Genomic DNA, 124,899 nt, shown 5'->3' on the forward strand with positions numbered 1-124,899 from the left:
CGTTGACTTCCACGATTCGACGGTCCCTACCCAGGCCTTTTCCTTCCACGGGGAGGATGGACGAGAACACCACTTGCGCCTCAAACTCCTTTATCCTTCTTCCCAGAGCCACGTAGTCCACAGTGATCCGCTCAAGGTCATTCTTGGAGTATCATTGGTGCCCACGTGGAGAAGCAGGAAGGGGTAGCGATCCAAGGGCTTGATGAGTCTCGGCATTCTCTCTGTCACATCGCGAATCTTAGCCCCTGGCAAGCAGCAGACTTCTCGGTTTTCCCGGTAAGGGCGGCAGATAGATGACTCAGTCCCCCGGAGGAGAGAGTCCCCGACCACCACCACCCGCCTCCTTCTCTTGGGAGTGGTGGTCGTGGAACCCCCAATCTCAGGACATATAAGCTGATTGCTCATTTTGCACACCAGCTGTTCAGCTTTCACATGTATTGACAATCTACACTCATTTTCTCCATTTATTTGTCTACTTAATAGAAAGATTAATGTAGATATCTCACACCTATATAAACCCTGTAACATATAGCCAAATTATACAGAGGTAGACATTCATACATCTTAACATTGGAACTGTTCTGTTACTTAACAGTGACTTTTCTTATGTATTACAATGCAGGAGAAGGGATAGATGTAAAATAAGATCTTTTCATCAGTGTAACAGACTGCAGTGTTTGCAGAAACAACTGGTCAGCGGGTATTGATCCTGCTGGGAAAGGGGATTCTGTTAACTTGAGTGGTAAGATGGTTCATTAATGAGAAAGAGGACATAGAATGTAGGCTGAGCAGTCCTGAAGGAGAAACCCTGGGAGGAGCCCAAATTTCAGAAGACGTCTTTTGCTAAATTTTACATTATCTTATTGTTAATTTATTTGTTAATAAGCCAGACTTCAGAAAGGGGTGAGTTTTTGACTCCACTCATTGTGCAGAGCTTGTTTTAGAGCAGGCTGGGATAGAGACATGCTCATAACCAGGTACTGTATTTTTGTGTAAATCAAGCTAATTACACACCATGGGCAGATTGTGGCTTTAAACTACTGATCACATTGGGGTGGTGTCAAGGCTGGCTTGTTGACATCTAGCCTACAGGACAGAGCCAGAGTCAGACATCAGGAAGTAGAGTCCAGGGTCAGGAACTAGGGGCCAGAGTCAAAACCAAATCAGGAGCCAGGAGTCAGTGTCAGGAGGTAAGGCCGAGATCAGAAGTAAGAAGCAAGAGACAAAGCCGAGTCAGGTATTAGAGCCAGGAAGTAAAAGCTAAGGTCAGGAATCAGGAGCAGCATGAGGAAGCAGGGTCTGTAGCAACAGCTAGCTGAGGTTCCGCCTAGCTGAACAGTCAAATTTCCTGTATCTTCCCCAGGCTTAAATAGTATGTCCGGACTGATTGGGAATGTCCTGTCAATTAGGTCCTCTGTGGGCCACATCCTGAGACTCATGACCGGTTAAGTGTTTCTGCTGTTAGGTGGCAGGATGGAAGCAGAAATCCACAAACCCAGTTTCTAGGGCTGCTGCTCCTCACAGGTGGACAAGCAAGGCATACCGAGGATGGGCCCCTGGCACCTGGGAAGCTCATGTGAATCAAAACCTTCCTGAACCAAAATATCAAGTTCCAGGCCTCTGCAGATTTTAGTCATGTGACTCCTATTATCATGGGCTTCACTCAGATAAATCTCTTTCCAGCCCTTTGAAAATGAAAGTACCGTAGTAATTCTCCTAAGGGTGCAAGAGGGACAAAAATCATCCAGTCCAACAAAGTTAAAGTTATAATCCACTAGGTGGTGCTAGTCTGCCACTTATTTAGGATTTGACAGATGGTAGAATTCAGTTTTACTTAACTACAGAATTCAGTCTCTCACTAACTTCCTGGCTGTGCAGTCTTAGGGGAAAAAAATACACTGAATTGTTCACACAGAATATCTTGCTATCATATTCTTATCCTTCATTCTGACCCGTTTTCTAAATGTTTCCAGTTTATATATGTGGCTAGATAAGACACAGATCTACTGCACGAAAGGAGGACAATTTTCTTTCAAGAATATGCTGCAGACTTTGAAATTTTAAGGCAACAAAGCAATGGTCCAAATTCTCCTTACAGTTATAGTGATGAAACTCAACAAGGACGCACTGGCATCCCTACGTGGACAGCGTGGACTGGACAGAGGGAGACAGAATGAAAGGATAGATTTGTGTAGTCATTGGTGTAGAGATGATGGTTGAAGCCAGGTTAAAGTGATAACTTTGCCCATCAATAAGGCATAGAATGTGAAAAGGAGGGGACCAAGGATGGAGTCCTGTAAAATCCACACTGAAAGAGGAAGAGGTGAGGAGGGGACCCACTGAATGAAATGCGGAAGGAGGGTCCAACAGGTAGGAGGCAAGCTGGGAAAGAATGGAATCACAAAAGCTAAAATGGGAAATGACAGCTGAGAGTTTGAGGCGGATACGGACAGAGTACAGGTCCCAAGATTTTAATAGGAAAAGGTGATTAGAGACTTTGGCAAGAGTGGTTCCCAGGAAGTGTAGAGGGCGGAAGCCAGATTGGTGAGCATCTAGGATAGAATTGAAAAAGAGGAACTCAAGATGGCAACTGTAGACTCTGTCCCTGGAAAAGTACAGCCGCATCTGTGCTTTGAATCAAGGATGCAGCTGGGAGGAGAGATAAACCAGATGTGTCAGACCCAGTGACATGGAGCTAATCCAGTGTTCTTTCTGTTTGTGTACAAATACTCAAGTAACCTAGTAATGAGAACTCTTGACGTATGCATATAGTCAACCTCAACACCTCATTTCAAACAAAAAGTTACAGCATGGAACTAAAATCTCAGCCTCTCTTTCTGACATCTCCTTGTGGATGACTAGCCATCAGTTCAAGATCAACATGGCTAAAACAACCCTTGCATCACCTCTCCTTTTGCATCCCTCCAGTGGCTCCCTCTTCTCTATTGCATCAGACATAAGTTGCTGATGTTCATTTTCAAGGCCCTTCACAGTCAATCCCCATCCTATCTATCAGTTCTTCTTTGCTATTGAACTGTCAATGCTTGCCTCCAGTTGGCCCTTGATTCCAGCCTCTGTTGCCCACATGTTACTGTGACGGTGTTACATGTTACTGTGACGGTGCCCCCCATAAGGCTTTATGGAAATATGCTTATGAATATATATATATATGACATAACTGGAATATGTTTTATGCTACATATGCCATGTAGCATATCTCTGTGGAGGTTATGATCTACTGAATCTGTTAATCCTATTTGTATGCATGTATCATTTTTTTATTCAAAGTTATGAATATTGGCTGTATACTTGTCTGATTCTAAGTAGGCTTTAGTGAAGCAGTTTATCAGCTTCCTGAGAAAAGACTATTCTCAGTAAGTGCCCAATCAAGAAGCCCTTAAGCCAACTTGGAGACGCCAATCCACATCTGGGCTTTCCCAGGAATGTGGCTTGGCTGGTAAGGAACTCAGTCATGCATGGACATGTGACTTGCCCAGGTGACTTCCAAAACTCCATTTTGTAGCTGGGCTTTGCATAGGAGAGAGGAGGGGGATCTCCACCCACAAGAGAAAGTCTATTTAAACCCCATGGGAGACCCCTCCATTTTATCTTCAGCTGGCTAAAAAGAGAGCCTCTCCACCCCCAAAGATACCTGAAAGAAACTGGAACAAAGGACAGTAACTACAGAGGGTGTGCGTGATTGCTGGACCCAGACTTAGAAGGAGATTAGTCTGTAAAAGAAGGCTTACTGGAACTGGTGAGGTTTTTATCTGTATTCAGTTTTCTTACCGTACTAGACATAGACTTGCGTGTTTTATTTTATTTTGCTTAGTAATTCACTTTGTTCTGTCTGTTATTACTTGGAACCACTTAAATCCTACTTTCTATATTTAATAAAATCCCTTTTTACTTATTAATTAACCCAGAGTATGTATTAATACTTGGGGTTGGGGGGTAAACAGCTGTGCATATCTATCTATCAGTGTTATAGAGGGTGAACAATTTATGAACAATTTATGAGTTTACCCTGTATAAGCTTTATACAGGGTAAAACAGATTTATTTAGGGTTTGGACCCCATTGGGAGTTGAGCATCTGAGTGTTAAAGGCAGGAACACTTCCTAAGTTGCTTTCAATTAAGCCTACAGCTGTTAGGGGATGTGGTTCAGACCTGGGTCTGGGTTTGCTGCAGGCTAGCAGGTCTGGCTCAAACCAGGCGGGGCACTGAAGTCTTAAGCTGACAGGGCAGAAAAGCTGGAGCAGAAGTAGTCTTGGCACATCAGATGGCAGTCCCAAGGGGGTTTCTGTGATCCAACCCGTCACAGTTACATTTACAAACAAGCACCTTCATGCTTTCTCCCATGCTCCCCCACATGCTTGGGAGGCACTTCCAGTAAACATCCACAAAGTTATCTCATTGTCCATCTTCAAATTCTTCCTCCAAACTCTCCTTGATGCCTATAGAAAACTTGACAATAACTAGGGTGCTGGTGTGCAGAGGCAGTGGCCCATCATGCTGACAAATACTGTCTCATTGATATCAGCCTGTCTGTATTCATCTGTCGTCTCTTGTCTTATACTTAAAATGTAAGCTCCTTGGAGCAGGGACCATCTTTTTGTTCTGTTTGTACAGTTCCTAGTACAATGGTCCATGGTCCATGACTAGGGCTCCTAGGTGCTACAGTAACACAAATAATAAATTACCTAAAGAGGAATGGTAATGATTGGTTGAGTCACCTCTAATGTTAGAATGATACTACTTAAAAATGACATAAACTGTAGAACTGGTTCTGGCTGTAATTATAACACATTAACAAAAATCAATAATTTTGCTAATTATAACTTAATTTCTTCCAATATACCTATTTACAGAGTTTTCAATTAGTTTTAACTATATAGAAAGTCACTAACAGACTGTTTGTTACCTAGGGAGGGGCGAAACAGTGAATGCAAAACTAATTGTTTTAACGGAAATCTAGTCGACTCATTCATTAAGTGTGGGGAAAAGATTTTTCTCTCACTTCTTAATACAGGTCTCAATATTTTCTGCTGGTTTTGATTACCCTGAAGACAGTTTAAAGTTTAATGCTAATTTTATTATTCTAAAGAACAGCCTGTAGTTCAAAACAATATTTGCAAGCATGGCAATATTGTGTCCCATTTTACATATACACTACCTGTCATTATTGCACTATTTGACACAAACACACTGTAGACTTTGTTTACTGATTACTCTTAGTTCACTGTTTTATCCTGGACAATAAGGTATAAATAAACCAGTTGAGGTCTTCTGGCATATCATCATGAATTTGCCCACAGTCACAAAGCAAAGTGAATTATACAAATGGGAATAGAACTCAAAATTCCCATTCCTCTGCACACCCCTTGCTGAAGTTTAAAATTTAAAAGATGGATATTGCCATTCCATTTGCCGGTGAGTTAGATACCAGCTTACCACCCAGTCTATTTTTGCTATAGAAAATGGTAACTCCATAGTGAGTAATACCATATACTGAAGAAAATATTGTCTGATTCTAAACCATTAGCTGTGTAATCACCAGAAAGTATGAAATGATGTTTGCAACACAAAAGCAGATTTTTATGCAAAGATTAAATATGCTTTCTTATGTAAAAATGTTTGGGAATCTATATTAATGATTAATGTGTTTTATTTTATTTTACAAACATTATCTTGCAAGTTCCCAATTCTATAGCATTAATTTCATTTATTTTATATCTTTCTTCATTCTCATTGCAAGGGATTAGGGGGGAAAATGCCATTAGGAGATTAAAGTGGAGCTGTGTAAAGCAGTTCGTTAAAAATCTAACCCCTGTCACCACCACCTTAGGGATTTGTACAGAAATGAATAGACCAGAACTATGCTTCTGCTCCTGCTAGTAATGCTGTCAACTGAAAGCAGAGCCAAAAAGAACTCTGCTTTCTCTTTAGCTCTTTTTTTTACAGTAATTCATGACACAAAGTAGTCACTCAAGGGAAGGCGTGCTGTATTGTGGTCACAGCAGAGGAGTGGGAATTTTGAGTTCTATTCCCACTTGTATCATTGACTTTGCTTTGTGACTTTCAGCGAGTCAGTAGGAGGATAAGATTTTCAAAAGCACTCAGCAACTCAATTCCCACTGAAGTCAATGAATTGTCATTAGATCTCTGCTGAGCACTCTGAAAAAATCCACCCTTAAATCTCTGTCCTTCAATTTACACAACTGTAAAATGGAGATAAAACAACATATTTTTCACCTACCTCCCATCGGTGGCATGTATTTCTTTAACTAATATTTGTAATGTACTTTGATTTCCTCAGATGAAATGCTAAATATTATTACCTTAAAGGGGCCTTTTCTGTGATTATCTATAACTTGTGTATCATGGATTTCTAATTTAAACAATAGAGTTGACAATTCTCTTTTAAATTACAAAGTATTGTACACTAATCTGCTTTTATTGAAACTGTCTATATCTCAAGAATCCTTCTGATTTTATTACAAATTGTGCACAGAGCAGGTCTATGAAAAAAATAATATTCTCTTGCTACACGCTGTCCCTCACGTATTTGTTCATTCAGTGTTTTAAACCTAGACAGTAAATTCTGTGGAGGTAGAAGCTGTCTTTCTTAAGTCTATGCAGTACCTAGGAGAATGTGGCCCTGATGGACCTCTCTGTACTACTGTAATACAAATAAATAAATAAATAAATAACTTGCAAAGGAAGAGGATGAGTGGCATGAAAACCAATGGATCAATCTTTCAAGTGAATGTAATGCTATCATTAGTTGCCAATTAACAGAGTGGAGTTTAAAGTTCCATGTTTATCCTCCCCCAAAAATACACAGCAGCACGAGTACATGCTTCCATACATTGCCCCACCAATGTGCCTCAATCATGTTCTGGATGAAGGAGTTCTAATAAAGGTGACAGGGAATCAGTCTTTATGTCATTCAATCCATTTAAGCCTCTTTCCTGGGAGTGCTTACAGAGGTGGCAATTAGAGACAATCAGGGTGGTGGTTTAGCCAATGACGGGGTTGAGAACACTAACACATCTCACACTTGCCACCGAACAAGCAGGAAGCAAAGACAACTTCTTGTCACCAATCACTTGGTTAGAATTAAATCAGTGACCTAGAAATGAAATGTTCTACATCTCTACAAATCCCATAACCCATTCATTCCCTCAAATGGTTTTCCACTTTTCAGGCTCATCCTCAAATAGTTAAACCAACTCCAAAGGGGCCTCAAAGAGGAAAAGAGGGATTGCCTGGTTTTCTATGCTTTGTCATGCCCTTCCCAGTTAGGACTATGCGTGTACTTACACATAAAATTACTACTATAAAATTAATATGATAAAAACATGTTCACAACATGGCTGTTGTGAACAGCGATAGGTGGGGACAGAGCCTCAGAGACCAATAAATGTGTTCAGTAGGTATAAGAAATAGTGTGGTATATGGGAATTAGGAGACTCTGAACACACAGGATATGTCTACGCAGCAAAGAAAAAAATGCGGTTGGACCACCCTGTAGGGTCCTCAAGCCCGGGGTCCAGCCCGAGCTGAGAACCCTACACGGCGGAACAGTCCCAAATCCTGCACGCCTGAGGCAGCTGGGACAGGCCAGCCTGCAGATCTTTCTTTGCTGTGTAGACATAGTCACACTTCTTCGAAAGTGCCCTGGCCAGAAGACTGGTACTAACACCGTTAAATCAAATGAGACCAGCAAGGAGGCTAGGCCACCTCACCCTTCATATCAAAGGCCAAGCACTATGCACAATTACTAAATACTGAAGTGGAAGAGACTGTGGTAAATTGTGATAAGTGGTAAGTGACAGAAAGATGGGAGATAGTTGGATTCAATCGATGCACCTGGTAGATATAGTAATTAGTGCTGTATGTAGGAAGGGAGATATACAACAGTTCCTGCATCCCCCAAGAGAGAGCCTTAGCAGTTAGGAAATTAATCAAACAAAGGAGACAAAATATAGGTAAGCACACCCTTTCCAAACAGTACATATCAAAAGACAATTGCTTTGAAGGTGCAGTCTACTAAACAAACAATAATGTATAGGGTTTATAAGTTCTTTCTCCCTGAAGCAGGAAGAAACCCAAGTATACTGAATTTAAGTCTGGTACATGTCTGTAGACACATATGATGTTATTTCTGAGAGGAAATAGCAGTGACTGCATTTTGGGAGGGCCGTGGTCAAGAAGAAAAGGTGATAGCCAGGGAACTCCACGTGATATTTTGTCTGCATTGTCTGTTTATTTTCTTAATGATAGAATAGAGAAGGAGTTTTTAAGATACATTTAAAAAAAATAGAAACAGGCAAGAGCAGAGATTTGGAGGAAGGGGATTCTTCTAGTAAAAACAGAAATTTTAAAAAGATAAGCAATGGGAAACAACAAAATAATTATTAAAATAAAGTTATTCCCCACCCATTTAATTCAGTCTGATTTATCAAGGTATGTGCTATTATGTAGCAAAGTGATCTTTTCATTGTCTCCCCTGTCCTCCCTCTTATTGTTTGTTAAACTCACTTAGTTATGTCTTGTTTTAAAATTAGATGATAAAATCTTTTAGCCAAGGACCGTATAGTACAATATGTTTATACAGTGCTTAGCACAATGATGCCATGATTCTGACTGGGCTTGTAGGCACCAAAGGAAGAAAAATGAAAAATTTTAATATTTCTTGTGGAAGAGAAGAAAGGAAAGGTTTTAAGCATTCTAGAATTTCCTAGGCCTGCTTAGCTCCTTCTCTTTCTTTGTCTCTATAAATGCTCCTCTATCCACTTCCTGAGAGAATCAAAGCAATCAAACCCATGATTTGTTCCAGCTGTGTTTATTGATTGGTGTAGGTGCCTCAGTTTTTCTGTTAATTGTTTTTTTCCTGTGCTTCTTCTCTACAGGCTGGGCTCATTGTCACTGTACAGGACTGTCTGAGTCATGGTTGTGCTGCTCTGATTAAGGCCCTGATCAAAACTCATTGAAGTTAATGAGAATTTTTCTTTGAATCAAGAATTAAATTCAGGTCTCCTTGCTACCTCTTTGCTGTATTGTCACATTTAGGCTTGGCAGAATTTGATTTTTTTAATATAATTTTGATTAATAATGTTTTATTTTTAAGCATTTTTTCTATTTGTTTCTATTTAAATTTTCACAGTTGCAGGAAATTAGGTGGGGGGGGTCAAACGTGATTCAAAAAGTTAAAGCTTTATAACCATAGAAACACAAATTGTCAACAGCACATGTCAAAATATATGAAGTAAATATCCTCAAATCCAACTCTTACTTTGCCTATCTGTGAATTTTGATTATTATTGGTGGAAATATTTTTTCATCACTTTGTATGTGCACGGTGAAATCATCATTTATCAACATTTATCGATGAAAACTTAATCCTTCCAAGCCTAATTATATTGCAGCTGGCCTGCTCCTGTTACTGTTCTTGGATGTAGTTGTGGCTGGTGTTTTACTGATACCCATGGTACAAATCATCATCTAGTACAGAGGTGGGCAAACTACAGCCCATGGGCCACATCTGGCCTGCAGGACCATCCTGCCTGGCCCTGGAGCTCCCGGCTGGGGAGACTACCTCTGGCCCCTCCCCTGCTGTTCACCCTCCCCAGCAGCCATGCCGCCACGCAGGCAGCGCTCTTGGCAGCAGAGCTGTGAGCTCCTGCCAGGTAAAGCGGCAGCGTGTCTGGCTCCAGCTGGGCAGTGTGGCTGCCAGACATGTTGCTCTGATTGGCATGGTAAGGGGGCTGGGGCTGGGGGGTTGGATAAGGGGCAGGGGGTCCCGGAGGGCAGTCAGGGGACAGGGAGCAGGGGGCGGTTGGATGGGGCGGACATTCTGGGGGAGGGGGCAATCAGGGGATGGGGAATAGAGGGAGTTGGATAAGCATGGGAGTCCTGGGGGGCCTGTCAGGGGGCGGGGGTGTGGATAGGGGTCAGGGGACAGGGAACGGGGGGGTTGGATAAGCAAGGGGGCCTGGGAGGTTCAGGGTCAGGGCAGTCAATGGACTGGGAGCAGGGGGGTTGGATGGGGGGGTTGGGTCCCGGGGATGGTTAGGGATGGGGGGCCCCGGGAGGGGGCAGTTAGAGGACAAAGAGCAGGGGCGGTTGGATGGGTTGGAGGTTCTGAGGGGGGCAGTCAGGGGGCGGAAAGTGGGAGGGGGCAGATAGGTGGCAGGGGCCAGGCTGTTTGGGAGGCACAGCCTTCCCTACCCATCCCTCCATACAGTTTTGCAACCCCAATGTGGCCCTCGGGCCAAAAGTTTGCTCACCCCTGATCTAGTACCTCATGGTGTTTATCCCACGCATTACACTTGGTTCACATGTCTATGCCAGTGTCATTGTGCTTTGTGTACACCACTGGCTTTCCATGTTTCATGTGGTGACTTAGAACAACGCTGCCTCAGCTCTCGTCCCCTAACGCTCTTACTCTACTTGCGCTACATTGATGACATCTTCATCATTTGGACCCATGGAAAAAAAAGCCCTTGAGGAATTCCACCAGGATTTCAACAATTTCCATCCCACCATCAACTTCAGCCTGGACCAGTCCACACAAGAGATCCACTTCCTGGACACTACAGTGCAAATAAGCAGTGGTCACATAAACACCACCCTATACCGGAAACCTACTGACAGCTATACTTACCTACATGCCTCCAGCTTTCATCCAGACCACATCACACAATCCATTGTCTACAGCCAAGCTCTAAGATACAACCGCGTTTGCTCCAATCCCTCAGACAGAGACAAACACCTAAAGCATGCTATCAAGCATTCTTAAAACTGCAATACCCACCTGCTGAAGTGAAGAAAGAGATTGACAGAGCCAAAAGGGTACCCAGACGTCACCTACTACAGGACAGGCGCAACAAAGAAATTAACAGAACGCCACTAGCCATCACCTTCAGCCACCAACTAAAACCTCTCCAACGCATCATCAAGGATCTACTACCTATCCTGAAGGACGATCCCTCACTCTCACAGACCTTGGGAGACAGGCCAGTCCTCGCTTACAGACAGCCTCCCCAACCTGAAGCAAATACTCACCAGCAACCACACACCACACAACAGAACCACTAACCCAGGAATTTATCCTTGCAACAAATCCCATTGCCAACTCTGTCCACATATCTATTGAAGGGACACCATCATAGGATCTAATCACATCAGCCACACCATTCGGGGCTCATTCACCTGCACATCTACCAATGTGATATACGCCATCATGTGCTAGCAATGCTCCTCTGCCATGTACACTGGCCAAACGGGACGGTCTCTATGCAAAAGAATAAAGGGACACAAATCAGACATCAAGAATTATAACATTCAAAAACCAGTCAGAACATTTCAACCTCCCTGGACACTCAATTACAGACTTAAAAGTAGCAATTCTTCAACAAAAAAACTTCAAAAACAGACTCCAATGAGAAACTGCAGAACTGGAATTAATTTGCAAACTAGACACCATCACATTAGGCCTGAATAAAGACTGGAAGTGGATGGGTCATTACACAAACCAAAAACTATTTCCCCATGCTAATTTTTCCCCTACTGTTTCTCACACCTTCTTGTCAACTGTTTGAAATGGGCCACCCTGATTACCACTACAAAAGTGATTTTTTCCTCCTGCTGATAATAGCCCACTTTAATTGAATTGTCTCATTAGAATTGGTAAGGCAACTCCCATCTTTTCATGTATTGCGTATATATATCTTCCTACTGTATTCTCCACTCCATGCATCTGATGAAGTGAGTTTTAGCCCATGAAAGTTTATGCCCAAATAAATGTGTTCGTCTCTAAGGTGCCACAAGTACTCCTCATTGTTTTTGCTGATACAGACTAACATGGCTACCACTCTGAAACCTGTCACCTACCTCTGTTACCTAAAACATAATACTGCCATTCCACACTGGAGTTGACTTCATTTCACTGTTTCAAATACTATGGATCTATAGCAAGCATGAAATGTCTGAGTGAAGCAGGACTCTGGCTGAAAGGCAGCTGGCTCAGGCTCAGTTCTAGTAAGATGGTTGGCCAAGAAAGCAGTTCTGAAGAACAGTCAGGAGCTTACCCTGCCTGATGCACAATTTTTTAATTCTGGGGCTTGGCAAGGCTAGACATCTGTGCTTGGGTTGTCAAGCTGCAGCAGCAGCAGTCACCCAGCCTCTGAATGAACTCGGAGGAGTAGGAAACAGAAGTGGCTAAACCATGACAAGGCGTGAATTGGCCATGGCTTTGTTCTTTTGGTCACTTCCACCCTATTCTTTTACGAAAACTTTAGTCTCCTTTAAAGAACTAATGGCATTGTCATGGTTTTGCTCTGTTTGTTGAAGGGTACCTTTTTATCTGTTTGTTTTCCAAGAAGAGGAATAAAATGCAGAGATACAGTATGGCTAATCAGCCGGTGATTGTAAATCAATTCCATCCAGCAGAACCCTGGGCAACTAAAAGATCTGGATGGCTGGAATTCAAAGATGTAAAATATAGTTCTGAAAAGATCTAACTCATTGGAATTCCAGAAAGTTTAACTCAGGGGAGCAGAAAATTTAAAATAACTTCTTTTTTGGGGGGCGATCATTGTCTGTTATTGCACAGATAATATTTAAGGAGATCAACAGTATAGATTTCACTCATTTTTTAAAACTTCATTTCATAAAATTCTGTCTACAATCTTTTTACATGCCAATTTTGTGTTTGATATGTATTTCTGTTTCTCATATTTTTTTCTTGTATCACAGTGAACCTAGCTTCCTTATCTTTTCTTTAATTTTTTTTAATGATTTTGAGTTTTTACCTCCAAAGGGATATTCTGGTTTGTATTGATCTTTGCTTCCTCCCTTGTGGTGATAATCATGGTGTTGTCATAGCTTGTTTTGCCCTCTGTTTTTTCTGTCATTTCTAGTAGATGTAATTACAGTTTGCTTCACATTGATCACAAAACAGATTTTTGTTTTCTAAAACTAAGAGGCTGGGGGGGAGGGTATTAGTTACACAAAGAAACAAAAGTAAATTGTACAGAAAATCATCATAATTTAAACAACATTTATTTTGATTGAATAGTCCAAATTCATTACCATTTGCATTGTTAAAGAATCTGTCTATGGAACTTTAGAATAAGAAGTCAGGTGCATAGATTTAGAATCCATCAGGCAATGGAATCCTCATAGCTAGACCCTTCTATCCAGATTGAAGGTAAAGGGACTCGGTACAGGCATAAGGGTCTGTCTGCATGGGCTGAGGCCTTCGTCCAGGATGATTAAAGAAGTTATATTTAAAACAAACTTTTTCACCGTGTACATAGTTTTCTTATATACAATCATTACCACCATCTTCAGCAAACAGGAAACTGTGCAACTTGCAGTTAATGGCTGTCAGCTGCCTCTGGAAAGAAAGGGTAAGCAAACTGCTCATACATTCTTCAACAAAAAAACTTCAAAAAGAGACTGCAACGAGAAATTGCAGAACTGGAATTAATTTGCAAACTGGACACAATCAAACTAGGCCTGAATAAAGACTGGGAGTGGATGGGTCACTACAAGAACTAAAAACTAATTTCCCCATGCTAATTTTCCCCCTACTGTTACTCACACCTTCTTGCCAACTGTTTGAAATGGGCCACCCTGATTACCACTACAAAAGTGATTTTTCCTCCTGTTGTTAATAGCCCACTTTAATTGAATTGTTTCATTAGAATTGATAAGGCAACTCCCATCTTTTCATGTACTGTGTATATATATTTTGCCTACTGTATTTTCCACTCCATGCATCTTATGAAGTGGGTTTTAGCTTCACTAAAGCTTATGCCCAAATAAATGTATTAGTCTCTAAGGTGCCACAAGTACTCCTCATTGTTTTTGCTCATACTTCATTGTTATCTGGTGATTTGAATGTTAAAGGCTTATCCACATTTAAATGAGCTGCAACGTCTTCACTTTAAAACATTTATATATATTGATAATTATACTCACATATATACATATGTTAATGTGGATGTGCAATAAAATAGTTTTGATATGCAAAATGATTTAAATATAATAGCTTATATAGTATATAAAGTATACTTTCTTGTTCCTTCTGGGTAATTAGAGTCAGGCTGATAATCCATTAAAATAGTCCATATGCTAGAGTGTATTTCTGTTTGTTTCTGATGCTAACCTTGTCAAAGAAATACTATTTGAAAAAGTGCAATTCTTTTATATACCCTCATTTTCTTTATTTAAATGGCAGAATATTATTACTATTAGCATTAGAGCTACATATGAAAAGTAGTATATACAAGCTAGGGAATAGGACTAGTAGTAATAAGTTCTAAAGTCATATCACACCACACAGTATGGACATATCACTGTGGACAAACGGAAAACCACCTTGTGATGTCATGCTAATATGTTACTTATTAACAGATCTTTAAAAAAAAAAAAACTAGCTTGAGCTGGATTCACACCAAGAATGCACTTCCTTCCGCAGTGAAAGGCTGAGCTTTCAAAGGATCACTTTGGAGATCGGCTGAATTTGTTGAATTCTGCAGTCAACTCCCTTAAAATGGTGAGAAAAAGGCATTCCCAGGATAAGTCGGTTTTTCATTATGCGAATCAGAACAGCTTCCCAAAGCCCGGTGATGGCTCTCCACTCAGCCTTACAGATAGCATCGGATCAGTGTTTATGAGGTAAGCTCAGTATGTTTCAGACTCTGATTGAGCATTCTGAACCTATTTTATATCTGGAGCGAGAGTAGCAGCAAAAGAGTGGGATGGCACCATAACACCTACACTGCTGGAAACCCTAATAAAGACGTTTAATTTGTAAAGGCAAAGCACACAGTGATAATGATTACAGTTGGATTAGAGACTGCACTTGGTATGCGGGAGTTAGTCTGAAGGGAGCCATGCGGGGGAATTTATGGGGGAGCACAAAATTTATGAGATTACAATTCCTTATTTTTGTATAGCAATAATAAGACTAATTAAAAAATAATAAGTAGGACTTTGAATTTGTATAGCATTGTCCATCTGAGGATTTCAAAGCTCTTTGCAGTCATTAAGCCTCATGCCAGCCCAGTGAGGGTGCAAGTATTATTTAGAAAGTAAAAGTGGATTTAAAGTGTACTAAAACAGGGAAGTAGGTCAAATATTTTCTCAAGCATTATGGCCTGTGGGCAACTTTATAGTGCTTGTTAAATTGAGTTTTAAGAGAAATTCTTAAATTTGCATAATAGCAAAAAGTGCTTGTGTGATGTGACATTTCATAAAGACTCTCCAGTAAAATGTTCTACTGGAAAAGCTCATATTCTAAGTGCAAAAAGAAAAGGAGTACTTGTGGCACCTTAGAGACTAACCAATTTATTTGAGCATGAGCTTTCGTGAGCTACAGCTCACTTCATCGGATGCATGCCGTGGAAACTGCAGCAGACTTTATTTATACACAGAGAATATGAAAAAATACCTCCTCCCACCCCACTCTCCTGCTGGTAATAGCTTATCTAAAGTGATCATCAGGTGGGCCATTTCCAGCACAAATCCAGGTTTTCTCACCCTCCACCCCCCCACACAAATTCACTCTCCTGCTGGTGATAGCCCATCCAAAGTGACAACTCTTTACACAATGTGCATGATAATAAAGTTGGGCCATTTCCTGCACAAATCCAGGTTCTCTCAGCCCCTCACCCCCCTCCCAAAAACCACACACACAAACTCACTATCCTGCAGGTAATAGCTCATCCAAAGTGACCACTCTCCCTACAATGTGCATAATTAAGGTGGGCCATTTCCAGCACAAATCCAGGTTTTCTCACATCCCCCCCACCCCCATACACACACAAACTCACTCTCCTGCTGGTAATAGCTCATCCAAACTGACCACTCTCCAAGTTTAAATCCAAGTTAAACCAGAACATCTGGGGGGGGGGGGTAGGAAAAAACAAGAGGAAATAGGCTACCTTGCATAATGACTTAGCCACTCCCAGTCTCTATTTAAGCCTAAATTAATAGTATCCAATTTGCAAATGAATTCCAATTCAGCAGTTTCTCGCTGGAGTCTGGATTTGAAGTTTTTTTGTTTTAAGATAGCGACCTTCATGTCTGTGATTGCGTGACCAGAGAGATTGAAGTGTTCTCCGACTGGTTTATGAATGTTATAATTCTTGACATCTGATTTGTGTCCATTTATTCTTTTACGTAGAGACTGTCCAGTTTGACCAATGTACATGGCAGAGGGGCATTGCTGGCACATGATGGCATATATCACATTGGTGGATGTGCAGGTGAACGAGCCTCTGATAGTGTGACTGATGTTATTAGGCCCTGTGATGGTGTCCCCTGAATAGATATGTGGGCACAATTGGCAACGGGCTTTGTTGCAAGGATAAGTTCCTGGGTTAGTGGTTCTGTAGTGTGGTATGTGGTTGTTGGTGAGTATTTGCTTCAGGTTGCGGGGCTGTCTGTAGGCAAGGACTGGCCTGTCTCCCAAGATTTGTGAGAGTGTTGGGTCATCCTTTAGGATAGGTTGTAGATCCTTAATAATGCGTTGGAGGGGTTTTAGTTGGGGGCTGAAGGTGACGGCTAGTGGCGTTCTGTTATTTTCTTTGTTAGAAAGAAAATAAGAAAATAACAAAGAAAATAACAGAACGCCACTAGCGGTCACCTTCAGCCCCCAACTAAAACCCCTCCAACGCATTATTAAGGATCTACAACCTATCCTAAAGGATGACCCAACACTCTCACAAATCTTGGGAGACAGGCCAGTCCTTGCCTACAGATAGCCCCGCAACCTGAAGCAAATACTCACCAACAACCACATACCACACAACAGAACCACTAACCCAGGAACTTATCCTTGCAACAAAGCCCGTTGCCAATTGTGCCCACATATCTATTCAGGGGACACCATCACAGGGCCTAATAACATCAGCCACACTATCAGAGGCTCGTATACCTGCACATCCACCAATGTGATATATGCCATCATGTGCCAGCAATGCTCCTCTGCCATGTACATTGGTCAAACTGGACAGTCTCTACGTAAAAGAATAAATGGACACAAATCAGATGTCAAGAATTATAACATTCATAAACCAGTCGGAGAACACTTCAATCTCTCTGGTCACGCAATCACAGACATGAAGGTCGCTATCTTAAAACAAAAAAACTTCAAATCCAGACTCCAGCGAGAAACTGCTGAATTGGAATTCATTTGCAAATTGGATACTATTAATTTAGGCTTAAATAGAGACTGGGAGTGGCTAAGTCATTATGCAAGGTAGCCTATTTCCTCTTGTTTTTTTCTACCCCCGCCCCCCCCCCCCGATGTTCTGGTTTAACTTGGATTTAAACTTGGAGAGTGGTCAGTTTGGATGAGCTATTACCAGCAGGAGAGTGAGTTTGTGTGTGTATGGGGGTGGGGGGGATGTGAGAAAACCTGGATTTGTGCTGGAAATGGCCCACCTTAATTATGCACATTGTAGGGAGAGTGGTCACTTTGGATGAGCTATTACCTGCAGGATAGTGAGTTTGTGTGTGTGGTTTTTGGGAGGAGGGTGAGGGGCTGAGAGAACCTGGATTTGTGCAGGAAATGGCCCAACTTTATTATCATGCACATTGTGTAAAGAGTTGTCACTTTGGATGGGCTATCACCAGCAGGAGAGTGCATTTGTGTGGGGGGGTGGAGGGTGAGAAAACCTGGATTTGTGCTGGAAATGGCCCACCTGTTGATCACTTTAGATAAGCTATTACCAGCAGGAGAGTGGGGTGGGAGGAGGTATTTTTTCATATTCTCTGTGTATAAAGTCTGCTGCAGTTTCCACGGCATGCATCCGATGAAGTGAGCTGTAGCTCACGAAAGCTCATGCTCAAATAAATTGGTTAGTCTCTAAGGTGCCACAAGTACTCCTTTTCTTTTTGCGAATACAGACTAACACGGCTGCTACTCTGAAACCTATTCTAAGTGCCAAATCCAGCTCCTCTTCGGCAGTCCAAGAGGTCTCCCAAGCTGCACTACTATCAATCACCACACTATCAGTGTGGTTCCATTGGCCAGTGAAGGTTCTGGATGCCGGGCGGACTGTACAGTGGGTGTACAGCTTCCTGCATGGCATGGCATGGCATGCACTCTTCTCTGAGCAGGGGTGGAGTGGGAGGAGCTTACACAAGTGAAGGAAACAGAAAGGGGAAGGCCAGAGGGTCCACTGCTATGTGGATCCTCTCATCCACCCCTTCTGTGGGCAGGGGTGCTGGAACAATTTGTAGAGGCCAGAATAACTGGCAACAGCAATGAAGATCTGAACTTCACAGCTGACCTTTATCTCTAAAATCTCTACATTCAAATCCCCCAAACTTTAGAAAAGTCTCATGACAAACAGTCAAAAGAAAAAAAGTCCCCTTCAATTACGTCATGCAATAGGGGACAGCCAAAAAATGACAAGTTTTTAAAATGCTTTGAAACCAATGCTAGAAGTCTAAATAATAAGTTGGGAGAACTAGAGTGCCTCGTATTAAATGAGGATATTGATATAATAGGCATCACAGAAAACTGATGGAATGAGGATAATCAATGGGACACAGTGATACCAGGGTACAAAATATATCGGAAGGACAGAACAGGTCGCGCTAGTGGGGAGTGGCACTATATGTGAAAGAAAGTATAGAATCAAATGAAGTAAAAATCTTAAATGAACCAAATTGTACTATAGACTCTCTATGGATAGTAATTTCATGCCTGAAAAATAAGAATATAGCAGTAGGGCTATATTACAGACCACCTGCCCAGGATGGTGTTAGTAACTCTGAAATGCTCAGGGAGATTAGAGAGGCTATTAAAATAAAAAACTCAATAATTATAATAATGGGGGATTTCAACTATCCCCATATTGACTGGGTACATGTCACCTCAGGATGGGATGAAGAGATAAAGTTTCTTGACACCTTAAATGACTGCTTCTTGGAGCAGCTAGTCTGGAACCCACAAGAGGAGAGGCAATTCTTGATTTAGTCCTAAGTGAAGCACAGGATCACGTCCAAGAGGTGAATATAGCTGGACCGCTTGGTAATAGTGACCAGAATATAATTAAATTTAACATCCCTCTGGCGGGGAAAACTCCGCAGCGGCCCAACACTGTAGCATTTAATTTCAGAAAGGGGAACTACAAAAAATGAGGAAGTTAGTGAAACAGAAATTAAAAAGGTACAGCGCCCAAAGTCAAATCCCTGTAAGCTGCGTGGAAACTCTTTTAAAAGACACCATAATAGAGGCTCAACTTAAATGTATACCCCAATTTAAAAAACATAGTAAAAGAATCAAAAAAGAGTCACTGTGGTTAAACAACAAAGTAAAACAAGCAGTGAGAGGCAAAAAGGCACCCTTTAAAAAGTGGAAGATACATCCTAATGAGGAAAATAGAAAAGAGCATAAACTCTGGTAAATGAGTGTAAAAATATAATTAGAAAGACCAAAAAAGAATTTGAAGAACAGCTAGCCAAAGACTCCGAAAGTAATAGCAAAACCTTTTTTTAAATACACCAGAAGCAGAAAGCCTGCTAAACAACCAGTGGGGCCACTGGACGATCGAGATGCTAAAGGAGCATTCAAGGATGATAAGGCCATTGCGGAGAAACTAAATGAATTCTTTGCATCAGTCTTCACTGTTGAAGATGTGAGGGAGATTCCCGAATCTGAGCCATTCTTTTTGTGTGACAGATCTGAGGAACTGTCCCAAATTGAGGTGTCATTAGAGGAGGTTTTGGAACAAATTGATAAACTAAACACTAATAAGTCTCCAGGACCTGATGATCTTCACCCAAAAGTTCTGAAGGAACTCAAATGTGAAATTGCAGGACGACTAACTGTAACCTATCATTTAAATCAGCTTCTGTACCAAATGACTGGAGGATAGCTAATGTGACACCAATTTTTAAAAAGGGCTCCAGAGGTGACCCTGGCAACTACAGTACTGGGCAAATTGGTTGAAACTATCGTAAAGAACAAAATTGTCACACACATAGATGAACATAATTTGTTGGGAAATAGTCAACTTGGTTTTTGTAAAGGGAAATCATGCCTCACCAATCTACTAGAATTCTTTGAGGGGGTCAACAAGCATCCAGACAAAGGCGATCCAGTGGATATAGTGTATTTAGGTTTTCAGAAAGCCTTTGACAAGGTCCCTCACCAGAGGCTCTTAAGCAAAATAAGCAGTTATGGGATAAGAGGGAAGGTTCTCTCATAGATTGGTAACTGGTTAAAAGATAGGAAACAAAGAGTCGGAATAAATGTTCAGTTTTCAGAATGGAGAGGGGTAAATAGCGGTGTCCCCCAGGGATCTGTACTGGCCCCAGTCCTATTTAATATATTCCTAAACGATCTGGAAAAAGGGGGTAAACAGTGAGGTGGCAAAATTTGCAGATGATACAAAACTACTCAAGATGTTAAGTCCCAGGCAGACTGCGAAGAGCTACAAAAGGATCTCACAAAACTGGGTGGCTGGGCAACAAAATGGCAGATAAAATTTAATGTTGATAAATGCAAAGTAATGCACATTGGAAAACATAATCCTAACTATACATATACAATGATGGGGTCTAAATTACTGGTTACCACACAAGAAAGAGATCTTGGAGTCATTGTGGATAGTTCTCTGAAATCATCCACTCAATGTGCAGTGGCGGTCAAAAAAGCGAACAGAATGTTGGCTGTCTTACCTGAAGCAAATACTCACCAGCAACCACACAACAAAAACACTAACCCAGGAACCTATCCTTGCAACAAAGCCTGATGCCAACTCTGTCCACATATTTATTCAAGTGACACCATCATAGGACCTAATCACATTAGCCACGCCATCAGGGGCTCGTTCACCTGCACATCTACCAATGTGATATGTGCCATCATGTGCCAGCAATGCCTCTCTGCCATGTACACTGACCAAACCAGACAGTCTCTATGCAAAAGAATAAATGGACACAAATCTAACATCAGGAATCATAACATTCAAAAACCGGTAGGAGAACACTTCAGCCTCTCTGGCCACTCAATAAAAGATTTAAGGGTGGCAATTTTGCAACAGAAAATCTTCAAAAACAGACTCCAGTGAGAAACTGCTGAGCTTGAATTAATATGCAAACTAGAAACCATTAACTTGGGTTTGAATAGAGACTGGGAGTGGTTGGGTCATTACACATATTTAATCTATTTCCCCATGTTAAGTATCCTCACACCTACTTGTCAATTGTCTAAATGGGCCATCTTGATTATCACTACAAAAGTTTTTTTCTCCTGCTTATAATAGCTCATCTTAATTAATTAACCTCTTACAGTTTTTATGGCAACTTCCACCTTCTCTGTATGTAAATATATATATCTTCTTACTATATGTTCCATTCTATGCGTCCGATGAAGTGGGCTGTAGCCCATGAAAGCTTATGCTCTAATACATTTGTTAGTCTCTAAGGTGCCACAAGTACTCCTGTTCTTTTTGCGGATGCAGACTGACACGGCCGCTACTCTGAAACCTATATTTGTTCAGAATGTAAACTCTCCCTTAACACAAATGAAGTTCTCGTGGTGATAACAGTATCCTTCAGAGACCAGCCCAACCCACTCCGTTGTGTTGCCAAGGCATCATTCAGACAAACTGAAGCAGTAAAGAGAGGGGCCACCTTTCATCTTAAACATATGCTATCTTTGCAGCCCAGTTATGACAACTTATTGAGCAGTGAAACAGTTCACAGTGTTTTAACACACCAAACTTCTCTAGGAGAAGCATTTGTCTGATGTGGCCTGTTATATCTGAGACACATTTCTTACAGGTTCCAAAAGCAAAAAAAAAAAAAAAAGTTTGAGACCAATTCTGCCTCAGATGAAATAAATAGTTCAGTAGAACAGTTTATTATCCACAGTCTTCTCTGCTGTAAAAACAGGGAGGAGCTGACTCAATAATTCATTTTCATTGTTATATATGCAATTCATTTTCATTGTTATATTATTTCCTCATTCTGAGTTTTTCCTTACACTTTGAGCAACTCATGGTAGGAACCTCCTTTCCTAGACATCTAGAAAAATCTGGGAGCTACCAAAAACAAATAAATGAATAATAATAGCCTCATCCAATTAAAGTCATTGTAGGTCATTAAACAGGCATGACTGGCTTGGTTGGATGCGGAGACATAAGAAAATAACTTGTGATGAGGATAGGATCCTTTTTATAACCGCAGCACAATCACTACAGCAGCAAGAGAGGCAACATGGTCCTAGGACAGGGGTGGGCAAACTTTTTGGCCTGAGGGCCATATCTGGTTTCCAAAACTGAATGGAGGGTTGGGTAGGGAAGGCTGTGCCTCCCCAAACAGCCTGGCCCCCGCCCCCTATCCACCCCCTCCCACTTCCCGCCTGCTGACTGCCCCCCTCAGAACCTCTGACCCATCCAATCCCCCCTGCTTCTTGTCCCCTGACCGCCCCAACCCCCTGCCCCTAACTGCCCCACTGGAACCCCACCCTCTATCCAACCCTCCCCCCCCCTGCTCCCTGTCTCCTGACTGCCCCGACCCCTATCCACACCCCCGTTCCCTGACAGGCACCCCGGGACTCCCACCCCTATCCAACCACCCTGTTCCCTGTCCCCTGACCGCCTACCCCACCCCCTGGAACTTCCTCCCCATCCCACCGCTCCCTGTCCCCTGACTGCCCTCTGGGACCCCCTGCCTCTTATCCAACCCTCCCGCCCCCTTACCATGCCGCTCAGAGCAGCAGGACTGGCAGCCGCGCCGCCTGTCCGGAGCCAGCCACGCCACCACACTGCCCGGCAAGAGCTCACAGCCCCACCGCCCAGAGCACTGGCGGCATGGCGAGCTGAGGCTGCGGGGGCACAGCAGGAGAAGGGCCGGGGGCTAGTCTCCCCAGCCAGGAGCTCAAGGGCCAGGCAGGATGGTTCTGTGGGCATAGTTTGCCCACCTCTGTACTAGGTTCTACTCCTGCTTCTGCCACTGATCTGCTGTGTGAACTTGGATAGGTCACTTTACTTTCAGTTTCTGTTTCCTCTCGCAGCCTTTGTATGTCTTTTTTATTTATTTTATTTAGAAATTCTAAGCTCCTTGGGTCAGGGATTGTCTCTGACTATAAATATATACACAGCCGAGCACAGTGAGGCTCTGACCTGGATTGGAACCTCTAGGCACTACTCTAATACAAACAAAAATAAGTAGTAGTAATGGCAGAAAGGAAAAGGTCTTTGGATAAAAGAAAGACAGGTTAAAATGGCTGGGTTCCACTGTGATTAAAAGATGAGATTTTTGAACTTTAGGTATAAAGGCTACAACAATATACACTGAAGACATATTTTTTTCATAATCTACTTTCCTAATTTTTGATTTGATATTTGTAGTCCTCACAGACTAAGTTTCCCTCAAACACTGGGTGACATGATCTGCAAGGACTTAACTGACATGACTAGAAAGCACTATGGGAGAAATCCTGGCCCTACTAAAGTCAGTGAGAGCTTTGCTATTGATTTCAATGGGGCCAGGATTTCACCTGGTACAAAAACTTATTAGCAGAAGAAAAACTTATTGTCTGTAAGAGTTGGGTATTATTATTATTATTATAAAGCTGTCCCCAACCTGTCATTTTGGTAATTATCTCCAAGAAGACCTCAGGTATCATATTGTATTTGGGCCTGAAATCCAGACACTGCTTTATTCACAAGAAGGAACTTTACCCAGAAGGAAGAATGGATACTGCATTGATGTTGGTATCCACCAAGAGAAACAGCAGACAGTTTGAGGAGAGCACCTCTGCTGACATGCCTCATAAAAGAAGGAAGGATCAGCCCACAGGTAATGATGATGATAGGAGTCATAACATCCAGGAGGACATCAGCGAGATGGAGGGAATCCATATTTTTGTAGTGTGGGATCATCATATGAACTGGAGCAATATATTTTAATAAGCTGAAGTGGAGGAGCTGTGGAAAAAAGAAGACATGCAGTTCATGCTTGTTAAGCATGACTGTGAAGAAAGGAATTCAATAAAACTATACAAGCTATGTGAACTTGGCTGAGCCTGTAGCGAAAACTGTGCTGTGATTTACCCCACTTTCAGGATAATGGTTTCTCTATCACTCCATACTGGGTGAATGTTATTAAACTGCTATTCAGCCACTTGCGTCAGATGAGTTTGTGAGCATCCTGCCACAAAGCTGTCCCAACATACTGTGGAGGTTCAAACAAATAATATGAACATCAGTCCAATCCTTCTTACTAAACGCAGTCGTTCCTCCCTTAGGATTACTCAGAGGCCACTCACACCTCTATTACGTCCAGGATATTAACATGCTGCACTTGCTACAGTAAATCAATAGGGGTCAATTAAAATCTCTCTGCAGGATTCCCCTGTCTGGTAGGTAATAAGGTGGGTCAAAAGAAGAACCCAACCAACCTGTTGTAGTGTTGATGACATTTAATGGGCAACGCATACTATACAAGTAGTTTGAGTGTTTATATAATGGATAACAATGCTGTACTGATCCTTACCAGAGGATGGATTTGGCGTATGATATGCCTGTGGGTCCTTTGTAGAGAAGTGCTGATGATATGGGTGTAAGGTTTTGATTATGTGTTATCACTGTGAGAAGGCACTTGTGTGATGGCCTGTGGGATTAATTTTATGCACATTTCCACTTGTGGATAATAGTGTTTATGTCTCATAGTCTTACCTGCTGACTTCTTATGGCAATCCACAGGGAACAGCACATATACTGACTATGAGTGTGTGCATAGTTGACTTACTTTGTGTCTTTTGTACATATTTTGTATGCTAAATGACTTGCAGATGTTTCACAACCCTTCACTGACTTGCTTGTATGCCTAATAGGCGTGTCTCTTTAGCATGTGTGGTAGAATTAGAAGTCGTGCTGCTGTTTCAACATCTTTCCACATGTCTTGCCAGCACAATTTTTATATCTGTGTGGTTGTGGTTAGAGCCTGCCCATGTCTCACATGTGTAAAGCTTAGTGAAAAGTCTTTATCTAATCTTCTCTTTGTCCTTGAAATGACCCTGATAGTAGGATACTGTGAAATATCCTATAGATTCTGACCTCTTGCACATTGCTGGCCATAAAACCTCACACATACCCTCCCCTCCTGTAATAGACCCATAAATTCTGGCTGAGTTACTGGAGTCCTCAAATCCTGATTTAAAGACTTCAAGTTGCAGAGAATTCCTACATGGAAGAGAGCACAGCACATGACTGTACATGTGGCCTTGTGACCCAGGAGTTCCTGGGTTCAGGTCCTTCCCCAAGCATAATTTGGTGATCATATTGCTTCTCTGGCTGGCTTTAAGCATCTTACTTTGAGGGTACTTCAGGTCACTGCTTGTTTATCCATGGACTTTTCTAAGTGGATGTTGGGGTGTGTGCAAGACAACCAAAAAATATGGCTCTTTTCTTAATTATTGGTCTGTGTTTGCCTTACACTTTCCAGGCATCACAATTTTACCTTGGCACTTAGTGTTTAGTGCAAGACAAATTCTTCTGTAAAGTTTCATGGCAGTGTTATGGAGGACTCTGGCCACTGCTGTATTGTAACATAGGCAGTTGGACACACACACACACCCCTATCTTTATGCACTGCATTCACTGTGGTTCTCCACTAGTCCGTTTTAGCATTTTCTAACCTATTTGTTGCATTTCCCAAAATTTTCCTGACTCAAACACTTCTATTAAGCTTTGCACAACTCTTGGCTGTGTCTGTGTACTGTATATCATGTTTCACCTATGCTATGGACGGCAGTGGCACACACAACAGTGGACCTGTGCAAACAACTAGTAACACAGCATTAATAGTTGTCTGCGCAGGGTCCACTATTTTCCTCCCTTGGAATCCAGAAGGGAATGACGCACATACTTTGCAAACTCAGTTTCTCCTTTACGTATCCGAATACTAAATATTCTTATATTGTACGTAACAATTTAACAGGGATGAGCAGAAGCCAGGATGGTTTTGGTTTTGTAAGACCTCATTGTTTCGGTTTTGCAAAACATCATCAGCCTGGTTTTGGTTTCTCAAAACTAATAGTCAGAGATATAAAGAAAACCACATATGAAAGCATGCAGTGAGCCCTCACAGCTGCAAAAATATGAGCATTTAAAATAGTACCATCCTTATTGCAATAATCTACCTGCCAGGAGTTTGGGAAAAATGGAACCTGGGTCTGACCTACCGATGTGCTGTTGGGCCAGTTCGCAGAGATCACTTTACCTGTCATTGTGATGGAGACCCCTGCCAAAGAGGATGCATGTCAAGGACTCATGATTCTTTGGGACTAGAGTTCTTAGCCCCCAAAGAGGACTGAAAAGTGAATCCCGTGAGCATGTGCGGCTCTCTGCACTATTGTGTACTTCAGGATAAGGAGGATTAAGAACTGGAGGCTTCTTCTTCCCTGGACTGCATTATCTGGTGCTACTGTGCTGAAGATGCTGCCAGCTCTTCCCTCTCCTGACTGTGCTGTATAGTGCTGCCCTGAAGTTTTACTTTCTCCCTTCTCTCCACTACTACAATAGACAGAGAGGCTGGGGGAGGAAAAAGAGGCGACTGCCATGGAGGCTTTTTATTTCTTTAAAGAAATATCCCCATCTGTTAAATCTCCTCCTTTAAGCCCCATTCACCCCTCATTAGTAGCTGCCAGTGTAGACAAGAAATCCTGGTTTAAATTGTCTTGGGTGTGGAGGGAGCTCCAAAAGCTGCTACACTATTGACTATAATGTGGCATCTTTCTATTTTCTGATGTAACTACTGTATTTCAACTCTATATATGAAGGTGCAGAATGATAATGTGTATTTCCCACTTAAACATAAACCTTCTTTTAAAAGAGGAAAAGAAGATACATCAGCTACTCACATGGTCCCCATTACCGTAGTATCCAAATGCTGCACAGAATAAATGCATGGAAGACTCGTATCACTCCTGTGAGGTCAGGACGTGCCCATTGTACAGGTGAGGAACTGAGGCCCAGATCCACAAAGAGATTTAGATGCCATTGAGATCCACAAAAACCCCACTGTTCTGCCTCCTAGACTCACTCAGTGCCAAAAAATTAAATTTTTGCTGTAAAAGTCTTCTAAGGTGCCTAATTTCTGCCTCAGGCATCAGGCACCTGCCTGAGGCAGTGACGCCCAAGACCAATCTCACACCTAAGCCCCAGTGCAATCCTCAAACCAGATGAAGATAGGCATTGATTGTCCTGCCTATCTAACCTGTAGTCCATTAGGGGTGCTCTGAGGAGGCCTTCCTTATAAACTTTAGGCCTGCAGTTTGGGTACTCATCCATGCTGTGAGAGACCCCAGTTCAATTTCCCCCCTATGCCTGATGAAAAGAAGGCATTTGAACAGGGATCTTCCACCTCTCAGTGTTGCACACCTAAGTCCCTTTGTGGATCCAGGTCTAAGTGACTTACCCAAAGTCAGACAGGAAGTTTGTGGTAGAGCGGGGCCTTGAACTCAGTTTCTGGAAGCCTAGGCTAGCTTGCTAGAGTGGCCAAAATTTTGAAATTCAAGCCATATCTTCACTACAAAAAAAAAAATGCACATACACACAGAAAAGATATTCTTAACTAACTTGAGGTAAAAGCTTAGGGCTTGTCTACCCAACACAGCAAACAGCTCTCCAGGGCCTGATATCTAGACCACTAATTGGGCAGGTCCTGCTGATGCACTCTAAAAGGTACCAGAGAAGTAGTAATGGAGTTTCTAATTATGAGATTTAGGATGGGCAAAAACTGTGTCACCTGTGACAGGAGCAGCATCTCAGATAGTAACTATATGAATGACTGAAGACTGGCAAGCAGTACTCAAGGGGTTCTCATATATACCTGATGTACTATTGAGCAGTAAGAGTAGCGTTGGTGAGCAGGGTTCTGACTACAGCTGTTTTTTTGTTCAACCAAAAAAATTGTTCCAACTTGAAACAAAAAAGCAGAATTTTTTATGTTTCTTCAGAACAAAAATTCTGGAAAGTTTCATTTTGAAACCATCAAAGCTTTTCATTTCAATAATATCAAAATATCTCATTTTGACTTTTATATTTCAGTATTATTTTAATGTAAAAGTATAAACAAAATGAATCTAATGGATATTGGAACCAAGATATTTCAACATTATCAAAACAAAACAACAGGAATCATTTTGACTTTCCTATAAATTTTTTTTGTCAAAATAAACATTCATGTAACATGTTTGATTTTGACAAAACTGAATTTTCCAGCAGAAAACTGTTCCTTTGAAAGTGTTTTGACCAACTCTAGTTATGAATTCTCCAGCTTTTACAATCTAGATTGTGTAATAGTGACTGTGGTATCTGAATGATACTAGAAAGAAGATGACCAGTCCTGGGATGGTCAATAACATTATTCTAGTCACCACCTATCATGGTAGGATTCTTTTTCAGAAATCAGAATTTTTTCAATGTAAAGAAAAAAAAAGACCAGTATGGATCTAATATTTCAGATGCAAAATTAAAGTATAATAAATACAGATTAATCTTTGCAGCACTGTTCACAGCAAGTCTATCGGAAGCATTCAGAATATCTTATAGCTCACTGTCTTTTAAGTACATGTAGGGCTGAGGAAATATGAGGCCACATTTTGGGCCTAGGTGCTTATTTATAGTATATTAATATTTATATCTTATGTTTAAACCAATATTAATTCAGTTTTGTTTAAATGGAAACAAACTGCACCATTAGGGGGAGCTGTTCAATGTGGCTTTCATTTAGCACAGTGGTTCTCCACCAGAGGTATGCATACCCCTAGGGGTATGCAGAGATCTTCCAAGGGGTACATCCACTATTCTAGATTTTTGCCTAGTTTTACAACAGGCTACATAAAAAGCACTAGTGAAGTTAGTACTAACTAAAATTTCATACCATGACTTGTTTACAGTGCTCTATATACTATACAGTGAAATATAAGTACAATATTTACATTCCAATTGTTTTATTTTATAGTTATATGGTAAAAATGAGAAAGTCAGCAATTTTTCAGTAATAGTGTGCTATGACACTTCTGTATTTTTGTCTGATTTTGTAAGCAAGTAGTTTTTAAGTGAGATGAAATTTGGGGGTACACAAGACAAATCTGACCCTGAAAGGGATACGGTAGACTGGAAAGGTTGAGAGCCCACTGATCTAGCAGCACTACACCAACCCTCTGGGAAGAAAGGAGGGGAGAAGCCAGGGTTAGCAAGGGTGTCAGACAAAGGACCTTATGCCTGTCATTATCTTTTATTCTTGCATCTCACATCCTTCCTATATCCCACTCTAGTTTGCCATCCTTCGCTGTGTTTTATCCAGATTAGGTCCTGATCATGTAAGTTATAATAATAAAGATGTGTACCTGCTCCAAGGAGTCTACAGTCTAAGGTCTTGATCCTGACACTGGGTCTACTAGTACAGGGATCGGCAACCTTTGGCATGTGGCCCACCAAGGAAATCCGCTGGCCGCGCTGAGACGGTTTGTTTACCTTCAGCGTCTGCAGGTTCGGCCGATCGCAGCTCCCACTGCCGTGCAAGGCCAATGGGGGCTGGGGAAGGGACGGCCAGCACGTCCCTCTGCGCACGCCGCTTCCCGCAGCTCCCATTGGCCTCGCACGGCAAACCGCAGCCAATGGAAACTGCAGTTGTGTTTACCTGCTGACACTGCAGGTAAACAAACCGTGAGGCTCATTAGCTCTAATCCAGAAGAATTGGCGGGCCACGTGCCAAAGGTTGCCAATCCCTGGTCTAGTAGACCCAGTGTCAGAATCAAGACCTTAGACTGTAGACTCCTTGGAGCAGGTACACATCTTTATTATTTGCCTGTAAGGCTTCTTGGCACAGCATACGTGAAATAGCCATGAACTATGCTTTATAATACAATGATATCTATGTTTACCAAGAGCACTTTTTAAAAGCTATGTAATTACTATTAGACACACTAGGATATGGACTTTTATATAATAACAGCAGGTGTCTGTTGCTGACAGCAGTTGATCTTCACATAGTTTCCTTACTGCACCTATTATAACTGCATAACAACACAAGCTCCACTGTGCCTTCTCCTTTATGTCAGAAGATTTGCCACAATATCAAAATAAAAGCCACATTAGCACCTGCACATCCAATAGCTTAACGTAGAAAGGGAACTCATTCTTATATAACTGTGTCATTGTGATCAGAGGCCATACTAAATACCTTACTATAAAATAAACAATGAGGAGTTCTTGTGGCACCTTACAGACTAACAAATTTATCTGGGCATAAGCTTTCGTGGGCTAGAACCCACTTCACCAGGTGCATGGAGTGGAAAATACAGGAGCAGGTATAAATACATGAAAAGATGGGAGTTGCCTTACCAAGTGTGAGGTCAGGCTAAAGAAACAGTTCAATTAACAGTAGGATACCAAGGGAGAAAAATAACTTTTGTAGTGGTAATGAGAGTGGCCCATTTCAAACAGTTGACAAGAAGGTAAGGGACACCATCATAGGACCTAACCACATCAGCCACACCATCAGGGGCTCGTTCACCTGCACATCTACCAATGTGATATATGCCATCATGTGCCAGCAATTCCCCTCTGCCATGTACATTGGTCAAACCGGACAGTCTCTACACAAAAGAATAAATGGACACAAATCTGACATCAGAAATTATAACATTCAAAAACCAGTAGGAGAACACTTCAATCTCCCTGGTCACTCAATAACAGACCTACCATTAATTGTATTGTCTCATTAGACTGACCTCACACTTGGTAAGGCAACTCCCATCTTTTCATGTATTTATACCTATTCCTGTATTTTCCACTCCATGCATCTGATGAAGAGGGTTCTAGCCCATGAAAGCTTATGCCCAAATAAATTTGTTAGTCTCTAAGGTGCCACAAAGACTCCTCGTTGTTTTTGCTGATACAGACTAACATGGCTACCACTCTGAAACCTGTTACTGTAGAATGTATTTGTTGCACCAACCATTCCCTGACAAGACCTGGTCACAGATTTATATATATATATAGTCTAGTGCCTGGATTATTTTCAATTCTAGATTTTACATTTTCATTGTAATGAAAAGGCATTGTGTGAAGGCTGTCACATAGCATTTTGTCAATGAAATGGCGTGCACTGAGAATTTGCCAAGAGCCGTTTCCTGAGTAAGATGATGTGCCATGGAACAAAGTGCTACCACCTATTTGTGAACGGAGATTGGGGATACATTTTCCAATGTCTAGTTTGCAGACACCAGTTTATCTGAGCACAAGCATCTTGTTCAGCTTGTGCCTAATTTTGAAGCTGTAGCCCACAGAGGCTTGGGTTTCCTGAAAAATTATGTTTTGCTAGAGAGTCACCTTTAATTAATTTAGACATGAGAACTAAGTTAGTTTCAAGCAGCTACAAACTAACCTCCAAGGAAACAGAAGCAGATTTTTAAAATATGAAAGCATTGTAATTATTATCCTCTCCACTAAGTCATTTCCAAGCTGTCATAAAAGTAAAGGGAAGGATAACCACCTTTCTGTATACAGTGCTATAAAATCCCTCCTGACCAGAGGCAAAACCCTTTCACCTGTAAAGGGTTAAGAAGTTAAGATAACCTCACTGGCACCTGACCAAAATGACCAATGAGGAGACACGATACTCTCAAAGCAGGAGAGGGGAGAAACAAAGGGTTCGTCTGTCTGTGTGATGCTTTTGCCGGGAACAGATCAGGAATGCAGTCTCAGAACTTCTGTTAGTTAGTAAGTAATCTAGCTAGAAATACGTTAGATTTCCTTTTGTTTAATGGCTGGTAAAATAAGCTGTGCTGGATGGAATGTATATTCCTGTTTTTGTGTCTTTTTGTAATTTAAGGTTTTGCCTAGAGAGATTCTCTATGTTTTGAATTTGATTACCCTGTAAGGTATTTACCATCCTGATTTTACAGAAGTGATTCTTTTACTTTTTCTTTAATTAAAATTCTTCTTTTAAGAACCTGATTGATTTTTCATTGTTCTTAACATCCAAGGGTTTGGGTCTGTGTTCACCTATGCAAATTGGTGAGGATTTTTATCAAGCCTTCCCCAGGAAAGGGGGTGTAGGGCTTGGGGGGATATTTTGAGGGAAGACGTCTCCAAGTGGTCCCTTTCCCTGTTCTTTGTTTAACACGCTTAGTGGTGGCAGCATAGAGTTCAAGGACAAGGCAAAGTTTGTACCGTGGGGAAGTTTTTAACCTAAGCTGGTAAGAATAAGCTTAGGGGGTCTTTCATGCAGGTCCCCATATCTGTACCCTAGAGTTCAGAGTGGGGAAGGACCTTGACACAAGCTATTCCCTTTCCCCCACCACACATACAAAATCACAACATATAGGCATTATGCAAAGAGCACCACATATACATTCAGGCTAGATGGTTTATTTTAGGTTAAGAAAAATCTAATGTACGTATATGGGCACCTATCACTATGATATTTGAGCACTTCAGTCTTCAGCTTATCTATACTCACATGCCCCTGTAAGTTAGGGAAGTATTGTTATCCCCATTTTAGAGATGGGGATTTGAAGCTCAGAGAATAAGGGGCAGATTTTTAAAAGTGACTTGCCCAAGGTCACACAGCAAATCTGTGGCAGAGCAGGGTCTAGGTCTCCTCAATTAAAAGTTAATGCCCTAACCACTGGACCATCCTTTCTAGAAAAGAAGAAGTGTGAATTTTCCACCAGAGAGAAAGCAGAGTACATCCCTCATTCTAAGTCCCCGCTCCTTAAACAGTTTCACAGTCCTGGTTCTGGTAGACAAACATCTCACGTTTAAAGATTCTGTACATAGAAAGCTATGTAGCTACCTACAACATGGACATCTCTTAGGGTACATCTACACTACATACCCACGGTAGCTCTGATTGAGCTAGTGTGCTAAACGTAGAGTGTAGCTGTGGCAGCATAAGAAACAGGAGAGGCAAGCTGCCCTGAGTAGTATCCATCTGAGAGCAAAGACACATAGTTAGGGCAAGCAGCCACTCGCTCCTGTGGCTATACTCTATTTTTAGCACTCTAGGTTGACCAGAACTAGAGCAGGTATGTCTTCTTGAGCAGGAAATCACACCCCCAGCTCAACGTGTAAACAAACCCTCCAAAAAATAAAGGTTACATTTGTCTAAGTATTGGAAGGTCAGGGGCCAAGTTCACAGCTGATGTAAATCAGCATAGCTCCATTGACATCGGTGAAGATACACCAATATATACAAACCAGGAATCTTGCCCTGGATTTTTAATCTGGTCTTTAGAGTCTCCAGAATTAGCTTTGAAATTTCAACAAAACAGCAGGTTCTCTCACTAGATTTCTGGAACTTCCTTCTTCCATTTGGCCTCAACATACTCTCCTAGAGAGAAACTATTCTTAACGTTGGCACTTTCACTTCTGTTTCCAGATGTGCTGATCTATACAGACATTTAAAATAATTCCAGAGGCAGGGTATTAACTAAGGCCACCAATTTTCAGACTTGGGTGCCTAAAATAAAGTCATGTTAAGTTGCAACCTTCCAGAAAGAGTATTTTATGTAACTTCTCTTTGTGTATGCCATGAATGTAACAATCTAAACTGCACACATGCACAAAGCCTGTTGGGCTGCAGCCTGGGCTTGTAGCCATTGCTGTAGGGCAGCAGTAGGCTTGGACTACCACTGCTGAGTTCCTCTTCCCACTGTAGGCCATGTTCCATTTTTCCTCTAATGTAGGGTGTGCCCAGAATCCCACTCCAATTACCACATATAAGCAGGTAAAATTCCCATCTTACTCTGAACAATATAAACACACTAGCTATAGGCTAAAGGTTACCACTTCATATATTTGCCTTTATTTTTAAATTAAATTAAACAACAAATCAGCTACAAAATGTACCCTAAACTTCATCCTATGCTTTCTCCACAAGTATATTCATAAATTGATTTTCCTCCCCCAAGCTTCTCTGTTTCCTCTCTACTCAGAGAGGCACCTGCCTTTTCAATTCTCCTGGATTAGAGCTAATGAGCCTCACCTGGTCAGGCTAGCAGCATGAGATTGCAACAGAAGCCTTGCATCTCCCTGCAGAATCCTAGAGCTCATTCTGTCCCAGCAAGTCTGAATTCTGTAACAGCTTCATAGTATGCATAGTTATTCTTACACATAGTATACTTCATAGACTAATACTTAGTCCTGCCATGAGTGCAGGGGACTGGATTAGATAACCTCTTTCAGTCCTATGATTCTATTACAGAAACTTTTCTTTTACTAGATTAATAAATATTTAATAACAATACTCAGTACTTTCATAGTACTTTACATTTCTAACTGTTGTATAAATGCTAACTAATGAATGGATCTTCACCACAACCTTGGTGATTGGTTAGCATTATTATCCACATTTTAAAAACAAGAAAAATAAGGCACTAACTGAGGTTAAGAGACTTTTTCAAGGCTAGTCAGCAAGGGGTCTGATCTTGCAGCTCACTTGAGCTGTCTTGTTGAAATCAGAGAGACAAGGTAGATGAGATGTCATAAATATAAAGGGAAGGCTAACCACCTTTAAATCCCTCTTGGCCAGAGGAAAAAACCCTTTCACCTGTAAAGGGTTAAGAAGCTAGGATAACCTCGCTGGCACCTGACCAAAATGACCAATGCGGAGACAAGATACTTTTAAAGCTGGAAGGGGGAAGAAACAAAGGGTTCTCTCTGTCTGTCTGTCGCTTTTGCCAGGATCAGAGCAGGAATGCAGGTCAGAACTCCTGTAAAGGGCTAATAAACAAAACAGAAACCAATGCATATCTAACTAGATTGCTTAAATGGATGATAAAATAAGTTGTGCTGAATGGAATGTATATTCCTGTTTTTGTAACTTAAGCTTTTGCGTAGAGGGATTCTCTATGTTTTGAATCTGATTACCCTGTAAGGTATTTACCATCCTGATTTTACAGAGGAGATTCTTTTACTTTTTCTTCAATTAAAATTCTTCTTTTAAGAACCTGATTCTTTTTCATTGTTCTTAAGATCCAAGGGTTTGGGTCTGTGTTCACCTATGCAAATTGGTGAGGATTTTTAATCAAACCTTCCCCAGGAAAGGGGGTGTAGGGTTTGGGAGAATTTGGGGGAGAAAGACGTTTCCAAGCGGGCTCTTTCCCTGTTATATATTTGTTTGTATATATAGATGCTTGGTGGTGGCAGCAATAAAGTCCGGGGGCAAAAGGTAAAATAATTTGTACCTTGGGGAAGTTTTAACCTAAGCTAGTAAAAATAAGCTTAGGGGGTTTTTCATTCAGGTCCCCACATCTGTACCCTAGAGTTCAGAGTGGGGAAGGAACCTTCACATGAGGTAATATCTTTTGTTGGACAGAAGTTGGTCCAATAAAGATATCACCTCACCTACCTTGTGTCTCTAATATCCTGGGACCAACAGAGTTACAACTACACGGTATACAACAATTGTTGAAATCAGTAAGAATACTCCGATGAGGATGAGCTTCAGGAAAGGGTGCCAAGTCACAGAAGAATATACATATTTACACTGTCTGTTACTCCTGGAGATATGGGGCAAAATCTATAATAATATAATAGCTATATGTAATGGCTAGAAATTTAGGCCCCAGTCCTTAACACACAGACATACTTAAAATTATATGGAGGACCAAGGTTTTATATAGGCAACCTGTGGTCCATCTAATCCAGAATCTTTTCTCCAAGAGTAGACAGTACCAGATGCTTCAGAGGAAGCTATAAGAAACCCTGCAGTAGGCTTCACCCATCATCAGACAATATTCAGCTGAGAATTGTATTGGTACTACATAAAGAAGAAAATCTGAAATACATACAAATGTCCAGATCCTACTCTGGGATCCACTAGCAAAGACCTCTTCTTCTGTGTGGAGTCTCCATGACTCTACAGGATCAGGGGTGGTGATTCTGATACAGGCTTAAACATGTATTTATACCATACATTTTAAATGTAATGAAATTGGGCCAGTTTTGTTGGGGATTTTTATTTTATTTTAGTCCTTATAATATACATGTAAATAGATATACAATCCACACTTTTAAACTTATATATAGTTTCTTTACATAAAATACCATATTTTCTACCTGGGCCTGTTACCTATTATGAAATACAATCAGAGATCTGGAATATTTTTGATACTCTCATTTATATTTCATTGGTAGCATGCAGAAGCCCCTGTGTGAGATGCTGCCATTTAATGTTTCTCTCTGCCTGCAAATTCAATAGCATCCTGCTGAGTACAAGTGGGGGGTCTGACATTTGATCCTACTGTATATTTGTTGCATGACATTAGATGGTTTCTTGGGGCTGCCATGCCAACCTAGAGTGTTGCTAGACAGAAGCAGAAAACAGATTTATCTGAGACAGTATAGGTGAAAACATCAGCTCTAGTGAGTTATCCTAATATAGAGGGTTCATACCACTGGCACATAGGCAGACTTCTTCAGGGTACTCCCTATATTAACAATCGCAGGTAAATCTTGGAACATAAACCTGGGAAGTGCTGAGTGTCTCATGAGAAGTACCCAAAATGTCCATGTTTGCTTATGTTAGAAATATCAGGAATGTAGAGTTTGATCTTCCCTGGGTTTGCAGGAGAACCTTAGGAGCTCTCAGATATGTATATTGTGAGATCTAAAATGCTAATTGAAGGAGCAAAGGTGATGAACTTCAACAGAGACTTCATTTATCCAAAATGTGAATTAGTCATTGAAGTGAAATATGTTCAAATTAAAAAACACACACAAAACAATGAATTTTAAACAGTTTGCTTTCCCTTGCTCAACTTTCACTCTCTTGATCATCCTCCATTGTCATCAATGGGAGATTTGCCATTGACTTAATGGGAGCAGGATCAAGCCCCTAGCTTTTGTGATATCACCATTGCACTCATTCTCCAGACACCATAAAAATTTTCAGTCTAGAGATACCTGAGTTTCTAATGTACAAGCAGGAAAATAAAACCCTATCCCCTCTCAGGCCTTGTTTAGACACCAAAATGTGCTCTTTTTTTCCCCACTTGTAAAGAACCCAAGTCTCTTTTTGTAAATGTAGATTGAAGTTTGTCCCAGTGTTCTTCAACAATATTCCCACTCCTTACCCCTTCCTCCCACTCCCAATTATTATTTAGTTTACTGCCTGCTGGCTGACTGCCACCCTTCATGATGTATAAGTACAGAAGCCTGATTCTGCAACTTGTTACATATGGGAAGACTGTTGTACCTATACATAACACTATTGATTTCAAAAGAGCTCCATGCAGACAGATACAACAATTTGCAAGACCAGTGGTGTCCTTTGTGATGCACTTTGAGATCCTGCAGGATGAAAAACACTATAAAAATGCAGTACATTATTGCTGTTGTTATAAATCATCATGGCCAGCTTATTAGTCATCCAGGTTGGGACCACTGCTTCATGCCTATTGTCTGCTCTGAAAATAAACAAAAATTGGCTCTTTGGGGCAGCAAAGGGCTAATGGCAGGGCCACTTGCGTCTCTTGTCGTCGTTGTCATTCCCATATAAAACATTAAAGGGACCTTTTGTTTAACGTAATCAGGAGGCAGTACCCGATGAGGCAACATCCTGTTTGAATAATTTAAGTTGTGTAAAAGACTAGCTGCCTGGTGTAATCTAGAAAGACGCGTGTGTTGCCTCAGTGCTGTGTCAATTTATGTAACTCACATCTTGAGTTATATAAAGTCAGTGCTTGTAATTATGTTTAACATCATTAAATCGTATTTTATAGCTTCATTCCAATAAATAGCTGGTTTAAAAAGTAAAGCAGCTGTGAATTGTTATCACCGTGTTTTCAGCTGCTTGGCTCATTCGTTTCCTCTCCCAGAAAGACTTGTTGAACAGGCTTTCTCCCCGCCTTCCCTTCTGCCCACCCCCAACTAGTGGTGGGGTGGAGAAAAGGAGGTCTCTGCTCTTTCTTTCTTTTTTCCTCCTCCTCCCTTTCCCTCTTCTGCCTTCCCTTTACCATTGGGTCCCGCTGATAGGACCAGTTTCAGCTTGCTCAGGTTAGCCAAAGACCAAGAGCTGGGCTTAATTTGCTCTCTGGAGTTTCAAAAGAGTTGTATGACAGGGAGAGAGGTAAAAGCTGGAGAGAGTCGATTTCAATTGTTGGTAGTAAGGGGTAGAGGAGGAGACCCGCGGAAACTCACAGAGCTTTCTGCAGACGGTGCTAATGACTGAACAACAGTCTGATGTGGAAGAACTAAAACCTGTAAGGGCTGTCAATAAAAGGGAAAACAAAGGTGTCCTACTCCTGTAAGTATCCGATGTATTGCGTGAAAAGTCTCTGCGCCTGTGGGCTGTGCTGTGGGCTGAGCTGAACTATCGATACAGTATCGAAAGGAAAAATTCCTGTACAAATTTTACATTGTTTCTTAACTTTTGATACTGGCTGCCTCACGATTCTGCTGTTTCCTTTTACAGCTGTTAGCGCTGGAACGTAGCAGAGAGACTACGAAGTTTCAGGAATGCAGGCTCGGTCTGATCATGTGAAATTAAGAAAGTATTTGAACGCCAATTGCGAACTGTTTATAGTACAACTACACGTGACTAGTTTTGTAACTCAAAGACCACGACTAGAGCTAAACAGAACTTGAGTCTGGCTTTCTTTAAAGCTAGGAGACTAGAATGCTATCTGAGGAACATTGTAAATATATGTATATGTTGTCAGCAGAGTTCTGCCTGCCAGAATTTATCTTCAAGTTTGTATCCAGTGGGAGCCTTCAACAAAGCTTGTATTGTACAAAGTCTAGTCATTAAAGTAGCAATGATGTACTATCTTAGATTATTTCACTTTTGTTTTCTAAAAGTGATTTGAATCCCTCCCCTCCCCCAGCTTCAGAACAGGAAATTGGGGAAGGTTAAGTTCACCTTCATTCAGAGTAATGGAACGATGATTAGATCCAGACTGAAAAACCTCTAATCATCTTGTTGTGAGTTTCCTTGAAAGCACAGGTCACTTTATGGGGTCTAATGCTGGTTTGCAGGCAGCATACCATAGTCCTGATTCTGATTCCCCTGAGAACAGTTTTGTACTGGTATAATTCCATTGATTTTTCGGTACAGTTACACAGGTGTAAATCATACTAGAATGAGGCTCCTTATCAGTAAGTGGAGCTGAAGTGAAAGGTCAGAGTTTCATTTGGGGTAACCAAAATGCTGCTTTCCTTTTCCCCGGTTCCCCTAATTTAGTGGTACTCAGTATTTAAGGAGAGGGAAGGGTTAAATGTTGCTTTTTATCCCAAAGTTGGGGTGGGGGAGGTGTAATAACAATTGACTAATGGAAAATGGACAGAAAAATCGTATTGCATAAAGATCAGGAGAGCCTTGCAAATCTGCATATATCTGCGGATGTGCATGTCCGCGGACCATGTTTGCAGATCGGATGCGGATACAAACCGCGCAGGGCTCTAAAGATAAGTATCTCCAGCTCTGTAATCTGTGTTAACTATATCCTTTAGTGGCAGTGATACCCAGGAACTCATTCAAACTTAAATTTCTTGTTCTTTTTAATCTTTGAAGGCTCTTGCACTCTGTATAGTGTGTGACCTTTTCATATTGAGCTTACTTTAGAAGGGGGGGAAAGCTTTAAGGATAAAAAGGCCATTACAAATACAACATTAATAAGTGAGATTGGCTAGAAATGTGTTCCTCCTGAAAGGGTTGGTGTTTGTTTTAAATCATGTCTTCATGATGTTTTTTCACATAATTATTTCTTCACTATGGAAAAAATGCTGTGTTAAAATGTCTGTGATACAGGTAGGAGCAGAAGGTGGAGAAAGATGTTGGTAAAATTTTCAAAAGTGCTTAAGTAACATAGGAAGCTAAGTCCCATTTTCAAAAGCCTTTCTTAAGCATCAGTGAAAGTCAATGGCACTAGAATCCAAAGTCACTTGGGACTTAGTTTTCTAAGTTCCTTGAGCGCTTTTGAAAATGTTATCTGAAACCTTTAATAATAATAATAAAAAAAAAAAAAAAGCAAAGGAAGACTGTGTGTGTGTGTGTGTGTGTGTGTGTATACGCAGTGACGGCCAGAAGGACTAGAACTTGAGTTCATATAAAAGTTCAGTGTTTTTATTAACTTTGCATTAGAGAGTTCCTCCTTAAAATTTCTTGTTAACACTTACGATAGCATTCCTTCATAAAGAAGAACAACCCACCTCAACCATCATTTTGGGTGCTGTTTGAACATCCCCTCTACCTCCTCAATATATTTATGTAATTACATGTTTTTGAATCCAAAGAACTAATAATACATACACAACACACTGATCTTTCACTATTTCAAAATATGCTCTTTATCCCCTCCCTATTTAGTCTTACCCCCACTCTGTTTAGTTCAAGATAAGATCCTTGTATGGCTTTTTATAGATAAGTAATTTGTGACATATACATAATTCCATGTATAACTGATGATGCAAACCACATGGAGCACTATCAGTTAAAAATGAACTCCTGTCTGTTTTGCCTGAATATGCTAGACCTCATGGTGGTACTTATAGAGGGAGTGGTTTGCTCTGGTTTTCTTGGTCAAAATTTCCATTGTTGTCCTTCCCTACCAAAAAGTTGTACAGTGTGCTGTATACTGTTTAGCTTCTGCTTACTGCCTGACAGGTGGCTGCATTTCCTGTGTGTGCTGTATGTATGTAGCTTGTGAAGCAGTCTGAGATCCTTCAAACATAAAATATTCTTGAGAAGTTGAAAATACGTGATGCCCTATTTTGCACTAAAATATTGAAGAAAGTTATGAACAGTGTTACTTACATGCCACCCAGAGATTAGAGATCTACTCAAACCAAATAGCCAGATACAAAGAAACATGAATTTGGAAGAGTTTGAATTTTGCACCTTATGGCCTCATCCTTGTTGGAAATTACAGTTCCCAGTTACCCATCACAGATCATGATTAGAGCTGGTCTAAAAATTTTCCAACACAACACTTACCTGTCAGAAAATGCTGTTTTGATGGAATCTAAACAGTGTGCTGACACTTTTGATGGAAACCACATAGGCAAGAAAGCGGGTCATCCTGCCTGGGCATGACTCCAACTTCCTGGGGAGTTGGGCACCATGGAAAAGCAGCTGTCTATGGAGCTGGGAGAAAGTTGAAAAATTCAGTTTCGGTTCTCTTAAAATGGAATTTTTCAGAATGTTCCCACCTGTGAAAAATTTTGACTCTTTGACTTTTCATCTGGAGTTGGAACTAAATTATTTGTCTAACCCACTGAAATCTCTCACAAGAGGATCATTCCTTTTTCCAGCCAACTCTAGTCTCAGTCCTGTAAACACTTTGAGGAGGATGGAGAACACAAAAGGCAGCAATCTCATTTTTTGGAAAGGTGTATACGCTTCCAACATTTGTATCTCTGATCCAAACAGGTGCACTCCCAAAATACCCCCCACAGTGAAATGCATTGGTAGAAATAACTTGTTCCTTAGGCAATGCTTCAGAAATGAAAGAGGCATGTTCAACATTTTCCCCCTTTCCATGCAGGGCTGGATTAATCTTTTGTGGGCCCAGGGCCAAACATGTTTGTGGGCTCCCCATGGAGGCAATGGAGCATGGCGGGGGAGGTTAGTCCCCGGAGCAAGGGGCCAGCCAGGGGCAAAGGGACATGGAGGGGTGGCCCTGCTTCGCCCAATGGAGGGGCACTATTTACAAACTGGCAGTTGCCAGATGCACAGTGGCCCACCTGGCCCTGTGCTGCCAGCGTGCCTCTTCCTCTCAGAGGTGGGCCTATGTCACACCACACAGCACCCCATGCCCAACACTCGCCAACTCCCTATGGCCAGAGGCCCCCTGGACCCACTATGCCCAGCATCCCCCCAGACCCCCCCACAAATGCACAGCGCCCTGCACAACACCACCCCAGCCCACAGCCCCACCACAACTGCCGAGCACCCCCCCCCCACAGAACCTCTAGTACTCCAACACACAGATCTGCCCTGTCCTGTCACAGCCCAGCACCCCCCCCCCCCCGCCCCCAGACTCCCCACTCCCCCATGCTCTGCCTCCTGGCTGCACTCACTGGCCTTGCTGGGAGGTGACTGTGTCTGCCAGGCTGAGCCACCAGGGCTGGTCCCAGGACCAGGAATCGGTCCGTCCCCTCTGGTGTGGCACGATCAGCCAGGGTCCCTCAAGACACACTTTCCTGGAGGGGCCCAGTCAAGCCCCCCACACTGGTCCCCCACACACACACCTGGCTGAGACTGGCCAGGCTTCTGCACCAGTCCCAGGTGGCTCAGCTCTGAGGAGACAGGTGGGGCCCCACAGGTGGTGGGAAGCAGAGACTGCCCAGAGTCAGAGATGCTTGGGGTCCAGCCAGGGGGCAGAGAGGAGCAGGGGGAGCCAGTGGGGTCTCAGGGCGCAGTGCAAGCAGAGCAGGCCAGGCTTTTCTGAGCATGGGCCTGGCTCCATGGAGCCATTGTAAACCCAATACTGTTCCCATGTGAGGCAGGGAGCAACTATATCCCATACAAATGAGGGGCAGTTCCCTGAATCACTCTTGAGCTTACTGACTTCTTACAATTGATGACCCTGACTGTGCATGCAGATCCATTTTGGTGGATCCCTATTAATTTCAATGGTGCTTTTATGGTGCGAAGGTCTGGTCACGTGGATCTACTTGTGGAATCGGGACCTATGTTTGTTAATCATATAGTAATTTTTTGCATAGAATAATACGTGAATTTTAGACTAAATACATACACTTGGACTGCCCCAGGCTGTGTGAGTCTAAATAGAAGATACCTATAAGATCCTCTTCTAGTTACAGTAGCACATAAAATCAAGTGCACATTTGTAGTTTAAATGACACTCCTTTTAAGGGTGTTTTGTTTGATTTTTACTACAGCAATCTTTTTATTTTTGTAAAGCAGGAGTTGGGAGCCTTGTTTATGTGATTTCTGAAAACTCTCAGAGCACTAGACAACATATTTTAAAAAAAAAAAGATCAGTGTCACATTAATTGTGGAAGTGTGTGACTTTGTGAGTGCAAAGGATGTAAACAAACCCTGCCATCAAAGGGTTTCATGTCACTTGAAACTCTGTAATGTTGTGTTTTTGCAGAAGCAAGTAATACAATCCTTATGACATTAGATCATGTTTTTAAAACGCTATCAGACCTGTTTTTTCTTTCTCTCTCTCCTTCCCATAAGCTTTTCTGGCAAAGCTTCAATTTTAAGAGAACCTGGGTTTCCTGATACACAGGTGGGATAACACTCTGACTCTATATATGGTACCTCATTACCATAGTATCTTAGTACCTCACAATCTTTAATGTATTTTTCCTAACAACAAACCTATGAGGTAGGGAAGTGCTATTTATCCCCATTTTACAGAGAACAAACCAAAGCACAGAAACGCTAAGTGATCACACAGGAAGTCTGTGGCAGGACATAAATCTGAACCCATGTCTCTCAAGTCCCAGGGTAGTGCCCAAATCACTGGACCATTCTGATGCTTTGCTAAATAATAATTAATCTTACAAATTTCCATATGGTGAAAGAAGAGCTCAATTATTAAAAAAGGAGTAATTATGTAATGCTGTCTCCGTGCTCAAATATCTGTGCTGGCTTCCCACTGAATATGCAATCCAACTGATATTCAAAACCCTCCATCAGGCTGCTCCTATCTCTCTGAGGCAGTGTGCTCACCATGGCCTGTGTCCCCAGTAGCTTGGGAGCTGTCTGTAAGAGAGACCACCCCCACACTCCATGTGCCCAAGCAGTGCAGTTGACAATCAGCAGAGGCACTCCAACTGGAGGTACTTTGGTTTGTAAGAGAGGACTGCTGGTTGGACTCCTTGGGGGCCCCTTGAACAGGAAATTGGTCCTACCCCATGCCTGTTGGTCCACAATAATCTACCTTCGCTAATCTTGGGGCATTTGTCAGAGCCAGTGTCTGTAAAACAGCACTTGGGGATGGCTGAGGAGTGTGAGGGTTTTGTGGGATCTGAGATATGGAAGCTTTATTTGGGGATTGGCTTGTTGCTGTTTCTATGAAATGTAATTGTAACTATCTGTCTAGAACCCTACGGTACTTAAACGAGTGTCATTAAATGTGTCCACATTGAAATAACCAATGTGTACGCTCCTGTGGTGTTTGAAAAGCATCCCTCTCTTCTCACTGTGCCTCTGTGCCAAGCTCACAGTCCATGGTTCTGGGATGGGGTTTTCCCCAGAAATGCTGAGCTAAAGTATCTTACGCCATCATTTCATACGTTAAACTCTTTTTTCTTCTCTATAGTCCTCAGACAAGTTGTTCTCTGAAGCTCTTCCTAAACACATCAAGATTCCTTAAATTGCTTCCAAACTGGCATTCCTGTCATTGATGTCATGATACAAATTCCTTGTGGTCATAAGTATCCGGATCTCACGTTGTATGTAATGTATGGAGCCTTATTCTCCTTTCACATACACTTAATTCCTTTGACTTCAGTGGAGCCACTCTGATTTATACTGAAGAGAGAATCAGGTCCATGCTCTCTAAATCTGTCTGGGATAGAAAACTCCAGACAATACACCAGTTAAAACAGTACATAATTGGTTTATGCTGAACACAGTATGTGGTGTGTATTTGTGACCTAGCACACTGGAGTAGTAGGTTCTAGTGTTAGCTGGGCCCTTCCATGCACTAATGATAACAACACAGGACAAATTTTGTCTTGCTAATCGTGGTGCACCAGACTTTTTAAGAAATGAAGGGTTTTAACTTACAAATGAGTGCAGGTCTTTTTAGGGCATTACAGGTAGGGTAAGCAAAAATATTCCTTAATACTGAGAGAAAATATAAAAACAAGTGCTTCCAAGAGCAGTAGAAAATAATTACATAAAAACTGTGTGCTGCTAGGAGTAGAGAGAGAGTGTCATAATGCAGATCAGATAAAATTATATGTATACTGTAGATAATAATTGGAAACTTAAATATTTCTAGGTTTTAGAGTAGCAGCCGTGTTAATCTGTATTCGCAAAAAGAACAGGAGGACTTGTGGCACCTTAGAGATGAACAAATTTATTTGAGCATGAGCTTTCGTGAGCTACAGCTCACTTCAATTTCTGTTTGATAAATAATCACGGGTTGGGAGAAGGAAAAAATGGGGGGCCCTCGTCTGCTGACGTTCATGTGGCAGTACACGGTACTTTGAGCTGTGTGACATAGGGCCATGCAAGGGGTAGAGAGTTTGAAACTGTGGTAAAGACCCTCCTCCCATCTCTTTCTGTATACGTGGGGTTGTTGGTGTGTGTTGTCTTTTGTTGTGAAGGGTTTTGGCAGCTGACTGCAATTTAGTGTTTCTAGTTATGAAGAGTTAACCTGGTCAATCTTCAGCTAGGCTCGGTAGCCGTTAAATGTCTGCTCTTCACTTTTCTGTTTTTTAAGTGTGCATCTATGCTACACTTACATGCTTGGAACTTTGCAATGGAAGGGTTTAGTGTCCTCTGATCAATAGTACCATGTTCATAATCCTCTCTTATACTACATGCAAAAACTACATTTAAAAGAACATTACTTAAGGTTGCAAGGCCTCAACTTAGGAAATACTAGAATTAAGCTGGTCTGATTTATTTTTATAGGGAGAAAACAATGTGTGTTTTCCTAGCCTTAGTCTTGGAAATGGCTGAACTATTTTTGTCTGAAATTTTCCCAGAAATGAATCCACCTTAGGCAGATACCTGGCATAGAAAATTTCAGCTGAAACAGTTTGCCAAAGCTAAAAGGGACTGATACCATGGTTTTACAATGGGAAGTGTTAGGCAATATTACTAATAGGCAGTGCTCCCAGCCTTGCCTATAATGCATGCTCTGGACCTGATTTTCAGAAGTGCTGAGCACCTGCACTTGTCTGACTTCATTTGCAGTTGTGGCTCTTGAGTACTCCTGAAAATTAGGCCATGTAAATTTACCCTGGTTGCCCTGCAGGTCATGTATACTGTCAACACACAAAAGTACAAAGCTGCCTGTCTGTGTCTTACTATGTGATACCTGAAAAAGAGCTCTGTGTAGCTCAGGAGCTTGTCTTTCACTAACAGAAGCAGGTCCAATAAGTTATTACATCATCCATCTTATCTCTCTTACTGTGTATGTCACATACAGGAGCAAGAGTTTATGTAGGCTTTTGCTTTACACCAGCTAGTCCCGTTGACTAAACTCCTAAAATAACAAGATTCCAACCCTTTTTGTACCACTGTTACTCTTACACACACAGATTGTCTATGAAGAATTTTTTCTGGCAACTGTCATGACCCTACAGGTCTTCAAGATGTGTCCACAGGGTCCCCAGTTGACTTTTGCCTCTCTGCTGCCACTGAGCAGGAGAGACAATGAAACCTGAAGTGACCTCGGGGAGGACTTCCCAGGCTTGATTGGAGAAACACCATGAATTCTGATTTGACTGGGCTTCCTATTTAAACCCACAGGAAGTTGTCCCCACAACTGGGCTCTACCTGGCTGTTACGTTGGACCCTGCCTTCTTGTGTGACTCCTGAATCCTACTTGCCTTCCTTGCTCCTGTTTCCTGCTTTTGTTCTTGATCCTTTCCCCAGTCTCTGAATCCACCTCTGACCCTTGGCTCGACTTCCTCACTCCAACTCCTGCTCCAACCACTAGACTTAGCTGCCTACAGCCCCGACAGCAGCTTTATAATTGGGGCTCTCTTCTAATGTTCAATAGTGGCCACAGGACCTCTGAGTGTCATATCTGCCAGTTGATGTCCAAATATAATACCAATATCTTTTCTCTTCCCCACCCCAGCCACACAAATGCTTCTATCCTGTAGTTGGAATAATGGTACATTTCCTTCCTGAGGCTAGAACAGATCCTCATTGTCAACAGGCAGTTACCAAGAGAACCAAACCCACCCTACTGTGCTTAATCAGAGAAGCTATACAAAACTGCTCTCATTTGGAAGCTGCTCTATATCTCTTTGAAGAATAAATTATATGAACTCTGTACAGCTTCCCAAAGCAGATGTTGCAGTGGGATCTAATACTGCCACTCAGCTGACTCTTCCCACTCTGCACACCCATGACCAGAGAGATGAGTTGACAGGCCCTTGAGGAAGAAAGTGTAAATTTAATTTACCATGCAGGCATGTGTTACTGCCAGCCCTTATGCTAGAAGAGCTGTTGCTTGGTCTAGCAACCTTCAAAGATAAAATCAATAAGAAAAAAACTGTCTTAACCAGTATTCTTTGACAACTTCCAGATACAATTAAGTTCTCTGCCAGAGCTATTTCCTCAAATGCTATATTGCACAAGAAGCTCTGGCTCAGGACGTAGAAGGCAGATAGCCAAGTACAGCAGCTTCTGTCGGCCTCTGTATTTTCCATAGAAAGAAAGCTCTTCAGGGAGCAATAGCTGAATCAAATGGAGAGAAATACTCAATGCTTTCTCACAAACAAGGTAAAAAGCCAGAGGCCTTTACAGACCCGTTGTCCTTTTTCCATTGACAAAACAGCAAGAGATTCTCACCTGAGGGAAGAAGATACACAGGTGACAATTGCCTAGAAGACAATTGCTTACTTCCAGCGAGTCCAACCTATAGAACTTTACATAATGACAGGTTTCAGAGTAGCAGCCATGTTCTTTTTGCGGATACAGACTAACACGGCTGCTACTCTGAAAAAAGAAAAGGAGGATTTGTGGCACCTTAGAAACTAACCAATTTATTTGAGCATAAGCTTTCGTGAGCTACAGCTCACTTCATCAGATGCATACTGTGGAAAGTTTAGAAGATCTTATTATATTCACACACAGCATGAAAAAATACCTCCTCCCACCCCACTCTCCTGCTGGTAATAACTGATATCTGATAACTTTAGATAAGCTATCAGTTATCACTCTCCTTACAATGTGTATGATGATCAAGTTGGGCCATTTCCAGCACAAATCCAGGTTTCTTCCCCCCCACACACACACACACACAAACTCACTCTCCTGCTGGTAATAGCTTATCTAAAGTGACCACTCTCCTTACAATGTGTATGATAATCTATTCAGGGGACACCATCACAGGGCCTAATAACATCAGCCACGCTATCAGAGGCTCGTTCACCTGCACATCCACCAATGTGATATATGCCATCATGTGCCAGCAATGCCCCTCTGCCATGTACATTGGTCAAACTGGACAGTCTCTACGTAAAAGAGTAAATGGACACAAATCAGATGTCAAGAATTATAACATTCATAAACCAGTCGGAGAACACTTCAATCTCTCTGGTCACGCGATTACAGACATGAGTCGCTATTTTACAACAAAAAAACTTCAAATCCAGACTCCAGCGAGAAACTTCTGAATTGAAATTCATTTGCAAATTGGATACAATTAACTTAGGCTTGAATAGAGACTGGGAGTGGCTTAGTCATTATGCAAGGTAGCCTATTTCCCCTTGTTTTTTCTTACCCCCCAGACATTCTTGTTAAACCCTGGATTTGTGCTGGAAATGGCCCACCTTGATTATCATACACATTGTAAGGAGAGTGATCACTTTAGATAAGCTATTACCAGCAGGAGAGTGGGGTGGGAGGAGGTATTTTTTCATGCTTTGTGTGTATATAATAAGATCTTCTAAACTTTCCACGGTATGCATCCGATGAAGTGAGCTGTAGCTCACAAAAGCTTATGCTCAAATAAATTGGTTAGTCTCTAAGGTGCCACAAGTACTCCTTTTCTTTTTGTGTGTATATAAATCTCCTCACTGTACTTTCCACTTTATGCATCCGATGAAGTGAGCTGTAGCTCATGAAAGCTTATGCTCCAATAAATTGGTTAGTCTCTAAGGTGCCACAAGTACTCCTTTTCTGATATCAAAACAGAATCCTTCTAAAAAGTGCTGTAAAAGAAAAGAGATCCTGATTACACTGCATCTAGCAGCCTAATCTCTCACTGTGAGTGCTGAACTATACCATTTTTAAAAAGGGAGCCAGTAGGACTTTTTCACTAAAATTCTTTGAATATGTTAAGTTTAAAAAAAAAAAAGAATTCCTTGCATCTGTATTTTTAAAAGCACCTGGTACAACTAACCATTGCTAAAAGGATACAGAAGAACCTACCATATTTGTGCCACAGATCTCTTGCATAAGCACAGCTAAATCTGAAAACTTGGCTCACACTCATGTGAAGAAGACTTTCCAGTGGTGAAGTCAAGCTTTCGTTTCCTCACTTGTTTGCTCCTGTGACGATGCCCACAAATGACTGCACTGTTAGGTGGCAGCCATGGATTTTCATAAACCATGAATATTTGTCAGGCCCTATTGTAAGTATGACTGTTAGCAGGTTCTGCAGGCAACTGCATTTTTCCCTTATTTAATTTGGCAGAAGAGAATTGGAATCGCAGACCTCCAGGTGCCTCATCTCTCCCTTTCTTGATCTTGAATAAAACTTAGGGCATGTCTACACTAAAACCTTAAGTCGACCTATATTAGGTCAATTTACAGCCACCACAGTAATTACGGCGGTGGTTCATGTCCACACTACCCGCCTTCAGTTGGTGGCACTTATCCTCACCAGGAGCACTTCCACTGACCTTAGGGGGCAGTGTGGGGAGCTGAGAGTGCAGGCTCTCAGCTCCACCAGGAGCCTGGCTGCCCCACAGGATCTGGCCTTGTTTTGATTTCGGGAATAGTGCTCTGTCCTTGGACTTTCTGCTGAGGCTAGCCGGAAAGTTGCAGTGGTGAGGTTTTGGAGTGATTTTATTATTTATTTATTTATTTATTTACTTTTGAAGTGGACAGATGGACTGGGGACATTCTGAAGAAAGATAGAACAACCAGAATGGCTTACATTCCTGGTTTGTTCTGTTCTTTATTTTTATAAAATATTAGCCTCTCACTTAATGGCACAAGGAATTTGTTTCTATTTTTCTATAGAACTTGATAGCAGTCTGTCTTTGATTAGACAGGGAATACTGCCTGTTAATAATAGATGGTATTTAAGAACTGAGAATTTACATGCTAATGATGTCCACAATGTCACAATGACCTTACTGCTGTTTGCTGAGGTACTATGGTGTGAGACTTGATCTGGTTATTATGTGAAGTGTTTATCCACTGGGCTAAAAAAGTTCAATAAAATAAGATACCTTTCCTTTTTGTTTTATTTTGCTGTTTTAAAAGGTATAAGTCCATGCTTAATGACTAGAGAATTTTATTGTTTTATTAGACAAAATTCATTACTTGTTTAAAATTAAAATGTATTCAAATTTTCTAATACTATATAAGGATACCAAAATTTCAAACCAAATTTGTATATTGCTATGTTTAAAGGTACTGCTGCAAAGTGAGAATACATCAATAAATATTCAAATAACTCTACTTCCTCACCCTCACAAATATAACCTGTAGCAAAAAATAACCACCAGCAGTGAGCAAAAGCAAACTCTGCAGTGCTAATGTCCCCAAATCCTTTCTGTGTTATCCTAAGAGCCATTTCATAGGCAAAATATACCTACGGCACACATTGCAATGCCTGTCAGGAAATGCAGTCAATCATAGGCCCAGTGCATTCTCAGACTGCTGAGAAGGGCTGACACTGAGCAAAACAATGGTGTTCAGAAGATCTGGTAAAAGAGAGAGGGATAGCTGGAGGGAGTGCAGAGGGTATAACTCAAATATAGTCACATCAACTATAGCAGGTTCACTCTGTTGTGTTTATATTTGGCTCAGTGAGTTTTTTGTATAATGAGAGAATTAGCCTCCTAGCATTGCTCTCAAAAGGACTGAAGATATGCAGACCATTAATGTCTGCTAGAAAAGAATAGAGCAGGGGTCGGCAACCTTTCAGAAGTGGCGTGCCAAGTCTTCATTAATTTAAGGTTTTGCATGCCAGTAATAAATTTTACAGGGCCCCCCAACAGAACCCGAGATTGGCAGCGGGCTGAGCGGTGCCGGCAGCCGAAATCCCAGAATGGCAGCGCAGGCGGCAGATGGAACCTCAGACGGCTGCCGGCCCCACTCATCCGGCTGCCAGCCTGGATGGACAGAATCCCAGGCCAGCAGCAGGCTGAATGAGGCCAGTGGCCAGGATACCGGCTGGCAGGGGCCGGCGGCCAGAACCCCAGATCCGGGGTCCCGGCCGCCAGCCTGGCTCAGTGTGCTGCCAGCCCAGGATTCCGTCCATCCAAGCCAGCACCGGGCTGAGCAGGGCCGGCGGCCGGGACCCTTGCTGGCAGCAGAGTGCCACTAAAAATCAGCTCACGTGCCACCTTTGGCACGTGTGCCGCAGGTTGCCAACCCCTGGAATAGAGCATCCACTATCTTTAGCTTTGTATCCACTTGTAATAACAAGCTGACCCCCGGTTGTAGTGTTCTTGAATTCCTTAAGCTTTGAACACACTCTCTCCTCACATGTATAAAGATATGTCTGACAACTTTACCCCTCCAACATACAACTGAAATGGTATCCTTCCAAAATCAGATGCTCAATTTTGGGCTTTTGTATGTACTGGCCAGAGTACTGTGTTCTAAATTTGACAGAGATAAATTTACTCCATCCACTTGAGTACACCGTTGGTCTACTTAGCTTCTTGTTTGGCCCATTAAGCAGCTCTTCATTTCTTCACTCTTAGTCTAGATGTATTCTGCTTGGAGTTGTGAACATGTTTCAATAGTATTTGCTCTCTGAATCACTGTCAAAATCACAATACCTGTGTGTGTATTATACTCCAGAAGCAGGATAGGTGTACGCTACAGAGCTTAGATGTTTAACTCCAGACAACAGGACAGTTCAGAATAAACAGATTCTATTCCTTTTAAATGCTGAGCATGGTTATGGATTTTATATGGTGTTAGTGGCATGTCTGCTTCATTGTGACTCACCACATCCTTATCTAGTAAAGATAGGATGCCAGCTGTCATGGTTACAGGTCAAAATGCAGTTTCTCTTTTAGTCCTTCTGACATATACCCCTTTGGCTTGCAATGTTTTCACCTGTATCTGGCCAGAACTATATTGTTCAATTGCTCTAGTCCGGATCTCTAAACAGCAGTACCAAACATGATAACACAACAAGTCCAACCGGGGCTGGCACCTGTAAACCTTCTTTCTCTATCAGCCTGTGACAATACAAGTTCACAGGGACATAGAGCCAGCATCTTCAAAAGAAAGTATTTATTTATTCTCTTATCCAAGTACACAGCATACAAAGTGAAGGATTAAAACAGTAAAGCTGTATGCATATATTTTCCCTATATTTACCTTTCCTTGAAAGCTTTGCTACGTTTCATCTAGCCTACTTACCTCCATTTCTGGCTGGGAATAGCACACTCTCCTGCTTGCAGCATGCTCTCTGTCTCTCCTTGTATGCCAGTAGCTCTTGCTGGGCAGCCCCCCTTGGCTCACCCAAACCCCCTCTTTTCTAGGCCCTGTGTGTTGTAATGATTTAGTAACTTTGTTTGATCCTAGGCCTAGGCTTGGGAAGAGTAAATCATTCTTAGTTTGGCTGGAGCTCAGAAGGAGGTATTCCCCAATAAACAGCTTCCCATGGTTTCCTCAAGGGCTCTTACCTGTGTCGTCGTTTTGCTTTCCCTGCTTGGTCTCTTTAACAACACCACATCAAGTAACCCCTCATAACTAAACACACAGGGTACATCTGTACTGTAATTAAACACCTGCAGCTGGCCCATGTCAGATGACTTGGGCTTGAGCTGTGGGGCTGTAAAATTGCAGTGTAGACTGTCGGGCCAGCTCTGTGACCCTGTGAGGGGGAAGGGTCCCAGAGCTTGGGCTCCAGCCTGAGCCCAAAAGTCTACACCAAAATTTTACTGCCCGAGCCCCATAAGCCAAAGTCAGCGGACACCAGCCACTCACGTGTTTAATTGCAGTGCAGACATACCCACAGTTGCATGCACCATATTCATAAAAATAATACAGATATTTCCCAGTTCATCATACACCAACCAATAAAGACATGGGCCAGGGATGATGTACCACACGTTACTCACTTGGCAGATTAAATTTAACAGCATCTCTTTAGGCTGTTGCAAAGGAAGTCCTTAAATATCCAGGACAGTAAGAGTAATCTGGGTAACAGACTGTCAGGGACTGTCTGTCACTGTCTACCTATCTTTAGAGGCAATGTTTTCAGCATTCAAGACAGAACTGATTGGATTCAAAACTAGTCAAAATATTGGGGGTTTGTCAGGGTTCCTTCCCCACTCCGAACTCTAGGGTACAGATGTGGGGACCCACATGAAAGACCCCCTAAGCTTATTTCTACCAGCTTAAGTTAAACCTTCCCCAAGGCACAAAGTCTTTGCCCTTGGATTAGATAAAATGCTGCCACCACTAAGTGATTTAACAAAGAATCAGGGAAAGGGCCACGTGGAGTTCCTATTCCCCCAAAATATCCCCCCAAGCCCTTGCACCCCCTTTCCTGGGGAGGCTTGAGAATAAACAAGATGAGCACAGACAGCCTTGGATTTTTAAGACCCAAAAAACCCAGACAGATTCTTAAACAGAACTTTATTAGAAGAACAAAAAAAAGATAAGAGAACAACTCTGTAAGATCAGAATGGAAGGTAATCTTACAGGCAGTCAGATTCAAAACATAGAGAATCCCTCTAGGCAAAACCTTGAGTTACAAAGACACAGAAACAGGAATACACATTTCCTCCAGCACAGCGAATTTCACAAGTCAAAACAAAGAAAACCTAACGCATTTTCTAGCTAGATTACTTACTGACTTTATAGGAGTTGGAGGGCTTGCATCCTTGATCTGTTCCCGGCAAAGGTATCATACAGACAGACAAAAGCCTTTTTCCCCACCCCACCCCTCCAGATTTGAAATTATCTTGTCCCCTCGTTGGTCATTTTGGGTCAGGTGCCAGCCAGGTTACCTGAGCTGCTTAACCCTTTACAGGTAAAAGGACTTTGCCTCTGGCCAGGAGGGATTTTGTAGCACAGTATACAGAAAGGGGGTTACCCTTCCCTTTATATTTATGACGGGTGTTATGGCATTGCAAACCGGAGAAGTTGCTTTCTAATCTGTTGAATATTTTCTAATTCTGAACAAACACTGCACATGAACAAATGGCAGCCTTTGTGATGGTGGAGTTTCAGAACTGGTCATCCAAGCAGCATGTTTTCTGCTCTAAATGGATGAGACAGCTTACTAAACAAGCAGTTAGTGGGACAGTACTTAAGATAGCTTTTGATCGCCAAGAGAGGGTGGACTTGGAAGGCGAGAATAGCCACTCTAGGAAATATGAGCAAACCTACAGAATATTAAGAATCTGCATAATACGCTTTTGTGTGTTTTAGGGATTATTTCATTTTTGCTGAATTATGTTTTGAGAACTAAAAAACAAATTTATTGGATCTTTCTCAGAACACTTAATTAATGCATTAATGCCGCTTATTATTAAACTTTTAACATACCTGTTGGTCAAATAACACTGAATATTTGTAAGCAACTTTCATTCAACATCTGCCAAAAAAAAACAAAGTGGCCTTTGGTGAGTGCAAAGGGAACAGGATGTACCAGAGGTTTTTAGTAGCAATTATACTTCATAATAGTAGCTTTCTTTGAATTTGTTTTCCTTTGAGAAATTCTATTGTAATCAACTTAATACAATTTTTGCAGCATAGGTTAGCTACAAGTCTGAGTGGCTGATGTTCTAATCCAGAAGACATTCTTTTGAGTTCAAAAGGAACTTTCTTTCTGTAGCATAAAGAACTTGGGCTCCCAGGTCTGTCACTAGTTTTCTGTGTTTAGATACAGTGTATAAAAGAGGCAAGATCTAGTTCCGATGACTTTTTAAATGTGCTGACTAATGATGTGTCTCGGTACACTTCATTAGAGAGACATTCAGTACACGGCTTTTTGTTAATATATTTCTCTGCTCTTTTTTTCCTTTGCTGTGAGTTAATCTTACATTCCTCAGTTCCATTCTTGGTGTATATTATTCTCTGTAGTGTAACCAACTGTTTTTCTAATACACAGAGTTCATATCCTTTTAATGTCACTAATTTTATGATGTCATTTTAATTGTGTGACTCATCAGTGAAGATGAATCTATCCAACATTAAAATATAGTTCCTTTGTGCCATAATAAACCTGAAAGTGATTTGATTTTTTTTTAAGGGGGTGGCGTGTCTGAAAAGTAGGTAGATTTTTTTTTTGCATGTTCATCTTGAAGCAGATATTCTATTAGCGTTAGAGTTGTGCGTTTAAATGTATATATTCACAACAAACTCAAAATCTTGACATTTCACCTTGATATTTAAAAAATGGTCCGCTTGCATGAAAATTCTGTTAAGCAAAAGAACACCTACCGTAACTTTTTTTTTTTTTTTTGTCTTCAAATTGCAAAACTTTGGAACACTAGATCATCTAAGTCTAATCTCCTGTATATAACAGGCCACCACACTCAATCCAACAACTGAAAGGAGACTCTCAGGAAATTAGGCTATGTGCCACAGGCAGAGAACTGGACGGACTAAGGTGCCACCAATGTCTAAGGCGCCTGAAATGGCAGAGAAATTACACGCGATTGCTGATATTTTACAGCTGTGATGAGTTAGTTTCCAGAGATTTCAGCTTTAGCGAACTGGTATCTGTAGATTCATATGAGAGGAAATGAAGATTTACTCCTTTTGTACGGAATTTCTGATTGCAGGAGCTAGGTGAATGTGGCAGTGGTGTTGGTGGAGCGTATATATGAAGCATACGTAGGAAGGCATTTGTAGCTGTGACCCATGAACACACGTTTGCCGGAATGGAGTCTGCTTAAACTTCTTTACTTTAATCAGGTGCATCCATACATGGGCAGGACTCTCCCTCTTCTTCCTGGAGGCAAGGCCTGAGGGGGAAAAAGGACTTTGGTTGCTTTTAGAGATGCAGTGAAGAGAGAAGGCGAACAGGTTGGGCTGAGCCCAGCTCCCCCCCAAATCCCTCAGAACAAGTAACAGGAATAACGTAGTACGGTGGAGTTGCTGTCGGGAGAGAAGGCAAGGGATTGAATGACGGACCGATTCAGGGGAAGGGAATTTTAGGTGTGAAGTCATTTATGCCACCGTTCTGCAGTTAAAGTAAATAGGGAGGAGGGATTAATTGAAAGAAAAAAATAAAACAAGATGGAACCAAAACTACTCAGTGGATCATAGGTTGCAAAGGATTTGAAGATTGTAAAGGATTAGGGCAGGAATTTCACTATTATGAGTTGTTACAGGAGAAAGGAAGAGGTGAAAAGGATATTTGTATATTATACAGAGATTTAACTACTTCTCTTTATCTTGTTGAGTCCCATGAGAAATCCTGAATAACTGCATGATGCTTCATTGTTCCTCATCCTTCCTTCCCTATTGTTTTTGTGTCACTACTTAAGTCCTGTCAACTTGCTCTGTAAGCAGCACTGTAACCTCTTTACATAGTTTTTACAGTGCCCAGTCTGGTGTGAACCTGATTCCCACAGGAGCCTCTCAACATGGCAGTAATATAAATAACAATCCTACATCCAGTAAAGGGTTACTTAAATTCAAGGTGTGTGCACACCCACGTTCCCCAATCCCAACACGGCCTACTTCCCTCTCTAGCAAGTTACTTCTCTTGGGAAGCTTAAGCATTGAGATGGAGGGAGAGAGAGACAGTTGACTACCTCCTGAAGCCATCATAAGAAGTGGCTAAAGGACCATTAGGCCCTTCTATGCCCGTAAGATAGCCACAACCTGGTCTGTAGTGGGAGGGAGCATCCCTGGCCAGCCCAGGGCCTGACCAAAGTCCTCTTTGAGGTTCATGCCTATTGGAACCTCAAACTAAATAAAACTGCTGGTTTGGGTTCTTGATGTAAAAGGTTTGTGCTACCCAACACCTCTAGATTGCTGGTTCAGGTTAGATCAGAGTCACTGAAAGCTGTTACCTCTGGTAAAACTGGCACCCATTGATGGAACTGTGTGGAAACTTGCTGTGTTGATCCCTGTGTTTTGGCTGTTCTGTGGGTAAATGGAATTTTCCTTAGCAAATGTCAATTTGGTATCTCTTTCACAGGCATTAAATTCCCTGTGTGTGGGACTGGTTGCTCAACAGGTGGGTGTTCTCTCAAGCTTTCAAATTTATAAATCCCTATGTAAATAAGGTATAAGACTCTGATTATTTGTGTCCTAGAAAATAAACATTAGTAATCAGTTGTTGGCTGAGATTTGCACAAGCATTTTGCAATGTTTCTCTCCTGACCTCACTCAGCCAACATCACATAGACGCTCTCTTGATTTCTTTGTGCAGTTCCAAGTGAAAATATGAGATTGTAGTCAGTCTGAGAAGGCCAATGCTAATATGAATGACATGGCCTTGGTCTTGGTATAGTAATTTAAAATATCTGCCAAAACTTTTAATTGAAGTTACATTGTGTAATGTCATTATCCAATGACATTTGATGGTCTGGACTGTGTTTGCCTTGCCATCTGTATAACCATTGTAAAATTGCATACAGATCTATAAATACTACACTGAGAGGTCCCTTGAAAATTGAAGTCATCCAGGACCACTTTTAAGGAACACAGTTAATGTTGACAGATTCAACATTTACCATACCTTCTTATTTTCCTTGATGTTTGTTGAAAAATGTCTAATCTTTCTAGGATTTTATCCCCAAAATAAGAGATGTATGTGGTAGCTTACTAAAAAAATCTAAGCAACTTTATAACTAAAATCCATGCATACCAGGGGATTCTACCCTCAACTGATACCTTTTTCATTTAAAAAAAAAATCAATATCAACTTCCAAGGTGGAATAGTACAGTTTTAAACAATGGATGGGGACAGGGGAAAGAGGCTTAAAAATACAGATGGTTGGACAGCCTCCTCCTTTGCCTTTAGACTTGAACCCATGAGCATATATATATATATATATATATATAATAAAATTCTAGGATAGTATTAAGCATCAGGGCAAATTTTGCAAAGGGTTGTGTTTTTGTTTAAATTTGGCTACTATATAACTTAATTAGTATGGTAGTATATGTGTTTGCCATGGGAAAGATGGATTTCAGTCTGATATGCAGGCTGTTAAACACAGATCCTATATTGTGACCTAGGTCACCTTCATAAACCTGACAGATGCTTCTTCGCATTCAAATAAAATGCAATAAAAAGGCTTTCATGGAAACTCTGTAGGAAGTAGTGACTGAAGGGTCAAATGGGACCTGTTGGTTCCAATTAAGAGGAACTCTGCCTTAACTTGATTTTCCTTTTATTATAATTGGCTATAAAGAATGTGTTAAGCACAACATATAGCTTGTAGGTTGATTAGAAAATTTAAAAAATTCTAACTCCCTGTATTACTTGACTCAATGAAGCACTAAACTCATTTAGTTTAGATTTATTCCTTTACTACTTGGAACCACAAACAAACATGACTGATTGTGTGATAGTAGCACTTTAATTTCTGGTCATTTTTCCCCATTGCTAGAATTTCAATGCTACAGCTCATGTTGCTCAGATGATATCAGGTCTGTGGTTGAAGATTCTTTCCAGGACACTAAACAACAGTGTGTACTAAATAGTTATATTTTTGCATTAAGTGTACTCTACATTGAATACTCATATTTTGATAGCTCTGCTGGCATTAAATTTCCCAATTAAATAGATTTTAAGAGCTGTTGCTGTACACTTGAGTACAAGGAACAAGATAGGCTACTTGTTTGCTTTTTTTGAAAGCGTTATAAAGTACGACATTTGAACATGGCTCGAGAAAACAAAGCAGTCCCACATTCATAGGTAGGGTTTGAAGTTATCCCTCAGCTAGATTGGTGCTTTTCTCAAAATGATAGGGGGGTTGGGTTGGGTTTTGTTTGTTTGGTTGGTTTTTGTTTTGTTTTTAAACTTTCCTGCATGTTAGTGAGAATGCTCTGTGTTCTTTTACTGTTGTCTTTAACTTGGGGCTTATTGGTGGGTTCTACCATATGCCCTGATAAGACTTTATAGCGACACTCTGTGCATTTTGCTGCATCCTAGGAAACAAGACAACTTTTTGAAATGCATATCATGGAAAGGGTTTAACAGAAAAAACTATCTATTTATGTTAGCTATTTATAGAACTGATCAGAAAAATGGGGGGGAGGACTTTTGTCAATTTCAAAACAGTAAAAATCTTCAAAGGAGAACTTGGATACAACAGTGACTGGTGCTATGTAGACATTAGCTGATCTAGAAGGTTATTTTAAGTTTCTATGTTAGTATGACAGAAAGGAAAAGACTGACTAGATTAAAGTTCTAAGTAAACAAGAGTGGAGGCTTTGCTTTTAGTTTTCCCAAGTATGGTCAAAGATACAAGAATACCTATTGTTAAAGTGTTTATATGTTAAAATCTAAAATTAATGATTGAAGTACATAGCAGACAATTTTCTTTTTTAGGTCAGCTTGTAGTGGCTTTTGTTTTTTGACCCTCAGATAAAGAGAACTTCTCTCTCTCTCTCTCTCACTCCAGTTCAGATGGAGAATATGGTGCAGAGGAAAAAAAGAAAGGTGGAAAATCACCCAGCCTGTTGCCACAGACCCCTACTAGTGAGGCTGAATGTTTTGATGACCGGAAAAAAGCTGGCGCCACTAGGTAATGTCAGAAAACTGACTAACAGAAACAGCAGCAATAAAAATTGCTGAGACCCATCCCAGAAAACTGGTGAGAAACAAGATAAATATTTAGTACACATAAGGTCCTGACTGTGGCCCTGCTTGTGCAGCTGCACAAGGGAATAAATGGGATATCTGATGCTCACTTGTGCCAGCTATTGGAACACAGAAAGGAGCATTTCAGGGGAAGAGCAACCTCTTTGGGGCGCCTACATCCAACCTCCTATACAAGTAGGTGGGAGAGGACAGAATGAGGTAGGTAGTGGGCAGAACCATGGCTTCAAAGCCCTTCTGTGCACCAGCTAGCACAGTTATACTGGCATGCCAGGGGAAGTACACTGCACAGATCTAGACCTGGTGCAGGTTACTTCCATTGCAGAACAGGGAGAGACTGGGAGCCAGGCTGTGTCTGGCTCCAGGGCTACTCCTGGTGCAGCACAATGTTGTAGAGTCCTTTACTCATGACAAAGGTATAACTGAGTCCTAATATGGGATCCCTGTGGTAAGAATCTTCTGTCTCTTCAGCCCCTCAGTCACACCATTCTTACAGGGAAACAGAGTTCAATGATAGAAATATCTGTAGCAGGATGTACTAGGTCTTATAAAAAAGATAAATCAAAGAGTTTGGGTGGCAGGGAATACAATAACTCCTACAAAACAAAGGCTGTGATGGCTTTAAAATCCTAGTCAAACAGCTAGATGACTTGCTCACAACCATGGGATGTAAGTCCTAATGCCTTGTCTTCTTGCCTGTTCTTTAGATGACCAATGCAACAACCAACCTAGGATCACAAATTTGCTTAGGAGGCAAACACACATGAGCCTATTGCATCTTCTTGCACATACTGTGTGTTCCCAGCTTCTTCATGTAAAACTCTTGAGGAAGTACAAGAATATCCACAGTAAACTGCACCTCTCCAGTCAGACATTTCTGTCCCAGGAAAAATTTACCAGACGGTCCCTGTACAGTGTTGGTTTTTTTTTGTTCGTTTTTTTTTTGGTAGGGTCAATATTCTTACCATCATTCAAGATTTGAATCCAATAGTGAATATATCAAATGACACACATGATGACTTCCCTTAAAACAAGGACTAGGGATCACCCAATGGAATTAATAAGCAGCAGGTTAAAAACATATATAAGGACTGTGCATTTTGTGAAGAAGTACTTCAATCTGTGAAACTAATTGCCAGGGCATGTCATGAAGGCTTTCACTATAACTGGGCTAAAATAAAATTAGATAAATTCATGGAGGATAGGTCCATCAGTGGCTATTAGCCAAGATGATCATGGATGCAACTCCTTGCTCTGGGTGTCCCTAAGACTCTGTCTGCCAGATGCTGGGACTAGACGACAGAGGACGGATCACGCGATAATTTCCCCGTTCTGTTGATTCCTTCTGAAACATCTAGCATTGGCCACTGTCAGAAGACAGGATACTGGGCTAGATAGATAGATAGACTGTTCTGACCCAGTAAGGGCATCCTCATGTTCTTCTATTCCAAAGAAAAGTCATAGTCTTTGCCTATAAGGTGAACAAAGTATACAAAAGAAATGAACAGTAGTTAATTTATTCCAAACCACAAATGAACATTCCCTCTAACGTTAAAAGGCTTTTCATCGATCTGTGAGACTTGCCATGTTCTGAAATTGATGTTAGCTATCCTTATCCACTTTGCTGTCATCAAGAGACAGGAGAATAAGAATGACAGTTAACAAAGGATGAATATGTGCATAGACAGAAATATACATCCAGATGGTAATAAAACTAATGAAATGACACTAAGCATAGTATTAGGAATGTTTTCTTACCCTCAGGACAAAGATCAGTGTGGACAGCCCCCTCCTGACAACAGATATCAAGAGTGACTCCAAGCCTGAAAGGAAAAAACATGCCTCAAATCAGGTAATATAGAGATAACATGTGTTTTTAGTTAGAGTAAATGACTATACTATCATTGTCTGGCCCAGTAACAGCACTGTTCATTGTACTGTAATGATATTTACAGTGCCTTTGAGATTGAGTGAAACATGGTAAGTGCAAAAGGTGAAGCCTTACTACCAAGTACAGCCACTGAGGATTTGAGACAAAGGAACAATCTTTAACAGGAGCAGAAGATGACTTTTCCAGTTTAGTTCAAAAGATTTTAGAATGTCATTCTTTTGGAAAAGTTCACCCGTGGGATATTCTCTCTCTCGTCTCCCTTGCCCTTTGCATATCTATTCTAAATATAACACATCTACTTACTGGTGCAGATACTCTCATGTGGCAACATCTAGAACCTATATTTCTCACTTTGAAATGTTCTTTGAGGTTTTTCTGTTTGCTGTCCTCTGATTAAGCTGGAGTTTGGATGTAGTTTTGCCCCCAGAGTTGAGTAGTGTTATTTCCCCTCCTGCCCTGCCTTTGTAAATTTCTTCACATCACATACAGATGGTACAGCTGTAGAAGAAAATTCAGCTCTAACTATGGAGTTACTAGTGTCTCCTTCTCTATCATCTCTGCAGAAGATAGTGCTTTATTCAGACAGCGGAGCTGGAGGACTCTCTGTAAAGTTAGTGAAAAGCTCAGTATGGATGTACCACTCTCACACCACTAAAACTAGTGCTATCTTTCTGTTGTATAAAGGTTGTACAAACACAGATAAAATATCCATTGAGCTCTCTTCTCTTAAGGTGTTTAAAAGAAGAGCTATAAGGCAATTTTTTACTTCCAGAACTGGTGAATTTGAGAATAAGGGGGTATTTATTCATTTAACTGCATTTCTGTAGCACTAATCACCATAGTACCTGAGATATAGAGCAAAGGTGGGAAAACTACGGCCCGCGGGGGACCGTCCTGCCGGGCCCCTGAGCCCCTGGCCTGGAGGCCTAGCCCCCGGCCCCTCCCCCGCCGCCACACAGGCAGCATTCTGGGCAGCGGGGCTGCCTGCTCATGCTGGGCAGCTCGGCAGCGGGGCTGGCTCTGGCTGGGCAGCATGGCATGGTAAGAGGGCTGGGGCCAGAGGCAGGAGGTCCCAGGGGGCAGTCGGAGGACAGGGGTGGTTGGATGGGGCAGAGGTTCAGGGGGGCAGTCAGGGAATGGGGGGAGATTAAATAGGGGGAGGGGTCCTAGGGGGGCAGTTAAGGGCAGGGGTCCTGGAAGGGGGTGGTCAGGGGACAAGGAGCGGGGCGGGGGGGTTGGATGGGTTGGGGTTTTGAGGGGGGCAGACAGGGGGTGGGAAGTGGGAGGGGCAAATAGAGGGCAGGGCCCAGGCTGTTTGGAGAGCACAGCCTTCCCTACCCGGCCCTCCATACAGTTTTGCACACGATGTGGCCCTCAAGCCAAAAAGTTTGCCCACCGTGGTATAGAGGATGCTAAAGGAGAAAGCAAGTGTGCAGATTAAGGGGGAGTAAATATATTTTAATGAGGGAATAACCAAAATGTGTTCTGTGTTTGTTTAATTTTAGTTCAAGGCAAATGCTCATTATCACAAGCTATTTCTGGATGTTCCAACTACAGAGCCACTGAAGCAAAGTAAGTACCACACCATTGTTTTATCTGTCCCAGAATGCAAAGTGAATCCATGACAGGACAATGGAAGCTGTCAGTTGTTCATTTACGTAGTGGATCTAGAACATCTGTTATAAGAGCAGTTTAGCTGAATGGATTTTTTCACAGTGTGTATCTTTCTGAACTTAAATGTAAAACCTTCCATTGAGGAGTACAGCATGTGTAAGAAACTTCCTGAATTCTTCTTAACTCATTTGTCTCATCCCTATTTACAATGCATTTTTAATACCTTGAAGGTTTATCAGAGTTCAGACTCGTGAAGGTTTGAGCACTAAAGATTTTTCTGTGCATAACTAACTCTTTCATGTGCTTTAAAGAGATGTATCAATTTATTTTTATGAATAGCACAGGATATTTTTAAAGCACCTCTGCTCATCTTGTGGTTGCCAATCCTGCAGGATCATCCTGGAGCCTCCAGGAATTAAAAAATAATCTTTAATTAAAATTATGTCCTGTGATGAAACCTCCAGGAATACATCCCAACCAAAATTGGCAACCCTAGCTGGACTGCAGGTATTAAAGGTGCTGAATAATCATAGAACTGGAAGGGACCTTGAGAGGTCATCTAGTCCAGTCCCCTGCACTCATGGCAGGACTAGGTATTATCTAGACCATTCCTGACAAGTGTTTGTCTAACCTGCTCTTACAAATCTCCAATGATGGTGATTCCACAACCTCCCTAGGCAATTTATTCCAGTGCTGAACCATCCTGACAGTCAGGAAGTTTTTCCTAATGTCCAACCTAAACCTCCCTTGCTGCAATTTAAGCACATTGCTTCTTGTCCTATCCTCAGAGGGGAAGAAAAAAATTTTTGTCCCTCCTCCTTGTAACAACCTTTTACGTACTTGAAAACTGTTATCATGTCCCCCCTCTGTCTTCTCTTTTCCAGACTAAACAAACCCAATTTTTTCAATCTTCCCTCATAGGTCATGTTTTCTAGACCTTTAATCATTTTTGTTGCTCTCCTTTAGACTCTCTCCAATTTGTCCACATCTTTCCTGAAATGTGGCACCCAGAACTAGACACAATACTCCAGTTGAGGCCTAATCAGCGCGGAGTAGAGCGGAAGAATTACTTCTCGTGTCTTGCTTACAACACTCCTGCTAATACATCCCAGAATGATGTTTGGTCTTTTTTTTTTTTTTGGCAACCGCTTTACACTGCTGACTCATATTTAGCTCATGGTCCATTATGACCCCCAGTTCTCTTTCCTCAGTACTCCTTCGTAGGCAGTCATTTCCCATTTTGTGTGTGCGCAACTGATTGTTCCTTCCTAAATGGAGTACTTTGCATTTGTCCTTTTACTGAATTTCATCCTATTTACTTCAGACCATTTCTCCAGTTTGTCCAGATCATTTTGAATTTTAATCCTATCCTCCAAAGCACTTGCAACCCCTCCCAGTTTGGTATTGTCCACAGACTTTATAAGTGTACTCTCTACACCATTATCTAAATCATTGATGAAGATATTGAACAGAACCGGATCCAGAACTGATCCCTGTGGGACCCCACGCATTATGTCCTTCCAGCATGACTGTGAACCACTGATAACGACTCTCTGAGAACGGTTTTCCAACCAGTTTTGCACCCACCTTATAGTAGCTCCATCTAGGTTGCATTTCCCTAGTTTGTTTATGAGAAGGCTATGCAAGACCGTATCAAAAGCTTTACTAAAGTCAAGATATACCACATCTACCGCTTTTCCCCCTCTTTACCCCCCCCCACCTCCACAAGGCTTTTTACACTGTCAAAGAAAGCTATCGGATTGGTTTGACACAATTTGTTCTTGACAAATCCATGCCGATTGTTCCTTATCACCTTATTATCTTCTAGATGTTTGCAAATTGATTGGTTAATTATTTGCTCCATTCTCTTTCCGGGTACCAAAGTTAAGCTGACTGGTCTGTAATTCCCTGGATTGTCCTTATTTCCCTTTTTTTATTATTCTTTTTAATGTTTATAGGTTTTACCTGTGCTCTACAGAAAGAAATTCTGTACCAAGGAAAGTTATTTATATCTGAAAACTGGATTTGTTTTCATTCCAAGGTCTTTGGTAAAGACACCAAGGTTAGTAGCATCTCTGTGTACAAAAAGCAATGAAATTCTCTGGGATCTTGGTGATTTCTAGAAATTGACACTCTTCTAATATGCACGAGTGGTGTTAAGCCTTTTATCTTCTTGCCTGAGCATTACTGAACACTAACAACTATATTGCAGTAATATCCAAAAGCACCAGTCAGCCATTTTGCAGTCTCAAAAGCCCAAAGTCAAAGTTGGGGAGGAGAGCAAGAAAAGGCATTCAATATGCAGTGATCACAGTACTGACAGGCCCACATCTTGTTTGTGCCATGTCTGAATTTTTTTAATGTTTGTTTATAATTACTTGTACTACAAATCTAGAGGTGTTGGGGGGACGGTCTGGGTAGAAGTGAAAGAGAAGAGAGAAATAAAAAGGGGATGGAGGAGACAAAGAGGAGAAGCACAATTGACAGGGTGTGGTTTGGGAGTTGAGGAGGTGTGGGAAGGTAGGGGAAACACATTCTCCCAACCACTGTTTTACTCCCTCTGTGGAGTGACTGAGGGAGGCCACTGGACCCAGTGCTCTGTATTCTTGCCTGTGGGTATGCTGGGAAGGGGAGAGGTGGGTTGTGGAGGTTTCAGACTTATCCCTGTAGTCAGGACTGGCTGTTTTGGGAAAGAGATTTTCATGTTTGAAGTTAATCTAGTTGTTGTATATCAAGGTATGAAGGCTCCAAGTACGTCTTGGGCCCTGTTACACTAGGCACTGTACATATGGATAATAAGAGAAGGTCCCTGCCTGAAGAGATTTCTGTTTTCAACATGAATTTTGCCCTTACTTCTTGTCCTTGGGTTCTCACTGAAACAAATCAGTGTAGCTGAGTTTTGGGGGGTGGTTCTTTTTAGTGGGAATACTGTGCTCTGAACGTTTAAAATACTTGTACATTTCCTTGAATGAGAATCAGATTTAGATGCACACCCTTTCCTCGTCCTATAATTACTAGGATGCTGATGCCATACCTTTTGACTTAGTTAGAGAAATGGATTAAAAAGTTATCAGCCCAGGAAGGAAATCAGGTCAAAGGCCTTAATAGGACACACCTGATATTTGGAGGAATTTTTTTTCAGAATGTAAAATAGATTTAAAGAATGATAAATTGTGGTTCATAATAGTAGCTTATTGCATTTGCAAGGTGTGCTATTACATGACTCAGGTAACTGAGGTACTGTTTGTTGTGAATTAATAGATTGCTTTAGTCATAGTTAATTTTTTGACATGAATGGGGAAATGGCACAAGTGTTTAATAACAGCCATAGAGAGCAAATAAGGAAGCTGAAATTAACAAAAGGGTCATGTTGTGCCACCCTTGCTCATTGAGTACAAACTTCCTTGGCATGTAGTTCCACTGAAATTAATGAGACTATTTGTAGAGTAAGCTGATGCTCAGCACAAGTATCAGTGGCAGATTTTGGCCCAAACTGAAGTTCAGCTTTAAAGTATGCAAGCTAACATACGTGAGTAAATGTAATCTGACACGCACTGAATGGGAGGGATAAACCTGGGAAGTCAGTAATGCGGAAAGAGAGTTAAGAATTAGACATTTAGCAATGTGTTATGATTTCAAAATAAATTATAGTTTGGGGGTGACATATGGGACACAGAAACATCCCATCATAGTGCATGGGGCTATACAGTGTCTCTGTATATGATTGTGATGCAACTGCACCAAAGTTACCTGTTGGAAAGATACTGAGAAATTGAAGGAATTCAGAGACTAGTAACGATGATTAGCAATCAGGAAGGACTGACCTACAAGAAAAGACTTAAAATAAACATTCATAACTTTGCTAAGTAGCAGCTAATGAACCTGTATGCGTGCATGATAAGCCTACAAATATTTCACAGGTGCCAACAACAAAAAGGGGAAGAGAATAGGAAATGTAATTAGGAATAATATAATAATGTTCCATTGCTTGGAACTCTTAAAACTAGTCTGACCAAAAACAGGAAAAGTTGTCATAAGAAACAATTCCTTACTGAAAAGGAGCTGGACTACACAATCTAATGGATGTTTTCTATCTCTAACTTCTGTTTCTATAAGGTAGTATTGTTTTAAGCCCTGAGAAAGGTAGCTATTTCAACTAATCAGTTCTCAGAGTATGAAGTATAAGTGGCGAGTTCTGGTATGACTGATTTGTTCTGAGTAGCAAAGCCCTATTTGTTGAATAAGTAAGAGGTTTTTATTGCAATGCTGTTTAAACCTCAAAAGATGATTTAGCAGGTTTCCTCCTGGTGCCTCTCCAGGTAGCCACATCTTGGTACTGGAGCCTAGCAGGCCCTCTTCTGGGCTGTGCAACAACTACAAGTGTGGTTCCCAAGAGTGAATCACACTTCTGAATCACAATATCAGGTTGTCCTGCGTAGTTCTCTACTTGTTTTTTTCCAAGTTGTCCACAGTTTCAGTCCTCTGGACAGTGAGTATTGCAGATGGATAGCACAGATGGGTAGAAGTGAAATGGTCTCACAGTGATTCTCCCTGGTAAACAATTGCTGGCATAAGAGTGTAGGAAATGGGTATTCCATCCCACTTAGATTTTTTTTTTCCTCTTTTTGAACTAGGATATCACAGCTAATATCGGCCACCAAAATAGTATGAAGCAGAAACTTCATTAAACTTTAGCACAGTAGGAATTACTCTATTTGATGAAGTTTGCAGAATATCTTTTTAATTGACCTATTTCTATTTAAATATATTTATTTGATAATGCTGATATGGAGTCATTTTCCAGAAAAAATTTACAAACAAAGCCCTGTTCAGAAATTCTTACCATCTAACTACACAACATATGATACAAACAAGGGGTAAAGGCATAGGTACTGGAATTAGAAGTTCTGGGGGTGCTTCTGCACCCCCTGGCTTGAAGTGGTTTACATCATATACAGGGTTTACAGTTTGGTTCAATGGCTCTCAGCACACACACCAGACAAATTGTTCTAGCGTCCCTGGGGAAAGGTAAAGAAAGCAGGTTGAGGTAGACAGGCAATTTTCAGTAGAGTTTTAAAGAAGTGGGTTAGAGGCATTCTGATCTTGATGTGAAAACAGCATAGTAAGCAGGCAAAGTAGAAGTTCATGTATACACACACACAAAATTGAGAACTGGAGGTGGGCCAGAGTTGCAAATTTTGGATCCAAGCCTCCCAAACCCTCAAGGGTTTTGAACATGAAGCTTTGATTCAGGTCCATCTCTTTTATCAATAAACTTATTAGCAATGGCTTTTGATCAAAGTGGCCTTGACCTCTTCTCTAGCCTTTAGGGCAAGGGTAGAGTATCCATTTGGTTAGCCATCCCTAAAATGGTGAATGACAAAATGTCATACCCAGGCTAAATATAAGCAAAAGCATTGGTGATGATAGGCAGGTTAGCCAAAACATAATGAGAGACCATTTCATGTCTCAGTACTGCTTTCCTTAGAGGCCCTTCATAAACAGAAGCTAACAACTAAAAGATGATAGATTATTCCATAAATAAAGTCTATTTCAATTTATTATAATTCTTCGTTTGCAGTACTATACTTTCAATTCAGTGCTATGAAAGGTCATTTATTAGCCAAATTTTAGACACATTCCCCCCTCTCCTAATCTCTCGCATGTCTTAGCCCTGGTCTACACTACGGGGCTAGGTCGAATTTAGCCAAGTTAGGTCGATTTTAAAATGAATGCGTCTACACAACCAACCCCGTTCCATCGACCTAAAGGGCTCTTAAAATTGACTTCTGTACTTCTCCCTGGTGAGGGGAGTAGTGCTAAAATGGACCTTGCTGGGTCGAATTTGGGGTAGTGCAGACACAATTTGATGGTATTGGCCTCCGGGAGCTATCCCAGAGAGCTCCAATGTGACGGCTCTGGACAGCACTTTGAACTCTGATGCACTAGCCAGGTACACAGGAAAAGCCCCAGGAAATTTTGAATTTTATTTCCTGTTTGGTCAGCGTGGCAAGCTCAGCAGCACAGTTGACCATGCAGTCCCCCCAGAATTGCAAACGAGCTCCAGCATGGATCAAAAGGGAGACACTGGATCTGATTGCTGTATGGGGAGAAGAATCTGTGCAGGCCGAACTCCAATCAAAAAGAAGAAATGCTAGTATATATGCCAAAATCTCACAGGGCATGGTTGAGAGAGACTACAACAAGGACACACAGCAGTGCCGCATGAAAGTCAAGGAGCTCAGGCAAGCCTACCAAAAGACAAAGGAGGCAAACGGTCGCTCCAAGTCAGAGCCACATACATGCCGCTTCTATGATCAGCTGTATGGCATTCTGGGGGGGGACCCTACCACTACCCCACCACTGTCCATGGACACCTGAAAGGGGGGAGTCTCACACAAAAGGAAGGAGAATTTTGTGGATGAGGAAGAGGAGGAGGAGAATGCGCAGCAGGCAAGCAGTGAATCCGTTCTCCCCAGCAGCCAGGAGCCAATACCCTCCCAAGGCGGGATCCCCGACCCTGAAGCTGGAGAAGGCGGCTCTGGTGAGTGCACATTTGTAACTACGGTACAGGGTTTAAAAGCAATAGTGTTTAATGTTTGATTTGCCCTGAAGAATTAGGATGCATTCGTGGCCAGTACAGCTACTGGAAAAGTCTGTTAACGTGTCTGGGGATGGAGTGGGAATCCTCCAGGGACATCTCCATGAAGCTCTCCTGGAGGAACTCTGAAAGCCTTTGCAGAAGGTTTCTGGGGAGGGCGGCCTTATTTCGTCCTCCACGGTAGGACACTTTACCACACCAAGCCAGTAGCAAGAAGTCTGGAATCATTGCAGCGCAAAGCATTCAATTCAAGCATTCAATTCAACATTCAAGTCGTATTCAAGCAACATTCGGTCTATATCTTTCTGTGTTAGCCTCAGGAGAGGGATATCATTCATGGTCACCTGGTTGAAATAGGGGAATTTTTGTAAGGGAACAGTAAAAGGACCCCGTTCATGCTGGGTTGTTTGTGTTTGGCTAAAAAGGACCATCCCGGAGAATAGCCATGCAGTGGGGGGCAGAAGGTGTGTGCTGCACATTCATCCGAAAACCGCGGCCCCTCCTTTTAAATGTGAAACCAACCGGCATTCCTTGCTATGGGAAAGGATGGCACTGCAGTTTGAAACCATTCCCACCTGTTATGAACACAAGTGCCAACTTTTGTTGGTGTCAGTGGGTGCTTGCACCCTGGCCCCACCCCGACTCCGCACCTCCCTGCCCCTGTTGGATCCCTCCCCAAATCCCTGCCCTGGCCCCACCTCTTCCCAAAGCACACTGCATCCCCTTCCTCCCCTGTCCCTTCCAGGCTTGCCACGCGAAACAGGTGTTTCACGGCACAAGTGCTGGGAGGGAGAGAGGAGAAGCAGGATGCATCGGCCCGCTCAGGGGTGGAGGTGGAGCGGAGCGTGAAAGTGAGCTGGCGGGGCGGGGAGCTGCCGGTGGGTGCTCCGCACCCACCAATTTTTCCCATGGAGTCGGCGCCTATGGTTATGAAGCTGTAAGAAGCCAACCCCGTTTACCCTTTGGCTTACCATGGCTGCCTGAAAACCAAATTCTTTTGCCCAGCCATTTGTGATATGTCACCATACCGGCAGGCGCTCAATATAAAAGGCAAAATGCAATCTTGTACCTAAAGCACATGTGCTGTCTGCTGTGAATTGCTTGATTCACTATGACAGAGTCTCCCTTTTGTTCTCAGAAATGTATCATCTTAAATTTTACTCTCCCTTTTTATCTCCCCCCAGATGCAAATGTTTCTATGCTCCCTCTATCATCTCCATCCCTGAGGTTATCACAGATTAGAAGGCAAAAAAAATATTTTTGAAGCTTATGCAGTGCTCCCACACTGATAGGGCACAGCTTAATGCATGGAGGCACTCAGTGGCAGAGGCCAGGAAAGAATTAAGTGAGCGCGAAGAGCGGAGGCAGGAGGCGATGCTGAGGCTAATGGGGGAGCAAGTGGACATGATGAAGCATCTGTTGGAGCTGAAGGAAAGCCAACAAGAGCACAGATCCCCGCTACATCCATTGTACAACCGCCTGCCCTCCTCCCCAAGTTCCATATCCTCCTCACCCAGATGCCCAAGAACGTGGAGGGGAGGCTCCAGGCACCCAACCCCTCCACTCCAGAGGATGGCCCAAGCAACAGAAGGCTGCCATTCAAACAGTTTTGATTTGTAGTGTGGCTACAATAAGCAATGTGATCTTGTCCTTCCCTCCTCTCTCACCCGGGCTACCTTGTCAGTTATCTCACTTTTTTTTTTTAAAATTAATAAAGAAAAAATGCATGGTTTCAAAACAATAGTTACTTTATTTCCTTTGCCAGCTGTGATCGAAGGGGGGAGGGTGGTTGGCTTACAGGAAATTAAAATCAACAAAGGGGGTAGGTTTGCAGCAAGGAGAAACACACACAACTGTCACACTGTAGGCTGGCCAATCATGAAACTGGTTTTCAAAGCCTCTCTAATGCGCAGTGCGCCTAGCTGTGCTCTTCTAATCATCCTGCTATCTGGCACCAGGCAATTTGCCTCAACCTTCCACCCCACCATAAACGTCTCCCCCTTACTTTCTCAGAAATTATGGAGCACACAGCAAGCAGCAATAACAATGGGAATGTTGGTTGCGCTGAGATCTAACCTAGTCAGCAAACAGCGTCAGCAAGCTTTGAAACATCCAAAGGCAGATTCTACCACCATTCTGCACTTGCTCAGCCTATAGTTGAACTGCTCCTTAGTACTGTCCAGGCTGCCTGTGTATGGCTTCATGAGCCATGGGAGTAAGGGGTAGACTGGGTCCCCAAGGATAACTATAAGCATTTCAACATCCCCAACAGTAATTTTCTGGTCTGGGAAGTAAGTCCCTTCTTGCAGCTGCTCGAACAGCCCGGAGTTCGTAAAGATGCAAGCATCATGCACCTTTCCCAGCCATCCCACCTTGATGTCGGTGAAATGTCCCTTGTGATCCACCAGTGCTTGCAGAACCATTGAGAAGTACCCCTTGCGGTTTACATACTGGTTGGCAATGTGGTCCAGTGCCAAAATAGGGATATGCATTCCGTCTATCACCCCACCACAGTTAGGGAACCCCATTGCAGCAAAGCCATCCAATATGACCTGCACATTTCTCATAGTCACTAACCTTGAGAACAGAATGTCAATGATTGCATTGGCTACTTGGATCACAGCAGTCCACACAAGTAGACTTGCCCACTCCAAATTGATTCCCGACTGACCGGTAGTAGTCAGGCGTTGCAAGTTTCCACAAGGCTATTGCCACTCGTTTCTCAACTGTCAGGACAGCTCTCATCTTGGTATTCCTGCACTTCAGGGCAGGGGAAAGCAACTCACAAAGTCCAAGGAAAGTGGCCTTATGCCTGCAAAAGTTTCGCAGCCACTATGAATCATCCCATACTCGCAACACTATGCGGTCGCACCAGACTGTGCTTGTTTGCCGGGCCCAGAATCAGTGTTCCACTGTATCAACCAGCCCCGCTGCCACCATGATGTCCCAATTGCCACAGCCCATGCTTTCAGGAAGTCAGTGTCCATGTCCTCATCACAATCATCCTCGTGCTGGCGTCTCTTAGCCCAGTTCTGCACATACTCCAGGATCATGCGCAAGGTGTTTACAATGCTCACAGCAGCAGCGGTGAACTGAGCGGGCTCCATGCTTGCCATGGTATGGCGTCTGCATGGATAACCCAGGAAAAAAGGCGTGAAATGATTGTCTGCCGTTGCTTTCACGGAGGGAGGGAGGGAGGGGCGACTGACAACGTGTACCCAAAACCACCTGCAATAATGTTTTTGCCCCATCAGGCATTGGGAGCTTAACCCAGAATTCCAATGGGCAGCGGAGACTACGAGAACTGTGGGATAGCTACCCACAGTGCACCACTCTGTAAGTCGATGCTAGCCACAGTATTGAGGACGCACTCTGCCGACTTAATGCGCTTAGTGGGGACGTACACAATTGACTGTATAAAATCTACTTCTATAAAATCGACCTAATTTTGTAGTGTAGACATACCCTTAGTCTGACTGATGCAGAGTCCAGAGAGAAGTGTAAATAACAGGAATTCTAACAAGGTGACCATTCCATCCTCTGTATAGCCTAAAGTATCACATCTGCCTGTCTTGCTACCAGCCAGTCTTTTATTGGAAATAGAGCCTGCCCTTCATGCTCCTCTAGTAATATGGGATTTTGAAGTGGATCCCATACCAAACCCCTGAACTAAAACACCCTGAAACTTAAGAGAAGTCCTCATTAGAAACCAAACTTTGTGATCAAGCATATGATCTTGCTAATGAAGCTGTATGGAACTATAGGAAGGAAAAGTATTGAAAGTACTGACCTATGTAAAGTATAATTTGCAGGTGTATTTGCAAAAAGGATGAACAGCATACATGGAGATGTGTTTATATTTAGCATGGATTGGCTAAATCCTTTTAGTTATGCTGAAAGATCTGAACCGTTTACTCAGCTGCTTGTCACAAACTAGGCACTGTATAAGTAGTGGGGCAGAGTTTGAAATATGTTGATTCTTTGACCTGTATCTCCTGCAATCTATGTTCTGGAATGTGTCTTTTCCTAAATAGTCTGCTACGGGACCTTGCTTCTTTTACACCATTTGCTGACCCGCATGTTCTGCAAAATTAGAATAAATTCAGACCTCTTCTGAAAACTCTAGACCCCAGAAAGGGGGAGGGGAATTGCTTTTGTTTCTTACATGCTTCACAAACTCTTGTTAGAGTAAAACATAGCTGATGAATTAACATTTACACTTGAGCGAGATAAAAAAAAAGAGTTCCTTACCTCAACCCACACCTATTGTGTGTAACAATCAAAACGAGGCCCTGGAAAAGATGAGCTAGTGTTTCAACATTCTTGATCTATGTTAGTGGATTGGTTTTCACATGAACTGCTACTTGTATATAACCAATAAGGTGACTGAAGTATTATATTATTTTGGCATTCTAACAATGTGATCATTTCATTTCAGATTAGTATTCCTGTGCTCTCCATAACACTAATAAAGAAAACCAAAACTGCCCTTCTGGTGCCAAATGCTCTGGTCATAGCAACAGTCAGTGACCGGGTAAGTGTGGGGTTATCTTTGACCTCTCTTGCTTTCTTCTCTACTTATTCCTAGAATTTGTCATGGTGGAATCTTGAGGGAGCAGTTGCCAGGTGGCTGTTTTAGAATATAGAGGCACAGACCAGTCCCATGTGGCCATTTTAGTGTTACACAAAACCTAGCCCTGCAGGATTTGACCAACTCTACAGCCTGAAGCACCCCTCTGAGGGGACCTTCTCTTTGCCTGTCCTGTGGGAAAGGGGTGCTTCAATCTTCCAGAGTATCATATTTCCCCTGGGACCCACAGGAGATGCAGCTTTTCAGGGTACTGAGAGAGGAGAGGGGTATAGAGAAGCAGGGCACCAGCAGCTCTCCATGGACCTGCAAACCTCCTAGATTACTACATGGCAATCCAGGATGGAGCTAAAACAGCTGAGGAAATGAACCTATTTTGGGGGCCCTTTATGAAGCTGCAGGGAGGCCTGTCCAGTGGCAGCAGGGCTTGGAGGGAAAAGTATCATCTACTGGATCAGCAGCCCCACCTCCTACAGCACCTCCGACTCTGCTTGGTGATCTCCTGTCTAACCAGTAACAATCTAATTTAGTTCAATTCCAACATAATAGCAGCCCATGTTAGTATTCAGGATTGTTTCTTCTTTTTTGTTGTCTTTTTTAAAAATATCTGAGAATTCCTACAATATCAATGGAAGGAGTCTGATTTTCAATATAATTTGACCAGGGAGGGAAGGGTAAGGCAAGTTGATTCCCGCCAATTTGAGTGGGATGGGGAAACTATACTGCACCTATTCTTATAGTCCTTACCAAGCAAAATTTCTGAATCTTACCTGGGTGTGGACTGCAGGCTTTGGCAAATTATGATAAGCCTTGTCCACATTTCTTTGTAAAACTCTTAAACTGTGTTCTTTACTTCATATCTTCTAGGCCATGCTTTACTATCTGCAGGCCTTTGAAAGTAATTGCTGAACCAGCAAGTGCACCCTGTTAATAATTGATAAGACGAAACTAGTGCAAAATATTTTTTCAAACAATAATTATGTAAATTATTACTTTTGTCTTTCAGTACATATTTGTCTCCTTACTCTCCAGAGACACAACCTACAAGCTATTAAAATCTGTCTGTAGACACTTAGAGGTAAGTATTGACAGAGTGAAGTTGTGAAGCTCAGTTATGTTCCTTATGACTGCTTTTTATTTTAAAGAATAGCAATTAGATAAGTATAATTATATATATAAATATTATATTATTTATTTAAAAATTGCCTTTCAGGATATAAGTGTTGGCAACAGTCCCAATCCTTCTTCCGCCGAAAACAGCTTCAGGGCCAATCGCCCTATGACCCTGTCTTTGGTAAGATGGTTTATTTTGCTTTTGATAAAGTTCCATTTATTAAAGTCCAAATTGTCCAAACTCTTCTCATGTCTCAAACTGAAGGAAAGCTTGACACACACATGTTCTGTCACCTCAGAAATCTCTGAATAAACTGCAAATGGTCGGTGATACCAGCACAGATGTAATCTTCTCTCCACAAGAATGATGCATGAATAGATGTGATGTCTGTATATGTGCTCTGTGTATATAACAGTGCCCGTTATTAAGGTCTGTGTGTGGGCTGTGTGCTGACTTGCATTTTTCTTCCTTTCCACATGCCTATATTTCCAGCAGTCAGTCTTTCACTATCATCTTTGCTAATTTAGAGTTGCAGTAAGTGGCTTCCCTTGCCACTGAAGGCAGAATAACAGGCTTCTCAAAGCTTCCACTTGCAAACTTTCCCCTACATGCCGGGTCAGTTCGTTGGTCTGAAGAAAAGCTGCTGTTCAGGAACTGACGTCAATAACCAAAAAGTTCAAGCTATAGCTATACTAAATTCTTCATCTATAGAGTGACACCTTTTTAATTTCTGCTGCTCTTGGTACAGATTTCAGATACAGGTAACCCAAAGTAATGGGGTAAAAACAAATAATCTTCATAATTTTAGGCCTTGCCTGTTCTTTTCCATGACTTTTTTGTCCCTTCAGGATTTCAATGAAGACTACTCAGATCTGGAAGGTATAGTGCACCGTCGGAGACAAGAGTTGGAAGAGTCTAGTAGTACTGGCTCTCAGACCCCTGAATCAGAACACTTCCAAGGTCAGCATAATCTCAATATTTTAAGACTGAAAGTATTTAGAGCAGTGTTTTCCAAAATGTGGGGTACATCCTCCAAAGGTCAGGTGACATGAAAGTTTAGCCTTGAGAGTACAGATGGATGTCTCAATTTCTCCAGAGTCTCAGCTTTGATTTAAAAAAAATTGTCTAGCTGTCCTGGGTTGTGAAGAAAACCTTCAGAACATAATCCAAGTGTAACCAAGGCAACAACATCTGCCGAAGTCTGCTGGCAGCCTGAAGCAATGGTTCTGAGGTGTGAATTGCACCATTCATTTCAGTGGGTGTTAAATCAAATGCTAATGACCATGCTTTAGATATCCACATTCCCCATCAAATCATTTAGGAATGGAGAGGAAGTATCATACTATGAAGATCTACACCATGTTTTCCCAAAGTGTGGTTTGGGTGGAGGAGAGGAAAGGACAGAAGATGGATAAATTAAGATAAGTAGGCCTTTAACATTACATCCAGCTTCCAGCCATTGGGTGGTGTTATCCCTTTGTCTGCTGATTAGAGCACTCTCTACTATCAAAAACTTTCTTTGCATGTAGGTACTTATAGATACCTCTTAACCTTCTTTTAAATATGCTAATAGATCAAGCTGCTTTACTCTTGCTTCAGGCATATTTTCCACACTTTGAATCATTCTTGTAGCTCTTTTCTGAATCCATTCCAATCTTTCAACCTCCTTTTAGAAGTTTGAACGCCCGAACTGAATCCAGTAGTCTAGCAAGAGGAAGCATGATCCAGTTTAAGGTGCTAGACTGGAATTTGGATTCAGTTGCCTGCTCTGCCTCAGACTTCCTGTGGGACCTTAGAGTTCGTTTCCCAGTTCCCTATCTGCAAAATAGGGTAGTAGCATTTCTAACAGGGATGGAGTGAAAATAAATACATTAAAGAATGAGGCACTCAGTTACTATGGTAATGGGACATATATAACCACCTTAGATAGATAGTAATGGTCTCAGCAATACCGTATATAGAGATAAGACCACTTCCCTATTTCTACTTGGTATTCCCATTTGCTAGGCTTCTCAGAGTATGTCTACGCTCCAGCTGAGAGCATGCTTCCCAGGGCGAGTAGACAAGACATGCATTAGCTCTACTCAATCGAGCATGCTAAAAATAGCCATGTAGCCCTGATAGCACGGGCAGTGGCTCAGGCTAGCCACCCGAGTACAAACTCACCTGGACCCCTTCGGTATGTATTTGGGCACCTAGTCCAAGCTGCCACCCCCAGCTATACAGCTATTTCTAGCACATTCGCTCAAACAGAGCTAGCGTGTGTCTATCTACTCACACTGGGAAGCAAAGTGAAGCACTTGCACTTACATTGTAAGTCTTTTTGTACAGGGCCAGCCCTATGTTTTTTGTCGCACAGGGCACAAAATATTTTTTGTGCCCCCAAGCATGGTAACTTGCCACCCTGCAATGTTGGCACTCAGGGCAGCCATCCTGGTCTCCTGCCCTGAGGCTCGGTCTGTCTTTGCAGAGTTAAGGGCATTAAACTCTGTTCCTAGGATCAAGAACCTAATTTACTTTTCACTTCGAGTGACTGGGGTGATTTGTATATGCGTTTGTACAGGAAACCAGATTAAGTTCATGAAGTATTGTCTACTGCATTAATTTTCAGTTTTATATGTCAAGTAGCAATGTAACTTTCTCCTTCTCTGCTGATCCATTCCTAATATGAACAGCTGAATTCCTGCTTTATCCCATATAAGTTTAAGTAAATATGTGCTTTTGTGTCATGGTGCTAGATAGATAAAACAAAAACTATGTATCCTTGAAGCCTTGGGAAGTATCGCAGATGTTTCAGTTTTTCCACCATTTTATTAGAAGAGGCTGGCTTTGGCCATATGAGCTTATTCACTCAAGGTTCTTTGAACAGTATCTGCAAATGCCTCAATATATACAAAGTTATCCTTCCTTAGCTCTGTGTTTGCTTGATGTAATTTCTTTCTGTAACCAGTCATCCCAAAACATTGCATGAGGAAGGCGGGAGGCAGAGAGGATTTTGTTGCATCCTTTAATTATAATGGGAATAGTGGAGTGTCAATCTTTGCAATCTAAAGAAATAAGGCAAAAATCTGCTATGTTACACTAGTGTAAGTAGTGCCAATGTGCCCTGAGTGTCTAGTACTTAAGTTATTTTACACCTCTTGGGCCATTCTGTGTTCTACCTTGCAATTCCAAATCATTATCTGTATCATATGAAAAGCCATTTTAATAACAGTAACTTCAAATGAGGCAGTGTATCAATCCTCTTTTGTTTAGAATAGCCTAAATTATTTTTGGGAAACTGTTTTGTGCTAGTCAGGAGGTCAGACTAGATGATCACAATCGTCCCCTCTGGCCTTAGAATCTATGAATCTATTAACTGGGTTAGGTTTAATTTAGCAGGGCTTTTTACTTGCCACAAAGTTTTATTTCCCCCCATGTTTACCACGTGGGTTTCTGAAATGACTATTTGGTGGTGTTAGGGAGCAACAACTAAACTGCTGTGTTGCTACCACCCGCTGAACACATTTCAGTTTCAGCTCACATTTCCATGGCAGTATGGCTATCTCCCCAGTTATATGGCCAGCTTTTCTAATACTTGCATTCTCTAGGCTGCTTCAAGAGTGTAGAATTCTGTCCTGCAGGAACTAAGAACTTCCTTGTACCACTCTATTCAAAGTGCACTTCTCTAACCTGCTTTCACAAGTAAAAGCCCAGCATCCCATTTTAGTTTTAAAAAAACTAGCTTAATGCATCATTGCGACATACTCAGATACCACAGTTACAGGTATGCTATAAGAACCTGAACTGAATAGAATTAGTTTAATTGGATTCCTAAATATAACTACCATCCAATTTCCAGCAAAATAAATTGGCAGTCAAAGAGAATGGCTGGTCAGTGCGTGGCTAATGGCAGAACCTGTGCTTTAGTCACATTGACCTGATAAAAAGAAAAGGAGTACTTGTGGCACCTTAGAGACTAACCAATTTATTTGAGTATGAGCTTTCGTGAGCTACAGCTCACTTCATCGGATGCATACCGTGGAAACTGCAGCAGACTTTATATACACACAGAGAATATGAAACAAAACCTCCTCCCACCCCACTGTCCTGCTGGTAATAGCTTATCTAAAGTGATCATCAGGTTGGGCCATTTCCAGCACAAATCCAGGTTTTCTCACCCTCCACCCCCCCACACAAACTCACTATCTTGCTGGTGATAGCTCATCCAAAGTGACCACTCTCCCTACAATGTGTATGATAATCAAGGTGGGCCATTTCCAGCACAAATCCAGGTTCTCTCACCCCCCTCCCAAAAACCACACACACAAACTCACTATCTTGCTGGTAATAGCTCATCCAAAGTGACCACTCTCCCTACAATGTGCATGATAATCAAGGTGGGCCATTTCCAGCACAAATCCAGGTTTTCTCACCCCCCCCCACCCCCATACACACACAAACTCACTCTCCTGCTGGTAATAGCTCATCCAAACTGACCACTCTCCAAGTTTAAATCCAAGTTAAACCAGAACATCGGGGGGGGGGGGGTAGGAAAAAACAAGGAGCCTATTTCCCCTTGTTTTTTCCTACCCCCCCCCCCCAGATGTTCTGGTTTAACTTGGATTTAAACTTGGAGAGTGGTCAGTTTGGATGAGCTATTACCAGCAGGAGAGTGAGTTTGTGTGTGTATGGGGGTGGGGGTGGGTGTGTGAGAAAACCTGGATTTGTGCTGGAAATGGCCCACCTTGATTATCATGCACATTGTAGGGAGAGTGGTCACTTTGGATGAGCTATCACCAGCAGGAGAGTGAATTTGTGTGGGGGGGTGGAGGGTGAGAAAACCTGGATTTGTGCTGGAAATGGCCCAACCTGATGATCACTTTAGATAAGCTATTACCAGCAGGACAGTGGGGTGGGAGGAGGTATTGTTCCATATTCTCTGTGTGTATATAAAGTCTGCTGCAGTTTCCACGGTATGCATCCGATGAAGTGAGCTGTAGCTCACAAAAGCTCATGCTCAAATAAATTGGTTAGTCTCTAAGGTGCCACAAGTACTCCTTTTCTTTTTGCGAATACAGACTAACACGGCTGTTACTCTGAAAATTGACCTGATAGTGGTTTTTACCAAAATAGCAAGCTATTATTTTCAGTGCTCTTGGTTTCAAAAGGGGAGGTTCTAGGATTAGTAACCATGTCATCAACATGTCACTTCCACTCATAATATAGGAAACCTTCTTTTAGGACTAAATATTTGTTTGTACCTTCTTGAAGAGGAGATAGAGTAATTTTCAAAAAACAAAACAAAACATATTTCCTTTTTGCTTTCCTCCAACAAAAAATGAATAGTGGACACACTTGTGCTTCTGCCCAACACATGCCTGCATCCAAGTTCTTAAAATTCCAAGTACTCAGATTTTGTGAGAACTCAATTGCAAGAACAAAACTTTAATTTTAATTAAATAAAAGAGAGAGCCACCCTTTAGAATATTAGGAAGCAAGTGTGTTTATTGGAGCTACCCTTTTTAAAAGTAGTAGTGATCCAATGCCCTAAAGTTCATGATATTGCTACTGCACTGGTTTGGATCACTACTATAGAATATTTGTGTCTAGTATTTGTACATGTTCTTCACTGATAGATGGCAATGCTCATGAGCATTGCCATCTAACTTTAAACTTGCCAAAGGAACTTGAAACTTGAATACATTATAGCAAAGCATTTCACCACTGCTTTTTTTTAAGCTTGTAAAATATGTTGAACTACTATGCAGATTGTACTAAAATCTTAAGATGAATCTTCTAATTAAGCCACCTGTATCCAGATCCCAGAAGGGCTTCCCTTCAGATCTTCATATTGGGAGAAACTGTTTTAGCTGACCTTAAACATTTTCCTTTGTGCTTCATTTAATTTAAAATCCAATCTTGTTTTTGACAGATTACCATGTCATTGAGACCCAGACTCATCTGAAAGTTGCCAAGGCAGAAGCAAAGTCTATCCATACAGACCTACGCAGTAAACATATGCCTGAAGGAACAGGCAGGAACATTCCCAGAAATGGTAAAGAACCAAAGCTAGATCTTTAGCTGGTATAAATTGGTGTAGCTCCACATAAGTGCAGGCCAATTTACATCAGTAGGGTATCTGTCTCTTACTGTTTACATCCTTTGCCACATATTTGCAAAGTCTCTTTTGTTGTGCTACGTCAGTCCAGTTTGATCAAAATAATTCTGTTCTTCTCACAACAGGCCAGACTGGAGCCTTTGGATTCTTCCACAGAGTGAAGTCCCACAGATTTTTGTCTCTGAACCACATACTTGTTATCTATGCAGTTCTGTAAGTGAACAGTTCTTTACCAAGACCATCAGAGTCTCCTCATACCTTTATTACACCAGTCTTACAACAGGGCTGATTTCAATGGACTTGCACCCCCACCCAGTGTAAAACTAGAAGCATGTTTAAAAGCGGGTTTCTTCATTCCTCCTTGTTTGTGTACCAGTAATAGGATTTTACAGTAAAATGTGTTCTGCTGCATAAAAGCCAGCAGAAGAATACCATTTCTTGTAAACTTTCTAAATTGCTCAAAGAAGTGCTCCAGGGTAGGTGTGGATTTTCTAGCCTATGCCCTAGAGAAACCTCTGTGGTGATTGTGACAGCTAAGTTTAAGAACACTACATAAATGTCCACCCAAATAACACTTAGCACTGCTGTAGACTCTAAGGATGAGATTTTTCAAAGTTACCTGAAACATGTGGGCACCAGATGAATTGAGAGTCCAGTGCTCTAAGGCAGCTTTGAAAATCCCACGCTTGGAATTGTACAGTGCACAAATAACTTTATTCACTGATTTTTAAAATGACAAGTATTATCAAACTTCTTTTTGGATACATCTGTCTGAGGGTACTATGTTCCAACTAACGCAGTTGTCTTGTCCTTTATTTTTCCCCTGCAGTGTCTGTGTCCTAGTCCTATCTACCTTCTACATGAGATATAAAATCAATGTTCTGGAGGAACAGCTAGTCTCCATGGCTTCCTTTGTTGCCTCCCATATTAATGAGTAAGAAGACATCATTTTTAAAGGAGAATAATAATCTTCTGTTTTACACGCTAAGCCCTGCTGGACACCTGTCTTCTTCAAAACCTCATGATAATTGACAACAATTTAGTGCTATGCAGTTCTTGAGCCTGCATTAGTCTCATCTCATAACTTCTTCTGTTTCTCAGGAGCATTGGGGTAAAAGTACTTCAAGAGAATTTAGGTATAACCTGGATTTAAGCAAATTTCAGTTAATTGGGACTAAAGGTGACACAGGGTGTTATGGGACAATCTAGAGTTGGACTGTACCCTCCCTTCAAAGAGGCATATTTCAGAGTTCCTGAAACTGGCTGTTCTGCAAAGGAAACCTGTATTCTCCAGGTGCTATCTGGCTAGCTTTAGACCAGGGGTCTAAAACACACAGCCCACAAGCCACGAGTTATTTCCTGTGGCTCAGCATAGCTCCTCTCACCCCCCGCTCCACCTCCTCCTCCTTCCACCCCCCCACACCCCAGCACACCATGTCCTCTAGACAGTTCTTTGGCCGCACTTAAGACTTTCCAGGAGGGGGGGGGAGGAGGGGGGACACAGCGCGCTCAGAGCAGGAGGTGGAGAAGAGGCAGGGCTAGGGTGGAGATTTGGTGAAGGGGTTGGAATAGGGGCAGGGAAGGGGCAGGTCCTCATGGAGTGGGGGTGGGGCCGGGGCAGAGGGGGGCGCTTTTGTATCTTTGTATGAAAAGGTTCAGCAATGCAGCCCTCGGGCCAATGTACTAGTCTTCATGTGGCCCTCGTGGTGATTTGAGTTTGAGATCCCTGCTTTAGACAGGTCAGAACCTGCAGGCAGGTTCATCTGATTGTGTGCACTGTGGGGAAAAGGGTTCCTGAAGGTTTGGGCTCCCTTCATCTTCAGGCTACACCCCTCCTACTGCACCAGTACCCCATTTTGTGATGCAGCACAAAGGAAAGGAAAAGGTTTACTCCCTCAAGAATTTGGACTGCTCTGAGTGCCAGTGTGGCCATCATCAGCATAAATTAGAGCAGGCAAAAAGTCCTTTAATTTACAGCAGCCTCCTGAAGGGCACCTATAGACTGCTACACAGTTCAGAGCAGGCTGGAACCCCCCATAGTGTTGTGCACTATGGGCCTGCCCCCTCCACCAGAAATTGTTAAGGCCACTTATGTCTGCTGTGCGTTCGCTAGGGGAATTTTCCCATGACCCTTGTGGCCCAGTTCCATTCCCTCAATGTTGCAGCAGCATGCAGAGCTCAGGTCAGGGGAAAAATTTGTCCCCAGTGGCTGTTTTCTTGCTTCATAGATTTAGGTCTGATCTACACTAGAAGGGGTTTGCTGGTATAGCTATACTGGTATAATTATATTGGCAACCCCCCCACTGGGGACATAGTTTATATAGATGGGGGGGTGGGGTTGTTTTTTGGGTCTTTTTGCAGGTATACCTTATACCAGTTTTTCAAATAAAATAAGCTATACCAGCTCAAGGACATTTTTGTCATTATAACTGTGCCTACACTAAGGCTTTGTCAGCATAGCTATGTTGGTAGGGGGCTTGATTTTTTTCCCCATACTCCTAACTGACATAGCTCTACAAGCAAAACTTTTAAGTGCAGACCTAGCCTTAAACTGTAAAATATATTAATGGGGAAAGGGGAGAAGCAGCTAGGAAAATACAAGGTTTCAGAGTAGCAGCTATGTTAGTCTGTATTCGCAAAAAGAAAAGGAGTACTGGTGGCACTTTAGAGACTAACAAATTTATTTGAGCATAAGTTTTCATGAGCTACAGCATCCGATGAAGTGAGCTGTAGTTCACGAAAGCTTATGCTCAAATAAATTTGGTGGTCTCTAAGGTGCCACAAGTATTCCTTTTCTTTTTAGGAAAATACAAGTAATTCAGTTAATGTTAATGTCAATATCAATAACCTAATCCACTAACTCATGAATAAAGAAAAGGAGTACTTGTAGCACCTTAGAGACTAACCAATTTATTTGAGCATGAGCTTTCGTGAGCTACAGCCCACTTCATCAGATGCATACATCTGATGAAGTGAGCTGTAGCTCACGAAAGCTCATGCTCAAATAAATTGGTTAGTCTCTAAGGTGCTACAAGTACTCCTTTTCTTTTTGCGAATACAGACTAACACGGCTGTTACTCTGAAACCTAACTCATGAATATTTATTCTTACTGACTAGTATGTACTCTGAATAGGACTATATTGCACTAAAAACATAGAAGATGTCAGATCTAATAAGCATTTATTTCTAGTACAGCCATTGTGGTACTCAGGGATCATTCAGTGCTTAAGGTGCTTGCAGGAGATCAAGTTTATTCTGTGTTTGCTTCCAGTTGGCTGTGCTTAACAAGAGCTTCACGGTGCCCCATCCAGACTCTGTCTGGTAATCTCAGCCATTGAAGGCACAATCCCCAATACCACACCAATAAACTCTCATCTGCACTTTCAGGTGGTTTAAAATAGATTTCCATGCACCAAAACAATGGCCTCAGTTAATGGAAAAGGCAATAAAAAGTAAGTAGTGTGTGGAGACTTTGGATTAACCCTTCGGACCCTCCAAATAAACATTCATCATCCTGGGTAAAAGGCAGTGAGGTACATAGTATATTTATAAGCAATTCACTGACCCTCCTGAGGTACCTAAGCAAACACAGGGCCTGCTCCTCGTTACATCATAGTTCCCTCTCCAGGCCCCATTTCTTTGCTGTTTTTATAAACAAAAAAACAAATAACGTTTCCTTTGCCAACCTCATTCTGCACCTACCTGTTGTCGGGAGGCAACCTAGTCTTCAGCACAGAGCAGCTGGGGGCTCTATGAAAGTCTGACAATACAGATTTTTCCCCAGGCTCCTCCTACATTCTGTCTGCTGGAAGCACATAATTCCCGAGCTCAGGGAAGGAATGGGACCCAGCAGGAGGGAGATAGCTGTCTTTAAGAGAGCCAATTAGAGAAGAAATAGTTATTCCACAGCAGGGCAGAGCACAACTTGCTTCAGCTAGGGCTCCTGACCCAGCACTGGTCTAAGCCCCAGAAACTTAAGATCCTACCCAGACATAGCAATGCCTAGTCGCTGCACCAAAACCATAGCTAGTGGGGTTCACAGGTGGATATAGTAGGGGAAACTGACTAGTTTATTTAGCATTACATTCAAGAATGGACTATATTCTCTCCCCCATGTGACTGTGAACCTTCCTAATCTAGCATGCAAAAAACAGTTAAAAATCAAATAGTAAACCAGCATGCAAAACTGCAGCAGCAGGTGTTGTACCCGGAAATGTTGACACAGTCTGCCCGCTGGCGAAGCACGCCCTGAAAAGCAAGCAGCCAAAGAAAGCAACAAAAAGCTAAAGCTAAACTTAACACAAGGCAGTGCCGTACCCAGAATGGGTGGGCCTGTCTGCAAAGTATTGAAAAGGCCCAATCTCTTGGGTCAAGTTACATTACACTTCTAACTCCATTTTCCTGAGGCAGTCCTCCATGAATAAAACATTCCATGACAAAAACACTCCAGGCCATTTAGAGAAACTATTGCACCATTTAGGGTCTAATTCTGCTCTCAGTTACTTCTGCAGGTTCCACTGACAGTGGGGGTAGTGTGTATCTAGTAGAGGGCAGAGTTAGGCTCTTGATTATTAATTTAAAGGAGTAAGAAGGGAAAAATGCCTTATCCTTAACTGGAATGCCTGGAAAGCTGTTCATCCACTGGTTTTTCCCTTATTTAGAGTGTGTGAGACTGTTATGGCCCCTTCAAACCACTTTGATAATGGAGGGAGAGTCATTCCAATGTGGTCCAAACTTTTAAAGGATATAGAGTGATCCTAATGTGCACTTTCCACAGTTTTTTTTCCCCACTTTGTTTGGATCCATGTCATAAGACACAAGCATACTTAGAGGGGTTTTACTAATAAAAATGCTTAATTTCCATCTTGGTTTCTGTAGAATTAGTCTGGTAAAGAATGTAGTCTGGGGGCACAAATTACATTACAGAAATACTGTGCTAAATAAGTATCGCACTAACAATGTTCCCATTCAAATCATTCATTGCTCTCTATATAAAATTTCTATTACATGTCCTCATCTTTGCTTTTCTCCTTCACATCTCATTCTTTTGTTTAACAGCCAGCCAGTGCAACAAGGCCTGGGATCCCATCTGCAAATTAATGCTGATGCCCTCTGTGGTGAACTAACAGCTAACCTCATAAAATTGGAAAAGGTAATTTATTGAGATGAATAAAATAAGGCAAGTACTTAAATGCCCAATACTCAGCATACATGATGAGGACAGCAGGTCCTTGTCAAACCACTGATGTTTGTCTTTCCCAAAAGTTTTTGGGAAAGATTTGCTTTTGTAGATCTCAGAACAGCATCTCTGGAAGAGTGTGCACCACCTTCCTGAGGTGAGATGGTTCTTGGACAATGGCATAAATTAATAGTTAAGCCCGAGCACCTGTGTCAGTATATGTGAGTGCTCCCTTATGAGAGGTTGAGAGATCAATTGCCATTTAATTACTCTGAAACCTCCAGTGATTTGTTGTGTTTATGATCAGTTAATGACCTTCATTTTTGGCTGGTAAGGCAACAGATTTTTGATATTACCTTTCTTAGGTGATCTGTTTCTTCAGCCTGTTTTGTCCAAACAATAAAAGCTGCTGGAATGCCAGTGTTCACCTACAAAGTGGGTATTTAGTAATAGCCTGTTACTGCTTGGTAACATGAATGCACCAGCCATTTGTTCCCTGCAGATGACCTCTTCTCTCTTCCATTTACTAATTGCAGAACTAAATGTATTTGCTTTCCCCAGCTGGAAAATCAAACAAAAGAAGGGTAGGCAGGAAGGTATATTTTCAATTGGTTACATTTGTATTTCAAGTGCAGTAAACTGATAATTAAAACTAAGGTGTTTCATTTTTTTCCACTGACACAGCATGTAAGTTATATTTCTACTGTAATAACCCTTTATTTGAATTCCTACATACTAAAATCACATGAGTGTTTGTTTCTAAAATGTTGATAGCTTGCCAAGGTCTTTAATACAGTTTGTTTTTCAAGAGCAAACTTTTCAGGTTGCATGTCACTGAGATTATTTAATATCACTGGTTTCAGAGTAACAGCCGTGTTAGTCTGTATCCACAAAAAGAAAAGGAGGACTTGTGGCACCTTAGAGACTAACCAATTTATTTGAGCATAAGCTTTCATGAGCTACAGCTCACTTCATCGGATGCATTCACATTTTCCACTAATTTTCCACTTTTCTTAATATCCGTGCTAGCTATATGTCAAAGGTTTCAGAACAACTTTGCTACCAAGGAAATGGGGCTTGATTCTTTCCTCAGTGTAAATCTGAAGTCATTCCATTGACTTCAGTGTCAATGTTTACTAGTTTAAAACTAGTGAGTGAGAGGAGATAACTCACTATATGGTAAGATATATTCAGAGACTGCTCCTGCAGTCTTGACCCAAGTACACAGGCCAAATCATTACAATGGGATTTCTCATATAAAGACTAATGCTTCAGTTCAGCAAAGCACATGAGCATGTTCTGAAGTCTCATTGATTTCAGTGGGACTTGAGCCTATGCTTAAAGTTAAATGCTTTGCTCAACTGAGGCCAAAAGAATTTTCCCACCTCCACCCTGTCTCTTCCCTGCCCAGTTCTGCCCCCTCCCCCAAGCACGCTGTGCCCTCACTCCTCTCCCCTCCCACCCCCCTAGTGCCTCCTCACACCATGAAACATCTGATCCCCGGCAGGCAGTAGGCACTGAGAGGGAGGGGGAGACGCTGATTGGTGGGGCCCGCTGGCAGGTCGGAGGCGCTGGGGGAAGGGGAAGGTTCTGGTAGGGGGGCTCCTCCTTGTCCAGCTGCCTGCCGCTCACCTCCCCATCCGCTTCCTCACCCCACTCACCCTCCCGCCTCACCTCCCCGCCTGCCTCCTCACAATTTTATCGCAGTGCGGGGACCCCACAAAGCATGAGACCCAGGGCAGTCGCCCCGATTTGCCGTACTCAAGAGACAGCTCTGTACCTGGCTGATACACATGGATGTTGGGTTGACTTCAGTATAGCAACCATTTTAAAAGGGTATAAATAGCAGTGCCAGAATTAAGTGGTGCATTCAGACTTGCACTGAAGAATGCCTTCTAACTGTGTGAATAAGAAGTAAGTTTATCTGAACCTTCTGTTCTTCTTTAAGATACAAAACAACTTACAAAGACTACTTGAAGATGGTGATTGAAACCTTCATGTTCTGGACTACTTCATACCTCATTCTCCTATGTCTGATAAGCAGCATCAAACACTGCAGTGAACTCTGCAGGCTGGAGTTCGTGTTCCATTTTTTTTTTTAATCTAAAGCCACACTTAGACTCCTGCAGTAGCTCCTCTATCTCAAGAATCTGGAGAGTGGTTTATTCTTGTGCAATAAAATATATCTGTGTATTCTGACAATAATGTCTTTCCATTGCTAGTCACACATCAGTAGACACAATGTGATTTTTATAGTTTGGGGCCAAATTCTGTTCTTGGTTACTCCAGTGTAAATCTGGAGTAACTCCCTTTATCTCTATTTGTTTTTCCATTTACATGGATGTGACAGAGCAGAATTTGGTCCTGGATGTACAGCTACAGAACCATCATGTGCAAATGCTTGTTGTCTTTTGGAGAGAGCACCTGTCTCTCTAATATTACTGTAGTTATGAATAAACACTCCATTTTTAGTTTTCTTCTCTTCTGCCCCAGTTCCCCAAAATCTATGCATGTGTCAAACAACTTCATGTCTGGTCTCTCTGGGCCTGATTCTCTGAGGTGCTGAGTGCACTCTTCTCCTTATGTGCCAGATTCTCAGCTGGTGTAAATCAGCACAACTCCATTCACTTCATTGGAGCTATACCAGCTTAATGCCAGCTGAGGATCTGGCCCATTGACTTCAATGCAAATTAAGCGCCCAGTAGATGACAAGATCAAGCCCTATGCAATCACTCACAATTTTTACAGAATACCCCACCCACTATGAACTGTAGCTTCTGCAAACTGTTTATAAGGATAGCAGCCCAGGGTGCCACCTAAGCACAGTTTAAAATCTCCAGTATATTTTAAATCTATCATTGTAACACAGTTTGCTCATGATGCCCTCCAGTGCTAACACACTGTCAGCTTTTCAAAGGGTTGCATGAGGTCTTAGCTGTGCAGTTCCCATTCCAGTTACTGGGAGTCCCATAGCTAATTTGGTCACGGAAGATCCCACAGAGTCTATCACCCTTACACAATGGGAACTGTCAAGTTAATGAAAATACAAAGACAGAAGCTATTCTACTGGAGTGAACAGAAGAAAAATAGGTGTCCCTCTTGTTACATTGTTCTGTTTTCACAGAGCCTTAAATGATGAAAGGTTTCAGAGTAACAGCCGTGTTAGTCTGTATTTGCAAAAAGAAAAGGAGTACTTGTGGCACCTTAGAGATGAACAAATTTATTTGAGCATGAGCTTTCGTGAGCTACAGCTCACTTCATCGGATGCATACTGCTGCAGTTTCCATGGTCTCTAAGGTGCCACAAGTACTCCTTTTCTTTTTGTTAAATGATGAAGTAACTGTTGATTTTAACTCTTTGCTTTACCAAGTTGGTTGGTTGGTTTTCATGAGGCAATATTTAGAGTAGCATAAGATAGAGCCTGTAAGTAAACAGATTTTATATATGTATTTTTATAATTTCTGTGAAATGTACCTTATTTTGTTTAATAAAAAATAAACTTTTAAAAAGTTTGGTGCTTACAATTTTGCTTGTACATTCCACATGTGGCAGTTAGTTTTATACCATAAACAAAGCTGATACCGGTTTTTGCAATCTGAAATGTTGCTCTTACTCTGAATCTGTTTTGTGCCTCCAGAATCTGTTTTCAAACCTTCTTCTAATACATCATACTACACAAGGCAGCTAGGGCCTGATCAAAAGTCTAATGCAGGCCATGAGAGTCTTTCCATTGAAGGCTTTCATTCAGATTCTCAGTGTGGATGCATTTTTCCTCATCTCCGGCCACTGGAGAAGATCCTCAGCTGCTGTAAATCCATGTAACACCAGGGCCAATTTACACCAGCTGAGGATTTGCAGGAACAATTTTTATAGTGGGGATGCTGCTGATGGAAACCATGCATGTGGTGGTTCTTACTACTTCAAGCACAGGAGTGTTGGAGCCCCACCAGCACCCCTAGTTCTAGCACCAGTGAGGATCTGGCCAATATTTGTAACATGTTGCTGTGAACCTTGGGTAAACCTGTGCCTGAAGAATGTGGGACAGAAGCCTCTGTCGCCCTCAGCCTGTAGGCAAGGTGCAGCGATCTGCACAGCTGAGCCAGGGGACAGTCGTATATGGTGCACATGGGCACCTCTCCCATTCAGTGGATCTATTTCAGGTTGATGTGGTTTCCCCACAAATACACACCACAGTGAAGAGAGCACCACAAGGCTTGGCTCTTCAGCATGCTGGAAGTTAGAGTTCCACACTCAAGTGGCCACTTTCCATCCCACCCGAAACACAGATGGCAGAAGTTCCACTGAATGTACTCTTTGTGGCTGTAAAGTTTCTGGGAAGGTCTTTCATATTTACTTAGATGTATAAATATTACTAGTTGAGCAAACTGATAAACATCTTAAGATATTTCCACACACAACTTTTCACCTCACATTCCCAAATATGAGCCAAATTCTGCCCTCACTTGTGAGGTCAGTGGAGTTGTATGAGTGCAATGGAGGGCAGTAGCTGACTTCCACCAGAGAATTTAATGCAAGGGACAGGAGAGGCAACTGCCTTATCCAGGGGCTGGCTCAGCCCCTAGTGCAAGTTAGGACACTGCCGATAGCTGTCCTAATGTGATTCCGCTGCTGAGGATTATGGTAGTGAGGAATGGCCAAAACACTGGATCTCCCCAGTCTGATCTCCTCTCACCCTAACACAGCCTGGTCCATCCCACAACAGCCCCTGGAAACACCTGGTCTACAAGAGCTGTAGGCTAGCAGTAGACCTGGGCCTCAGAGTTTGCAGTATGAATTGTGTGCCAATGCTGGTAATAGATTTCTCCATGACGTTACTTGGAGAGATGTCAAAACAGAGATTGTACTAAATTTTTTTGCCTCTTGAGGCAACTTTAAGTAGAGTTGGGCAAAAAAAAAAAAATCAGTGTTTTGGTTTAGTGCTGAAAACGTTTGGGATTTGTCTGCAGATCAGAAAAGTCTGTTTCAGGCAAGCAAAATAACAGTGAGCATATGTTTGTTTTATAACCTTTAGGGCCATGGTTATTGCACTTGTCTGAGATGTGGGAGACCAGGTTTAAATCCCCCCCTCTGGAGCTGTGCCTAGCACTCAGATTTGCTGTCTCCCAGGTTAGCACTGTAATGACCAGGCTATAGCCTGTTTTAGGAGGCATTGCTCTCAATCTCTCCTGTTGAAGCTGGTCCACTTTGTGGACCTACCTACACATTCAGTGAGCCAAAGAGAGGCAGCACAAGAGAATGACTCTATAGCCGAGTGATGATTTTGAGACACTCACCTGGGAGGGGGCAGTGCTGAGTTCAAGTCCTTGCTCTGTGGGGGGAATTTAAGCTGGGGTTTCCCACATCTCATGCAAATACCCTAACCCCTGGGCTAAAAGTTAAAATGGGGAAAATACATTCGGTCTTATTTTGCTGGCCTGCAATAAGTTTTTTCCAGGGAGAACTAATTGGGTCAAATTCACATAAAGTTTCAAGTCATGTTTTGGCAATTAACTATTTGTCCAAAAAAAAAAATTCATTATCTAGATCTAAGGGCCAAATGTTGCCTTTGGATGTGCCCACATGCCTCCTATTTAATTCAAAGAGAGCCCTCTAAGCAGAGCCCAGGATGGAGAAAAGACTATCACAGTCTGTGTTCAAATACATCTGAACAATATTCCTAAACCTGGTGTCTTTTAAACCTTGTGGAGACTATACAGAGCTGCCTATGTAACTCCATCCAACTGAAAAGCTGACTTTGCATTTGCAGAGGGTATCAATTAAAAGCAATTCTTGAAATTACAAAGCACAGAAAAGTTGTCTCAGAAACAGGGTCAACTGATTTTATTTTGAAGACCATACCAAATAGTTCTACCTATTAACAGCAAGTGCAGTGGGGAGGGGTTTTATGCTAGGCAAGCTCTGATTACACCCACTTTGGAAGAGATCTTTACTGAACTTAGTGATGAGGAACTGCTAATCAGGAGGTTTTTATGGTGTCTTTTAGATTTTAAAATCAAACTAGTTGGACAGGGAAGAAGGACTACACTACTTACCAAACAAATGGATACAAAATGCACTTGCTGGAATTCTCTACAGAGTAATTTTGTTTCCTACAAATTTCATGGGGAAAATGTAATGGAGAAGCCCAAGTTTTCAGAAGTGACTAGTGATTTTAGGTGTCCAATTTGAAGCACCTTTAAAAGGGGCTTTCCAGAAAGTGTTGAACTTCCTATGAAAATCAGACACCCCTAAAGATGTCACAAGCTGCATTCCCAAAACCATCAGCCACTTTTAAAAATTTTGACTGCCTACTGTACTCTTCTAGCAAGGACTTGTTATCCTCACCCTGGGGATGAAATAATGTACAGCATGAGGATTGAGGATGGTCCATAAGGATTCAATGTGGTGTCAACTTCACACCCATGCAGGTGGGGGAAATGGTGCCCCTTGAAAAGGATGCATAACCCTAAAGCAAGTAACAATTGCAAACGATTTACAGTACTTGGGGTAGGAAACTCACAAAAAGTCAAAGCTAATATAACAATAGCTAAGAAGTAAGATGACATCAATTATTTAAGTAAAGAATAGGTTGATCCATAGTACAGGGCTGTCAATATTAATTTTACATAAGTGCCTAGCTAGCCATAACCCTTTGCTCTCACATTATACCAGCCTAACACAGAGCAGCTTCCCAGAACTCTCACTCATGCATACACAAGCCCTCACTTCTCCTGGAGTTCTAGTTATAAATGCAAACTGGCCTATTGGACTTTCCTAGGGCCTGTGTCTATCCCCTCCTCAGGTACATTAGGACTGAAAGAATTTCCATAGCTTTCATCTACAGAACTGATGGGGTAATTGGACAAGACTGATTCTCTTTCCCCTCCCCTGTGCTAGTTCCACAACAGCCTGGAACAGTTTCTGCTTTGTTTTGTTGTTTTGACATAACATGAAAATGGGCTCTATATCCCCCAACACCTCCCTTATGCCCACCAGACAGATCTGTTTACTCTGAAGTGGTAGTAATAGTGTTTTAGGTATCAGTTAATAGAAGTACTGTGCCTTTAAGAACTGATGATTGGGTACTATAAAATCAAGAGAACTTCCTAGCAACTGTTGCCACTCACTGAACACAGCAGATCTATTACTCCCTGATAACTGCAAGTATGTCATGTTTTTGCTATGAAAAAGCTTTGTGGGGATATTTATAATATGCTGAATGAAGTCTTACAGAAGACTGGGAAGGAGAGCAGGTAAGCTAAAGATTTATCACTAACCATACTGTTCTCTAAGCACATATATGAGATAACAGTGACCAGAACAAACAGTTGCAGCAGTAAAGGAGTAATCCAAATTTATTTTAATAGGTCTTTAGGCTGCCAGCTGCCCTTTAACCTACATGTTGTTGTGGCTGTATTAGAGAGATACAAGGTGGGTGAAGAGGATCTCTGTGTAGCTCTTGTCTCTTTAACCCAGATGGCACAATTCAAGATAAGGTGAATCCAAGTAATCTAATTTCTTTCTAATGCAGGAGAAGTAAGTGCTGCGCTGCACTGCTCTGCTGTGGGTGAAGGTCAGAACTCATACTTGTCTTCTGATCCTGGGAGTGTCACTTGCACACTGCCTTCAGCAAATCATTTGTGTCTCAGTTTCTGGTAAATCTGGAATAATGGTGGATTACTTCACAAGTGTGTTATAAATGTTTCAATAGCACTATGGGATTAGAGCCAAAAGGTGTTGTGTAAGTGCCAATTACGGTGCAATGCCCTCTGGGACTGGGAAATAGAGAGCTGCTGGGAAAGGGCCCATAAAATCTCTGCAAGGTTCATTTAGTAAGAACACGTAGGCCCTCTATCTCACAGCTCTGAACCTGGTCTAGTCAATAAAGATCAGATCATCCCCTGCTGCAGTAAAACATGTGAGATTATTGCCAGGTATGTTAAGGCAGAATACTTGAGTTTCACCTGTCTGTTCCATCTGGGTTTTGTCCACCTGTTGGGACCCTTCTGCCCCTGCCTTGGGCCTTACATCTCTATCAGAGTTGCTCATGAAATGACTCTGTGTGAGAGAGAGAGAGAGAGAATATTCATCACATTCCTTCTACATCTGAGAGGGGACAGGTTGTAGAACAACTGTTTTGAATACGTACTCAAGCCACTAGCCCAAGCCACTGCCAGTACTGCTGTGTATGTTATTATTTTTAGGCATGTCTATGGCTACTTGACCTGGAATTACACTTTCCACCTGCTGTGTAGACATACCTTTATAGCTATAGATTTTGTAGTCATCTGATAATCTCTAGATGAACCTTTCGTTCGGCAGGGTTATTAGTTTATCACCTGACGTGTCAGCTGCAGTTACTGGTGACCTGCTGCACTTAAGAGCATTGAGAGTTTGAAGTTATTAAGGAGGAATAGCCTGCAATAAAGATAATGAAAGAAGGACGGCTAATTATAAGTGAAACTGAAGCAAACAAACTGGGCCTTTTATCACTCTGTCATATGCTTTTTATAAACATAACAATGACTTCTTTATTTGGAAGGATTTCACCAGCTACACATTAATTGCAGTTTGCCAGGTGAGAAATAGCAGAACCCTTATTTAACACTCTTAATTTGCTAGCATACATAGAACGGCTTACTTATTGCCTCTCAGATTTGTGGCTTGAAATCAGTGAGCTCCTCCCAAATTCCTGCTGGCTGCTATACCTGTAGCAGAAATTTTATAATGCAGGGAAGAACGAACTATGGTAAAATCAGGGTTTCACAAAATTGTGGGAATAGATGATAGCCTATTAGTGGGTTGCTTACTAACAACCTCCCTCCCCATCCCTGCAAACCTCCTCTTACTAAAAAACAGGTAAAAGCTTTACTAAATAACTAGATCATACATGGTGCGCCCTGAAACACTCCAAATTCTAGCTTAGGAAGACCACCAGAGAAGAGGTTTTAAAGACGTGACACCACTACCTTCCATTGAGGTTGCCCTGCCATGGAGAGTTCATTCCTATATATCACGGAAAGAATAAGGAGCTACTACAAGACGTCATATAGCCTATAGGTATCTCCTCCCAAGGTGTAGCTATGCACATCTGTCCCACCTATACATCTCATTTTTTCTATTCTCTCTCTCCTTCTCAGAGCAACTTTCACTTAATATTCAGGTACCTATTTAAGTAACAATAGCAAAACAAAAACAATAGTGTGCATAATCATCTTGTGTATTGTGTTTAATGGCAGTTATCTTTTTCCTATGTACATGACACTTTGTCTTCCACTGTGTTGAATTGATCTGGTTACAAGTCACATACTCATTTATTTCAGAGAAGTTAAAAACCCACCCTTGTTGGTCATACAGGAAGCCCAGTAAAAGGCTGTCCCTCAGTTACTCAAGTCATGATGAAATGGAAGTGTCCATATTAAACTCCATTAGTTGTTTATAAACAAGTTTCCTGGTCTTTGGCAACGTAGGTAGCATGGAAATAGGACTGTAGATTGAAGGGGCCCTTCAACTGCATTTCATACATAATGATACTGATGAGGTAATTTTCCATTGAGAAGGCACTTTACCAGTACTTAGTAGCAGATTAGAGAGCAATCATTTGGATATGCTGCCAAGTGCAAAATTAAAAACTAGCTCTTATCTATACATCTGCAGATAGCACTAAGTGCTCTTTCCAAAGTAAAGAATTAACAGGTGGCTTAACCAGTTCATTACAGCCTCACATGCTGTACCTGGTTCCTAGTGTATGGTGCAAAACACGGCTCTGGAACTGTTCCACCAGCATGGTAGTGCCCATGACTTTGAAGGACTATGCTAATCTTCCAGTGTGTTCTTGTTCTGTACAAAAGCTGGAGCTGAGGCAAGCCGTACAGGGAAGTCACTTTGTACCAATGTTTAATTCCAAACACGTATGTGATGAACTGTTGACTTTTTCTCATGGAATGCAGTTTGTGACACTGGCTCATGATTCTCATGTGAACAACTACGTCTAAAACAATTACTACATGGTATCCAACTTGAAACAGAGCATGGTACTGACAAGTTACCCACATTTTAAGACGAAACCTACCTCTGATCCTTGTAATACTCCACTAGACACCTTTCCCAACAGATACTTTACCATTTATCATTACCCCTTGTGTTCACCCTTTAGCCAGTTTACTGATCTACATCCCAGTGTTTCCATGCCATCCAATTTGAATTACTTTAAGTGGGATTTCATCAAATGCTTTACTGACATCAAAATATTAAATCTACTGTCTCCCCTTCATTAACTAATTTACTAATTCTACCAAAAAAGCTATCCAGTTAGCTGGCTGAGGTTTGGTCTTTATAAAGCCATGCTGCTTTACACCTGTGGTTCTTTTAAGGCGTGTCTGCATGGGGAAAATAGCTGTCAGTCAACTTCCCTATGCAGATAAGCCCTTATTCTCTGAGCGCTCCAAAAGGATGGCGGCACTTTTACCACATTAGCTTATATTTGGTAACATCTTCATGTAGACAATATAGTTTGTCATTTTCATGAGTGTTAGTCAGTTGAGGTACACAGTAGGGGAGAGCCCAGATTTACCTCAAAGAGATAACATGCGAACACTACATTGGCCTTGCCTTCACTAGGATTTTATTTTGTGTTAGCTAACAGGTGTTAGCCTCCACACATATACACACGCTACCTTTTTCCCAGTGAAGAAAAGGCCTCAGATTGAAATCATGGCCCTATTACAGTCAATGGGAGTTTTGTCATTGACTTCAACAGTACTCAGGATTTCACCCTAAAAGTTCAGAAAAGTGATACCAAATGCACTATTGGTGTAAGCAAATCCAGCTCCACTCAAGTCCCCATTTCTACCAGCATTACTCTTCAAACTTTTACTCAAAACTTGTTCTATTATGTTGGTAGCAATGGAAGTTAGTCTTATGGGAAAGTAATTGCCAGAACTGCTCTCATGTCTTCTATTGAAAACCAAGCCTACATTCGCTTTCACCAAATCTTTTGGTGTCGCCTCAGAGGTGGTGGTGTTGTTTTTTTCCCTTCAGAAACAATTCTCAGTAGTCTTTAATCATGATGTATAGTTTATTTGTAGATGTTCAGCTTTTCTAAGCATTCAAGTGGTAGAACACAGATACTATTAAATAGGGGAGGCTCACAAATGTGAACTACATCTTCATAAAAAGTATGTCTATGCCAGCTCTCCTCCCTTTCACAATTACACAAACTACTTTTCCCATTTGCAACTTCATAACATCTCTTTAGGACCCAGAGGATGGTTATGTTAGCTTAAAAACACATTAAATGCATTCCAATCTTTTAATGTCATGCAATAAATGAAAACAAGATATTCAGCATAATTTGGCCAGCCACTTTTTAGAGACCAACAGTAAATGCTCTTATAGTAACTGCTGTATTAGACTATTCTCTCCTATCCTCTGTTATTTGTATTAACTGTGGAACTACTCAACCACAGCCTCTAGTAAGTGGAAATGATTTGGAAAGTTTTGGCATAGCAAATTTTTAAAAAAACTGCTCTGCTATTATTCTTTTTTTATTCCCTATTTAATTATAGAACTTCATTCCACGTAGAAATGGAGATATGTAATCATTTCAGACTGATTTCTGGTGGTACTGAGCTCTAAAATCATGCTGCCGACACAGCTCTGCTCATTACTCTTCTATTGTTTATAGTCCAGGAATCAGGCCCTCATAAGATGTGAAGCTGAGGATAATGTATAATTTTTTTTTCCACAAGAGGCAAGACCTTGTGTTATATTGCCTCTCACCATCAGAAACCAGATTAAAACACTGACCACAGCCCTTTAATATCTAAATCTGAAGAATGTCTGCCATAACAAGTATAATATTAGCATAGTTTTATGAATATGTGAGGTTTAGAGCAGTATAGCGTTCTCCCGTATGAAACCATGATCACATTCTCAACACTCCCCAGTTGATGGCTTTGGTCATTGTGAGTGACTAGTTATTAATTTGTTCATTTAACACTAAGCACAGTACTTCAATCAATCATTTCACTGCCTCTATTTACCTGTTTTTTTTCTTCCCCTTTAGTTCTTAATCACTCAGTTCCTATTTTTTGAATTAGCTATTAGCATATCCTGAATTTTCTTTGTTGAGGAGGACAGATTTGTTTCTGGGTTCCTTGGTATATTTTTTTTGTCTTTTTGTTAGCAGTAGAGGAGTTTTGCTTCCATCCCCCCCAAATCCAGAAATGTACTTTTTTGTATGTAAAAAGGTTAAAACACGGAATATAAAGTTCAGTTCCCCCTATAATAAAACAACTTAATTATACATTACACCCTTTTCACTTTATATGGATTTTGTTCTGGTTCATACGTGTGCCTGCTTGACCCTACATATGGACAGACACATGGAGGGTGTGAAATGTGCATGTTATTCTGCAGATTCAATTGCACTGCTTATGCCCCAGGACTAGCTCACTATTATATGTTTCTCTTTGGGCTTCCACAGCCACAGCTGCAAGCCACATGAGAACAAGAGGGACCTGTCTGTCTTACTCATTTGAACTTAAAGCCTGGCAACTTCCGTTCCCTTTTAAGGAATAAACTTGTACACAAGTTAACAACCATGCTGGAGTTACATGTCATTAGGCTAATGTTCTGTTTAACTATGGTTATCAATCATACTGCGATTCAAACCCTTTTGTGCTTAGTAAAGCGTGAGGCAAAAGCATAGGCATGTTCAAAAACTATTAAAATGTGCTTTTGGTGGGGAGGGAGAGGGAAAAGAAAATGGAACTTTGTGAATTACTAGTAAAACCATGGTGTTTGTCCACTGTAGCCACAGCTGTGATCAGTTCAGTCCAAATGACCAATCTGATCAACAAAACAATTAGAAAGCTCACTATGGGAGAAAAAAAAACAAGTGTAATGTCAACAGACCCCAGTCATCAGAATCAAACTGGGGACCTTTGCAGCTTACTGCATGAGCCTCTACAGCATGAGCTAAAGTCCAATGGTCTGTTAGCTAATACTGTAGAGCAAACTCATTTAATTATATATATCTCCCCCCCTCTCTCTCCCTCTCTCTTGATGCCACTACTATATGGGACAGAACACCACACCCAGGGGGTGTGTGGGTTACAATAGCAAGCTGGATTCACTAACCAAACTATGACCTGGACATGCTCAGCTAAACCAGACTTCCTGTACTGTGATGGAGGAGAAGAAAGCCTCTTCACTTCATGCCTTCTATAGGACAAAATGTCTGAAAAGTATTGTTAAAAATACAGAACAGGACAAGAGACCCTACTGTGCCAAAGGTCTCCAACTGCAAAGACCCTGATTCCCCACTATCTTGTGCCCAGGGCCATAACTAGGGCAGGGTGAGAGAGGCAGCTGCCCAGGGCACAGAGCCAGCCGGGGCAAGGGGTGCAAAAATGGGGCCGTGCAGGATCCAGCCCAGCAGCATCAACCCCTCCCCCAACAGGATTGGGCCCAGCAGCGTGGGCTGGAGTCCATGGATGTAGTTTGGGGGGGCGTTGCCCCCCCAAACAGAGGCCCTGGCCAGGAGTGGAGGGGCTGGTCCAGAGCTGCTTCTCAATGCCTCTGCAGCTGGATGCCACCTCCTGGGTCCTAGTGCCGCTCGTCTCCCCCTTCTACATGTGCTAAGTGCCCTATATAGCCTTCATCCTGCTTTCTGTTCAAAGGTGAGTGCCTGGGAGGGCAGGGGACAGGGCAAGGGGGAAGGAACAAGGATGGGATAGGGCAAGGGAAGAGAAGGGGATAGGAGGATGGGGCAAGGAGAGGGGGATGTGGGAGTTGGGGGAGTGGAGGGAGCAGAGAACAGTGAGGAGAGGAAAGGGGGTGGGCAGAGGGAGGGGGGGCAGTGGGGAAGGAGGATGGGATGGGAAAGCGAAGGAGATACGGGAATGTGGGGAAGTGGGGACCCTGCATGCAGTTTTCCCTCAGCAGCAACCATTAAACCAGCCCATCCCCCCCTCCCAGCACTGGCAGTCCACCTCCAGTAGGTACCCCTTCCAGTGCCCTCCAAAAACCCATTCCAACACCCCACAAATGTCCCTCCCAGTACACAAACACACCTCCACCTCCCTCTCCCCCTGGCAGTGTCCTCTATTTGGGAATATAAATATGGTAACTCTAGGGATTGCTCCATTCTCTCGGCCTTGGTTTCCAGAGCTGGCAGGAGCAAGTCCTGGGCTGGGCACGGCGCCAAGCTCAGAGCTTGGGCTGTGTGACTGTGTGACTGTGAGCCTGGAAGCCATGGGGTGGGGCAGGGCAGGCAAGGGCGGTTCCTCTCTGCACACAGCAAGTGTGGAGACAGCGACTCAGCTGCAATAGCAGGTCCCCAGGAGGCTAAGGGGTGTGACCAGGCTGCTGAGAGGCAGGTGGGAGGAGTACTGCATGGAGCACCTCTGGGACCATCCCATGGCAGCCAGGCTCCATGGATAGGGGCCGGCTCCCAGGGGGTCTCACTGGCCAGCACCGAGCTCCTTCGGGGCACAGGCAAGAGCATGTCAGGGGCACAGCTTGGAGCTATGGCACCTGCTGTGCCTGGGGAGCATTCAGCTGTGCAGAGGTGGCCTGGCTTGGGAAGCAGGGCAGGGAGGGCTGCTGGGCAGCCAGCCAGCACCCTAGCTCCCACAGCGTGGAGAGCCAGGGGCCCCAGTGGACCAGGTGGCTCCCACCAGCTTCCAGTCTGCCAGCTCCTGGCAGGAGATGACTGTTTTCAAACTGTGGGGTGCATCCCGCTAGGAAGGCGCACTCCACACTTTGAAAACCTCTGTGCTAAATGAAAGGCAGAAATCGCATCACTTCTAGCAGTGCAAATATAATAGCTCACCTCAGGCATTAAAATGCTTAGTTACAGCTCTGGCTGTGCCACAAAATCACATACATCTGGTCAAAGTGGGTGTAAAATGCCTTCATGAGTTGGTGTGAGTGGAGAATTCTGGCTCAGGAACATAGACCCTTTGCAGAGGTGTAAGTGACTGCACATGATAAGGCATAGCGAGGAAATCAGGCCCACTGTATGTGGCGATTCCTTGGGGAAAATGAAATTAATACTTTTGCAGCCAAATTCTACAAGGGTCATTGATTGAAAGGTTAAATGCTGCTGGGCACTAATGTTCCTAACGCTGTCAGCGTTCATGATTGTGTAGGTGATTTCAGAGGAAAAGAACAAGAGCATTTCATTTTGCACAACAGTCTGAATAACATTGGGCAATTCAAGGGCTAGTAAATGAGAACAGAGTGACTGATCCAGGAATTTAGTAGGAATAAGACATACCAAGTAGTACATTTATTGGAGATCATTGCACTTTTCAGATGGCTAAAGCCACTTGCCTGTGTCTTATAACACCACCTAAACTGAGCAATACTTGCCTGGAAACTTGCTGCCAGACATGTTCATATCTATTAATGCTACACTGTCCTAAGTGTCCATGGCTTCTGGTGTTTGTTTGCTCTCTGTGTATAGGTTGTGTAGCCAGGCCATAGGCCCCTGAGTAAGCAGCTGAGACAGATCCATTTGTTGGTCCCTTGGTAAAGGACGTGAGGCTCTAATCCTTGGAGTTTTGATCAACCCCACTCTTTGAAGTGTCTGAATGGCTAGTCACCCTCTGGTATTGAGCTGAGCTAAGCAGGGAGACTTGATATAAAAGTTATTTGCTAGGCAAACTAGAGAGCTGTGAACTGAGACAGCTAACAGGGGAGTTTCCGAGGGAGTGAGAGAGGCTCTCCTAGGTTCAGCTGTATGGGTGATTTCAAGATGGCCAGCAATCGGACACAAATGAACAATTCTAATTCTTCTTGTTTGAGCATAAATTTGCTCTAGTTGGTATTTCTGAAACCTGGTGGGATGAGTCCCATGACTGAAATGTTAAAATCAATGGCTATATAACCTATTTAAGAAGGCTGGAGTGGGCAAAAAGGGAGGGGAAGTGGTACTGTGTGTCAAGAAAGGCATTACCTGTTTCCAAGTCACTGCTAACTCAGAAGAAAATGATCTTGAAAGTTTATGGATCAGTGTTCTACCAGATAAAGCACACAATGGTGTGATGTTCTGGGGTGCAATCCAGATTAGTGAAAGATTGTGTCACCACGCGCCCTATAATCCTGGGTGCCTTAAATGCTCTACTTCTGTGGCTCAGTCTGGATACCAACAGTCAGCAGACAAGCACGAAAGCCCCTGTGTGTGGGCTGTGCAGCCTGGGTTCAGCACTCTGACCCCCAGCAACCTGCCTACAACACAAACAGTCCCACTCTACTCTCTGTCACCCACTTATTTTATGCAAGGTGACCTCAAACACACTCCCCATCCTAATGTCCCCAAAACCCATCTGCCTGGAAGTGTCCTGCCCTCTCCTGGTACACCTAAAGAAGTTAAGTTTGCTGTACAAACTTACATAAGAAACAGTACATAAGCAACTTACCACTTTACTGGAGTGAACAAACACTCTGTTCTAATCACAAACATTTGATAATGGGCACTTCAGTCTAGCAGCAAAAGGTATAAACACAGTCTAATGACTGGAAGTAGAAGCTAGACAAAGTCAGCATGGAAAGAAGGTGTAAACTTTTAAAAGAAAGCGTAATTAACCATTGGAATAATTTAGCAAAGGTCATGGTGGATTCTCTATCATTGACAATTTTTAAATCAAGATTGGATGATTTTCTAAAAGAGGTGCTCGAAGAATTATTTTGGGGGAATTGCATGGTCCCCATTATACAGGAGGTCAGACTAGATGATCAAAATGGTCCCTTCTGGTGCCTTGGAATCTATGAGCGCTTAAAACAAAAGTAGGCATGTAATAGTTGCTGTTGACAAGGTATTTCAGTCTATAGGACTTCTGAAAAAATGTGCTGATGGACTGGAGGACTTGTCTACAGGATGTGCTAGTGTGCACTAGTTGGGGCGTAAATTATAGTGTGCACAAGCGTATTGTGCACTAACTGTACTCATGGACCCTGCTGGTGTGACGCCGACAGACCCGAGTTGTCAGTGGATGGGATCGAACGTGGCGCCTCTGGAGCTTAGTGCATGAACCTCTACTGCATGAGGTAAAAGTCAACTGGCCGTTAGCTAAGGCAGTAGAGCAGACTCATTTTATCTCTCTCTCTAAGTGGTCTCGGTGCCACTAGATGGGACAGAACACCACACCCAGGAGGTACATGGGTTACACTGGCACACCCTAGAAGCTCTCCAGTAAGCACTGATATAATGCAGTTTTGTAATGAGACTACATCGATGTGTGCTAGGGAACTTTTAATATGCGCCAGCTGGGTGCAAATCACCCAGTGCCTGCCAGTGTGTTGAAAACTAACTAACGCATGGTGTAGACAAGGCCTGAATTCCCCTTAACTCTAGTAGAAGCTGCCTCAGGCCTGTTGTCATCAGGGATAAAAAGTAGTACTGTGACATCTTTGTGGTTTAACCGGACGTTATGACAAAGCAGCAGCTTCTCTAGTGGTTAAATCATACAGCTTGAAGGCAGGAAATATATGTTCTATTTCCTGTTCAACTCATACTTTATGGGCAAGTTGCTTAAGATTTGCAAAATTAATAGGGCTCCACTTGCCAATTTCATAACCCAGCTACAAAAAAAAATGGAGAAATAAGTTAATGTTCAGATTTAAGTATGAATTTTTCACCCTAGGTAACAGATAATTGTGCAATTTAAAAAAGAAGAGACTTTTGCAAAACAAATACACCTAACCCATGCACTAGTCCTTTTGTTGGAACAGTCCATATCAAATAGACAGAGCTAAGCCCCCAGTTTAATCTATTTGTTTTTCTTTAAGGAGCTGGTGATAATCAACTGGAATAGCAAACAACATAATCAGCATGCAAACTGGAGTATTTTAGGCAAATATTGGCTAATATAAGGTTAGCAAATGTACAGCTGTAGCCAGGTTTGAAATACATGGATTGTTACATCAGAGTTGACAAAAACCACAGAGCAAACTTACACAAGCCCTGGGCTAAGAGATATTGCAGTCATTTTTCTTGTAAAGGTCAGAATACATCTTAAAAACAGAATGATTCACTCTGTCCCAAGTCCTCCCATTCTTTCACCATCATGGTAGATAGTTCCACAATTTTGCCCACTCCCCAGAGTTGTAACCTACGTGTCATGCTTGATTCCTCTCTGTCCTGTACCATCATTTTCAAGCATTTGCTAAATCTTGTCGTTTCTTCCTTTTTAACAGACTCAAAATCAGTCCCATCCCTTCCATTCCTGCTGCCATGTCCAAATTTTGATAATCTCTCACTTGCCCTACTGTAACCTTCTCCACTGTAGCTTCCTAACATAACCTTAGATTTATCTAAAATACTGCTGCCAAACTCATCTGTCTTGTATACCACTATGACCACATCCTCCCTTTTATCATTCTCTCCCTATCAGTTTCAGTTTCCTCATCCTCCCTTTCAAGGTTCTGCCCTTGCCTGTATCTCTTCACTCTTGTGTTCGGACCCCAAACTTTACCAATCCACCTCTCTCCATGTCACCTTTTCTGCTTCTCCTGTAATTCTTTCCTGCCTTCTTTTAAGCTGCCTCCTATGCTTAGGATGGCCTCCCTGATCCTGTATGCCATGCATCTTCCTTCTTCACAATGATCTGCTAAATTCTTTTTAAGCCAACCCCCCCCCCCCCCCCGAAAACTCCCCCTAGGCAAAAAAAGAGTGCTGGGTACTGTAGCAGGATGTATAATGTACTGCCCAAGAAACACATAACCTTAATCTACATATTTCTTCTTCCATCCTACTGCCTGTTATCTGCCTTAGAGCCCTCCCGTGTTGTGATCAGTTTCGGAGGAGGGGTCATGCGTTTACTCACTCGGAGTTGGCATCGTGAACCTTTTTTTCATGCTAGCAAGTAGTTCCATGAGTAGTCCCATGGGCTCCAATGGGATTACTTGAGTAAGCAAGGGGTTCACAATCTGGGCCTAGGTTAAGTGCTATGCACACTTATGGCACTACATGTAAATATTGTTTAATAATAAAAGATAGTGCTGGGAACCTAGAAGTGTTCACTCTTTGGAATCAAGATTGCAATATTTCATCAATGGTCCATGAAAAATAAGTGTTGCATCAGTAAGGAGGAAGCCAGCTCTAAATTAGGACTAAAGTTCAAGACAATGCGGTGATATGTAGCAGTATCCTCAGACACTTTCCATTTCCATTTGACACCTATTGTGCTCAGAACTTGTATCATTATAGCCTAGTCTAAATCACATGCTGACCACAGGCCTATTAGGGGGTTGGGGGGGGGGGTTGTTTTTTAAACCTCAAGGTGAAAACCTTGAAAACTCAAGAATGGTTTGGGAATTAAACATAGGCCGTAGAGGCAAGAGAGCTTTATTCGTGGCTTTCTGTCTCTGAGTGTGATCTTGGCAAGTTACTTAACCTTTTTGCCTTCATTTCACCATCTGTAAAACTGGGATAATAATGCTTCCCTACCTCAATGAAATGGCAAAGCTAAATTCATTATAGTTCGCAAAGGGCTTTGAGATCCCTGGACAGAAGATATTCTGGGAGTGTAAATTATTATTACCAATTTACATAGGTGGTATAAAACTTTCATTCCTGGAAAAGTATTCCTTCCTCTATGGTACACAAGTGGAATTTTCTCAGTTTCTATTCCACACAGAAGAGCGCTCAACCCAGTTTGGGGGATTCTTGCACTGAAAAGGGGACAAAAATCCCCAAAACAAATAGAAGTAAAGCATGGAATAAGGTATTTAATTTGGTTTGCCCTTTTCCATGGAGGATGGGTGCTTGACTGCAATTAAACAGAAATAGTATTTTCATCTTTGACTTTTTTTGAGCTAATGTTTTATATAAGAATGGTATTAATCAACTGAGGCTTAAGCAGAGTGAAGTAGCTGTAATTATCAGCTAAAGAAGTAATGTTCCCAGCTGTGCAGAATGTAAAAGACACTCATAAAAGTAGAGGCTGGTGTTTTTATCCATCTGCCTAATGAATGCAAAGGCTGTTCCACAGTGTGACCTCATGACTCAGAAGGAGAACTTAAAAACCAAATGCACTCTGCTTCTATTTAATAGGTCTTGTTCTGACCAACAGTGCCACCTAGAGGACAACAAAGTGAAGATTAAGTCCACACAGCTCACTGTACAAGTGTTTTTCCTTACTCCAGGAGATTGGAAATTGTCCATGTTACATAATGGTGGGTGAGTTCACTCTCTTCCTCCCACTACTACCCCCACAAAATATTTAATGTAAAAATGATGCTATGGACAACTCTGTGTAAATTGTTTATACAGGGTATCCATTACTGATCACTTCCAAATTAAGGCCAGATGCCTAACACTGGAAAAAATATATTAGCAGCAGCTGGGATTGGCAAACTAACTCATTTATTCATAGATAGTTTTTCGACTTCCAGGTGCATGCAAAGTTCAGCACAATTTTGTTGGTCAATAAAGAGATGTAGTCTCCTTTTCACATTGAAAAGGAATTTGCACTTTTACAGCTTCGTTATGCAAGATTTCATTGATACATGAACACTAGCCAACCAGACCTCACTACACATTGAGAACTATGTAAAGGATACTGCAAAGGTACTTGCAACCCACCTGCCCTATGTAGAAATAACCTCTTGAACAACATCCTTTGCAATATATACATCTTTAATCATTCATACCTCCCTTCCACCCCTTCCCCTGCACCCTGCAGTCTATTTTTGTCATTAGCAGTATACATTTATGTAGTGTGTATTGTGACATTGATGGGTCTTGCACTTATTGGCAGATTTGCTCGCCTTGGAGCTTCACGGCAGCCCTCAGCTTGGCCGTTTTTCTGAACCCACAGTCCAGGTCAACTCCTCCTGTGTCTGACCAGGAGTTTGGAGGATTTGGGGGGGAACCTGGGCCTGTCCTCTACTCTGGGTTCCAGCCCAGGGCCTTGTGGAATGCAGCTGTCTAGAGTGCCTCCTGGAACAGCTGTGCGACAGCTACAACTCCCTGGGCTACTTCCCCATGGCCTCCTCCCAACACCTTCTTTATCCTCACCATAGGACCTTCCTCCTGGTGTCTAATAATGCTTGTACACCTCAGTCCTCCAACCGTCCATGTTCTCACTCTCAGCTCCTAGTGCCTCTTGCTCCCAACACCTCACACGCATACCACAAACTGAAGTGAACTCCTTTTTAAAACCCAGGTGCCCTGATTAGCCTGCCTTAATTGATTCTAGCAGCTTCTTGATTGGCTGCAGGTGTTCTAATCAACCTGTCTTAATTGTCTCCAGAAGGTTCCTGATTGTTCTGGAACCTTCCCTGTTAGGAAACGGACCGTCTTTTGCTTGCTCCTCAGCTATCTGCTTTCTGTTCTTTCCTAAAGCCCCCTGGCCCGGATTTTTCTTACTTTTTGCACCTGCCTTAGTCCCCCCCCCCCGACCGGGACAGACGCTTTTTTGTTTTTTCTTTTCATTTTTTGTGTTTTTTTTTCCGTCTACGTCCTTCGCCAGCACCCGCCCCCCCCCCATGCCTGCTTTCGGGCGCAGCTACTTGCCTCAGCTGAGCCCCCGGAGGAGGGGGGGGAAGATTGCCGATTTGCTGTCCGGAGGGGGGAGTGGAAACCCCCAGACCCAGCCGTTTTGCCAGCAGCTCGGACTTTACAACATTCTTAGCATGCCGGAAGCCTTGGAACACAGCCAACACAGCCGGAGAGGAAGATTTCAGCAGACAGAAGAAATAATATAAATCATCGTGAAGAGGGCCGTAAGACTGAGTAATTTTCTGAATTATATTCTCGTGGGGGGGAGTTTGACTGTGATTATTTGCGTTCGTGGCGGCACAGGGGGTGTGGCGTGGAGACCCCCACCCCCAATCCAACGGTGCCCCTACCCTCCCATCGTTATTACACCTGTCACGGCCCCCCTGCCGTCTGTCCCTGCTGGCAACCTGCCATCTCCCTTCGGATCCAGCTGTCCGCTTTGAACTTTGCCTTCCGGACCGGACATAACAGCCGACCAACCGAGACTCTTTGGACAAACGTGTGTGGGTCTGCACCCCCCCCCGGATTGCTTATCCCACAACTTGCCCCTATTACTGGACCCCGATTTTGTTCCCCCCCCTCCTCCCAGTCCCCCCCCCTCGGCATTCCTCCCCTTCCTGCCCGCAGCCTAGCGGAAGGAGGGGCTACTCCGTTTTCTCCCCTCCCCCCTCCTCCTTCCGGTGTCTCCCTGTCTCTCCCTGCTCACAATGGCGGGGAACGAGAGGGGTGAGACTGCTTCAACAAAATTAGTTGTCCCTTCCCCACCACCACCCCTGCCCGACCCCCAAGGTCCCCCCCTGCCACTATTGTTAAGATACTTGCCACCCCCCCTGCTGGGGCACCGGTAGCAGGAGGCACCAGGGTGATTGCTGCTGCTGCTGCACCCACCGCCCACCCAGATTCTAGGAAACCCCCCCTGGTTCGCCGGAAGGGCCAGGGCGGGTGGAAAGGAAAGGGCCCCGCTAAAACCACTGAGCCCTCCATGGCAGGGGCTGCCCCCACCGCTGCGGCCTCGTCATCAACCGTGGCGCCCCTCCCTGCGTTTCCCTCCACCAGCTCCGCGATTGCCCCTCCCCCGGCCCCCAGGACGTATGCCCGGGCGGCAGCGGGCTCTCCCCTGCCTGCCGCCTCGTCATCTCACCACCACCCCGCCTCCGCCACCATCACCAGTGGCCGAGGCCCTTTCCCCGCCTTGACCAGGAAGCACGGCGTCCGTTGCCTCCTGGTGCCCGCCTCGCCCCACGTGGAGACATACGTGCAGGCGTTGGCGAAGGTGGTAGGACCCACGGCTATTGTGGCGGCCTCCAAGATGTATGGGAAGGTTGTTTTCTTCTTAGCCTCGGAGGATGCCGCCCAGGAGGCGGTAGAGAGGGGCCTGACGGTGGGGGGGGTGTTTGCCCTGGGCGTTCGCCTCGTCCTTACCTCCGTTCCTCCCTTCTTACCCAATGCTGCCCTGTTACCCGCTCTTTCCACCCTGGGGAAACTTGTCTCTGTCATCAGCCCTCTCCCGTTGGGCTTCAAGGACCCCACCCTCCGTCACATTTTTTCATTCCGCCGGCAAGTGCAGCTTCTACCACCGGCAGGGGCGCGTGACGAAGAGGCACTCGAGGGGTCCTTCCTAGTCCCCTACCAGGGAGCCCGCTATCGGGTCTTTTACTCCACCGGAGAGGCCCGGTGCTACATCTGCCGCTCAGCGGGGCATGTCCGCAGAGACTGCCATTTGGCCCAGGGGGGAGGGGCAACCGAGACCCCCGAGACCCGGCAGGACATCGGCCCCGTCGTTGCCGACGCCCCTGGCTGCCCGGCACCTGAAACCAACCCTCCTCCTACTCGACCCACCGCTGCTCCCGTCCGGGCCCAAGAGATACCTTCCCTACAACGCCCGGGCGAGCAAGGGAGTTCCACCCTTGCTATTACCAATCCAGCAGAGCCCATGGAGGAGGGTGTGGCAAGGATATTACCAGGTACAGGAGAGGGCCCGCCCCAAGGAGAACCTCCCACCCCTCATGCTGCCTCACCGCTACCCCCCCGAACCCCTGAACCATCGCCTCCGCCCCCCGACACGACCCCTGCTAACCAACCCCCAGACGACGCTATGGAGGGCTGGACCCTAGTCCAGGGGAAGCGAGGCAAGCGGAAGGCTCGAGCTCCGCTGCATCCATCCGATGCGGAAGCCCCCCGGAAGACCAGGAAAGGAGGCACTGATGTCGAGCCTCCCGCTACGGCCACGAGCAAGATCCATCCGCTGGTGTCGGGAGGGGAAGACAGACTGGCATTGGAGGGCAGGATCCCCCCTCCACGGGAGACCCTCCCCTCCGAGACTCTTGAGAACGCCCCTTCTGCCCGGATACCACCCGAACCCCCCGCGAACCCTGAGACGACCATTGAGGCAGGGCCTAGAGGAGAGGCCCCCGGGGTAGCAGGAGCTGGCCTCTCCTCCGTGTATGCGGAGATTGAGGCCCTAGATTTGACCCCAGTCACCCAGGGAGAGGATGATCTACTGCCGGCTGGCCTTGAGCTGAGCAACCTCACCCCAGCCCCCCTTTCCCCATGCTCCCTCCCCCAATTGCCTTCCCGGGCGAGCACCCTGCGGAAGGTGGTCCACCACCTGATGCCATGGCCGCCAAGACCACCATGGAGCCAGCGCCAAGCATTACTGGGAGCCCCCTCCCTTACCCCTTAACCCTTGACTCTGCTCAGGAGGCACTTTCCTTTAGCTGCTTGCCTCCCGAACCCCAGAGCCTTACCCCTGCCCCTGCCCCCACCCCTGCCCCTGCCCAATTCCCCTCCTCCTGCAATGCTAATGCCGCCCCTGGGGTTATTTCCTTCCCGCCTTTCGCAGATTCCCCCCAGGGAGCAGTCTTTGCACTTTCTAGTCGCGACCCATTAGGAGTTGCAATTTTTTCCCTGCCATCCCCTTCCACCCCAAGGCGTGAAATGGATTTAATAACCCCAGCCTGTCAGACGCCCCGTCGGTGGTCCGCACCCTGTCTACCCACCTTTGCGGACCACGAGGCTGCATTAAGAGGCCCATCAGGGAACACCTCAGGAATTGTAACCCCACCCCCCCATGAGCTGTGGCATGTGCTACGGAAGTTCCCAGAACACACCCGTGGCACCCGCAATAGGGTACAGCTGGCTCTTCAGCTATGGGGGGACTTTGACCAAATCCTCCAGGCCACAAGGGCCCTTATACAGGAGGGCAGGGGGCAAGGAAGGCGCGGTGCTGCGGCCTACAAGCGAGCCCGCAGCTTCCGACGCGATCTACTCATCCACGGGATGGGTCACAGGTTGCTGCGCAACCCACTGGGGGCCCTGAACACCCCCACCAACACGAGGCCCCCACTCCCCCAGCCCTCCGCATAACGCCTCTTACTATTGCGACCCTGAATACCAGGGGCTGTAGGATGGCTCTCCGCAGGTCCCAGGTGCTCTCTTACCTTCGGGAAGGGAGGTACTCTGTAGTTTTCCTGCAGGAGACCCATTCGGACCCGGCCGCCGAAGACAGGTGGCGGCTGGAGTGGGGGGACGGGGTATACTTTAGCCACTTCGCGACCTGGCAAGCTGGAGTGGTGACCCTGTTCTCCCCCAACCTACGGCCCGAGGTGCTAGGGGTCAATGAGGCCGTGCCGGGCCACCTGCTGCACCTTCGAGTCCGTATGGAGGGGCTCGTGGTTAATCTTGTTAACATCTATGCCCCGCAAATGAGCTCAAAGCGGCCACAATTCTATCAGCGGGTGTCTGACTTTCTCGGCACCCTAGATTCGCACGAGTGCCTGGTCCTGGGAGGGGACTTTAACACCACCCTCGAGGAACAGGACCGCTCAGAGGCCGAGCCGAGCCCGGCCGCCGCGAATATTCTCCGAGGAATAGTTGAGCATCACTCCCTAGTGGACGTCTGGCGTGACCATCACCCAGATGACACCTCCAGTTTCACCTTTGTCCGGGTGGAGGCCCATCGGTCACACCACTCTCGGTTGGACCGTATTTACTTATCCCGTTTCCATCTTTCACGGGCCCACTCCTCCGCCATTCGGCCGGCCCCATTCTCCGATCATCATTTAGTCACCGTAACGGTCTCCCTCCGTGCAGAGAGACCGGGGCCGGCCTATTGGCACTTTAATAACAGCCTGTTGGAGGATGAGAGCTTTGTGACGTCCTTCCGGGAGTTTTGGCTGGCCTGGCGAGAGCAGTGGCGTGCCTTTCCTTTGGTGCGGCGATGGTGGGATCTCGGGAAGGTGCACGCCAAGCTCTTCTGCCGTGACTACACTCGGGGCACCAGCCAATGGAGAAATGCGGCGATAGAGCAGTTGGAACGGGAGGTCTTAGAGATGGAGAGGCGTCTGGCCACCGACCCCGAGGACCCGTCCCTCTGCAGAGCGTGCCGGGAGAAGCGGGAGGAGCTCCGGGCCCTCGAGGACCACCGGGCCCGAGGTGCCTTCGTTCGGTCCCGCATCTGCCTCCTTCGGGAGATGGACCGCGGCTCCCACTTCTTCTATGCCCTGGAGAAAACAAGGGGGGCCAAGAAACACGTCACCTGCCTTCTAGCGGAAGACGGCACCCCCCTCACGGACCCGGAGGAGATGTGTGGGAGGGCCCGTGACTTCTACACAAGCCTTTTCTCCCCGAATCCGACCGATCCTGGCGCTTGCGGGGTGCTCTGGGAGGAACTCCCCATGGTCAGCGTGGGCGACCAAGACCAACTAGAGTTGCCTCTCACCCTGGCCGAGTTCTCGGAAGCCCTCCGTCGCATGCCCACCAATAAATCTCCGGGCATAGACGGGCTGACCGTGGAGCTTTACCGCGTGTTCTGGGACATCCTTGGCCCAGACCTAGTCACTGTCTGGGCTGAGTCCTTGCAGAGCAGGGTCCTCCCTCTGTCGTGCAGGCGAGCGGTGCTTGCCTTGTTGCCAAAGAAGGGGGACCTCCGCGATTTACGAAACTGGCGTCCTGTCTCACTCCTTAGCACAGATTACAAAATCGTAGCAAAAGCAATCTCGCTGCGGCGAGGGTCTGTGATGGCGGACGTGATCCACCCAGACCAGACCTATACTGTACCGGGTCGCAGCATTTTTGACAACCTCTTTCTAGTCCGAGACCTTTTGGAACTCGGGCGGAGAGATGGTCTGTCGTTCGCCCTCCTGTCTCTTGATCAGGAGAAGGCGTTTGATAGAGTAGACCATGGGTACCTCCTGAGCACTCTGCAGGCATTTGGATTCGGACCCCAGTTTGTGAGTTTTCTCTGAGTGCTGTATGCCTCCGCGGCGTGTTTGGTTAGGCTCAACTGGACCCTGACTGAACCGGTCAACTTCGGGCGAGGAGTGCAGCAGGGGTGACCCCTCTCCGTCCAGCTGTACGCTCTGGCGATCGAGCCTTTCCTCTGTCTCCTCCACAGGAGGATGACAGGGTTGGTGCTGCGGGAGTCGGAGCTGCTGCTGGTCCTGTCGGTGTACGCCGATGACATACTCCTCATGGTCCAGGACCCAGGAGACTTGGCGTGAGTGGAGGCATGCCAGGCCATCTATTCGGCAGCCTCCTCGGCCCAAGTCAACTGGGTCAAGAGCTCTGGCCTGGCGGTGGGGGACTGGTGGCAGGTAAGCTCCCTCCCACCCGCGCTTCAGACCATCCGGTGGAGTGCGGGTCCACTGCTCTATCTCGGCGTTTACCTTTCCGCCACGCACCCTTCCCTGCCAGAGAACTGGCAAAATTTAGAGGGCGGGATGATAGAGCGGATCCGGAAATGGATGAGGCTACGATGTCTCTCCCTCCAAGGGAGAGCACTGGTACTTAACCAACTAGTCCTGTCCACGCTCTGGTACCGGCTCAACACCCTGGCCCTGGCCCCGGGTTTCCTGACCCACCTCCGGAGATTGATTCTAGAGCTCTTCTGGTCAGGAATGCACTGGGCCCCTGTTGGAGTTCTTCATCTACCCCTGAAAGAAGGAGGGCAGGGCCTGAAGTGTCTGTACACTCAGGTCCGCGTTTTCCACCTCCAGGCCCTGCAGAGGCTCTTTTATAGTGCACGTAGTTCGGCGTGGAGCATACTGGCGCACACCTTCCTGCGCCGTTTCCAAGGGCTTCGATACGACCGGCAGCTCTTTTATCTTTCTCCAAGGGGTTTTCCGCGAGACCTCTCCGGGCTGCCGGTCTTCTACCAGGACCTCCTCCGGACCTGGAAACTGTTTCTAACAACCAGGTCCGTGGCGGCCACCGTGGGAGCAGATCTCCTCACGGAGCCCCTGCTACACAACCCCCGGCTTTGTGTGCAGGTGGCGGAGTCCCGCTCAGTGCGCCAGAGGTTGGTCCTGGCGGAAGTCACGAGGGTCGGAGACCTCCTGGACTATGACCGGAGAGACTGGTTGGATCCCCTGACGCTCGCTCGGCGCATGGGGCTCTCCAGCCTCCGTACCCCCCGGCGCGTACTTCAGGAGGTGTTATGTTAGCCGAGCCTTGTGCGAGGGCGCACCCCGCCCATCCCTTACCCCAGGCCCGCCGGACCTTTCCATCGGGCCCCTACCCCATAGATCCCAACAAACCCCTCACCCTTTCATTGCAAGCCGGCTGCATGAACTGCAGCCGGTCAGTTTTCAAATCGCACCACGGAATTATTTATACACACTCATGCTTCACACCCTTCTCACCCACACCCTGGTGTCCTGCCCCGATACAAAGTGGCGGGACCTCCTGCCACCCTTGGAGGGTGAGCAACCTCGGTGGGCCAGCCTGTATTCCACCTTGGTCCCGAGGCCCATCGGGGACATCAGTTGGTGGCTCCTTCATGGAGCCGTGAGCACGGGCGTGTTTCTGACACAGTTTACCCCCATCCCGGATACGTGCCCTTTTTGCAATGTGAGGGAAACCCTGGCGCACGTATATTTAGAGTGTGCCAGATTGCAGCCCCTTTTCTGGCTCCTCACAAATATTTTATTGCACTTTTGGCTTCATTTCTCCCATCACCTTTTTATCTATACACTCCCCATCCATGGCCCCACAAAATCGCGAGACCTCCTGGTTAACCTCCTCCTAGCCTTGGCTAAAACAGCCATTTATAAAACCAGAGAGGGGAGGTTGGCCCATGAAGCGTCCTGCGATTGTAGGGCCTTTTTCCGATCCTCAGTACATTCACGTATCCGGGCGGAGTTCCTCTGGGCGGCATCCACCAACTCCCTTGATGCCTTCGAGGAGCGGTGGGCGCTGTCCGGGGTTCTCTGCTCGGTGACCCCATCCGGTTCCCTCCGTCTGACCCTTTGATTGAGGGGAAGAGCGAGAGACGCCAGCCCCAGCCGTTGCCGCTGTGGATACCATCATTACTGTCATTTAGGAGGGGTCCTATAATACATGGGTGTCTACCCCCTCACCCTTAAACCGCCCACCCCGCAGCTGTGCCCATCTTGCCGGGCACTCTCAGGAGAGGGATAATCGGTGACACTGGGCGCGGCACTAGGTAACTCGAGGGGGTGGAAGACCACAAGTGTCGAGGAAGCCCCCCCGCTCTAGGCCACCAGGTAACTCAGGAGGGTGGAAGACCACGAGTGTCGAGGTAGCCCCCCTGCTCTGGGCCCAGGCTAACCTGAACACTTCTCCCTCCTGAAAGCTGCTGTGTTATACCTTCTGTTTGCGTTGTTTTGTTGCATAGTTTGTTTTGTTTCCTTTGGTAATTCTTTGTAAGTGTTACAAATAAACTTCTTTTCTGTTTTAAAAAAAACCTTCCCTGTTACCTTACCCAGGGAAAAGGGACCTACTTAGCCTGCTTTGCTGCTGCTACCCTCTGGCCTGAGCTTTCCTTGCTTTTTGCCCCTGCTTTCACCTCCTCCCCCCCCCCCCCCCCGACTGGCTCTCCCCCTTTTCCTTTCTTTTTGTTGTTTTTTTTCTTTCTCTGCTGTTGCTAGAGTGCTGGCCAGCTGCCAGCCGGCTGTTAGCCCCCCCCCGCCCGCCCGCCCGCCCGCCCGCCTGCCCGCCCTCGGACGCTGCTGCTGCTCCAGCTGAAAACCGCCCCCCCCGAGAGAGGGGAGGCCTGCCAGCACACTTCCCCGGAGTGGGGGAGTGGAAGGACCCAGACCCAGACGCTTGCTGTTTGTCTGCGGACCCGTCTCCGGTCAAGAGGACTCTTATCACTTGCTCCGGCATTTCTGGACTGCTGTTGCTGCAAAAAAGAAAGCTCAGAACAGAGAGAGAAAAAGCCGTCCACCGGAGGAACACCACCCGGGGAATCTACAAGTTGCCTTGGAGGGGGCCTAAGACTGAGTAACTTTCAAACTGTGCTCTCGTGTGGGGGGAGGCCTTGACTGTGTCTTAACTGTGTTTGTAGGGACACAGGGGGTGTGGCACGGAGCTGCCCCCCAATCCATCTGTGTTCTCCCAACCCCCACACTATGATCTTCACCCCCCCACTCCACCATCTTTTCTGTCTGTCTAACATCTGCCTCTGGACTCAGCTGCATGCCCTGATTCCACCGCGTGGGCCAGAAGCACCAGCCAACCAAACAGGACTCTCTGGACAAGCGTACAGTGGTTCATGTGCCCCTCCCCCCTGAATTGTCCACCCCATAGCTTGTCCCTTTCTACCTGACCCCAACTCCTGTCAATCACCTGCCACCGCCCCTGCTGGGGCATCGGCAATGGAGGGCACCGGGGTGACCTCCGCCGCTGCCATGCCCATCGCCTCCCCAGACTCTAGGGAAGCCCCCCCAACCGGCGGGAAAGGCCAGGGCAAGAAGAAGGGGAAGGGCCCCACTAAAACCACTGGGCCCTCCATGGCACGGGCCACCCCCACTGCTGTGGTCCCGCCACTGACCACGGCATCCTCCCATGCTGCCCCCTCCACCAGCTCTGCGGATGTCCATCCCTCAGCCCCTAGGATGTATGCCCAGGCGGCGGCAGCCCCCGCACCTGCTGCCTCGTCATCTCTCCCGCCCACCGCCTCCACCACCATCAATAGCAGCCGGAGCCCCTTTCCCACGATGACAAGAAAGCACGGTGTCCGATGCCTCCTGGTGCCCGCCTCGCCCCACGTGGAGACCTACGTGCGGGTGTTGGCGAGGGTGGTGTGGCCCTCAGCCATTGTGGTGGTCTCCAAAATGTACAGGAAGGTCATTTTCTTCTTAGCATCGGAGGCTGCTGCCCAGGAAGCAGTGGAGAGGGGCCTGGTGGTTGGGGGGGGGGGGGGGGGGGTGTTTGTCCCCCTAGAGCCGCTAGAGGACCTGGGTGTCCGCCTGGTCCTGACCTCTGTCCCTCCTTTTCTCCCCAATGCTGCCCTGCTACCCACCCTTTCCACCCTGGGGAAACCTGTTTCTGTTATCAGCCCTCTCCTGTTGGGCTGCAAAGACCCCACCCTCCGTCACATTTTTTCCTTCCACCGGCAAGTGCAACTTTTACTGCCATCGGCAGCGCGTGATGGAGTGGCACTCAAAGGATCCTTCCTAGTCCCCCACCAGGGGGCCCGTTACCGAGTGTACTTTTCCATGGGGGAAGCCCGGTGCTACCTCTGCCAGGCGTCGGGGCATGTCTGGAGAGACTGCCCCTTAGCCCGGCAAGGAGGGGCACCTGGGATCCCCAAGACCCGGCAGGACATCGGCCCCGTCATTGCCGACGCCCCTGGCCGCCCTGTTCCCAAACCCGCCCCCCCCCTACTCTTCAGACCACTGCTACTCCCGCTCAGGCCCAAGGGGCACCTCCCCTACACTGCCCAGATGAGTGGGAGAGCCCCGCCCTTGCTGCTGACAATCTAGCAGGGCCTATGGAGGAGGGTGTGGCAGAGATATCACCAGGCATGGGAGAGAGCCTGCCCCAGGGAGAATACTCCCTCCCTTATGCTGCCCCCACCGTTCCCCCCCCCAAGTCCCTGAGCCATCGCCTTTACCCTCTGACACAACCCCTGCTAACCAGCCCCCAGATGATGCCATGGAGGGCTGAGCCATAGTCCAGAGGAAGCGAGGCAAGCAGAAGGCTCGAGCTCCACCTCATCTACCCGAGGCGGAGGCCCCCCAGAAGACCAGGAAAGGGGGCACAGATGCCGAACTTTCCGCTTTGCCCACGAGTACGTCCCATCCACCAGTGTCAGCCGGGAAAGACGTGGCAGCACCGGAGAGTAGTGTCTCCCCTCCATGGGAGACCCTCCCCTCCAAGACGCTCGAGGAAGCCCCTTCTGTCCTGATGCTACCCAAAGCTCCCGTGAACCCCGAGGCAACCGTCATGGCGGGTGCCAGCGGGGAGAACCCCGGGGCAGCGGAAAGTGTCCTCTCCTCCATGTTCGAGGAGATCAAGGCCTTAGATCTGACCCCGGTCGCCCAGGGGGAGGACGATCTTTTGCCAGCAAATCTCTATCTGGGGGACCTCACTCCACCCCTCTTTTCCCCATGCTCCCTCCCCTTAACTGCTGATTCCGCTCCCACCTCCGAGGAGCCCCTGGACTCCTCCACCGACCCAGCCGCTGATGGCACCCCGCTGACTACCACCGAGCCTGTTCAGGTGACAGCCGGCGCCACGCGGCCGGGACACGAGTCGCCAGGGGCACCCCGCGTTGGTGCGGAGCAATCGACTTCCTTCCTGGGCAGGGGCCCTACAGAAGATAATCCACCTCCTGATGCTGTGGCCGCTAAATCCACCACAGAGCCCGCACCCGGTATCACTGAGAGCTCCCTCCCCACCCCCTTAACCCTTGAGCCTGATCGGGAGGCGCCACCATCCAGCTGCTTGCCTCCCGAAACCCAGAACCTCGCCTCTGCCCCTGCCCCTACCCCTATCTAATTTACCTCCTGCAATGTCATTGCCGCCCCCGGGGCTGTCTCCTTCCCTTTCCCAACTGATGACCCCCAGAGAGCGGCCTTTGTGTTCTCCTGCCCCCACCCATTAGGAGCTGCTATTTTCCCTCTGCCGCCCCCATCGCCCCAGAGCTTGAGGCAGGCCTAGAAGCTCCAGCCCATCAGGCACCCCGTCGGGGGTCCGCACCCTGCTTGTCCGTTTTAGTGGACCACAGGGCTACAGCAAGGGCCCTGCCGGGGAACAACTGGGAAACAGTAACCCCACCCCCCCATGAGCTGCGAGGAGAGCTGCGGAAGTTTTTAGAGGATGTCCGTGGCTCCCTCAACAAGGTACAACTTGCTCTCCAGCAATGGGGGGACTTATCTCAAATCCTCCAGGCCACAAGGGCCCTCATGGGGGAAGGTAAAGGGACGGGGAAGCAGGATGCCACGGCCGACTGGCGGGTCCGCGTCTTCCGTGAACAATTACTCATCTATGGGGTGGGTCACGGACTGCTGCGCGACCTGCTGGGAGATGCAAGCTTCACTGCCGGGAGGACCCCCCCGACCCTCCCCATGACACCTCTCACCATCGCAACGTTGAACACCCGGGGTTGTAGGATGGCTCTCTGCAGGTCCTAGGTGCTCTCCTTCCTTCGGGAGGGAGGGTACTCTGTGTATTTCCTGCAGGAGACCCATACAGACCCGACTGCCGAAGACAGTTGACGGCAGGAGTGGGGGGACAGGGTCTACTTTAGCCATGCCATGGTTTGACAGGCTGGAGTGGCGACCCTGTTCTCCCCCGACCTACGGCCCGAGGTGCTAGGGGTCACCGAGGCCGTGCCGGGTCGCCTGCTGCATCTCCGGGTCCATATAGAGGGGCTCGTGGTTAACCTTGTTAACATCTATGCCCCGACATCAGGCCCGGAGCGGCTGCAATTCCACGAGCGGGCGTCCGCCTTCCTCGGCACCTTAGATTCTCACGAGTGCCTGGTCCAGGGAGGGGACTTTAATACCACCCTCGAGGAACAGGACCGCTTGGGGACCGAGCAGAGCCCGGCCGCCACAGACACCCTCCGGGAGATAGTCGAACATCACTCCCTAGTGGACATCCGGCGCAACCACCACCCGGATGACACTTCCACGTTCACCTTTGTCTGGGTGGAAGCCCATCGGTCAAGCCACTCCCGGTTGGACTGCATTTATTTATCACGCTTCCATCTCTCACGAGCCCACTCCTCCAGCATTCGGCTGGCCCCATTTTCTGACCATCATCTAGCCACCATGACAGCCTTCCTCTGTGCGGAGAGGCCGGGGCCAGCCTACTGGCATTTTAACAACAGCCTGTTGGAGGATGAGGGCTTCGTGACGTCCTTCCGGGAATTCTGGCTGGCCTGGCGATGGCAGCGGCTTGCCTTTCCCTCAGCGCGGCAATGGTGGGACGTGGGGAAGGTGCACGCCAGGCTTTTCTGCCGTGACTACACCCGGGGCACCAGCCGACGGAGAAATGCGGCGATAGAGCAGTTGGAACAGGAAGTCTTAGAGCTGGAGAGGTGTCTGGCCGCCAGCCCCGAGGACCCGCTCCTCTGCAGAGCATGCCGGGAGAAGCAGGAGGAGCTCCGGGCCCTCGAGGACCATCAGGCCCGGGGCACCTTTGTTCGATCCCACATCTGCCTCCTTTGGGAGATGGATCACGGCTCCCGCTTCTTCTATGCCCTGGAGAAAACAAGGGGGGCCAAGAAACACGTCACCTGCCTCCTGACAGAAGACGGCACCCCCCTCATGGAACCGGTGGAGATGTGCGGGAGGGCCCGAGCCTTCTACGCAAGTCTTTTCCCCAGGATCCGACGGACCCTGGTGCTTGCAGAGTGCTCTGGGAGGAGCTCCCTACGGTCAGCACGAGCGACCGAGGCCGGCTAGAGTTGCCTCTCACTCTGGCCGAGTTCTCGGAAGCCCTCCATCGTATGCCCACTAATAAGTCTCCAGGCATGGACGGGCTGACTGTGGAGTCTACCACGTGTTTTGGGACGTCGTTGGCCCAGACCTAGTCACCATCTGGGCCGAGTCTCTGCAGAGCGGTGTCCTCTCTCTTTCGTGCAGGCGAGCAGGTGTGCTCGCCTTACTGCCGAAGAAGGGGGACCTCCGCGATTTACGAAATTGGCATCCCGTCTCGCTCCTCAGCACGGACTACAAAATCGTAGTGAAAGCAATCTCGCTGCAGCTAGGATCTGTGCTGGCAGACGTGATCCACCCAGACCAGACTTACACCATCCCAGACTGCAGTATCTTTGATAACCTATTTCTGGTTCGGGACCTTTTGGAACTCGGGCATAGAGACGTTCTGTCATTCGCCCTCCTGTCTCTAAATCAGGAGAAGGCTTTTGATAGGGTGGACCACAGGTACCTCCTGAGCACTCTGCAGGCATTTGGCTTCGGACCCCAGTTTGTGGGTTTTCTCGAGGTGCTGTACGCTTCTGCAGAGTGTCTGGTTAAGCTCAACTGGACCCTGACCGAACAGGTCAACTTCAGGCGAGGAGTACGACAGGGGTGCCCCCTCTTGGGCCAGCTGTATGCTCTGGCAATCAAGCCCTTCCTTGGCGCGGGTGGAGGCTTGCCAGGCCATCTATTTGGCAGCCTCCTCCGCCTGGGTCAACTGGGTCAAGAGCTCTGGCTTGGCGGTAGGAGACTGGCAGCAGGCGAGCTCCCTCCCACCCAGGCTTCAGACTGAAGTATCTGCACACTCAGGTCTGCGTCTTCCGCCTCCAGGCCCTACAGAGGCTCCTTTATGGTGCAGGCAGTTCGGCGTGGAGCATACTGGCACACGCCATCCTGCGCTGCATCTGAGGGCTCCAATATGACCGGCAGCTCTTTTATCTCTGTCCGGGAGGTCTTCCGCGAGACCTCTCTGGGCTGCCAGTCTTCTACCAGGAGCTTCTCCGGACTTGGAAACTGTTTTTAATGACCAGGTCTGTGGCGCCACTGAGGGGGTAGATCTCCTCGCAGAGCCCCTGCTACACAACCCCCAGCTCCATGTGCAGGTGGCAGAGTCCCGCTCAGTGCGCCAGAGCTTGATTCTGGCAGAAGTCACGAGAGTCGGAGACCTTCTGGACTATGACCGGGGAGACTGGCTGGATCGCTCAGCACATGGGGCTCCCCAGACCTCGTACCCCCCCGGCACGTACTTCAGGAGGTGAAGGCCGCTTTGCCACCTGCTGCTAGAGCTTACCTCAATCGGGTCCTGCTCGAGGGCATGTCCTGCCCACCCTCTACCCCAGGCCCGCCGGACATTTCAATTGGACCCCTGCCCCATAGACCCAATCGACCCCCTCACCCCTTTACAGTGAGTTGGCTGCATAAACTGCAGCCGGTATGCTTCCAAACTGCGCCAAGGAAACATCTATACACGCTCGTGCTCCACACCCTTCACGCCCTCACCCTAGTGCCCCGCCCTGACACATAGCGGCGAGACTTTCTGCCACCTTTGGAGGGTGAGCAGCCCTGGTGGGCCAGCCCATATTCCACCTTGGTTCCGAGGCCCATCAGGGACATCAGTTGGCGGCTCCTTCACAGAGCTGTGAGCATGGGCACGTACTTGGCGCGGTTCACCCAGATCCCAGATACTTGTCCCTTTTGCGGTGTGAGGGAAACCCTGGTGCATGTATATTTGGAGTGTGCCAGGCTGCAGCCCCTGTTCCGGCTTCTCACAAATCTTTTATTACGTTTTTGGTTGCATTTTTTCCCTCACCTTTTTATTTATGCATTCTCCATCCGTGGCCTCACAAAGTCGCAGGATCTCCTAGTTAACCTTCTCCTAGCCCTGGCTAAAATGGCCATCTATAAAACCAGAGTGAGGAGGTTGGCCAGTGGAGTTTCCTGTGACCGTGGGGCCATTTTCTGATCCTCGGTCCATTCACGTATCTGGGCGGAATTCCTCTGGGTGGCGTCCACCAACTCCCTTGATGCTTTTGAGGAGCAGTGGGTGCCGTCCAAGGCTCTCTGCTCGGTGTCCCCGTCCGGCTTCCTTTGTTTTGACCCTTTGATTGGGGGAGAGAGTAAGGGACCCCAGCCCCAGCCATTGCTGCTGCGGACACCACCACCTTACAGGGGTCCTTTCACAAGTGATTGCACATGCTCCCCCTCCCCCCGGGTTGTCCACCCCACAGCCTGCCCCTTTTGTTGGGTACTTTCAGAGGAGGGAATTGTTGGTGACACTCGGGCGTGGAGCCAGGTAACTTGAGGGGGTGGCAGACCTTGAGAGTCGATGAAGCCCCCTCGCTCTGGACCACCAGGTAAGTCGGAAGGGTGGAAGACCACAAGAGTCAAGGAAGCCCCCCGCTCTGGGCCCAAGCAAGCTTGAACACTTCCCTCCCCTGAAGCTAATGAGAAAATAATGGTGATTGGTTGCTGTGTTACACATTGCATATGCTGTTGTTTTGTTTTGTAAGTGTGTTATGCAAATAAAAAAATACTTTTTTTTGCTTAAAAAAAAAAAATTACTCTCCTGTAGCCATCTGGCCCGACCCTGTCACAGTATCTAGTGAACTACATTATGCAGGAGAAATTGCTATACCAATAAAACAAAAACCAGCAGGATCTTATTAAAGGGGAAAAGGCAAAATACCACATTTATTGTAAATACAAACAGAATCATAGTAAGCAGTTAGTTATAGCTATAACATTCCATTCAATCTCATATTTATTCACACATTCATTCATACAAACACACACACACAGGTTCTGCAAGGTTGTTATCATAGTTACCAGCCTTAGAGTTGCTCATGCCAAGCCACTGGCCAGGTGACCTGGACATGAGGCGGGAGCAGGGCCTTGTCAGATGCTCATCTGATGCTCCTGGAAGTTGGTTTGCAGAATCAGACCCCCAAAGTTCTCACTTTCTAGAGTCCATTTTTATAGGAATTTCTTCCTATACCAGTCTATGGGAATTGCTTCATCATGCTGTTGCTGAATCAATCAGCAGATAGCACATTCCTGATGGCTCCGTGCTGCCAGATGTTATCATGTTCTTTGGTTCTGCCAGTCTTGAGGCTGTTGGGTGGATTCCAGTCTGCCCTTCGGGGGGTCCTCTGGTTATTTCCACTTGACGCCTTCTTCAGCCGATGGACACTGGATTCTTAGGCTGGCACCTCCCTGATCATTCAGTTATTATCCACACCAAGCATCCATCCACATACATCCTCTATCTCTATTTTAGTCACAATTTTTAACAAAGCAAGATGAATACAACAAAAGGGCGGGGAGTCTCTGGGTGCTGTTTCTGTTATTACAGAGTACTGCTTTGAGTCTCTCTCTGTGTGAGTAGTTGTTATTACAAAGAATTGCTTTGAGAACAGACTCTGTCTTAGAATGTACTAATGCAATTAGCAGCTTGCAGGTTTCACACATAGAGGGAGAGAAACAGTACCAAAGACCAAGAGACCTCTTAATTAGTAATACCCTGGAATTTAAACTATGGGGAATCAAACTCATTTGTGATTTTAATACAGAACTTCTTTAATATGATCCAACAAAACGTGACATATGTTTCACAAGACAAGCTGGGCAAAGAGCTTTTCAGCATAATCATCGATTTAGGGACAGCTTCCATTGAAACTAATGCAAAGACTTCCACTGATTTCAATACAAGTTGATTGGTTTCTCATACAGTAGAGACAGTGGCATCAAATTAGAGTTCTGGTAACCCCAAGGTTTTGAATCCCTATGATGTTCAGCAGCAAAACACAGATTTGTAAGAAGGATATCACAGAAAGAGCAGAGTGGTGTAATAATATGTGAGGTAGGCAATTCTGAATTTGCTGTTGTATTAGTACTAGATGACCACGAAAACTTGCAAGGTTGTTAAATTCAGCATCGTGGGGCAGCTATTTTC

General features: G+C 44.3%; 1 protein-coding gene across 3 annotated transcripts; it reads left to right on the forward strand.

Moving 5' to 3' along the window:
* Nucleotides 1-14,376: 14,376 nt before the first annotated feature.
* Nucleotides 14,377-90,268, forward strand: GRAMD2B (GRAM domain containing 2B). Of its 3 annotated transcripts, none has more exons than XM_048851016.2 (14): nt 14,377-14,694; nt 59,475-59,597; nt 61,436-61,523; nt 63,068-63,134; nt 65,135-65,238; nt 74,216-74,311; nt 75,372-75,443; nt 75,579-75,659; nt 76,328-76,439; nt 81,394-81,516; nt 81,705-81,792; nt 82,409-82,513; nt 86,639-86,732; nt 88,708-90,268. In XM_048851016.2, the coding sequence occupies exons 1-14, from the start codon at nt 14,570-14,572 to the stop codon at nt 88,747-88,749; spliced, it is 1,320 nt and encodes a 439-aa protein (XP_048706973.1). In that variant the 5' UTR covers nt 14,377-14,569; the 3' UTR covers nt 88,750-90,268. The 3 variants fall into 3 exon arrangements, with proteins under 3 accessions (XP_048706973.1, XP_048706974.1, XP_048706975.1); XM_048851017.2 differs by lacking the exon at nt 14,377-14,694 and adding an exon at nt 37,996-38,310; XM_048851018.2 differs by lacking the exons at nt 14,377-14,694; nt 59,475-59,597 and adding an exon at nt 37,996-38,310.
* The last annotated feature ends 34,631 nt before the right edge of the window (nt 90,269-124,899 follow it).

Source organism: Caretta caretta, chromosome 5 (assembly GCF_965140235.1).
Source record: "Caretta caretta isolate rCarCar2 chromosome 5, rCarCar1.hap1, whole genome shotgun sequence".
Classification (NCBI taxonomy): domain Eukaryota; kingdom Metazoa; phylum Chordata; order Testudines; family Cheloniidae; genus Caretta; species Caretta caretta.

Coding starts and splice junctions, on each gene's coding strand:
- GRAMD2B (XM_048851016.2), top strand. CDS start 14,570: ATGGTGAGAAAAAGGCATTCCCAGGATAAGTCGGTTTTTCATTATGCG. Junction 61,524..63,067: donor AAAAACATGCCTCAAATCAG/GTAATATAGAGA, acceptor GTTTAATTTTAG/TTCAAGGCAAATGCTCATTA. Junction 82,514..86,638: donor GTTGCCTCCCATATTAATGA/GTAAGAAGACAT, acceptor TTTGTTTAACAG/CCAGCCAGTGCAACAAGGCC.